This window comes from Moschus berezovskii, chromosome 20 (genome assembly GCF_049115385.1).
Source record: "Moschus berezovskii isolate FMDL1 chromosome 20, NW_MosBer_1.0, whole genome shotgun sequence".
In the NCBI taxonomy this organism is placed as follows: Eukaryota; Metazoa; Chordata; class Mammalia; order Artiodactyla; family Moschidae; genus Moschus; species Moschus berezovskii.
The window spans coordinates 37,197,027-37,313,752 of record NC_142479.1 but is presented as its reverse complement, the minus strand read 5'-3'; the positions used below and the strand labels follow the sequence as shown (position 1 = coordinate 37,313,752).

Here is a 116,726-nt window from a genome sequence, read left to right as displayed (position 1 = left end):
AGAGATGCTGGAAAGATCTGCAAACTAAGCAAAGGAGTCTGGACTCGACTCTGTAGCAGACAGGACTTAGCAAAGGACTGCTCCAGACCACAGCGTCTGGAGGGGTGGCGTCACATGCTGATCGCGGACAGGAAGAGGGAGGATGCATTCAAGTGAACTCTCGAAACTTTGACAACTATCTTTACGGGAGTAAGTAAATGAACCCATGCCCATGGCGTCACTGAACATAGGCTTGTTTGATCAGATTATCTCCCCATCCTGGGCCTCATCTGATTCATCTATAAAATGGGAATAATAATGGTATCCACCTCACACAGATATGAGGATTAAATAAATTAATACAGGGAAAGCATTCAGACCTATGGCTGGTATACAATGTGTGCTCCATAAATGTTAGCTTTCATTATCATGTATTTCTTTCTGGGGGACAATGAGAGGTGGCAAATAATCCACTATACTCATATTAAATATAAAAATATTCTCAGTGGTTCCTGTAAATCCCATTTCACTTTGCCTGAGGGGAAAAAGGATATGTAAATTATTTTAAACCAACACATACTTTAAAGTATCAACTTTATTTAAAAAAATCAACAATAAAAACTGCCACACAAATCATCAATAACAACAATAAAAACTGCCACACAAATTATCAATAACAGACGCTTCTATCAATTCAAGTGTACATTATGTAATTCCTCAAATTAAAGACCTATAATTTCCCTTGAGGCCTTTTAAATTCTGAGGTTATATAAAATTAAGCAGGAAAACATTAACATTAAACAAAAATCAATTTTGCACAAGTATGTGTGATCAAGCAGCTTAAATTATCACCTGAAATACTTGTACTTCAGAGACAAATCCCAGATGACAACACTGCATGTGCTATAAAAAGATTCACATTATTCCGTGGGGTGTGTCTCACGTCACTCGTTCTCTACATTTCTTTCACCAAGGCCTCAGGCAAAAAAAGTGAGGGGAACTTTTTCCAGGCAGTGGCCTTATTTTAGACACGTTCCTTTTCTTTTTCTGAATTCAGTTTCTGAAAGCACAAGAGGCTTTCCTCCTGGTAAAACAGGACTTAGAAGACGTTCGAGGACTAAGCTGTCGTGGTTCTTAAGTTTCCTCTTGTCTTGGGGGAGACCCTGTCGTCTTCACACCATCTGGATCTATTCTGTCCTCCCACTCAGGCTCCCTTCCGGTGCGGAGGCACAAGACACTCCGTGACCTCAGCAGAGAGGAGAGTGAGCTCGTACCTCCGCCCAAACCCCAGAGAAGGCCAGCCTCTCCTGAGGTCCAGGAAATTCCTCTGAATTCAGAGATCTGTGTATCAGAATATGTCAACTCACAGCAACAGAAGACTTGAGGAACTAAAAATGCGAAGCAGCACCTAGCAACTGAGAATGAGAGGAGCGTGTGCATGCTGTTACACGCGGACGACAGTTGAGTTCCTATTTTAATAACAGAGCAGGGTTGGGCAGCATAACCAAGTCCTGTGCTCGACAAAGTCTGTAACCCAGCAGGACAAGTGTCCTGGTAGGAACTGTCAGAGCAGGGAACATGAGCCAGGTGATGGGACCAGACAGTAACTGTTCTTGTGCTGGCAACAGCAACTTGAATCCCTGTGTGAGGCAGACTTAATCTATAACCTTTCAGAACCTTCTGATCACCAAACTGAGCCAGTGGAATGACCATGGTATTTCAATGGGAAAACTACACATTCAGAAAATATTATACTGTCATCAATTGACACTTCCTGGGCACTCATAAATAGGACACATCCTGGCATAAGCTACCAGAACCATTCGCTCTGACAATGAGAAGATGCAGAGTAAGGCGCGTCCCTCCTCCCAGTGGGCAGCTCTTCTGGCCCTGGATGGACAGCTGAGGACAAAGCTTTCCTGTGGCTAAAACCAAGCGGGGGTGCCGCCCTTTGGCCAGTGTGACACGAGGGGCCCCGCCTTGGAGAGCTGTCACGTAGCAGGTTCCAAGAATTCTGAGGTGAACACGGCTTCTGCGTAATCTTCACACATGTCCTGCAGTTCTGCAGCCACAGCCCCGAGGGCTTCATCGACCAGCTCTTCTGAAAAGCTGGAAGATAAACAACACAGCTAAAGGTACATACAGCCAAGTATGGGAGCCACTCTGTTACTCAGCTGAGGGACTTACTAAGTCACTTCTAAGATTTAAATGGAAATTCAAAAGGCCAAGAATAGCTAAAGTATTTTGGAAGAGGAAAAAAAGGTGAGAGGTCTTGCTTCCTTAGACAGTAAGAAGGTGGTGCTTAGACTCCAAAGTCAGGCTTGAGGTAGGGGCCTGTAACACCTACTGGATGGACCTCACCCTCGAGACGGCTGAAGCCAGAGGTGGCCGGACACTAACTGGCTGCAGTCCAGCCCACTTCCCACGGCTTACCAACTGCCTGACAGAAGAAAGGATGGGCGCCTTCTCTATGGGACAGGGGGCAGGAAACTGCAAGTTTCTCTACACACATACACATACACAAATACATGCGGTACTTCTGGATACATTTCCTAAAAACAAAAACATTCTCTTAAATAAGCCTGGTACAATTATAAAAATCTTAACATTAACACTCACATAATACTGTTATCTTGGAGAAGGAAATGGCAACCCACTCCAGTATTCTTGCCTGGAGAATCTCACAGACAGAAGAGCCTGGTGGGCTACTGTTGATGGGGTCACAAAGAGTCAGACACGACTAAGTGACTAAGCACAGGCACAATACTATTACCCAATCTCACCTACAGACCTTTTCAATTTTTTGCCAACTGTCCAAAAGATGACCTTTGAAAGAAAAGATTCTGTAGACTGTCCAGGATTCAATGGAGGATCGCATGTTGCAGTCAATGGTCAGTCACATGTCTTTAGTTTCATGTAGAATTGTTCTTTAGCCTTTGTCTTCTATGATCTTCATATTTTTTTAAGAGTGGAAGCTTTGTTTTTAAGAATGTCTCTCAGTGTGGGTTTGTCTAACGCTTCCTCATGGTCAGGTTCACATTCTATGTTTTGGGAACAAATGCCCAGAAGGGATGTTGTGTCCCTTCGGGGCATTATTTGTCTTATTACGATGAGGGTTCATTTTTGTCACTTGGTCATGCTGATGTCTGCCAAGTTTCTACCCTGTAGTTACTACCCCCCCCCTTTTTAATTAATACGTACATTGCAGGGAGATACTTTTGAGACTATATAAATATTCTGCTTCTCATCAAACTTGCGGAATCAATTATTACAAGGTTGCCAACACTGTTTTTTTAATTTCATCATTTCTTCTCTGTTCAATAGTTGGCATGCTACTATATGGAAGAGCTTTCCCTTCTCTATTACTTATTTATGAATTTAGGTATCCATTCATTCATTCGTATCAGCTTGGTCTTATGGATTCTTATTTTATTCAACAGTTTGTAATCTGTTTCTATTATTACTTATTTTGATATTCAGTGTCCCCCCCGAACGGCCGGCAGGAGCCCCTTCAAGTCAGCTCCCACGTCCTCTTGACATGCCCGCATCATTCTTTGAACATGTCCATTCTGGCACAAAAATGAAGTTTCAGGTTCATGTTACATTTTCCCAGCCCCAGTCTTGGAATTGGCCAATTCTCCAAGGAGCCCTGGTACCTTTTCATGGGGAAGAGTATTTTCGAAACCAAACTCTGGGCACCAAGTGTGCTCGTTGCTACGAACGCTTCCAGGTCCTCTCAGCAGACAGGCTCAGACAGATAGGTGCATAGATGCACCACCCATGTCTATCTGTATATTTATCAGAAACCATAAGTCACAATACCTCCAATCTCACCTCAAAACAGAGGATTCATTCCAGCTTTTCCCCTAAAACCTGACTCTCATTATTCACAATATACTTACTCAATCAGTACTAAAATACAGAGAAAGTAATTTTAGAATTGTTAACCCACGCTGCCGTCTGTGGGGTCACACAGAGTCGGACACGACTGAAGTGACTTAGCAGCAGCAGCAGCAGCAGCAGCAACCCATGCTGCTGGGTAAAAGAAACTTATTAGAATCTAACATGTGTTTACAGTCTTTGCCTTTAGCCAGAGGGTACAGTCAAAATACTACATTCAAAAGTGACTTAGACAAGTTCTTATCTGTATATATCCCTTTAGTGTGGCTATTTCTTGGATATACAGTTGGTTTCTTCCTGTATTCCAATTTAGGGTCGCTCAACATCCTCCAAACCTTGTTGATCTGGAGGGTTGTATAGGAAACATTAAAAGCTCCAAAAGTCAGAAGTATACAAAAGAGGAAATGAAGCTACGTGCCCCTCTGCTTTTCCTATCCCTTCCACCCCATTCCTGTCCCAGCTGTTTTGTGGTTTGGTTTTTTTTGAGGGGGGGCAGCTAATCTGACCATTTTTAGTCTTTTAATGGGTGTGTAAAGTACTCTTTCATTAACGTAATTCTGATATACAGCTGACCTTCTACTACTAAAATACTAAGTATTTTATGTCTATGTGTTCTCTCTTCTTTCTTAACTTTTTTATGATTCTGTGATTGTTTAAGTTACTTTTTCACTTTTAATTTGGGTATTATACACTATTTTACTACTCTTTTAGTGGCCACTCTAGATTACAATAAGTATCCTTGACTTAAAGTCTAACATTAATTGATATTCTTACCAGTTTCCCAGACAATGCAAGAACCTGAGGACACTAATTCCATTTATCCTTTTCCCAATGTCTATGCTACTGTTATCATGTACTTCAGTATACATTCTTACACCCCCATAAGACATCAGTTTATTGTTTTATACAGTCAATATCCACTTGCCTACATACTGACTTTTTCTTAATTCCTGCCTTCCTGTATTTCTGACTTTTCACCTGTGACTGTTTTTGCTCTGCCTGAAAAATACCCTTTCACTATTTCCTATAGTGACGGTCTACTGGTAATAAATTTTTGCAGCTTTGTTTAGAACCTTTCCTGCCTTCCTTCTTGAGGTACACTTCACTGGGCTTACATCCAGACTGGCAGCTTTCTCTTTTGAAACTTTACACCAGGGCATCCAGCCTCCACTGTTTCTGTTTCTCCTCTTCTTCTGGCTGATTTTTTTTTTCTCTCAGTCTTTCATTTTCCAACAATACTGTGATACATACTACATATGGATTTCTTTTGTTTTTCTTGCTTGGGACTTTTAGAGCTTCCTGGATCTGTGGCTTGATGTCTAGTGTTACTCTGGGGAAGTTATCAGTCACGATCTCTTTGGATGTCATTCTGACCCATCCCCTCTCCTTCCTCTCCCGCGACCCCAGCCACATGTACATTAGACCTTGACCTTTATCCTCCATGCCCCTCATCCTCTCTCTTCATTTTCATCTTTTTGTGTATCCCCACACATCACTCATGGCTTCCCAGGTGGCACTAGTGGTAAAGAACCCACCTGCAAATGCAGGAGGCATAAGAGACCCAGGTTTGATCCCTGGGTAGGGAAGATCCCTTGGAGAAAGAAATGGCAACCCACTCCAGTTTTCTTGCCTGGAGAATCCCATGGACAGAGGAGCCTGGCAGGCTAGTCCGTAGGGTTGCAGAGTCGGACATGACTGAGGCAACTTAGCACAGCACATGCTTCACTCTAGATATTTTCTTCTATTCTATGTCCAAGTCTCTACCTTTTTTCTCCCCCCACCCCCAAACAAGATATTTTATTTATCACCATTAAAGTCTGAATTTTAAGCAGATTCATGGACTGGTGGCTCGTATCCATCGGTTTGTCCAACTTTAGCAATAGTCTCTTCCCCAGTAGCTTTTTCAGAATGACTACCTCCACAGGCAGCTCCGTGAGTTTTCCCCATTCAAACTTAGGCTTCTTCAGCATTTTTACTTTTCTAACAATAATGTCATGGAGCTGATAAATAGATTGGCAAGCTTTTCTGTCTTTTCCAATGCTGTCTGGAATCAATTTACTGACTACCTCTTTCATGTCACCTGTCTGCAGCTCTCGGGTCATGATTCCCACCATCTTGTGGATTTGGTGAACCTGATGGTGCTGGGCATAAGAGGTCTTCCAAATCTTTTTGTTGCCTTTTTTTAGTAAAACCCATACAGAACAGATGAAGCAAATTTAACTGTTGGTAGTCTTGACATCAACATGAGCTTCAATCATGGTCTGCCATTTTTTGACCATGGAGCACATTTTGTCAGATCATATCATGGAAATTAATCACGCAGCTTTTGCCCTGAGCATCCAAGGTAATTAGCTTGAATCTTCTAAATGCAACTGCATCAGTCACAGATCAGTAAGGCTCACTTCAAAAACACAACCCTTGAGGCCATCTTATGTGATTTGGGTTTAGTTCTTGTGACTAGTGTTTTCCCAATATTTCTTATATTGAACACAGTTGGTCCTTTCACATCATACCAATGTTTCTTAGAAAATGGGTAACCACTTTCTTCTCGGTGCCCTTTGCACCTCCTTTCATAAGATGCTTACTCATGCTAACCACCATGGTGCTACTCAGAGAGCCAAAAGGCTCTAATTTTTTCTTTTGATGTGTCTAATTTGATATTAGCCCATTTGATAAGTCGCTTATCCCATGGACGGAGGAGGATGGTAGGCTACAGTCCATGGGGTCACAAAGAGTCAGACACGACTGAGTGACTTCACTTTTCACTTTCATTTCAGAAATTGTATTTTTCAGTTCTTGAATGTCCACATGGATTTAGTTTACTCCCAGTTCTCTGCCAAAATTCTACCTCTATGTACATAGTATGCACAGTTATTTTAATATCTGTGTCTGATGGCTCTAATATGTGGAGCTGCCGTGGGTCTGTTCTTGTTATTGTCTCTCTGCTACCAGGCTTTTTTACCATTTATCAGACACTAAGTTTGAAAACTGCAGGAATAATTTAAATCCTAAGATAGTGTTATAAACCTTCAGAGAAAAGTTAAGTTTGCTTCTGCTCGGTGGCCATGAGGCAACAATCTAGAATGATTTCAGTTCAGTCTCAGGAAGTGAGATGAAGTGGAGCTGAGTGGAGTCCTGGGAGGGCCTGCTGGCATCCAGGTCACCCTTATTCCAGAGTGCCACCCTTCAGGGTCCCCATCAGAAGTGAGCAAAGTTCGTCAGGTCAGCCCTTGGCAAGCCCTTAATTCCCACCACTATCCTCTGATCTGAAAAGACCACTGAAAGTGTCATTCACCCCAGAACCAACAATCCAGGGTCAGACAAGGGCTAACTTCCCTGGGTCTTTGTCTTTTCTCCAGGATCCTGGCCCAGTTATTTCTTATTACCTAGTTTACGTCCTGGTGCCTTCAAGCATGTATGTTTTATTTTGGATCTAGCTTTTCTATTAACAGTGATCCTCAGTGGGAGAGGCAGTCCAAATTACCAAGTGCATCCTTACTAGAAGCAGAAGTGATTACTTGTGCTTTTTTTGTTTGTTTTGATGCTTGCCTTGCTTTGCTTTCTATATTCCTATCACTAATTCACCCCCAAACTATGAGAGAAACACAAATACATTCAATGTGTGCTCCTGATACAAGGTCCCAAGCACATTAGGTAATGTATCTGTTTTCTTCTTTTTTAACATTTCTTACCCTGCCTTCCCCGTCTGGAAACTTCCTCCTAGAGTCCTCTGTCCTCCTATTCTAGACTAGTTGTTTTCTAGGCTCACGGAAAAATTCTCTTGGAGGGACTTCCTTGGTGGTCTTTGTTAAGACTCTGCACCTCCTCTGTAGGGGGCCCAGGTTTGATCCCTGAGTGGGGAACTAAAGATCCCAGATGCTGCGTGGTGCAGCCAAAATAGAAAAAAATAAAAAAAAATCTCTTGAAAATAGCTTTTGCCGTTTTCCTGGAAATTCCATGTTAGAGTTCCCAAATTTCCTAAATCCTGTCTTCCTCTTTCTCATGCTGATGGTAAGCACCCTCTGGAAGCTTATAATTTAGCTGAGCACAGAATTCCAGGGCAAACTTTGGAAGCGTGCTCTTATGTCCTGTGGCAGGGCTACCACACGCTTCTCATTTCCGACCATTTGAACGTGCCCAGTCCTAACTCTGGAGCCCTGCGTCACCTCCTTACACGAGGACGCCCGATTCCCTGTGCACAACAGCGCGTCATGGCATATTCAGCATCAGTTACTCACGCACTTAGTTACCCGCTCACTCACAGTGAGCAAGACTCATCACCTTCTGGAGAGTCTTCCTATAGTATTGCCTTGTTAGTTTCCATTCCTCCTTTCCCCTCTTCTCACATTCTGTAAATCCCGTTATTCCAGTGTTTTCTCTGTTATACTAGCCTCTGTAGCTTTCACGGTTTCCAGCACATGTTGAGATCTCTTAGTGATCTGCTCTATTCAATAATGAGAATTTCAATTAAGCCTCCTCTGTTCTGACTCCCTTGCACGCATGCATCCCCAGTGCTTCTCCTTCCTGAGTCTTACCAAGATTCTTCTGCACAAAATTAGCTTGATTCTTGGCTCCACCCTCATCAGGTTCTTGGCTTGCTCTGGTCTGGTAAGTCACTGCCCATTTGTCTAACTGCTTCATGGCTTCCAAAATTTTCCTGCTGGTTCTTATTTGCTGTCATTTATGGTTTCATGCGTTTTATTCAGTCTTTCAGTGACATACAGTGGGATACGGCTACAGGGAGTATAGATAAATCATATGTTCAGTCTGTTCTTTTCAACCAGAAGACTCCTGATCTGTTTTTCCAACCAGGAATCCTTAAGAGTTTGCTTTCATTAAAAGCATCATCACCTTAAACCTTTCCTTTCAGAATCATGCTTTTATTTACATCCAGTTTATATTATCTGTACCTTCTGATCACTGGAATAGTCCTTTTCTCCAGGTGAAGGGAGGAATGGAGACAGTAAAATAAAGAGGAAAAACTCAGCTGATTTCTCCCTCACCCAAGAGGCTATCAGATGAAGCCAACTGTCCTTGGATATTTCTTCAAGATTAGATCAATACACTTCTCATCTTTGGAACACCCAAATAAGAAACAAGAGAGATCAAAAGCAGAGCTGGAATATTTAGATGTGCTGTCACTTGAGGGTCAAGGACAAGAGAGGAGAACATCTGTGAAATTCAGGCACATTTTAACAACTCTAACCTCTATATCTTACCCTATTTGTCCTCACAGTGGGGACAGCGCTTCCCCTACAACTACAAAACAACTGTAACAAAACGTATCATTAATCAAATAAGAAGGTAATACAGGGAACAGTCTATCTTCTTTGGCTTATTTTAAATTTCCCAAGATGCCAGTTAGCCTAATGAATCCAGACAGGCTCTGTGCAAACCAGTGGGCATGCTACAGGGCTGCAGGTTAATGCATGGAAGCAAGTCAAGTTTACTCTACTCTCCTCCCCAGAAAATATACATGGTATCTCAACCAGAACAAAGGGTCTTCATATGCTTCAAAGGGTACTATTATGAGAAGTCTTAGGACTTCAGGTTTGACTTAAGGGAGTAGACATGTGATTATCTCTGATCCCACCCAAATCCCCATCAAAACAAAAGGAGATAAACGAACACATGGAACTACATGGAGAAAAAGACGAAAGTAGATGAGACAGGTAATCAAAACAACTCAGCAGTTCAGAGGAAATGCAGAGGAAGCAGAAACCTGAGGGTGCACAGAGGAAGACACCAAGGAGAAGCAAGCTGACCTGTCTCACAGAACATCAGAAAGACTCTGGAAGTAAGAGAACCAGGAACCACGAAAGTGGAAAGAAGCCCTGGGCAGCAGATGAGAACGCAGACTGAGACTGCAGGATGAGCTGGTGGGCTGATGGGTCTCCACCCCTGCTCGTGGCAGCTACATGACAACCCCTCCTTCACCCCCACAGAAGAAGGGAGGCACATTCTTTGGGAAAAATAAAGCAGGAATTTAAAACTCAACCAAATCATCAGTAAAGTATGAAGGTAAGACACTTTCAAACATATAAGTCTCAGGAACTGTCCTGTGATACACAAAGCAGGATAGGCTCCATCAAAGTGGGGAGTAAACCAGGAAGGAGGAAGCCACATGGGAACTGAACACAAGGACCCTGACATGGGAGGGAGAACCTCACGCTCAGGGTGGTGATGAAGACACGTCCCAGGACAAGAGCCGCACCGCAGATCTAGAAAGTAGTTGGGCCAGGCTGGGGTAGAAGGAAAGAGACTCTCAGGAGAAAGAGTGGGGGTGGAGGTGAGATTAACCAGCACATCGAATCATGAGGAAAATTATGTTGAGAGGTGTTGGCTAGAATGTGAAGAACTTGAATAATATATTAAAACAATAAGCAACTTAAAAAAAGGCAATTATTAACTCCTGGAACATGTCTGAAACCTGTTCAAGAAAGATGTCATAACAGTATACTCTAGGTTCACGGATGAAAATTATCTGCACGTATATAATAAAATGATACTCGTAAGGAATTTAAATTTGAGCACTATTTCTAAAGATTTCTAAACATCTTTCAATTGAATATTTACATGAAAGAAAGTTACCCATTCTTCAAATATCTAGCAGTAGTGGCACTGGTTTCTGACTCCACAGAACTCCCCTTCTCAGGGGAGGCGACAGCCAGAAGGAGAAGGTTAAGTGCAGTGAAGTCTATACACTTGCTGTCCTAGTGCAAGTCTGACTTGACCATGAAGCTTTCAAGATCATAACTGCTTCCTGCTCAGTCATAATTCACGTTCTCTGATGACGGTGACCTTACTAACACCAACAGGAAGCCTGCCCTGAACGAAGTTTCTACTTCTGGCGGAAGGCTGAGGCATGCTCCTCGGGATGGAGAATCTCCCATCTCCTTTCCCTGAAGAAAGGCACTTGGCAGAGAAAGCCTGTTCCCCAGCCCTGGAGCAGCCACTGGAACTCCAGGGCCCAAAAGCTCAGCCTGAGACCTTGGCCAGGCCTTTCTGCAGTCAAGTTAACACATAGCACCCTGTTCCTCAACAGAGCGCATTCCCTCCTACTAACCTTTCAGCTATAAGCCATGGGTTGAAGGAGCCCACGGCCTCGTGGGCAATCACCCGCAGGTAGTGCTCGAAATGGCGGCAGTAGTCCCCGATGCTGCGACACATGGCTGGCGGGACAAAGAGGGCAGTTCGGCCTTCTGTCCGCTGAGCATCTTCTGAAAGGGAGAGAAGGGGAGCTTCTCTTTTCTCCGATCTCTCCTCTGTTCCCACACTTTCATCCAGGGAACTGAGAGCAAATAAAAATGATGAGAGCATTCAAAATCATCTGCAAGTGAGAGTAAACCATTAAAGCATATTGAAGGTTGGACAACCAAAGGCTGACCTTCATTTCCCTTCCTCACGCTGCACCAAACCCAACATCACCACTCACTGTTTCTCCTTTACATGAACCAAACATCCTCATGGGGCCAACATCTGGACAAAAGAATTCTTAAAGCAAATCTTGCAGTAATGACCCACAAAAGTCACCGGTGCCACTGTGATGCTTTCAATCGTAAAAATCAGCTAACTGTTACTAAAGGCTCCTTAAGATGCAACACACTCAATGCCCATCTTATAAATACACTGTTCTGCTAGGCCATCTTGGAGTTTGGCAAGATCTTGGTCAAGAGAAGAATCTCTCTCTGTCTTGTGGTTATCAAAGGAATGCAAAATCTAACAAGGTCAAAGGTAACCAACTACAAATGAAATCAGACAGGCTCGTTACCACTTACGCGCCATTGCAGGGCCCTTCTAACACGATGTTCACATCTGGGTCTTTTCGAGCTGCTGTCTTTGTGATCCTGATTGGATGAGGAGAAAGAGGCCTTTCACTTACCGCTGGAAATTTTTGGTCTAGAAAAGGAGAGGCATAAAATGACTATATGTAAAGAAATGCTGGAGTAGACATCAGAGCTGTCCTACTGGCCAGTAACCTGTGAGGAGTTCACAGGCATGTCTCTTAAGCGTAAGGGTTGAGCTAGCAGTGCAAAAGGCAGACAATGCCTTTGCTCTATCTGAAAAGGTGAATTTAAAAGTTACCAATAAATAAGCCAATGAGGAGTTAGTTTTAAGAAATAAGGAACTTGTTTCAAAGCTTCTGTCGGCTCTGAGGTAGACTCCTTGAAGAGGTCTGTGCAAAGCTAGGTTCCATTAGGATCCACCCCCCATTCAAGGAGTTTTGAGCAGTTGGGTTTGTTTTTAACCTTTAAATTATCTGATTACTGGAGAAGGGAAAAAAAAAAACATTCACACCTGAACACTTGATTAGCTGACAATTTGTCTCTAAGCTTTGCTGGGAAAATCTGCATGATGATAGTCAAAACATTAACTTATTAACTATACATTGGGGCAGGCTTGACAGCTCTTTGGAGTTTTGGATTCTTTATCACTTTAAACACATTTCAGATGTAAAAAGAAAATTGCCCTTCTCTTAAGTAAAGAGCATGTATAAGTCAAACACCTTTCTCTGACTCATGTATTTCTTTATGATTTTTTAAGCACAGGAATACTGTATAGGTCCTTCCCTGGTGATGCAGAGGTTAAGAAACAAGAGGTTAAGACTCCACACTTCCAATGCAGGGGGTGTGGGTTCGATCCCTGGTTGGGAAACTAAGATCCCACATGCCATGCAATAGTGGCCAAAATTTTTTTAATTTTCAAAAATTTTTTGAAAATATTAATAAAAAGAAATACTGCATAAGTCAATTTTTATAAAAATATTACTGAAAGTACAATCAACTTTCAACTGACTTCAGAAAAGAGAGAATAAGAGATACAGATTCGACACTGCACAATGCACAAATCACTTTAAATTTGGTTTTGTAATGCAACTAAACATACAATCAGAATAATTAGAGACAGAGGGTTCTTATGAGGATTTCAGGATTCTGGATTTAAAGTATCACAAATTTGTTTCAGTTCTTGGTGTTCTACAAAGCTCCTTTGAAATGCATACCTAGACTCCAGCAGAGTCAGAGATAGTGACTAATAATTTAAATTGTCCTTGAAAAAGAGAACACTGAGTCCTTGGTAAGGCTATCTTCTGCACGATGCAACCTGATTGTGGCCAATGGCCAAACCAACCGTGAAACAGTTGCCCTTCAGCACTCCCCTTTCCTCTGCTTCCAAACAGAAAGATGCCCACTGATTCACTAGGCAGTGATGAGAAGGCTCCTCACTGGGTCATACCCCTGCTAGGTGCAGTTGGGATACTACTTAACATGATAAACTTCTCTGGCTTATTTGGGAGACATAAAGACCCTCCACAAACATCTCCAACAGGGTAGGACACGGCAGAAGTCTATGGGAGTTCACAGGAAGGAGCGAACATGAGGTGGGCCTGGAAGATGGTTCACCTGTCATGTGAGGACAAACACAGAAGCTGGAATAGGGTTAGGGGAGAGAGAATGAGAGGAACAAAGAATAGAGCTTGAAAAATTACCAGAACTGGGGCTTCTCTGGTGGCTCAGTGGTAAAGAATCCACCAGCCAATGTAGGAGACACAGGTTCAATCCCTGATCCACACAACTATTGAGCCTGCACTCCAGAGTCTGAGAACCTCAACCATTGAGTCCACACGCTGCAACTACTGAAGCCGGCATGCCCTAGAGCCCCATGCTTTGCATCTAGAGAAGTCACCACAGTGAGAGAAGTTTGCGCACAACCAGAGAGTAGCCCCTGCTTGCCACCCACGCAGCATCGAAGACCCAGCACAGCCATAAATAAATAAATAGAACTATAAAATGGTACACTCTAAAAACGATTACCCAAACTGAAAGGAATGAATCTCTATTGTGTTTAGATGGCTCATTTTTCAGTCAAAATGTGACACAGAGAACACTTTTCCTAAGACAATACCCCAAACTCATACTCTTAGAGAAGTATATGTACATACGCTGCTATTAAAAATCTTCTCTACCCACAACTTCCTTTCCTTCTCTTAACACTCACAGTACCAAGAATCCTTCAGAGGTAATGTTTAACCACATTTTATTTTCCTTCTTTCGTTGAGTAAAGTAGTAACTGATAAGCATGAGTCAAAGAGAACTTGAGTAACACACCCCAGCCCAAACTGCGACACTGGCCTAGCAACTGCAGCCAAAATGCATATGTATGAATTTTTAAAAGTAGAAGAGAAAACAAAGTCTTTTCAACAAATGGTGTAAGAACAAAGGAATATCCATTAGCAGGAGGAAAAATGAACCTCAACCTCTACCTCAAACCAGAGGCAAGTTTTATTCAAGACGGATCACAGGCCTACACATACAAGCTGAAACCATAAAGCTTCTAGAAGAAAACAAGAGATTCTCTTCTCAACTTGGGAATAGGCAAAGGTTTATGAGATCAAAGAAAGGAAAAACTATACAAGAAAAATTGGATAGGTTAGACTTTATCAAAATTTAAAATGTTTCCTCATAACAAAACACATTTGAGAAAATACATACGTGAGCTACAGATGGGGGAAAACATTTGCAAACATTCACCCGAGTAGATTAGTGGCTGCTGGGAAGAGGAGGGGGAGAACGAGAAGTGATTGCTGGTGGAAGCTGGGATTCTTGTTAGGGTGATGAAAATGTTCTGGAATTAGACAGCAATGACATTTGCAACATTCTGTAAATATACTAAAAACGACTCAGCTTTAAAAGGATGAATTTTATGATATGTGAATTATATCTCAATAGAACTGTTTTGAAAATAGTATATATATATGGCAAAGAATTCACACCCAAATGCATGAAGAATTCCTATAACTCAAACATAAAAAGACAATCCAATTTTTTTTATGGACACTTCATAAAGAAAGATATACAAATGACTAATAATTACCTGAAAATGTTCTAAACATCATTATTTACCAAAGAAATGAAATTAAAGTCACAAAGACATATTGCTTCAGGCCCACCAGAATGGTTATAATGAAAAAGACTTTGACAATTCAAATGTTGGCAAGGATCTCTAGCAATAGGAACTCAATGCAGGGAGTGTAAAATGGTACAGTCACTTTGGGGAAATGTTTGATAGTTTTTTATAAAGTTAGACATGTGCCTAGCCCATAATCTGGCAAATCTACTCAGGTTTTTATCCAAGAGAAATGAAAACCTATGTCCATAAAAAGATTACACATGAATACACTTAGCAGGTTTCTAATAGACCCAAATTAGAAACAATCAAATGCATATCTCCAGGCAAATGGCTAAACTAGATGTGGCACCTATGTCACCTATGTACAATGGAATACTACTCAGCAATAAAAAGGAATGGACACTGATACAAAGTGTGGCAGGCTGAACAATGGCTCCCCAAGATGAAACCAGATTCTGACCGCTGAAACCTGTGAATGTCTCTTCTATAGCAGAAGGGAATTTAAGGATCTTGAGATGGGGAAAGTAACCTGGATCACTGGGATGGGCCCTAAAGGTAATCAACAAGTCATTATAATAGGCAAGCAGAGGAAGATGTGACTCAGGGGAGGAGAAGGCAATGTGAAGGCAGAAGCAGTCTGGAGTAATACAGCCATAAGCCAAGGAATGCAGGCAGCCTTAGAAGCTAGAAGGAACCAGCCCTGCCAATCCCTTGTTTTTAGCCCTTTGAGACATTCAGACTTCAGACCTCCAGGAATTTGTTTGAGAATAAATCTGTGAGAGAATAAATTTGTTTTAAACCACTACATTTGTGCCATAACTTGTTACTAACTTAAGCTTGTTACCCTAGCAACAGGAAACGAGTAACAGATAAATTATAAGACATCATGCTAAATGAAAGACAAAAGGTTAAATACATGTATGATTCCACTTACATGGAATTCCAGAATAGGCAAAATTAATCTAAAGTTAAAAAAAAAGCACAGTGGTTGGCTGGGTAGGGGGGCACCGACTGGGAAGGAGCACAGGGTGATGGAAGGAGTGTGGGTAACAAGATGCACCCTTTTGTCAAAACTCATCAAATAATACAGTTAAGATCTGTGTATTTCATTAGATATAAATTTTATCTCAAAAGGAAAAAGAACCCGAAGTAAATATGAAGCTCCAGTTGCTGATACACAGGTTGAAATGTTTCGGGTAAGATGTACTGATGTCTGCAACTTACTCTAAAATGCATCCAAAAATAACATGAATTGATGGGTGCTCATGTGTGCTCAGTCATCTCCGACTCTCTGTGACCCCATGGATTGTAGCCCACCTGGCTCCTCTATCACTGGGATTTCCCAGGGAAGAATACTGAATGGGTTCCATGCCCTCCTCCAGGGGATCTTCCCAACCCAGGGTTCAAACCTGTGTCTTTTGTGTCTCCTACATTGGCACACGGATTCTTTACCACTGAGCCACCTGGGAAGCCTGAGAGGCTAAGGAGATATATGATAAAGCAAATATAGCAAGATTTTAATTGTAGAAGCTAGATGTATATATAAGTATCCACTGTACAATTTTTTTCAACTTTTCTGTATGTGTGAAATTTTTCCCAGTACCATGTAGAGGGAAAAGTGGGGGAACACTCACCATTTTTTTCTTCCTGCATCCAAAATTGAGGATCAGTATACACAATTTTATTATATCTTTGGCGAACTGTCTCCTGGTATTTCTTTAAAAAAAAAAATTAGTTTCATTACAAACCAGAGACTAGGTGGGTTATAACAGTCCAGCAGACATTTGATACAGACACAGCGCCAGCAAACAGGCACCTCCCAGGCCAGGAAGTGGTTAGCTCATGAGGGGAAGTGTAAACTAAAATGAGGCAATTAATCTATACTAATTAACCTAATCTGGACCAGCACTGTCCACTAGAATCTGAATTGATGATAGAAATGGTCTCTTCTTGCCCTGTCCAATGTACTACCCACTAACTATTGACCACTGGTAATGTAGTGATGTATGTAATTTTAACTGGTTTACATTAAATGGCCGTGTATGTGAATGGCCGTGTGTGTGGCTACAGACTACCAATTGGGACACTTCAGGTCTAGACAGTTACCCCCAAGAAGGGGAAATCAGTTACAAGACTAGGATAAACTACACGTTTTTAAATCGTCGAAAACCAATTAAATGTTGTCTTGCTTACGTTTTTGGTTTAGCAGCAAAGCCAGAATGAGATTCCATCAAGGCAGAGTTAGAATGAAAATTCTGCGCTGGGAGTCAAGGACCCGGACTCTGCGCCCAGCTCTGGGGGATTTTTTGGGCGGCCCTGGCCATGTCACTCACTCCCTTACCGGGTCTCCGTTTCCCCCTCAGAACCAGCCAGGGGTCGGTTTGCATAATGTCTGAGGTCTAGAATTCTCTGGGAAGAGCATTCTAAAGCAGTGTCACGGGAATTAAGAAAGGTAAAGTTTTCTGTGGTTCGCCAGGATCTAATGGGAGGAGAGCAGAAGAGGCAACTGGGCAGCATTTACAAGCTGAGGGATGAAGCTGTTGGTCCCATTTGTAGGACTGGGCTCTGGCCCAGCGTTTTTGGTATCACATATCAATGATGAGTTAGGTATCAGGTAGTACACAGACACTTCATACCTCATTTTGTCCCTAAAAACACCCTCACTTAATTAAAAAAGACAATGTACTCCAGTGTTCATTGCAGCACTATTTACAATAGCCAGGACATGGAAGCAACCTAGACGTCCATCGACAGATGAATGGATAAAGAAATTGTGGTGTTTATATATATATATATATAGGGCTTCCCTGGTGGCTCAGAGGTTAAAGCGTCTGCCTGCAAGGAGGGAGACCTGGGTTCGATCCCTGGGTCAGGAAGATCCCCTGGCGAAGGAAATGGCAACGGAATATCACTCAGCCATAAAAAGGAATGAATTTAAGTCAGTTCTAGTGAGGGGGATAAACCTAAAGCCTGTGATACAGAGTGAAGTAAGTCAGAAGAGAAATATCATATATTAACACACATTTATATATATATAGGGAATCTAGAAAAATGGTGCTGACAGGAATGGACTCAGCGGGGGAAGGAGAGCGTGGGATGACTTGAGAGCGCAGTACTAACATATATAAAACAGACAGCTAGTGGGAAGCTGCCATATAACACAGGGAGCTCAACCCAGGGCTGTGTGATGACCGAGATGGGTGGGATGGGGTGGGGTGGCAGGGAGGTTCAAGAGGGAGGGGACATATGTATACTCATGATTCACTTTGTAGTACGGCAGAAACCAACACAACACTGTAAACCAATTATCCTCCAATTAAAAAATAAATTAAAAGCAAAACCACCCCACTTAGCAGAAAGAGTAAGTGACTTTGCGAAGGCTGCACACTTGGCTGACAGTCGAGCTGGGATTTAAACTGAAGACCAGGTAACTCTGATGTTTTAAGCTACAGAACCATGAGGAGCAGCTGTGCTCAACAGAAGCCAGCCTCCAGCAGCCAACCAGAGCTGGCACCTGCAACCTACTTCCATTTCCTCCATTCGGAGCATCATCGTCTCCAGGTACGGGCTGTCCTTGCCGTCCCCTAAGGCGGCTAAGGCATCAGACTCCCAGATCTTAGAGTGAGTCATGGGCCAGTGCTCATGAGTGGTATCTTCCAAAAAGCCATCCAGCTGATGAATGTTACTGGATTCGCCATCAATAGCTGTAGCCTGCAAAACAAGCGAAGGGGATGGAAAGGCAATATGAAAATAGCATGAGACTTAAATATGAACACTGATCATACACACCAACCATGCGATGATACAACAGGCAGTTTCTACACTAAATCTCGCCTCTCCTAAGTCAGTAAACATTGACAGCAGGACATCAGGACAGTTTCTACCACAGTCATTTCAATAGTTGCATCAATCGAGTAACACCATTAATGTCCATGAAAATTACTGTTACTATCTGTTTTGCCAGCTGGTAAAGCAAGTATCTGCCTTGTGCTAGACTCAGAAGAATGTCCAATACTGCACATATCATGGGGCTTCCCTGGTAGCTCAGTTGGTAAAGAATCCACCTGCAATGCAGGAGACCCCGGTTCAATTCCTGGGTCGGGAAGATCTCCTAGAGAGCATAGCAACTCACTCCAGTATTTTTGCCTGGAGAATCCCCATGGACACAGGAGCCTGGTGGGCTATAGTCCATGGGGTCGCAAACAGTCTGACACAACTGAGCAACTAAGCATACAGCACATGTCATAGTCTCCAGAGGACATACCTACACTATTCTCTTTCGGTTCAGTGCTTTGTAAAAACATCTGTTCACAACATCACAGTTGATGCTTCTTGTCTCTGTTTGAGACTTTCTACCACTAACCTGGGGGCTTCCCTGGTTGTTCAGACAGTAAAGAATCCGCCTGTAATGTGGGAAGCCTGGGTTCAATCCCTGGGTTGGGCAGATCCCCTGGAGGAGGGCAAGGCAACCCACTCCAGTATTCTTGCCTGGAGAATCCTCATGGACAGAGAAGCCTGGTGGACTACAGCCCATGGGGTTTCAAAGAGTTGGACACGACTGAGTGACTAAGCACAACACCCCTAACCTGAAAGAGTTTCACCAGCCTTCCTTGACTTTGTATCCTTTACATTGAAAAAGCACTTTACAGCTTGCAAAACATTTTTATATGTGCTGTCTTTTTGTTGATTCTAATATGTGTCTATAATTTGCTCTGAAAGAGGCTTTTTAACGAAGAATGTCTGCTGGGGAAATGATCATATCAGGCTCTGGAAGGAGACATTTCTGGGACCCAATCCTGGTTCTGCCACTGATATGCCTCAAAGTCGGGGCAAGTATACTTAACCTCTCTGGGCCTCAATCCTCTGGTTTGTAATATAGAAACAATAACCCTACATTTCAGATTCACAAGGATTATATGAGCACTTGTACACTGGAACACTTAAAAAATAGTGATTGGCACAAAGAACAGTTACTGCCATAGTAATTTTTAAAACCTTTTAACAGTTAACAGAAAAAAATACATTAATGACCAACAAAGAAATGTTCAACCTTGACCAAAGTTAAAGAAATAAAAATCAGCTGAATAGCCAATACAATAAAATTACCAAGAAATCTAGAGTTAACTAAACCAGTAATGCAGGTCTAGTTAATGAAGATGTGTGTATCTGTTATTTTCATTCTTATTGTTTAAAGAATCAAATATCAAGAATCCTGTGAGATAAGGAAGGACCCAATGATATGAAAAGATCACCAAAATATAAAGAAGCTGGATACAGATGAGCATATGATACCCACTGGTGGGAGATTTTACATTTTACATGATACTTTTCCTGAATTGTTTGCTTTTTTAGCCAGGTACAGCTTTTAATTAAGGGAAAACCTTATACACTTTGGAAAAATGTATTTCATGCGCAAGTTCAGTTAATGACAATAGTAGCAGCAGGAGACAAATATGCCATGATGGCACCCTCCCAAAATCTATTTCCTGACACCAGGGATCATCCTGTCTGCAAGCAAATCTACTGAGAGCTATAGCTGATTTGCAAAGTGCAGCAAACGTCTCCTCCCTTTGAGAGACAAGAATTCTGGGTATCTGGGATCAAGGTCCCACAGCTCTTTTATAAGTTAACACAGCAAAATATCTCTTTTTTAACTTTATCAAGCCAACTTCAACAAGTTTGCTTCTATTCAGTTATTTATAAATACTGACAATGGTGCTGCCTGGGAAACTCTTGTGCGGTGATATTGAAGTTTAACAGCAGCTGAGAATGGTAAATACTAGACAGAGTTAGTTTTCCTTTTTAAGAAATTGTATCAAGGCCCATTTAATGCCTACAGCATGGTTCTCATGTACAAAGCTGATCATTTCTAGTAATACTCAAACATGTCTACTTCACTGACAGCATTTATGACCACTTCATTCCTCTTTCCTATGAAAATCCCACATGAATTGCCTCCCTAGATGAGAGGTGAGTCTCATTACTTTTCTAGGGAAAAAGGCATCACTGGTGGCTCTGCAGTACAAAAGACACAGCCACTTGGTCTGTAAGAGCCAGATGCAGGGTTTCAGCTCTCAGATGCCTCACCTCGCATGAGATTCTGTCATAAAATACTGATACAATAAAATCACAACTGCAAAAATTACAAAAATATGCCAAAGCTAAACTATTGCTTAATAATTAGAACTGGGATACATCCTTGGAATCTACCATCTTCCTGTTCCTCAGGTCGTTGGGCTGGTCGAGCTGCATTCCAATTTCCTTCTCACTCTGAGACCGTCACCCTTGCTCAGCCCTTCCCTTGCTCTGAACACAGAGAGCAGTAACTTCTCTCCGCCCTCACCAAGAGCCGCCGGAGGCAGCCTGCACCTTCCTGTCCCTACGCCGAGGTGGAAGGGCAGGGAGGGCAACATTCCCACAAATGGTGAACACACGTCCCCCAGAGGAAGAGCACAGGGGTGGACAACCACATGCTAGGTTTTCATTTTTCTCAAACGTTATCATTTGTTCCTGGGCCACCTTTTGTCTCTGCCAGGCCAGATACTGGTCATTACTAGGCACCCAAAACATGCTTGCCTAACAATACATATTAGGCCCTCAGTATAAAGGAAATTAGGCCAGTAACAAGCAAAACTAGGCTGAACGAGAGGAAATGAGGGCAGTCATTCTTCTGCCGTGGGCCATCAACATTCAGGCTCATGCAGTCTACCCACACTCTGTCACTGGGAGGAAAGGAAAGAGGCACTGACAAAAACCTGTGGCTCGAGAGCTTTCTGTGAGCTGTTCACAAGGCTCATCGAAGTCCTAATGCTAAAGATACACTGTAAGCATTAACGTGCCAAATGTGAAAAACGACCTCCACCCTCCAGAGCGGGACAGTCCAGTGTCTGTAGGGTCATCTATGTATCATTTTTCCTTATACCCGAGGACATGATCATGTAATAATCCCAGTGTCAGTGCAGAAAGCCAGCCCCACCACACGCACCTCCTCTGCAGGCTGGGCTGTCGTTGCGATTTCTGACGGCTGATCCTTCAAATGAGTATCTACTTCCAGAGAAGAATTGACTCTCTATTAAAACAGACAAGCACACTCATGAGTTATGAAAATTTACAACCCATATTAGTACAAATGAATTCTGCTCCCAGAATAACTTCTGTGTGGAACTGTTCATCAGTTTTAGCTATATTAGGCTTTCTGTGGAAATTTAAGCACTCTGTCTTCATGAAAATAAATGCCATGTGCTGGTCTTGGCTTTCTGCCCTTTTTCTTCCCTCAATTTTGAAAATGTTATCAGAGTAGCTGTGTGTTTTTGTACAATTACTCAACTTCTCTGTTCCAGTTTCCTCACTGACAAAATAAGGAGGTTGGATGGTTGGGCCTCTATGAACCCCCCCAGTTCTATATGCCTGAGAATTTCATGGACTCTAAAAATGATTTAACATGTCTTAGACCAAGAGATAGAGAAGTTCAGTGCCCTATTCAGAGACCCAGAATGTTGTTCACTCCATTTAAGATTGTAGTGCTCTTCCATGGCTTCATCTAGTCACACGAACAAGAGCATTCCTATTTACAGGATGGATTTACAGGGTCTGGCCATAGCATTCAGCTCACTGCTCAGAGGAGAATGGCAAAACCTACTGGTGATGCTCTACACAATTTCATCTCGAAAAAAGCACTAATTTGTGCACAGAAGCTGTCCTAACATTTCTCTCCTCTGGAAAAAATACAGCAAATCATTCCAGATCACTGAGGTGAAAGAGCACAAAATTAAGAGTGGAAGCAGTGAACTGAACATTAACACCACCAGTAGCTTTATTTGATTAGGAACATAAATTGCAATCGAAACTCATTCCCCAAATGAAAATCTCACCTTTTGCAAAAGTGATACTTTCTCTCTCCTCCCCCATCTTGACCCCTCACCCACAAAGGAAGACACATCAGTAGGGTGGGTGCCCGAAAGGGGCCCTGGCAGCACTGTGCCCACACCACGAAGCACAAGCAGCAATGCAGCTGCTGGCTGCCAGACAGACACACAGCCCTACAATGGGTCAGTGTGACCTCTGGGGCAACACTTTTTATTTGAGAGCTTCCAAAAGGCAAGCATATGGGATGAACTAGATTACCTGGGCCTTGGCCAGGAGAGGCTTCAAACGCTCCAAAACTGCCTTCTCTACCTTGTCTGCTAACTGGGTGGTGGAAACACTATTTAGAAATAAAATTGAAAATTAAAACCAAAAGCAAGAAAATATCCTATTGTGTATATTTATTTACCATCCCAGGCGAAGGGAAATCGAATGATTATAAAACCACAGTGCTGTTCTAATTTTCATACAAGATCCCAGGGGATCTTGTTAAACGTAGATTCTGATGCGGCTGGCCTGAGGGAGGCCTGAGAGTCTGTTTCCAACAAGCTCTCAGGTGATGTGATACTGCTGGTCCTGACCCCAACTTTGAGGACAAAGGCTGAGATAACATCTGAAGAAGTATATTAGGCTCTGAGTCCATTTTGAAAGAATAATGGCTGCCTTGAAACGACTAAAGAGGGCACAAGACTCAACAAATGAAACTAATTTTGTTCCCTCCCAAACCCCACAATAACAGAACCAGATGTAAACTCACACTGACAAGGCGCGGGAAATGGTGCTAGAAACTCAAGGACAAAAGTGCTAAGTAACCTACCAACCTGAGAAGGCTGAATTCTAGGGTTGTAACATGGGGAAAGCTGAGGACTCACACAATTTGCACTGCTGACTTAAGAGGCTCAAGACTGGGAGCACCAGGTACCCCAAGGCCTAGGGGTAACCTGGGAGGAGGTGGCTTAACTATAAAAGACAAGAGTCAGATGATGTTTGAGAAGTTAGGGTCCTAGGTCCCTTCCCTCCTTCACACACTGGACCACGGTCTCTCCGCAACTCTGAGGGAAGATGGGTTGGCTGCTCATCCTCAGGAGGGGCCTCTTGACTCCTCAGGGGATGCCAACTGCATTGAGACTATAGGTGCCCTACTGAAAAGAGGGATGCATGGATGCAAGCTGAATGCCGAGGGGTAAGACTCACAGTCTCCTGACTACCTCAGCTCCAAGGACACACAGGTCCCCACCCTCCAGGTAACAGATCAAAAGACTCATCTCTGGAGAGCGTGGCACACCCCAAAGGAAAGACCTAAAGACCTCCATGACGGTCCTTAACCAACCCTAGTGTAAAGCTCAAGGTCAATAATCCTTTCATCGGATGGTACTTAGACTAGCCAGATATCCACAAGGAAAACAATCAACCCTGATAAGCGTTTCATCTCACACATAGAAATTAATTAAAAATGGGATCACAGATATAAAAAATAAAACTGAAACTAAAAAGCATTTTAGAAGAAAATATAGAATATCCTTGAAACTTCAGCACTGGTCATGATTCAGTTCAGTTCAGTCGCTCAGTCGTGTCTGACTCTCTGCGACCCCATGAATCACAGCACTCCAGGCCTCCCTGTCCATCACCAACTCCCGGAGTTCACCCAAACTCATGTCCATAGTCAGTGATGCCATCCAGCCATCTCATTCTCTGTCGTCCCCGTCTCCTCCCGCCCCCAACCTTGATTACTTAGTTCATAAAAAAGATTTAACTGCACAATGAAAAACCTGCTAAGCTGATCTTAATCAAAATTTGAAACTTCTCATCTTCAAAAGATCCCATTAAGAAAATATATAGGCAAGCCACAGGACTAGGAGAAAATATTTGCTGCACATATTCTGAAAGAGGCCTCAAATCCAGAACGTATTTTTTGAAACTCTTAAAAGCCAGTAATTATAAAAACAATAAAAAATGGACTAAAAACTTGAATAAACACATCACAATAAGCACTACCAAGTGTTCATCATCATTAGACTTCAAGGAAATGCAAAGTAAAATCCCAGCAAGATACCACCACACTCTCACCAAAATAACTGAAATTTTAAAAAATCGACATTACCACATGTCAGCTGGGATGCAGAAAAACTACAAGGGAACTCCTATACTAACTAACAATGGAAAAAAACCCAGAGGTCAATTCACAAGAGGGTGGACAAACAGGCTGTGGATATGTATATGTGACCAGTCATACAATGGAATACTACCTGGTAACAAAACGGAAAACTACACAAGGCAGCCCACTGTCCCCCTGACCAGGCTCTTCCAGAGGTCCACTGCACCTGGTTCATCTCCAGATGCCCCAAATGTGGTAAGCCCTACATTTGCCAGGACTCATTCATGATCTATAAACTTTCCGGATGGGCACCTAAAAACTCCCAGGAAGTTTAGGAAGGACCCTGCGCAGCCTGCTTTCCCCGGGAATCCTCATCTAATCCCAGCAGCACTGCCTTTCCAGGTTTTGGCCTGCTTCTCAGCTGTCCGGATGAAACAATATGCCGTTAGGGACACACACACAAGGGTAACAGATTTATGAATACAAGAAATGAAAAGATGAAGACAGGAATCAGGACAGTGGTGAGCTCTGGGGAGAAAGAAGGAAATGCAAGTGGGGAGGGACCCACAGGGAGTTTGAGAGTAGGGGTGCTGACCTATCTCTTGGTTTGGGGGTGGTAGTGGTTCACAACACTCACCCTCTAACGAAAGGGCCACAGCCCTTCTAACCTGGGAGTGGACGCTCTCTCATGACTGGTGACAGAATGCACAGCTGTGTCAATGAGGATTCTGTTCACGTGACTTCAGGGTGACTCATTACGAGAGCGAGACAGATGAGCCAACTGCAGCAGTAACAACTAAGCCTGCTCATGAACTTCTTCGTGCCTGGATTTAGGTGGTGACACTCTTGGGGGCAAATGGGAAAAGCAATCTCACTCGAAAACCTTAGGCTGTGCTCAAGCTAACATGTGAAGCAGAAGTATCCTAGCAGACTGCACATCTACGCCCACCTGGCCAGGAGACAAGCATCTCCAATGGAAACACAGACAAACATAACACTGATCTTTCAGATAAAACTCCCCCTAAACTGCAGATATCATTCAAACTGCACACAAAAGAAATACTTCCTAGAAAAAATACTGTGCAAAATACACATAGGCATGCAGACACTCATTAATTCACTCATTTGGTGAGGTCAGGCCCACACAGTCCAGGATGGTGGTGAAATTGTCTGGACCAATTTAGGAATGGGCAAACATGCACCATCCTTCAGAAGCAAACACATATCTCAGCTTTTGACAACTATCCCTTTCTTCAGTTTTCAGCTCATTCAATTCCTTTGTTCTTCTGGAAGTTTCAGCATCAAGCCAATGGAGCCTAAAGGATACTATCACAGAGTCATCCCAACTCTCCTCAAACCAGCCAGGACTCCCAGGGGCTCCTGTCTGAGCTCCACTGTTGGCTTCTTAGGTGACTTCAAAGAACTTTAAGCAGTCTGACGGACAATAGACATGAAAAGTGTGACTACACCAAAAAAACAATCCCAACAAGTTGTAAAAATAGCTAGATGATATAAAATAGGCCTGCTGTGTTTTTCTCTACCTCAGAAAACAGTTACCTCTGTTTTTGCATTTTGTCCATTTGTTCGGCTTTTAATTCTTCTAATTCCTTCAATCTTTTGGAAGTTTCAGCATCCAGCCAAGCAAGTCTAGCAGAGAATACAAAAGTCAGGCCTATTCTGCCTCAACCTGCAGGTGTCATTACCGCATAAATAGACCAGGAGTCAGGACCCCGCCGAGCGCCCAACTCGGCTCCATCAAAGACTCAGGAGGCAACTCAGTCTCTGGGCCAGTGAAGCTCTTGGTGTAATGTTCCATGCAAAAAGACATTTACCCACAAGAGCATTCCTGGTTAGTGTGCAATGCGACAAAAACCTGGCCACAAATATTCTCGAGAAAACTAGCCTTCGCTGCAATTAGAACTTCTTGTTCAGCTGTAAAACAAAGTTGCTCTCTATCTTCCAGCTCAGACAAAGAAATGGGCTCCCAGGAGAGCCCTCAAGGCAGAGTGAAGTCAAATAAACACAGAAAGGAAAAGCTAACTCGGAACAACCTTATTGTATGTGTTAGGGCTTGATGCTTTCAGCCCAGGATAGTGAATAGTATCAAATTATCTAATGGTCCACTTTCACTCTGGCTTCCCCATAATTGCGAGAACAATTCCAGCCAAATGAATGCAGGCGACCTGTTTTCACTGCTCTCCTGTCATGGAATGGCCTCACCTCATCACCCACTATTTAAAGCCTATTCTTCAAGTCCTAATTGATTTTCCATCTCCCTCCAGGAAGCCCAGATCTCTGCAGATGTGTCCTGTCCCCCTTCTGAACTCTCTCAGCATTTAACACTTCAGGTTTCAGGGGACATACAACTTTCTATCTTATAGTCAGTAACATGTCCTCCCTGTTGACTATAAATAAGCAGGGGCTGGGAGTCTGTCTTTTTTGCCCACCCCTTTGCCCCTGCAAAGGTCTCAAAAGAGCTCCCAACTGTACCAAAACAAGCAACTGGTAGACAACTGAGACGCACGCAATTTTTTAATGAATTAGGCAAGGAATAAAAGAGGGGCTCACTGTCTAAGCTGCATAACTTGACAGCAAAGTTTAGTAATTTCCTTTTTAAACAGCCAACTTTACACATGGGCGAGAGGAGAGCTCGCTTTAGAATTCCACTTGAAAGGGGGCCCATTTCAAAGATATGACAAATGCCAGCACAAACCTCACTGCTTCGTGTTCAACAGCACCTCTCAACCGACTGTCCTCTTGCGTATCTTCCTGCTGGAGAGACTGCTCTTTGGTGCTATCTTTGGGGCTGGATTTCACCTTGAGCCAGGCGGCACTGCAAAACAAGGAAAACTTATACCTTTGTAACTATTCCCTCCACATCCGATGACTCATAAAAGGTGCCAGCTCAGAAGAGACAAGAGCGTCATAGTACTGGTGATCTACGGCGGGGCTCTACATTGGAAGCTGAATGTGAAGCAGAGTGAGAGCATCCAGGATTCAGGCTCGGTGTCAAAGAGAAGTTCCTTTTTGCTTCACAGAAGCAATCACTATTTTAAATGAAAAAAGAATTGTCAACTACAGAATAATGGGTGAAATTCAACAAAACCCTGTTCTAATATACAGATCTGGGTCACTAATTATATTTCACGTCACACAGCAACCCAGTGCCTTTTATCAGGCCTAATGCAGCACTTTGAGCCCAAAAGCCCTCCCCGTCACCTCTGCTATCTACCACATGTACACTCCGGAAGACAGTGCACTGTATATTTGGTTTGCAATGTAAATTCCAACCAACTTCTGTTTTCACGAGCTTACCTCTGAATTCACATCTCTACACTAGGACAAACATAAAAACAGAGAAGAGTACAGAAATAAAGCAAAGAAGCATATACATTATGAAATCAGAAGACCTGATTTTAGTCTCAGCTCTGCTATATAAGCAAGGCATTAGAGTCTCTGGACAGTTTCTTCACCTTTAAACTGAAAGCTGATGAATAAGTATAACTATCCACTGAGAAACACTCAGTCTTCAGGGGACCCCATCCCACCAAGCTTCTCACCACATCGCCTGCCGGCCTCTTAGAAGCGGGACCCCTCACGTCACCGACCTTCTCGCTCACTCCCCTCCACATGTGACTGCTTGGGCCTGCCTTCCTGTGACTGTCCTAGCTCCTGGTCCTTTCCATTGTGCTTCTGAGAACCACTGTACATGGTACACGAGCTCCCAATTTTAACCACTTCCCTGAAGACCGTAATTTCTGCCTCACTGGACTCTGTGCCCCTGAAGGACAATGCCTTCTCCCCAGCTCTGCAGAAGATTGGGCCCTCATTCTCTGTGTGCTGTTTAAGGGTGGTGCTGCTGTTGCTAAGTCGCTTCACGACCCCATGGACTGCAGCCTACCAGGCTCCTCTGTCCATGGGATTTTCCAGACGAGAGTACTGGAGTAGGTTGCTGTTGCCTTCTCCCAAGTAAGGGTGACAAGGCAGTAATGTCAGCTCTATCGTAATTGTCCTCTGTGTCAGGACAGCATCTATGAGGTTTGCACAGTTTTATAATTCATGTTGTCTTGGCTTGGACTAGGAATTATTTTTAAGCATTCATTCAGCAAAGATTTACTAAATGCCTACTAAGATTGACTACATCAGGCACTGTACATTCAGATATAAGGCACAGTTCCCGGCCTCGAGTAACCAGGATCTACTGGGTATAGAGGTGAGTGAAGAGCAGCCCTCGAAGTCCACAGGGTACGGGAATGACCTGTGGGAGTTACCCTATCCACAGTCGGGTAGGAAAAAGGAACCAATGGGCTTCCAGTCAAAAACATTTCATGTATTACCCATCCAAATAAGCTTTTTTTCCTTAAAGGGGACTAAGGCCACTGCTTCATTTGCTCTAAGCAATAGGTCACCTTTGATCTGTGGAGGACAAGTAAAATCACATACCTGAATGCTTGAATTTTTACATACCATTTAGGAGATGCTGGTGGGGATGTGGGGTTTGGAGGTATCCAAGGAGCCCTGCTGTCTTTCACAGGCTGCTGGTTCATTTTTAATCTGGAGGAGACTGTTGTCCTTTGCAACCTGTTTTTGCTGTAAGAGGGGGTTGGTCTACTTCTTTCAGCTTTGTAGAGTCCCTACAAGAGATAAATATGAATTATAAAGCCAAATGGATAGCAAAGAAACTGGTTTTAACCTCAGGCATACTGAAAGTTCAAATGTCCCTATGCTGTTCATGCATTCATTCAGCAAAAACTTAAGTGGAAAGCACTGTGGCAGAAATTTGGGGAGGGCACACATTATACTAAAACAACCCTGGTTGTGGGGAGAGGGGTACACGTGTAAAACTGGAATCCCTGGCTTGGCCATCTTTATATATAATTATATATATATATTTCTTCCTAACTAAGCAAAAGAGGTAAATTGTAAAACATTCTTGGTTAAAATCTATCTCTCAGTCTTGAGGTTTCCTATCTGTAAAATGGGAGATAATGTCTTCACAAATTTCTACAAGATTAAAAGAGCTAATAGAGGAGTATGGTGTGGGGTTTGGAGGTATCCAAGGAGCCCTATTGTCTTTCACAGGCTGTTGGTTCATTTTTAATCTGGAGGAGTATGATGAAGGCAAGAATACATATGCCACCTAAACAGAACAACTACCATAAAATGCTACAGAGAACAAGGCTGTTTCAGAGAAATATTCCAGGCTGAATTTGTATAGGCTCAAACCTGACTTCCCAATGACCTCCCTTGAGAGTTTGTTTGAAAAGGAATAAAGACTTGATCTTAATCCATGATTTATGAGTAACAGGTGATTATGTTACAGAAGCCTATGAAGAAGCCATCAAATTGGAGTAACCACCTTAAGCATATTCAGACTAGGAGGTGGTCTTCTAGCCAGTTCTCCACTGATAGGGCCTCAAGTTAAATTTTAGATAGAAGCTTAAGAGTATAATGTACTTTCAAGCCAGCTAACTCCCAAAGTCATGTTAGAAAGTACTCACCCTAAGATGCCTTTCAATATCACGTGATATATTATGTATCAATATTTAGCAGGAAATCTTCATCTTAACCCCTCAAATTTCATACTTACAAATCAGAAGCAGAAAAAAACTGTATTTTAAAATAGCCTGCCCAATGAAGACCATGGTATCAAATCAGAAAGGCTCTTACTAAACCTGGACAAGAAAGAATGCCCTGTCCTTAGTAACAATACTAAAACTTGTTTTTTGTTTAAAAAAAAAACAAAAATAAAAAAACAACCTGGAGCCAAGCTATGTCAGCTTAGACAGCTGGGCTCAAGGGCTCTGGCATTCAAATGCCCAAGAACTCAAATGCTGGCTCCACCACTTACCAGCCTGTATGACCTTGGACAATGTCAGATTAATACAAATGGGCCAAAAGAAAGGAGTGATTTCATACTTGCTGTGGTCTTGCTGGTGCCAGAGTATCTTTCTTCCTAGACGGCGGCACATTCTCAGTCACAAGCTTCTTTCTCCCTGCCTTTATTTTTGCCAGGGCTAATGCCTCTTCTTTGAAGCCTGCATTTTGGTCGAGGATAGATGGAGCGTCTTCCTGAAGGATATTCTCCTTTAATCCATCAAGCTCATTTTCCAGCCTCTGGGTCACTGGAAGCTCTGTGTCGGGTTGATACGTATCTACATGGAGATTTCAGAAGGACAAGCGGAAGGAAATGCTATTCAAATCAAGTGAGAATGATTATCCAGGGGCAGATAAGCTCACAACACCCTGTTAAAAACTGAAGTGTCTTGCTGTCAAGAGTTGCTTCTGATCCTATGACTCCTACTGCAGTTCTATGGCAGAAACCTGAGTACCATGGCTGACTCCTAAATCTCACCTCCCACATTTACTTACTCACCCGGTCCCTCAAATCCTAATTCTATCAGTAAAATACCTCTTGCCCTTTTCTTCCCTCCTGCCACTCCCTAAGGTCAGGCTTGCAATATCTTGTGACTGTAACAATGGCATCTTCTAACAGGCCCCTTCTTTATCTACAATCACACCTTCTCCTGACTACCATAATTATGTTTCTAATGTAAATATTTAAGTATCACTTCTCAAAATCTTTGATGGCTCCAAATTTGATACAGAATAAAGTCTGAACTCCAAACATGACATACAACCTGCAATGGGAAAGAAAGTAAAACTGTATTTGAAGATGAGATATTTTGTATATAGAAACAATCCAAAGAGAATCTACAGATAGGCAATTACAACTAAGAATAGAGTTCAGCAATGTTTCTGGATAGAAGAAGAAAAATAAACAAAATTCAGTACCATTTGCACATACCAAAATAACTAATTAGAGAAAATATAAGAGAAAAAGTACCCCATTAACAATAGCAACTAAACTATAAGGCACTAAGGAAGAAATCTTAGGAAAGATATACAAGACTTGTACCAAACAAAAAAGTTCAAAGGTATTTTTGAAGGACAAGAAAGAAAGTCTGGATCAATTCTTTTCATGTATGAAAAAAATACTGTAAAGCATCAATTCTCCCCATAGTGATCCTCAATTTCAAATGCAAGTTCAATTAAAATCTCAACAGATTTCTTTTTTGTGGATATAAAATTTTAATGCTAAAATTCTTACAAAGTGTAAAATCCCAAGACAGCCCAAATAATTCTGAAGATCAACAAACTGAGGAGTAGGGCAGGGGTGGGAGTCTTATGTTCCCAGAGATAGTGTTCGTGATAAAGCTGTAATAATTAAGGCAGTGTGGGAGTGATGCAGGAACAGGCAGAAACCAATGAAGCAGGACGGGTATGACAAAGGCAGTATGACAAATCAGTGAGTATGAACTGGATCGCTCAATAAATAATGCTGAAATTACTAGTATCCATAGGTAACTTAAGAAAAATCTAAGTGTTCAGTGTCAGAATCCTCGCCCTCACACTGAACACTTACATTCTAAATGTAAAGAAGACCTAAATGTGAAAGGAAAACTTTAAAGCTTTTAGAAGAAAATATGAGAATATGATTATGACATCAGGGCAGAAAATGCTTTCTTAAAGTCAAATATAATGTTAACATTTGTAAACTTAATTACACTAAACTGCACCTTGCTTTTGACAAAGACACCCAAAAAGTCACAGACAAGTCAGAGTCTGGAAGTAGATTTCTGTAAGGTATATAATTAATATAGGCTTAATGTCCAGAATATATAAAGAACAACTATGAATCTATAAGAAAACAAACAATGCAATAGGGAAACAGGCAAAGGACAGAAAATGGCAGAGAGAAAATCTAAATTGTCAATAAAAGCATGAAAAGATGAGCACTAGCAATCAGAAAAATTGAAATTAAAGCAATGAGGTACTGTTTCAAATTCATCAGATTGGGAGGAAAATTTTTAATGTGACAATACCAAGCAAAAATAAAGATGCAGAAAACAAGTACTCTCACAGCTATTAGTGCAGGAGTGAACTGGCGCAGCTACCAGAAGATTCGCCCACACTGTCACCCAGAAGTTTCACTCCCAGGGACACACTCAGCCTTGAGGAAGCCTCATGTGTACACAAGAAGACATGAGCACAGACAGTCACTTCATCAACGTTTATAACAGCAAAAAATCAGACACAACCCAAAGGTCCATCAGTTTCACTACATTTAGACTACTTTTAACAGCAGTAGGCTAAAGGCCAGATTCCCCTTGCATCACTTTTGCATCTGGTACTTTTCAAGGCCGTGGAGGTTACACAGTAAGGATACATAAACTGAAAGGAAAGAATGCTTAGTACAAACCCTAGTCTAAAATTTAATTATTAACCCTCAGGTTTACATATAGCAAGGTAACTCTGACCTCTAGGTCCCGATGCCTTTCCAGTAATGATCTGTACAAATCAACTGCAAATGTAGTACAAGCTCCAGGGGCAGCTGAGTTTGAGGACACTGTTAGTGGTGGGGAGGGATTGTCCTTACGTCTGATGAGTTGTACTAATGCAATCCACCACTTCAAGAACATTCCAGCAGCTGCTAGAGAAATGCACCAGTTACAGAAATCACAAGACCAAATCAGGCTCACACATTTATTTCAACTGAAAATAGCAAAGATGTGATTTCCCACCTAACTGGCTCCCTATGATTTTTAGGGGTGGGAGGTCAGAATGGAGGAATTAGGGAGAGCGACATCTAAAACAGAAACAAACACCGCAACCTTCTTAAATCCGGTTCATAAAGACAAGGAAAAAATACAAATACAAATAAATAAAAACAAGAGGACCACCACAACCTTCGCCATAAGCAACTGTACCAAATTTGCCAAGTGGCTAAGCATAATCACACCTCAATTTGTAATGATAATAACAACAGTGATTTTATCATCATCTCTTACATCTGTACATTTCTTCGGTTTCTAACATCATTCACATTCGCACTGGAGGCTCACCGTGACACACAGCAGGCGGGGCAATCATTAATTTTTCAAATGAGGAAATGACAGTTAAGTGTTTTACTCAAGGTCAAGGACAGCAAGCAACAGAGTCACATCTTCTGACTCCCAGTCCAGGGTGAGGCTCATTCATTCTGCCCTGTCAGGAACTGCAGCGCTGTTCCAGACAACTGAAGCTTATGTACTTCTGGATGAAATACCTAATTTGCTACTTTAAACAACTCAGTCACATAGGATAAGGACCACCGGCACACCTGAGATTGTAGGTTCGATTCCAGACCACCACAATAAAGCAAATATCATGATAAAGTGAGTCACACAAGTGTTTTGGTTTCCCAGTGCATACTAAAGTTATGCTTATATAGAATGTAGTCCAGTAAGTGTGCAATAGTGCTATGTCTTAATACCTTAATTAAAAAATACTTTATCACTAAAAAAATGCTAACCATCACCTGACAACACAGGGTTGCCACAAACCTTCAACTTGTAAAAACCACAGTATCTGCGAAGCGCAATAAAGTGAAGCACAATAATGTAAAGAATGCCTATATTATCCCCATTCACAGAAAAATGAAGGTTCGGAGAGATGAAATCATCCACCCAGGATCACAAACGGGCAGAGCTGGGACTAGAGGGAGGTCTGTTTGGTCCCCGTTTTCCCCACAGTGGTCTGTCTTCCTGCTTTCCCTCACTGGTACCTGTGGTGAGTTTTAAATGAACAGGTTTCCCAACTTTTCTCTCTGAAGCTGGTCCCCGCCTGTTAGTGCACGACATAGTTACGGGTCCCTCTCATCTTTTAACTCATTTGGGAAACACATCTCTGTGGGCAGGCCTGGAAAGTTCTCTTCATTTCTTCCAAAGCATCGTAAACGAGTCCCCAACACCCAGAACTGAAGTTGCAATGATCTGTTGCTCAAAGGCCTTTTCTTGTTCTACTGCACCCTCTTCACAGCTGGTTATTTAAGCACCTAATTACTGCCGGGCCCTGGGCTCCCACAGAGGATACAGCATCCAATAAGCATCACACCCATACTGAGCGGAAGGCGGCCTCTGGGTAGAAGGAAGGTGGCAGCATTGGTTCTACCTGCCTACCAGTGAAGGGAACAGAATGCCACGTTACAGCAAGTAAATATCTAACAGTGACTAAGGAGGTTAGGTTTTGTTACATTCACCATACAGGCACGGCATTACACTATGGAGGTGCCACAGAATTAGTGACAAATTGAGAAACTGAACTGATTTATAACTTCAGATCAGTAGAGGAAACAAAATGAAACAAGAACTCGATTAACATAGTAAATTACAACAAAGAAAAAGAAGTGGCAGATCAAAAATAAAAAGGGAGAAAGAAGTCCAAATATGCCATTAATCTCAGTAAATGTCAGTAGGTTAAATATAGAACCCTACAACAGGGTTAAAAACACTGACAATGAAGTATTTACAACAGACATTCTTAAAACAGCAAAGACGGACTGTACATAAAGGAATGTGAAATGTTATTCTAGGTAAATGCCAAATAAGTTGGATAGATGAAAAAATATTTGTATCAAACAAAACAGAACCCAAAGTGAAGGACATTAGAAAGACAAATATTTAATAATAATATATAAAATCCACCAAAAAAGATTTATCAGTAAGGAATGCTTATGCATCTAGTAGCATGACTTCAAAATGTACTAAACAAAAATGAATACAAATACAATGAGAAATTTTAAAAGTCTTCAAAGACTTTAACATACCTTTATATCAGTCGTCTAAAGATCAAGTAAATAAAACCAGAAAACTATAGAAAAAAAATAATAAAAGAAATAAAGATTGGAAAGGAGGACATAAACCAGTGGTTATGTTCATAGATGACATGACTATTCGCAAAACACAAATAATCTGCAGACAAATTAGAAATAAATTAGCAAGGTTGCTAGATACATGATCAACACATAAAATCAACTGTGTGTATACCCACAATATACGCTAGAAATTAAATTTTTAAAAAGACATCCTTTACAAGAGCTCTTGAAATAGCAATACCAAGGCATAATTCTAACTAAAGATGATCACACACACATTGTAAGTTACTAAGAGTATTTAAAGACAACTTAAATGATTAGAGGGACATTTACCCTGCCTGTGGATTGGGAAATATAATTTTTTAAAGATACTAATTCCCCACCAAAATTTCAATAGGTTGTTTGTTGGGAATGTTGAGAGAGAGAGAGGGCTGGGAAACCACAAATTCTGACCCTAAAATTTCTATGGAAATACTAAGGGTCAAGATTAGCCAAGACATTCTGGAAGAAGAACTGGTGACAAAAGCTGACTTAGAATAATTAAGATAGTATACACTAGCCTAAGAACCTACAATTAGATCAATGGATGAGAACAGAGGACACAGGAAGTGACCCCTACACATGTGGACACTTAAGACAAAAGTGACATTGCCACTGTGGGAAAAAGGATAATATTTTCAACGAAGAGTGCTACCTCAAGGAGATATCCACCTGGAAGAAAAAGAACCTTTTCTAGAAAATAATACAGGAAAATGTTTCCTTAACTATGGCAAAGGGAAAAGCTTTTTCTTTTTTCTATTAAGTAATTCTTTATTTTTTTCCCCAATCAGGGAGTTATTGTTGTTTAGTAGCTAAATCATGTCTACTCTTTGTGACCCCATGGACTGTAGCCTGCCAGGCTCCTTTGTCCATGGGATTTCCTAGGCAACAATACTGGAGTGGGCTGCTATTTCCTTTTCCAGGAAAAGCCTCTTAAACAAGATCCAAAAACAATCTTAAAAAAAAAAAAAAAACTATATAGGAAACAATCGCTACATTGGAATTCAGTGAAATTAAGAATTCTGGGCATCAAAAAACACTACAGCAACATTTAAAAGCAAGCTGCATCTTATTTCTAAGAGAATATTTATAACACAGGTAATTGGGAAAGGGCCCATATGCAGCATACTCCTACAAAGAACTCGATAAATCAATAAAGAAAAGAGAAAGGAAAAAAGGAACAGAAAATAAGAAAGAGAGAGGGAGGCAGAGGGAGGACTGGGAAAGAGACTTGAACTGGCACTTCACAAAAGACATGTAAATGGCCAATAAATAAACGAAAAAGTACTCACCATAAATCATCCAGCAAATGTAAACTAAAACCACAATGACAGCCTTACACACCAACCAGGTGGCTAAAATTTTTAAAACTAATAACAAGTGCTGTCAAGGATGTATAGCAACTATTCTCATAGGTGACTGGTTGGAATATAAAAGATAAAACTACTTTGAAAAAAATCCTTATCACAGCTGAACAAATACATACCCTGATGACCTAACAATAATACTCCCGGGAATAAACCCAACAGAAATACACACACACATGTACCAAGAGACATATATAAAAACAAACAATCACAGTAGTTCTCCTTATAACCACTCCAAACTGGGAAAACCCAATGACTGTACATTCCACTTCAAAAAGAAAACTGTTGTTGCTTAGTTGCTCTGCTGTGTCCGACTATTGGCAAACCTTTGGGATTTTTCAGGCAAGAATACTGGAGTGGGTGCCATTTCCTCCTCTAGGGGAACTTCCCAAACCAGGGATCAAACCCACATCTCCTGTGTCTCCTGCATTGCAGGCAGGCTCTTTACCCGATGAACCATCGTATATTCTACTTCAACTAAAACAAGGGAAATCATCTTATTGGATTTGTCCATACACTGATATAATGGCACATTAAAAATTTCAATATTAAAATTTTTAAAACTACTTTAAAGTACTATCAGTATAGACAGTTTAACTATGAAGAAAAAAAAGAGGATAAGAAAATCTCTCAGCAAAACAGGAACAGAAGAAAATTTCCTTAACTTCATATGCAGATTTGCCAAAACTCAAGAGTCAGCATCATATGTCAAAATGAATTCCCTTTATACTGGGAAAGGGGGGGGCCTGCAAAAGTTAAGCATCTTAAGAGAAAATATTTATGATATATGTAAACCAGAAAAGGATGAAGATCCAAAATACATAAAGAACTTCTGAAGCAAAGACAGGACCCAGCAGGGAGATGGCAAACGATATGAACAGACAAATCACAGAAGAGGAAGAAATAAACAAGGCCAAGGAAAATGTGAAAGAAAGATCTTCCTCACCAGCAATCAGGGAAATATAATACAAAACAATGAGATATTCAATAACATTTTCCACCAAGAGACTGGACATTTTTTATATTTCATTAAATAAAGTACTTGGCAAGGATATGGGGAAATATATACTGATGGTCAGTGCTAGTTGAAAACATAACTGTACACCCATTTTCAAGGGCAAGTTGGCAGTGTCTATTTTAAATGGGCAAACCACATAAGCTTGCAGTTCTACTTATTGGAACAACAAGAATTCATTTATTACCTATGTAAAAAAAAATCCATACATATCAACCAAGTATGTGTTTGTGTGTATATGTATACACAGCTATCATTAAAATGTAAATAAACAAACTCAGAAGAGAAAGTAGGGTTCTAACTGCCAGCTCTGTAGGAATCTACTTTGGTTAGCCCAAATGCAGGAAAAGGGAATTTTACTTTCTTCACCCTCCCTCCTCTATGGAAATACTCCAGCCTCAAGCCTAAAGTAGCATCCTGGCTGCTGTTCACTTATCCTAGTTCAAGTGCACTTACTGTTGACCAGGCTTATAAATCCTGACTTTTCCCTCAATATGGCAACTGTTACAGCCCAGACAATGTCAAGGAACAAAGTATCTTACAGTAAACACTTTAGGACACATACCAGCAAGGAGCTTCTTTGCCACTGAAGGTCGTCTTGTTTCCTGTGGAAATATCTCCTTTGCTACAAAGGTCTTCCTCTCACTCTTCGGGGATGTGTTTCGCCATCTCTCTAAGGCCCTTTGGCTACCAATGGGAAATCTGCTCCGAATTTCACTGAAACATTTCTTTGCCTTTTTTGGAGACAGTTTCTTTTCCAGGAGAGATTCCAAAGCCTGCCATGAAATAGTCGATCATTCTCTTAGTTTGTCTCACAAAAGTCTGACTGTTGATCACAAAATGGAAACTGGGGACCCTGGAAAAATGTGTTATTAAATGGCCATCTCTAATCGTTACTGAACCATCACTTACTTTTAAAACTTGGTTATTTAGGACATCCAGTTAATAAAAGTAATTCTGCATGTTCTTTTACATGTTTAGCTCATGAAAACCAATATAAAAAAAGGTATTCAAATTCTAAAATTAAGGATCCCCGTTTAAAAACTAACCACAGTCTTCAGAATATAATCCAATATAATTTACTTCATTAGTTTTCAATGAAAACTTCATAAACTTAAATAATCCTTTAAGTGGGCACACAAACTATAATGTACATCTTCATAAACTAAAGGAAACTTAGCATGTTCATGGCTCTGATCACCACAATGGGGGAGATCTGTCCCCGCCAGCTCCCTTTCCTAAGAGAGACATGTGCTCTAACAAGCACCCACTCACTCATCACCAGGCAGCAAGGGCCCAGTCTCCCATGGTCAGGACATGGTAACAAAAACCGAACACAGCCAGGAACACTTAGTTCAGATGACAGTAAGTAATAAGAACATAAACTGTGGGATAGTGTAGTACACCATCAAAAAGAATAAATTTCTTGTGCTACTGAATATTTTCAAATGTAGGAGAGATAAAGGGTATATTTAAGAAACATTATGTTAAGGTTCTCTTGCCCAAAATTTGGGATAGAAACTGTATCTCTTGAGATCCTTTCTAGAATGATCAAGCTATGTTCTTCAAATAAAATTGTTTGGCCAATAAATGTTTCTAATGGATAAGTTTAAAAAACACCACATAACTTGATATGCTACCTAAAGGGCTCCCTTTGACAGTAACATTCCTGATAGTGATTCCATATACATAAATGTAAGCATTGTAAATCACAAAAATATTTGCTGGATAATTGAAAAAGGTAGAAGGGGTCTTAAAGATCACCAAGGGCTAGCTAATGGTAGAAATGGTCTGTCATTTGGTCTAGACGTCTTCCCACTACAGCACACTTCCCTATAGCTAACAGCTTACTATTATATATCTCACACTAACATAAAGGCTTTTTTTTTTAATCTGTGGATGAAAATGTGTGGTACAGTGGAAATAACAGTGGCATGGGAGTTCAAAGACAGGTGTTTGATTCCCAGCCTTCAAGAGAAGTGTCTGTGTCATGTATCTGAGCTTTGCTTTTTTTTTTTTTTATATATAAAATAGTAATAACACCAACTGCAAATCACAGCAATACAGTAAGGCAGCATTCTCTGAACTTGAGAGAACTATCAAGATTTAAGGACAGACTGGGTTTGCTGTCTTCATCACCAATAAAAACTAAGAACACTCACTATCCATTCCTGACTAGTACATGCCAGGTGGCATTTCCAGACGTCTCTAGCCATAGCACAAGACTTCAGGCTCACTTCCATACATTTTTGTGCTTCTTTTCAAAAATCTATCTAGATTGCACACTGATATGCTAACCTAACTACTAAACAGTGTTATACTGTTTTCCTTTTATATGCTAATACATTCTTTATTAAATGGCATGGTCATGGAATGGAATATTCTGCTTAATTAATGGCCTGGTTACGAGTTGTTTCATGTTCTAGACTTAAGACACCATTTCTCAAAGAAGTAAAATACGATATTGACTAGACTGTAAAAACGATGAAATTAAAATGAAGTGCTCATTCTGCTCTCTGCAAAGCTTGACTTCACTAGGTACCAGATGAGTCTTGTGTTCTCCATGAACCTCAATGAAATCAGGCCGTGGTGAACATAACTTCCCCGCTTAGGAATAATGCACTTTAAATACAAATCGTGATCAATTTTATACCTCGATCTGTTGCAGGATATCTATCACCACATCAGGGACAGAAGACTCGGCCTCCAGCTTGGCAGAACAGAGAGAGAGCTGACGGATAAGACTGCCCAGCTCCTTGCACCAAGTAGGAACAGGGTACTCCCCTCCGGCAGTGAACTGAGTGACAAACGTCTGTAAGGCCCGAATTGCTCCTCGATGGGCAGCAGCCAGCCTGGACACTGCCCATGACTGGTAGTAAATGAGATGCAAGAGTTACTTCAATACTCAGAACGTCTAAATGTTAACCCAACCCTTAACAAACATTTACAGTCAATCTTCCACGTAAGAACAACTTTCATTGTGAAAACTTTTTCATAGTAAAGGGAACTGTAAAGTTTAAAGGTTTCCTAATGACAAAGTGTTTTCCCTCTCATGCTCAATTTCTTATACCAGTTGCAACAACAAACAATCTATTTTGAGAACCTGTTTCTTGGAAGGTGACCCTCAAAGTCAGGATATTTAAGACACTCACTCCCTAACAACTTTCTACAAGTGTTGATGATAAATATCAGTGCAGAGAACCCACATGTAATACCAGCAAAGCACTGGAAATGTAGTTTATAAATAATAAGAATTAACCATAATTAAATTGCATCATACCTTCTTAGTGTGTTTAATCTTATGTGGACTCAATTTATCCAATTCTTCCTGGATTTCTTTAACCTGGTTCATAAAGGAGGGGAAAAATGAAAATCTTTGTACCTTTCCACTCATCTTTTTTGTAGAAAAGGATGCATCTTATCTTGTCCAAACATAACCACTATTGATTCAAGTCACTTGAAAATGAGAACAGACTCTTCATTCAAGCACCCCCACAGCAGCTACTGGTTTCCAGTTTGAGATGGTGACTACAGCACAGGTTTCCCTTCCATCCCCTGATCCCCACTGTAAGAGAAATTTAACATAAAGAAGGTGACTCTGGAAAGGCAAGAGGCCACATCAGGAAGTTTTCAGTGCCGTGCTGCCAAAGAATTCAGCTTTTGGACTTCCCTGATGGTCCAGAGGTTAAGAACCCACCTGCTGCTGCAGGGTTCGATCCCTGGTCCTGGAAGATCCCACATGCTGTGGGGCAACAAAGCCCATGCACCACAACTCCTGAACCTGTGCTCCAAGAGTCCAGGAGCTGCAACTACTGAAGCCCACGTGCCCTAGAGCCCATGCTCTGCAACATGAGACGCCACGGCACTAAGAAGTCTGTGCGCTGAGACTAGAGAGTAGGCCCCGCTCACCGCATAGAGAAGCTGGTGTGCAGCAACGAAGATCCAGTACAACCGAAAAGAAAACAATTAATCAATTATAAAGAAAGAAGCCAGCTTTCACCCTCTTAGTTACAGAGAGCCAATCACACCTTTCAAGAAGAGCTCTGACAGGCTAAGATTCGTGTTTCAGAACAATCCCTATAACAGCAGTGTAGAGTAAGGACGAAAATAGAAGCCAACAAGAGTAAGAACAAAATCTTACTCAGGCATTATCTTTAAATCAAAGAGCCCAGTTTGGGGTTCAAGCAAGAAAGCTAACATGTGACCTAAGTGACCAGAAATAAGTTCAATGCTTACTAACAAGTAAGACATTAAAATTGAAAAAGTGAAGTCGCTTAGTCATGTCCGACTCTGCAACCCCATGGACTGTAGCCCGCCAGGCTCCTCTGTCCATAGGATTTTCCAGGCAAGAATACTGGAATGGGTTGCCATTTTCTTCTTCAATTAAAGTTGAAACAAACATTTTTAAACATCTACGCATAATGTAAATAATATAAATGCCTATTCATCAGCCACTACATGTATCCTGGACAGAGAAGATTGGCATGCTGCCATCCACAGTGTCGCAAAGAGTCGGACACGACTGAGCAACTGAACAATGACAAAACATATCCTGAGTGACATTTAACATATTCTTCAGTCTTTACGATTTAGTAAAGACAACTGAACTATCTACTATGTGGTGGTGGTGGTTTAGTCACCAAGTCGTGTCCGACTCTTGCGACCCCATGGACTGTAGCCTGCCAGGCTCCTCTGTCCATGGGATTTTCCAGGCAAGAATACTGGAGTGGATTGCCATTTCCTTCTCCAGGGGATCTTCCCAACCCAGGAATCGAACCCAGGTCTCCCACACTGCAAGCAGATTCTTGACCAGCTGAGCCACCAGGGAAGCCCATCTACTATGTACTAAGCTTCTAATATACAATAAACATGGAATGGATGGGAAACTAACAAACTTCCTTTCCTCTAAGACTACAAGGTGCGTTACTGGGGACCAAGGATTTCAGGGTAACCGATCCACTTAAACTTGTCTACAAAAATATGTGCTGTATAAGCACTTTTTTCCTGGGAAAAGGACACACAGCTTTCAGCAGATCCTCATGTGTCTGTGACTCCCCCAAAAGCAGAGAAAAACAAACAAAACAGTATTTAAAGAGTTTGGCTGTATACAAACAGACACATAAAGACAGAGGACGGAAAGAGGAAGAACTGTTTGTCCACATATTCAGGAAACTTAAACACACAAACACATCAGAATCCATGTAGGATACGCTGGTGCTGATATTTCTGGCACAAAAGGAAAGCACGGATTCCCTGGGAAGCCCACCCCACCCTCGTCCCTGCGCCTCCACACCTGTTGCTGGAGGACATAGAGCGTACGGGCAGAACGGACCGCCTGCTCCTGTCTCCTGACCCGGATCCTCCGCTCCTCATCAGGATCCAAAGCTTCTTCCACGCGATCTGAAAATATTTTTCCCCCCAAAGTGGATTATAAACCATATATAAAAGCTGATTAAAAACTTCAATGGCTCACAGAGATAATGAGGTTAAAGATCTGTAGTTTTACTAAGAAAAAACATGAGGCTGTCGTAACAAAAAATTTGTTTTCATCAGCCAAGAAACTAGCAGTGAGCAAGGGGGCCTGTGTACTTGACTCCGAGATGGAAGAGGCAGGAAGGTGTTAATCAAATCCAAATGCCCCGGAATGCCTAGCCCACTGTTATTCAGTTATTATTTTTAAGCTATTTATATTGAACCCAAATCTATAATGCTTTCCATTAAAAAAAATAATTTATTGACTTGTTTTTATATATAGCAAGATTTCTTTTACACTTTCTTATCCTGAACCCAGAAGAGGAAACCTTTCTCTAACATATTAAGATAGCAAAGGCTAAAATTATTTGCCAGATCCTTCGTCTATTTGTCAGGAAGCAGACCCTCATACACAATGCTGCTCCGTATTTTCAAATGATTAGTTCAAAGAAATTGTTTCTGGAAGACTATCTGAGCAGCTCCGCTCTAAGGCCACCGATATAAGGGCCCATCAGTAGGGTGGCATATGCCTCGTGGCTTTGCTTCCCCCCACCTCACCCCAGGAGCATGGTTTCTACCACACTGTTCCATGGGGTCATGCTACAGACCACCACTGAGCAAAGTTAGGAGAAATGAGCCAAAACACTTCTGTTACTGTGATGTAGGAATCTTTTTGACTTGCTCATATTACACAACATATTCTATGAAGACCCACTAGAGAAATCTTCCAATCTCTGTATCTGGCATAATTTTCTCCTTGTGCAATTATTTTTTTCTTTGTAAATTCTGTAATTGATCACATTTGCCTCTTCAGCAGACTCTGTGGAAGCTTAGAAACAAATCTTTTGCCCATTCCTAATAAGTCTTATTTTGTGCTTTCCTTGTTTCTTCCCCATGCCAAAATACCCTCATTTACATATTTCTATTTTGTTCAATCTGTTTCTGTACCGTACCTTAAATTCATTATGTAACGTGCATATGCATACATTACTTAACTTTAAAATGCAAAAGATCATCATAGACTCTACTATCCTGGAACAGTAGCTCCTTTTGATGCCAACTCCCTGTGCCTTGCAGTCTGAAAGCTAGGCTTGACTCCCCTACTTCTCAGCTATAGTAACCCCAAATTTTCCATGTGCAACCAATCCTCTACTCTCCAGGAAAATACAAGGGCGTAGAGAACGCTGAAAGATTGTAGAAAAACAGTATGAGAGGATACATACCTTCCTTTCTACCCCACAGTCAGATGTCTCATACATATGAGCTACATATCTGTAGCTCCCTATCACTGCAGTGTTCTCATCTAAACATTGACCTACTTAGAACTGTTTTTATCCAGAATATACATGTTTTATATAATGTTCTTTTCTGAACAAATTAAAAATAACTTTTCCAGAAGGACTTCTGGATACAGAAGCAAAACATTATAGGATAATTTGTACTCAGGTGCTAGAAGACAGCAGGTACTGTGATTACTAGGTGGGCACCTCAGTCATTCAACTTACCTAGCACAGCCTAAGGAAAAGGGGCTGTTCCAGGTGCCTCTGCTGGAAAGAGATGCTAGGGCAAACTCTTCAGAAAAACAGACTAGTCAAACTCAAAATTCACCTGTCTTGTCATGAATGCTCATTCTAGTGACAGAAGGACAGAAAGGGAAGTGATGAAGGACAGGGGTCCTGAAGAATGTACTCGGCCTCTACCCTCTTGGAGCAATTTTTCCAAAGTCAAGAGTCCAGTCTGTCTCACCTCTTTTAGCTACTTCTTCAATTTTACGGATACAACTGCTCAATTCTTTCTGGAGTCGCTGAACTTCCAGGAGGCATTTGTGTTCACATAGGCTTTTGTGGTCATCTATCCTGGAATGTGGCTGAAGGCCTGGATCACGTGTGGGTGGAGAATTTGGCACAGGCAGACCCGACTGTCCTGGATGACATGTGTACAGGTATACCCTGGCGCCTGAGCTGGAAATCTCTACTTTGGACGGCTGGTGGCTGCCATGACAGGCTTCCCGACTCCTTGATTCCTCTCTTTCCACCCCAAGGTCAGACGTTTTATGCTGAGAGTGTCCACAGTTCCGAAAGACATGGGGTTGACTTCTGAGGTGATGCTCTTTTCTGTGTTCTTCAAACTGTCTGCGTTTTACATCTCTTTTGGCCAGATGAACCGCATAGCTAAGTTTCTCTTCTGATACAACAGAAAATGAAACAGGGCTGCTCAGTCCAGGACCATCTCTAAAACCCGAATCTCTACAGTGGTAAGACTCGCTGTATGAGTGCTTCAGTTTCTCAATTTTAATTCCATGTGGGCAAGAGTATTGGGTTGCCAAGTTGCTTGAATGTGTAGGAACATTCCTATTAAACTGCAGCTGGTTCTTTAAAAAATAAATAAATAAAAGCAAGCACCCATTAGGAAAATACTATATTGCATAGCTGACATATGTCTACAATCAAGTTTCTAACATTTCACCCACACTATTATTAGTGCTTACGAGGTATTTATTTTCCTGTTGCACTGAAAGAACTGGCCACTCTCACACCCTTGAAATGATCACATACGCCTGGTTCTATCCTACAATCATCTGCTGCTGCTGCTGCTAAGTCACTTTAGTCGTGTCTGACTCTGTGCGACCCCATGGACTGTAGCCCACCAGGCTCCTCTGTCCATAGGATTCTCCAGGCAAGAATATTGGAGTAGGTTGCCATTTCCTACTCCAGCACATCTTCCCGACCCAGGGATCAAACCTGCACTTCCTGCACCTATACCACCCTTCAAAAGAGGAGAAAGTTCATGAGAAAGTACAAATGCACTTGATCATCTGTGCAAAAAGAAACACAGGGAGATCCCAACCCGGGGGTCAAACCCGTGTCTCTTCTGTCTCCTGCATTGGCAGGCGGGTTCTTTACCACTGGTACCACCTGGGAAGCTCTTAGAAATCATTGAGTCCCCTGTATTATCCTTCTGGTTACTAGTAGAATACTATGATCCTCCTCACAAAGTCAACCCAGAAAGCTTCAGGCAAAACCAGTAAGTTCCTCAACTCCCCAGTGGTAGACTTCTGCCCTGTGTCAAAATGTCAGGTTCCAGTTAGTGACCAACACAGTTCATCACAAGTGTCCCTGAAAATTGCCCAGATTCATACCACCCAGAATCTAAGCCAGTGAAATACTTCTCAGTCTTCCTGGGACTTTTTATCTGGCAGTTGGAACACATCTTTTATCCTGCACCTAAGTGCATCTTGCTCTAAATAGTCCATTTACACCTCTTCATGCAGGTTTAAGTTTTTGTAGGTTATTATCATGATAGATGGGGCTTCCCTGGTGGCTCAGGGGTAAAGAATCCACCTGCGATGCAGGTTCAGTCCTTGTGTCAGGAAGACCCCTGGAGAAGGAAAAGGCAACCTACTCCACTATTCTTGCCTGGGAAATCCATGCAGAGGAGCCTGGCAGGCTATAGTCCATGGGGTCGCAAAAGAGTCAGACACAGCTTAGCGACTAAACATCATCATCATCATCATAGACACAGGTTTTGTTTTTCACTTCATAAACATAGGCATGCTTCCATCTTCCCACAAGTTTTATTATTTTTCATAGTTGCATTTTTCAAAATCTGATGAATGGCCTTTTCATGCTTATCCTAACTATAATCTTATTATTAAAGATTGAGATTGTTCCAGGTTTTCCAATAATAGAATTATTAGTTCAATTAATATTCCCATGCATTTAGTTGTTTTTCTCTTTGCAAATTATTTCCCGAGGATAAATTATCTGTTCTGGGATTACTATGTCAAAGGGAGCAAATCGTTCTGTGGCTTTGGACTTGTCCATGTCTGTGGCAGGTCATCAGCCTTGGAAGATTCTGCCAGCAAGCTTGGCAAGGCCTGTAGGAATATGTCATGTCCGTGGAGAGAGCCTCCCCAACTGTCTCAGTGCACACGATAATGTGTTTATATAATCATGTACATGAAGAGTCAGTTTAAAATAAACCCAGTGCGAGAAAACTGAAGGAAAGAATTTTAGGGAAACGAAGTAGAGATTATGAGAGAGAGGGAAAAAAAAAGTTATCATCTGGAAAGTGCACAGAATGAGGAACAGGACTTGAACTTGTGGCCTTATGAGAGAAATCTTCCCCCCAGAGTAAAAAAGGCCTAAAATACCTAGGGGATTTGATATACGTACTAAAGTAAATAAATAAAGAGTGAATTCCTATTTAACCTGGGTATAGAGAAAGGCTTTGGAGAAGGCAATGGCAAGCCACTCCAGTACTCTTGCCTAGAAAATCCCATGGATGGAGAAGCCTGGTAGGCTGCAGTCCGTGGGGTCGCTAAGGGTCGGACACGACTGAGCGACTTCACTTTCACTTTCACACATTGGAGAAGGAAATGGCAACCCACTCCAGTGTTCTTGCCTGGAGAATCCCAGGGACGGGGGAGCCTGGTGGGCTTCCGTCTATGGGGTCACACAGAGTCGGACACGACTGAAGTGACTCAGCAGCAGCAGCAGCAGAGAAAGGCTTTCCAACCATAACTGAAAAGCCACATGCAATAAAAGAGTGATACATTTTATTACTTCAAGTGAAAATTTTAAAAACAACTTGTTTTTTATGGTTAAAAAAGAACACCATCTGGAAAGAACTGGAAAAATATCTGCAAATACAAAGGGCTCCCATATATAAAGAAATCTTAAAAGTTGAGGTGAAAAAAAGATCAAAATTCAGTAGAAAATGGTAAAAACACATGGACAATTAACAACAACAAAAAAAGATAGAAATATGACTCTTAAATGCATGAAATGTTGGTCAGGCTCATAAAAACACTAATTGAAAATACACCGAGACAGCAGTAGAGCAGCAAAATTAAGAGACACAACAACACAAGCTGCTGGCAAGGCTGTGGGAAGACAGGTCTGCTCACAGGGTACTGGTGGGAGTACAGGTCCCAGGGACGGGACTCTGGCAACAGTGAACAAAACCACACATGCATTTGCCTTCTGACCTAGCAGTCTCACTTCCAGAAATATATTCTGAAGATATACCCCCAACAATACATGTACACAAGGTATACATGTGTTGTTTGCAACTACAAAGCAAATGAAACTGATCTAAATGCCCATGTGAAACCATGCCTCAGTCTATGGTACACCCACGCAGAGGAGTACCATGAAGATGTAAAGAAGAATGAGGAAGACGTGCAAGAACCCATGTGTAGGGATTTCTCAGGTATACTGGTCAGTGCAAAGAACACGTGCAAAAAAGAATATCTATAATACGTGCATGCATGCGTGCTCAGTCATGTCCAGCTTTTTGCAACCCCATGGACCACAGCCCACCAGGCTCCTCTGTCCATGGGATTTTCCAGGTAAGAACACTGGAATGGGTTACAATTTCCTTCTCCAGGGCATCTTCCTGACCCAGGAATTGAACTCACGCCTCCTGTGCCTCCTGCATTGGCAGGCTATTCCACCCTTCAAAAGAGGGGAGAAATAGTTACATGCAGCTGATCATTTGTGCAAAAAGAAACACAGGAAAGAAAAATCAAATAATAATAAGATAAAGTATCTACAGGGGATGGGGAGGAATTGGGTGGAAAGGACAGAGGGAATGGCTGGGGGGGCGGGGGTGGTAATATTTCACTGAATGTTCTTTTCTGCACAGATTTGTCTGGAATCATGTTAATGTTTCACACACACCGGAGAGAAAGGAAGGAAGAGAAGAGGGGAGAAAGGGAAAGAGATAATAAACAAAATTCAGAAGGATGAAGGAAAACACTAGAAATGAATACTAACAGAAACCAATGAAGCAAATTGAAGTTCAAAAGACTAACACAACCACACTAAAAAGTGAGGGTTTAAAAAAAAAAAAAATCAACCCAATCAACTTTTGAACACAGCATTTGGACTATCTGCCCTCATGCTAAAGACAACAAGTTCTCTAAACAAATACTGAACTCTAATCTGTAGTGTTCTTTTTCTTTGCAGAGCCATGGGTCGCAATTTTCAAACAGTTTTGTACATTCTAGGATTAAGCAAACAAGTACACACACTGTGGGTAACTGGAAACTGGTTTCACACTCTTGAATATGGGAGTGTTGAGATGGGAAGTGTTGGACTGGACTGGAGATACCTATGTGCACTCAGAGGGTTTTAATATAGACAGATAGGCAGACAGACACAGAGAAAGGAGGGAAAGAAGGGAGTAAGAGAGAAAGAGGGGAAGGAAGGAGGAGGGGATGCAGATGTGAGTGCAGAGCTGCGTATGACTTGTGTTCAGGCACATGAGTGTACACAGCTATTTCCCATCTCTGTCCTCGGGGACAGCATAGGACAAAACACTGACATCCAAGACCAATGAGCATATCCAGAACCTAGACACTGACCTCTAAAATCCATTCACCACCAAAGGGATGAAGGCTCCTTTCAAGAACGGCTGGGAAGGGGCAAAATACGCTGAGCCTGGCATATCTTTTTATACCAAAAAGTGGTCAAAGATTGATGGCAACGTGAAAAGGACACTGCAATCAGTGAAGTGACTCTCACTTCACTGACCAAGTCAGAGACCGTTTGAGTATCATATTGAATTAAGTAAAATGCTAAAAGTATCCTCTGATATAAATAAATCACCACTTGTCAACTGTCATTATAAAAAACTGATTCAGGCAAAAGTCATCAATGAATGCTAAAAGCAAATGAAGTCTCGGAAGTAAAAGGATATTAACATGGTCTCAAAAACAGAAACTTCCAATTACAAAAGGTAAAAGAATAACTTTATGATGGAAAACTTGGCAGACACCACCTTAACTAAACAATGAAAGTGAACATGGTCAGTAATGGGAATAAATCGATCTATATACCTCCTGATGTGATGCACTGAAAAGAACTCGGCATCACTTCAGTGGCTGTCCCACTGCGGGTGCACAACCTGAATGCAACTATGAGAAAATTTCAGACAAACCCAAATTGAGAGGAAATCCTCAAATAACAGGTCTGCATTTTTCAAAAATGTCAATGTCATGAAATACAGACTCAAAAATCATTCAGATTAAAGGAAACTGAAGAAACGCAACAAAACTCATGATTTTGGATTTTCTTTCACTATTAAGGACATTATTGAAAAAACTAACAAAATCTCAGTGAAGTCTGCAGATGACACGATAGCATCATTTTATGCTAATTTCCTGATTTTGATCACTATAACATGATTATACAAGCACAAGTACTTAGGGGCAAAAGGGTATCATGTCCTTAACTTAATCAGTTCAGAAAACAACTGCATGTGTTTGTGTGTGTGCATGTGTATGTGTGCGAAGCGAGACAGAGAGAAAAGAAAAAGGAAGGAGGGAGGGGAGAAAGGAAAAGGGGACATGTAATAAAAAGTTAATATCCAGGAAATCTGGGAGAAGAATATCCAGGAACACTGTGTACCATTCTTGCAACTTTTCTGTCAGTCTGAAATTAAGTCAAAATTTTATCTGACATATTACTACACACCCACCAAAATAGTTACAATTAAAAAACACCACCAAATGCTGGCAAAGATGTGGAGCAGCTGGAGCTCTCATTCATTACTGGTAGGAACATAAAATGATACATACTGCTTTGGGGAAGTCTGTTGGTTCATTAAAAAACTAAACATACACCTACTCTATGAGCCAGTAATTTTACTCCCAGGTATTTACCCAAGAGAAATGAAAATATGTTTGCAAAAAGATTTGTGTAAGAATGTAGCAGCTTCACTCACAATGGCTTAAACTAGACACAGCCCAGGTGTCCATCAATTAGGGAATGAATAAACAGTGGCATGGAACAGGACTCAGTATTAAAAAAGTAACTACTGATACATGCAACAAGGCAGATCAATCTCAGAAACATTATACCCAGTGAGAGAAGCCTCGCACCAAAGAGTACATAGTGTATGATTCTGGGTACATGAAGTTCTAGAACACAGAAACTAATCTGTGGTGAAAACAAATCAGAATAGTGGTTGCCTGTTAAGGGTGGGCAGCAGGACTGACTAGGAAGGGGCACAAGGAAACATTCTGGGGTAATGGAAATGACCAGTATCTGAGATATGACTTATACGTATGTGTACACACTGGTCAAAACTTAGCAAATATAATAAGATGTATACATTTCAATGTAGTTGTTGAAGATGCAAAATATACATCAAAAGTAAAGAAAACAGTATACAAAGAAAGAATTCTAGTGTATGATATGCACCCACAAGTACTTAGGGTACTCACATCTGCAATTTATTTTGATATGGATCCAAAAGTAAGATAGATTGATGAATGGATTCTAGAAACATGGACTGAAGGACAGATATATTCACTGTAAAATGCAGCTTGCTGTATGTGTGAGGATTTTCATTAATACAAAAAGACATTTAGAGGACAAGTGGGTGAAGCTGAAAGCAGACGTTATTAGAGAATAATGAAGGAATTATTTTTTTCCATTTTCTTAGGTGTGATAATGCTTAAATCTAAAAGGTGATTTAAAACGTGTTCATTGTCCTTTTCTCTTTGTCTGAAACGTTTCGTAACAAAAATTGGAAAAGAAAAAAACAAAACTACCTGGGACTGAATATTCCTGGGGTCACTCCTCCCATCGAGTTGGACAGCAGATGCTAGATGAACACAGGTTGAGGCTGGTCTGCCTGGTCCCATGGTGTCAGACAGTGTAGACGGACAGTGAAAGCTCAGTTATCGGCCAACAGTTTTCCCCTAAAATCATTGCCTGACATAAAAGAAAGTACTTTTAGACCAACCTTTTCAAGCAAAGTGATAGAATAAGTAAAACACAATGCTATGCTCACGTAAGAATATTGTAGTAGTCCACAGCAACCTCACACTACAGAGCAAATGCTTAGACAGGTATATGACGGTTTCTTTCATATATTAAAGCAACTACACTGTTGGAAGTCTACCTTCCACAAGAATAGGGGACACACTAGCCTAATGACATGGGCTTTCCTCGTGGCTCAGTGGTAAAGAATCTGCCTGCCAATGCAGAAGATGCAGGAACTGTACTTTCAATTCCTGAGTCCAGAAGATCCAATGGAGAAGGAAATGGCAACCTACTCTGGTATTCTTGCCTGGGAAATCCCACGAACAGAGGGACCTGGCAGGCTACAATCCATAGGGTTGCAAAGAGCCCCAGACATGACTGAGCAACTAAACAACAACTAGCCTAAAGACTACTTCTTGAGTCCTTTTCATTCCATATTTCACATCTCAAGGCTCACCAATAAAAAACAGAGCTCTTCTATGGTAAACAAGTACTTTCCAGCAAGATGTTTTATGGATACACAGCCTACATTAATAAATTCTAACTACCAATCAAAAAAGCAGTACAATTCACTCTTCTAAGTAGCTCAAAAGGATCTAACTCTGAGTGACTCTAAATAAACCGGCGGCATCAGAATACCTAGACAGATGCCAGAAACGGCCAGGAACTAGCGCAATGACCTCTGTACCTCTTCAGGCTCACCCTAACTCCCCCCAACCCTGCAGCTGTCTAAAGACAGCAAAGTGTTTTGTAAACCACATAGGAGGGCCTCTCCCTCTTCTGAACGCCTCCTTATAGACACCACGCCCCCTGTACTCACCCACTTGCTTGTGTTGTTATTTACCTGTTTCACAGGTATCTGTCTCAGCTTCCCAGCTACACAAGGTTCCTTGAGGGGAAGGGCCTTGTCGTGTGCTTCTCTGAGATTTCCCCCAACACAGTGTTTTGAGCATGGTAGACAATTCAACTCAACATTTGTCGAATTAAGCAATTTTCCATAAGTTGACCAGCATTAAAGGTATGGGGAAAGCTTGTCCTCTTAAAGAATTCAATAGGAACTCAACTGGGAAACTCAGGATTTCCCAAACTTTTGAATAAAGCCAAGGATTGTAGACTGGATTTGCTTAAAGACTGATACACGGGTAAGAATATAAAGATTCCTTGTTTCTAAGGCTGTAGAGATATGATCAAAAGCGAAGAAGGGAGGAGGAACACGAGTGAGGCCATCCCAACTGGCCTGATGTCAACACAGTTCGGGGGCTGGAGCCGCAAGAGGACGGAGCATGCAGAGTCGAGCTCGCGGCAGCTGGGACTTTTATGAGGTCAGCACTCCCTGGCTGGATGCCGAAGGTCTATGGGTCCATTCTCCAACAGGAAAAAACTAGGTGATCCCACAGTTCCAGAATACCTCAAGTGAAGCTACACACACACACAAACACATACACACACAAAGTCCAGGGACACCGACCCCAAACCATTCCCCCATACAAAGTTATCATACAAAGGAGAGGACATCCCTCTCCTTGCAACCTGTCCCTTTCCCACTGCACCAGGAAACCTTCCGATTTGCCATCCCGTATGCAGTGAGGTGTCTCCTCAAAGCCTCTCTCCTCCATCCCAAAAGACAAATCTCTCCCCAACCTGTTCCCTCTCCAAGAGCCCCAGGATCCCCCAATGCCATCCCTACTAGTGGAACGCCCCCCTCAATCTGTCCTCCCCCTCAAAACTGTCTCCCAAATTGTTTTCCCCCGCCCTGACAAGAGACTCTCCTCCACCCTGTCTCCTCCCACCCTGACGTGCGTGATCTCTGACGAGGCCGATGCCTGTCTCCTCCTGTGACACTGGAGGCACCTCCTCAGCTTCATTCTCCCCCACAGCCGCACCTGTTCTGGACACTCCTGGCATGTTCTCATAGTCCAGTTCTTCCCCTGCTGACCTCAGGCACCTCCATAACCTGGTCCCGTGCCCACAGGTGTAAGACACCCCCACCGGCTGGCTCCTCCCGGCCAGCCCCAGGACATTTCTACCTCCAATCTCCCCTGTGGGGGGAGCCCTGGGGCCCTCTGTGAACTGTCTCCTCACCCCTGTGAGGTCAGAGACAGCTGCCCTGGGTTCTTCTCCTGCAGGCCCAGTCACCCACACCACCGCAGGCCTGGGTCCTGCCATGGGAACTCCTACAGCTGCAAGCACCCCCAAAGACAGAGGCACCCTCGCAGTCTCAGGGACTGCTCCATCAGCTCTCCTCCATGGGTCTGCAACACCTTCAGAGCCAGGCTCCCCGCCCACAAGTCCTGCAGCCCTGGGCACCTCAGTCACAGGTCTCCTTCCCCATACACCTGAGTCATTCCCAGAGATAACATCACCCACCAGTGGCCCAGGGGCCCCAGCAGCTGTGGGCACCCCCACCGTCAGGGAAATGCTGGCAGCTGCCACCGGCACCTCAGCAGTCTGTCTGCTTCCTGATAAGCTTGAGAAACGCCCAGAGAGCATCTCCTCCCCCACAAGCCCGGGCAGCCCCATGGCCACACATGCTCCCCCAGACTGTCTCCCTCCCGCCAAGCCTGAGATGCCCCCAGGCCCCATCTCTTCACTCATGGGCTCAGGCACTCTGGCAGTGGTGGGCATCCCCATTCTGGTGGGATCCACGGCTTCCATGGGCCCCCACACTGTCTCTCTCTCCCCACACAAGCCTGAGACACCTCCAGAACCAGCCACCTCCTGCACAGGCCGAGGCGCCCTGAGAGCCATGGGCACTCCAGCGTCTACAGACACCCCTGCAGTCAGAGAAACTCCTACCGTCTGTCTCCTCCCTGGCAAGTGCAAGAAATCTCCGGGGCCAGTCTCCACCCCCAGGGTACCACACACCCCAGGAGCCCGGGGCAGCTCAGCAGCCATGGACACCCTGGCACTCTGTCTCCTTCCCCACGAGCCAGCATCCTCCCCCGCCAACCACAGCTCCTGGGGAGCCATGGGTACCCCTGAAGCCATGGGTCTCCCGGCAGGATGAACCCCTGCCCACAGGTTCCAGTCCTCCCTGGAGCTGCCTTCCTGACCCACAGAGTCAGACACCCACACAGCAGCAGGCACCCTGGCAGCTTCACTCCCAGAACTTAGCGCACGTGGAGCTAGGGCACACCTGCAGCTGGACACCCCAGCTGTCTCTGGCACCCTCCCGAGCTCTGACAGCCCTACAGCCTGTCTTCTCAGGCAGAAACAGGAAGCATCCCCACAGCCAGTCTCTTGACACACAGACCCAGGACCTCCTACAGCAGCGGGCACAACAGCCTCCTGCTCCCCCAGAGCCTGCCTCCTTTCCAGGAGACCCAAGACATTCCCACTGTAGGTCTCCTCTCTGACCACGGCCGGCACTGCCTCAGTCAGAGGCACCCCCAGAGCCTGCTGTCTAGACCACGGGCCCGGGACGCAGCAGCAGCTGGTCTGCACTCCTCTGGTCCCCGATAATCCCACCGCCTGGGACACCCCCAATGGCTGCTGTGTTTCCCACAGACCCAGGACACACCCACAGCCTGTCTCTGTCCCGGGAGCCCAAGGTACCCCTATAGCCTGTCCTATACCCCAGTGGCCTGGAACACTGCCAGGGCCTGCCTCCTGCTCCTCGGGACCACACACTGCCCAGCCTGCAGTCTGGGCAGCTTCCCAGGACCCTGAGTTGCCCCCAGAGCCTGTCTCTGCCCACCTGGCCTGTCCCCTTTCCCTGAAGCACGGGTCACCCCCACATCTCACTCCCTCTTCAGTCGCACAAGGCACCTCTACAGGCTGTCTGGTGCCCCACAGGCCAGGAAGAGTCCCGGGGCCTGTCTCCCCAACAGCTCGTCTCCTCCGCCACATGGCTGGGGCACCCACAGAGGGGGTGTCCCCTTGGGCCGCTCTGTGCACAGCTGCGGTCTGCCCTCTCTCCCACAAGCCTGGGATGTGCCCACAGATCACCTCCTGTGCCAGAGCCCCAGGCACCTGTGCTGCCCGCTGTCTCCCCCAAGGATCCGGAGCCCCTCCACAGCAGTGCTCTCCCGCCACAGCTCTGGGTACTTCCACAGCCTCAGGCCACCCCGTGGCCCCAGGCACCCCCAGAGTCAGTCCTTTTACTGAAGAACTGGGGGCAACCCCACAGCCAATCCCCTCCAAGGGCCCAGGCACCCCCACAGCTTGTCGCCTCCCAGGCAGGTATGGGGCAATCCCGGAACTTGCCTCCAGAGTCCCAGGCACAGTCACAGGTGGCATCCTCACAGCCTGGCCCTGCCCACAGCAGCCCATGGCCCTCTCACAGCCTGCCCCTGGGCCCGGAGGTATGGATAGTCCCCGGCCCCGGGGGTCTGCCCCCGCCTGTCCTTTCACCCAAGGTCCGGTGAGCCCTTCACGGCTGGTCTCTACCCACGAGGCCCGGCCAGGAACCCCCCTTTCAACCGGCCCCTCTCCTGCGGGCACAGGATGAAGCTCGACTCTGCTTCGTTGCCCACCTCCTGAAGCTGCCCTCATAGCCCGCACCTTCAACCACAGTTCCAGAACGCTCTCATGCCCCACGAATCCCGGACGACCTTTTCTCTCACAGCCCCAGTAAACCGTCTGCTCCTCCCTAGTGCCAGTCACCCACACAGAGCCGACAGGCCCCACCACCTGCGGTTCCCTCACAGACCCGTTTACCCACACGGTCCCACGGTCTCGTGCAGCCTCCATCGAGACTGCAGCGTCAGGTGTTCCCGCAGCCTCGTTCTCCCCCGAGGCCTGGGCTCTTTCCGCTGCTTGTCTTCTCCCCCATGGCCGCCGACGGTTCGGCAGCCTGTCCGCACTCACGCAGCGCGTCTCCCGCACGGAGGACCTCGCCCGGCGCCTAGCTCCACGGCCTCGGAACATCCCTGCACCCCATCTCTTCCCCCACGGCCGCCGGGCTCCGCGTCCGGACCGGCTGGGTCCCACGCATAGGCCCGGTCTCTCCGCCGCGAGCTCGCGCACGCTCGGCCCGGGCAAGGGTCCTTGACCAGCCGCCCCAGTCATCGCTCCAGGATGACTCCCGCCTTCCCAACGCAGCCCCGGGGCACTTTCTGTCTCAGCACCAGCACCGAGGGCGGCCCCACACACGCTCTCACACACGCTCTCACACACTCAGCTCCAGCCCTCGAAGCCTTCTTCCTTCCCAGCCCCCTACTCCCGCCCAATCCCTGACGCCCGCCCCCAACTAAAGCCCCGGCTGAAGAAAACGTAACTAGTGCCGACAAGCGGCAGGATCCGCCCCGGGTCAAAGTCTCCTCTCCCTCAGATCCCTGACTCCTAACGCAGCTTCCCAGAATCCCCCCAGCTCTAGCTGGAGCCCACCTGGCCTGGGGAGCGGCGCGGCTACCAGGAAGCCGGCAGGGGGTGGGTCGAGACTAGGCCCCGCTTCTGGCTGCTGGCCCAGTCGCCATGGCAACAGGCGCAGGGCAACTTGGGAGCCGTTAAGGCTCCGGAGTCACCAAGGGGCTCAGGGACTGCGCCGCGGCAGCTTTTGCACTCATTGCATATGGGGCTGGAACCGGGACCAGACTGGGGCGGAAGCCGGGGTTTCGGGATGCCACCGGCGCAGAAAAACCTGACAAGCCAGAGCAGACAGACTGTACGGAGGAGTTTTGGCCCTCAGAGGCTTCCATAGCACCGCAGAGCCGGGCCGGCTCCCCAGGCCCCGGCCTACCCCCGCCCATTCAGAAGCTGCTTCGCCCCACCCCGAACGGAGCCCCGCCCCGCAGTGGCGGAACCCGAGACAGCTCTAGCGTTCCGAGGCACGCTTTCCCGATGGCCAGCTACGAAGAGGTGAGCGTGTCTGGCTACGAGGAGTTCATGCAGGTGGTGGAGCAGCACAGTGACAAGACCATTTTCGCCTACTTTTCTGGTTCTAAGGACGCCGAAGGGAAAAGCTGGTGCCCCGACTGCGTGCAGGGTGAGGCCAGGATTCGGGAGGCAGCTGCCCAGAGGAAGTGGCTGGAAGACCGAGGTTATAGACGGTGGGGGAGAGGAAGCGGAGGGAGTCTTGCTCCCGGAGTCCCGCAGGGCGATTTGAGCTTTCCTCTTGTCTTTTCCTACCCTGTTCCGACTCACCTCAATATATTAAGACCTTCCCGCTCCACCAAAAGTGCTCTTCTAATCATTCGATCCAGGTAATCTTGGAATCTAGTCCTTTAAACTTTTCACTTCCCCAGTATGACTAGTGTCTGCAGGACACGTGAGATGGTCTCCTTTCCGTAATTCAGCAAAGATTTTTGTCTTTGATTGTGCTGGGCGCAGTGGCCTGGGGACAAATCAGGACTGAGAGTCGGACTTTACTCTTAGAGGATTTCTGGTTTCTCAAATCAGAAAAACACCTAACTTGTGTTAACCTCAGTTAACTGCACGGTAGTCTAAGTACTTACCAAGACTGAGGGGAAGGGAGAGGGACGCTGTTTGTCAGCACCTGATTGTAGAGTTGGTGTGTAATTACTTTCATTTTTATCCACTTTTTAAAAAGCTGAACCAGTCGTACGAGAGGGGCTGAAGCATGTTGGTGAAGGATGTGTGTTCATCTACTGCCAAGTAGGAGAAAAACCTTAGTAAGTGGCAATGGGTACTCTATTTCTCAGACACGCACTAGACTTTTGCAAAAAGGCGAGAAGGGCCTTTGTGATTCAGCTTCTGAGTTCTAAGGTTCAGTCATGGATAAGTCAAGCAAGTAAAAGATATTAAATACAAATTAAAATTTTGAATGTTCAGCCATTTGTATTAGGTAAGGGCAATTCAATAATTTGGCCTGATGTTAGTTCAGAACTTAATTGTCTTTACATTTATTTTATATCTTATATTCACTTAAATGAAATTTTGCACAGGAGAACAGGTCATAGACCTCAAGGTTTTTTAAATGTTTACAACAAAAATGATTACTAAAGGCTAAAAGTGGTAATGTATCAAATATCAAGCAGACTTTAAGAAACCAAGTAAATGTTTTTCATGATCACTTTCTCTTTTTGAAATAGTTGGAAAGATCCAAATAATGACTTCAGGAGAAACCTGAAATTAACTGCAGTGCCTACACTACTTAAGTATGGAACAGTGAGTATCCTTCTTTAACTGTTTTGGAGATACAGCTCACCTTATCAAAACTCTTCACTTGTTCTGGATTCAGATTTGAAAAGATCTTGACGTTTCATCCCAAACATCATACTGCTCTCCACAGTGCATTCAAAACAGACAACTTGGCCATTCATCCCTATGACCAATCCCAATAACATATTAATAATGCAAATATTGGGTGTTTTTCGTGCCTTTTAAAAGCCACTCTTATTTTAAAATTCTGTAAGCACTGCTGAAGAAAGCTGATTCACATATAATTCCTTAAAACAGCGGCATCAATAGTTGTTTTCAACTTAATTCATAATCCTGGAGGAAATGAAAGGCACCTCCTCTAGTCATGGCCCTGGGATCCTCAATTAGAGTTAAGGGGAAGGGGTGAAATTGGGCTTGCTGTCTCCTGTTTTAGTCCACCGAACCAAGTATTTTAATGATTCACCTTAAGGTAAATATCTTTAACTATTTCATAAAACTTGTTACAACTAGTTGATAGTTTCTGTATGGCATAATTTCTCTGTTCCAAGACTTGTGTCATTCAAAGCATAACAACTCATTCCCTTCCTAATAACATTTTTGTAACCATGGGTTAAGATATGACTGTTCTTCTCTTACAGCCTCAAAAACTGGTAGAATCTGAGTGTCTTCAGGCCAACCTTGTGGAGATGTTGTTTTCTGAAGATTAAGATTTGCTGATGGCAAATTGTGTCTATTTCCTGATTTGCTCTACTATAAAAGAAACTGTATGCCTGCTTTGAATTCATGTTAACAATAAGTAAATTAATAAAGGATGATGTAAAAGAAATTGGTATATATCTAAACAATAGAGTGCTATTAAAATGCTCATGATCCCTCAAGTTTGCTTTAATATAAGGGTATTTGGGGGCTTCACCATTGGCTTAGCGGTAAAGAATCTGCCTGTGATGCAGGGGATGTTATGGGTTCAATCCCTGGGATGGGAAGATCCCCTGGAGGAGGAAATGGCAACCCACTCCAGTATTTCTGCCTGGAAAATTCCATGGACAGAGGAGCCTGGCAGGCTACAGTCTATGGGGTCACAAAGAGCTGGACACAACTTAGTAACTAAACAAGGGTACTTTTAAGCTACCACAGATAAAATAAGTCTTTAGGAGTGACAGTAGTAGCACAAAGGTAGCAGTGGAGATGACAAATACCTCAGAGACCCTAATAGTCCAGCAAACAGCTTCCAAATCTTAAAGGAGTTAGGATCTTTTACCTTAAATTCCGTGAATTTACAAAGAATCATTATTCCTAAAACACCTTTGGCTTTACAGTGTAGAACTTAACCTAACCACTGAAGGAAAGTCCAGCGCCATCTACTCCAGCCTCTGCCTAATGCTGGCAGTGTTGTTACAGCTCTCTGGATGTGCTTCACTGGGATGAGGTGGGTGGCCGAGAGATCAGAGACTATATAACCTAGTGGTGGGAAGGACTCCAGTCTGAGTCAGTCTCACTGATTATGACTAACTGTAACCCTAGGCAAGTTATTTAACCTGTCTAAACCTCAGTTTTCTCCTTTATGAACATGGATCATTATGAGGATAAAATGAGAATGCAGCTAAGCCTAGGGCCTGGGTTTGTGGTATCTGCCAAAGAAATGTCAGCTTTCTCAAATGAGTACAAGTATCTGAGGCTCCTCACCTTTGTTCTAGTCCAAGGTCAAGAGTCCGATTAGTAGTTAACCACCAGTCTTCTCCCTGCCATTACTAGATCAGTGACATACCAATGATTCTTCCTTAAAGCTCTCTTGCAAAGCAACCCGTGACACAGGTATGTCTCCAGCCTATAGAATTCAAGAACCTTAATGCAGTTCCTGGTGTCTGATGTCAAGAGGTCACTGACTATCACTCTACAGAGGACGGGTTGGGTAGCTGATGTGAGGGATAGCAAGGCTCCAGGAGACAGACCTGTCCCAGGCCCCACTGTACATGAGGAGCAGGGTTTGGCTTGGTGGCCCTCCCCTTACCTCATGCCCCACTGCCTTAAATAGGTCTGCAGCACCTAACATTTCTGTTCTTCAGACATTTCTGTGTTAAATACTAATAAAAGCTTACAAATCCACAAGGAAATCAAAGTAAAACAATTCTGGTTTAACAGAAATAATCTAGTAACAATAAAAATTCAATTAAATAAGCACACTAACGGTTCTGGCTGCTACCATAATAAAGGTACAGAGGAACAGCTTTTTTTTTTGTCTTCACTGTACAAAAGCAATATATACATGTCTTAGGAGCCTGGTCGGGATCCAGCTTTTTATTTTCCTGATGTGTTATTCTGCTGTTGCTGCTCCGCCAGGGCTTGCTGAAGGCGCATCCGCTTCCGGGAATAGTGCTGCCAGTGCAGAATTTGCTGCTCATCAATAAATTTTGCACACTGAGCATTCACCAGCTCCTTGCGGAAGTGTTCGTACTGGAGCAGTTCTAACATGTGTAAACACTGAGGGTACCTGGGGTTAAGTTTATAAGTTAATGATTGACACCATAATACCACGCTCCAGTTAACTCACTTAAACATGCTTTTGCAGTCTATCATTTCTGTAACATTAACTTGGTATACTTTGGTAATACACTTTTTTTCCTGCTTATACAGAAAAGCTAATCATCAAAAGTCAGCAAAATTTTCAAATGTGAGAAAATGTAAGCTTAGAAAGATTAAATAATGTACCTAAGACCACAAAGTAACTGGTAAACAGCATAACTGTCAACTGGTAACATAATAACTGGTCAACATCTGGGGGCAAATCACACTATTCTCTTCTGGTGAGTTCCAAGGTAAGGAACAGAACACTTTATTTTCATAATTATGTGTTTAATACCTATTGGTTTTCCATAAACTATGATAAGACAGCTTTTAAAAGTAAGTCAACTTCAGAAAAAACTATGCACAGATAATGTACTCCTGTTTTCCACAGGGATATAACAATTCTGAAATTATGTACATATACTCTGAGGTTGAGCAAATACACTGTAAACAGAAAGCCAAACTTCTGGCTCTCAAGTAGTTTCAGATAAGGAAGGGGGAAGGCTAGAATGAATCCTGTTATTAAGCTGGAATTGAAAACATCAGGATGAGCTCATGGCTTTATACACACACACACACAGAAATATAGAAACAGATACACACAGACATATTTCTATCTTTATGTGTTGAGAGAGCCTAGAATCAATGACACTCCAGGACCAATAAGCACACCGAGTACCCAGATCATGGGTTTTAAATAGTATCCAGGGTTGGCTGGAGACATGGCTGATGCTACAGCTAACACAGGGAAAGTACAAGATCAGCCTGGAATATTACATAGTGGCAGAAAGAAAAATGCTCAAAAAATATAGGGATATGTTGAAAGTACACAGGAGCCAATTTGAAGGGGCTCCCATTGGCTTATCTGGGATCACTAGTTCAAGAAGATACATAATTATAACCCACAAGATAAAGAATCCAGGAGTCCATACCTATGTAACTTTATAAAATGAATAAATAAATCAGGAACAAGGAAATATTCTGTCCTTACAACTCAATTTCAACTAACAAATGAATAAAGAATTATGGAATTAGAAAATCACCACAGGAAAAAGCTTTCAAGCAAGTATTTTCCATAGATTGCCAAAGTTAGGTAAAAGACTGAAATATGAAACACGATATTTACATAGTCTCAAAGCATTCCCTCACAAGATAGGTATTAAATACAAAACGAAAAACAAGTAACTTGATACAGAGAAAACTAGCAGCCACCAGCTGAACCAGGTCATCAAAAGTCTGGGGTGGAGCCTGAGCTCTGCATTCAATGCTGCTGGTCTGAGGACCACAGCAGCTCCCAACACCATGTTTCCTTATTGAACATTTGCTTCCTATACTCCAGAGATACATAGTTGCTTGTAATTGTCAGCAGCTAAGCCTGAAAGCCCTATTCACACTTGCTGCTGCTGCTGCTGCTAAGTCACTTCAGTCATGTCCGACTCTGTGTGACCCCACAGACAGAAGCCCACCAGGCTCCCCCTTCCCTGGGATTCTCCAGGCAAGAACACTGGAGTGTTACCATTTCCTTCTCCAATGTGTGAAAGTGAAAAGTGAAAGTGAAGTCGCTCAGTCGTGTCCGACCCCTAGCGACCCCACGGACTGCAGCCTACCAGGCTCCTCCATCCATGGGATTTTCTAGGCAAGAGTACTGCAGTGGCTTGCCATTGCCTTCTCCGTACTCACACCTACTCTAGCTATTTCCTTCTCATGAGGATGTTCTATCAACAAAGACCTAGGTTTGAAACCGACTCTGCCCATTCTCCAGCTGGGTGTCCTTGAACAGGGTACTTAACCTTTCTTAAAGTTTAGTTTCTTCCTCCGGAAAATAAATTAATGTGATAAGCAAGAGGACTGTCTTCAAGTAACAAATGTTACTTCTCAATAACTGGAACTTAGACATATAATGATCATTTATAAGACTTGGAGAAGACCATGCTCAAAATAAGGGACTATAAATATTTTAATAGGCTACAATTATAGCATCAACCAACAAGATGAAATACAGGAGATACAAAAGCAAAGTTTGCATTTAGATTTTTTTAAAAACAAATGAGAAATAAATGGAGAACTCAACTAACAGCACTGATGAAAATCAGAACTGAAGGATTTTAGCTCACACAAAGCCCCCAGCAAATCAACAATGTGAATCCTTGAATGTAAGAGATAAATTACAGCTGCAGGTCGTGGCTATGAGTGAAACAGTGGAGGAAATTGTCTAGAAGAGGTAGCTGCTCCTCTGCTCTATCCAATGACTGACCTGGGAGAACAAAGACCTAGGGTTATCAGATTTTCCAGAATTTTAAAGAGAAGCTAGAAATCTGAATCAAAATATGAAACTCTCCAATCTTTAAATGTTGGCAACTAGTAGAAAATCCCATGGACGGAGGAGCCTGGTAGGCTACAGTCCATGGTGTCGCTGAGAGTCGGACACGACTGAGTGACTTCACTTTCCCTTTTCACTTTCATGCACTGGAGAAGGAAATGGCAACTCACTCCAGTGTTCTCGCCTGGAGAATCCCAGGGACAGGGGAGCCTGGTGGGCTGCCGTCTATGGGGTCACACAGAGTCGGACACGACTGAAGTGACTTAGCAGCAGCAGCAGTAAACGAAAACCTTGTGCAGAAATGAAATGGGCATTAATTTGCAGCCTCTCTTAAATTTAAATATCTGAATGGTTATTCTTCAAGAAGGCATAGATTGGTTCTGGATTAATTCAGGGACAAAACTCAGATCACGAGCTAAAGTTACATAGAGGTATGTCATGTTATAATACAAGGAGGAACTTTCTGGAATCTAGCTAACAATGGAATTGGCTACCCCTGAATGGAGTAGTATGTGTTCACTGGAAACCTCCAGCCAGTATACAGATGACCATCTCAGCAATGTTGTGGGTAAAACTGAACCTAACGGTGTCTAGGGCTCAGTGTCCAACACTGAGTCTCTAGGTCTATAATACATACATATAACATGTTGCGATCCAGTAAAAAAAAAAAATATTTTCTCCGAATAAGTGGTTCTTTTATAAAGGGCCAGTAAGGGTGGAAATGGTCCCACAGGCAACAGGAGGATGTGGACTTCATAAATCAGCTGTTATTAGACCAAGAAAAGTGGCTTGGCCAAAGTACAAGTCTGAAACATTCTCCTCTCAAACTTGGGTTTGTTTAGGGGGAAAAAAGGCTAGACGTTTCACCACTGCTTTTTGACTACCTATTTAAGACAAAGCAGAGGTGGGAGTACAAGGCTTATTTTTTACCATTAAAAAGAAATGTTTGTGATTATAATATGCTTTCATTTCAGTAAGCCTTAAAACGAGAGTATCTATTGTACAACCTGAATGATAAATTCATGTATTTATTATGTGAGATATATAAAATAAGAAAGCAGCTATTAAGACTCGGGTAAGGTAACCTCCTACTGAAACCCTTGCTTACAAGTAAGTACAAACACAGGGACAGATCACACAGGGCTAAGAGAATAGATTTTCTTCTGCATGCAATGGGAAGCGACCAAAGGGTTCTAATGGAATGTAACTTCTATTTTTAAGAGACCAAGTTGGCTTCTGTGTAGAAAATGGTTCTTCTTTGTTTGGCAGGGCAGGGAGAAAGGAGGAATACCAATGAGTAGATACTGCAGTAATCCTAGTTAAGTTAGAGATGAGTGTCTCATATTAAAATGGAGGCAACTGAAAGGAGAGCAGAGATTCAACAGGTATTTTTTCCAACGTCAAACTAATAAGTCTATTAAACATCAGTGCTTTGGAGTATAATAAAGTACACACACGTTTAGGACTATAAAAATTAAACTTACTTTAGATACTTGGCATATTCTGGTTCTTTCCAGTAAAGCAAGTACTTAAGATAATTAACAAAAGCTTTATCTTTGAAGTAACCTCTTTGGGCAAGAACTGAAAGGCATAAAAAAAAAAATTACATCTGTAGAGCACACGAGTCCTTGGACTACTGATTTGTAACTAACATAACCATAAAGAATTTACTTACATAACATTCCCATCACCAACACACACTGACTTCAAAACAGAAGTCCCAGTTTGCTCAATTATATATACCAGTATAAGCGCAACAGTCATTCTATTCAATTGAGAATGTATAAAACTAGATACTAAAGTCATCCCTCAGAATCCACAGGGAGTTGGTTCTAAGAGACCCCGCAGACACGAGAATCCAGATGCTCCAATCCCTTGTACAAAACAACATAGTGCCAAGACAGTATCGTCACCCTCAGATGGGCAGATTCCACTAACTGAGGTTGCATCCAAGGATACAAAGGGCCAACAGTACTATGAATTTTGACTCTTTTATCAGAAATCATAACTAGCTATTCAATTCAATGAAGTGCTCAACAACTTACAGTTAAGGTAATTTGGGTTGGCTAAACACTGTACAAATTCCAACTCCAACTGAAACCGCAGTCGATTTCCAGCATCATCTATGAGAGAAGATAGCAAAATCATCCAAAATAAATGTCACTGTATATAATACTGATTTGTAGACAGAAAACAGCAGTACAGACACCTGACTAATGCTGAGTTACAGAAAGAAGAGCATGCAAAGGTTTTCCTAAACTGGGAGTGGGAGGAGAAAAACCTTCCTTAGAAGTCTAAGGAAAGCAAAGCCCTGATTTAAAAAAAAAAAAAAAGGTTTCTCCAAAGTTAAATTATCAAAGAAAACAAGATCATACATGGAGCAGAACATTAATCACTCGTGAGCCACTATGTTGGGACTTCACAGTGATCACTAGGATAAGCTGCAGCAATGTGCCTTGCCTTATTTTGAAAATGCGTTCAGCTCAGTTCAGTCGCTCAGTCGTGACCGACTCTTTGCGACCCCATGAATCACAGCATGCCAGGCCTCCCTGTCCATCACCAACTCCCAGAGTTCACTCAAACTCATATCCATCGAGTCGGTGATGCCATCCAGTTACAAGCTGTTAAGTGATCAAGCTTACCAAAAACAAAGTAAATGCTAAATCCATCAAGAGACGTTCAGAATGCAAGATGAAAGAGACCCTGGTGAGTATGCAAGATCAAGAAACGCGTGCTTAGGTGAGACCTGTCCTCGGCACAGTAATACAAGAGTTCGCTGACGATATTTTAAACTTAGGCAAGCTCATCTGAGATGCAAAAAAACAACTCGAGGAAGTGGTTTATGATCCAAAATCTCTTTTAGTCTTGCCGGAAGCCGGTGGGGCCAGTGTTTGAATAACCAACGGGGAGAAAGGATCGGCCAACAAAACAAACTCTGAAAAGGCCAAATTACCTTCGCCCTTCCAGACGCTAGAAAAGCCCTGGTCCCTCCCGCTCCGATCACTCACTCTGCCGGGAGTTGGGCCTGGATTCTCAAAAAATCCCGGGAAGCAGGTGTCTGGCACCGGGACAGTTTCTATTTGACAAAACGCGAGGCTCGGAGCGCTACTCACCTGTCTCCATAGCGACGGCCGCGGCCATCACCAGCAAACACTCTAAGTCCCCAGCAGCCCCACTCAGCCAGGATCGCAGAAACGGGGAAGGTCCGGAAGTCGCAGCCTCCCCTTCCTGCCGCGGGGCAGTGTGGGATGCGGGGGCGGGTACAGCTTCGCAAGGGGGCGGGTGGCTCCGCCCATCCAGGGCCCGCCCCGCCCCGACCCCGCCTCCACCCGGACAGGCTCTTGACAGGCTAGGGGGCGGTGCGGGGGCAGACGGTGCCCTAGAGGGGCCGAGCCCAGGGTTCCCAAGGAATCTTAGGCCTCCCCGCCCCAAGATCACGGTGCCTCTACGTGGGTCGCGGGACCCTCGACCACCGCTCTGCCAGCATCACAATGGCATGTGACGTCGCTCCTCACCGTCTAGAATAATCCTTCGGAGATCGTGGGGCGGTGGGGCCTCCAAAGGTCAGCCTGGCCCCGTTACCCCCATAAGATGGCCTCACCCCTTCGGGGAAAGCCCTCTCCGGCCCGGGCGGGATCCATCCGCTCCGAGGAGACGGCAACGGTAGGCGTGGAGACCTCGTCCCACCGCGTGGAGACCTCGTCCCACCGCGTGGAGACATCCTACAGTCACGTGCGGACATCTTCCCGGCAGGTGGAGACCACCCAGCGCCGCAGCGAGGGGTCCTCCGTCTCTCCCTCTGGGAAGCGACTCCCTCGAGTCCTCGAGGTGTCCTCCCAGCACGTGGAAACCGCCTCGCAGCTCACGGAGACGGCTTCCCGCCACGTCAGGGCCTCGTCCCTGCGGGTGGAGACGTCTGTGCACCGCGTGGAGAACCCGCCGCGGCGGGAAAAGCCGGCCTCCCGCCAGAACGTCCAAAAGGCCAGATGAAATGCTGCCTTCCTCGGGGCCACGAGAGGGCCATGGCCCTTGGCCAGGGCAGAATCGCCTCCAGTTCGCAGCGTGCCTGCTGCCAGGTGGACCGATCATCTTAGGTTTCCTGGAAACAGTCCACAAATCAATTTAAGAAAGAGCCAAGCTGCGGTTTCGGGACTTAACCAACATTCATTGACCCTCCTGCACCTTGGACTAAAGGCAAGCCTTTGACCCAGTGAACTATTTTAATTTGAAGCCAGCACAAAAAGTTTTCAGGCTCTAGATACTGTATGTGTTAAGCTGGAAGAGAGACTGTTTGAGCCTCCAAGGCAGGTGAGTTTTGAATTTGGGGCCCCTTGAATGACCTTGCCTGCTTCAAACCTGGAGAAGGAAATGGCAACCCACTCCAGTATTCTTGCCTGGAGAATTCCATGAACAGAGGAGCATGGCAGACTACAATCCATGGGGTCACAGAGAGCTGGACATGACTCAGTAACTATCACTCACTCACTGAATGACCTTGGCTGCTTCAAACTTAGGGACAAGGAGCAAGCAAATCATAACCAGTGGAATTATATGCCTGCTGCAAACCTGAGGTGCAGACTTTCCTTAATTAATTATTTGGCCTGTGTTTCTTTATGCCAACTCCTTGTGCCTGGTAGCCATGCACACAGGTTTTAATAGGGATCACTTATAGTTCAAAGTGAAAAGTGAAGGTCAACGTCAACAATCAAGAATAATCTTAGAAAGAAACCTGACCTGTGACTTGAGGAGGTGCAGGGGAGGAATATTTATTGAGCACCTACTCTGTGCCGGGCGTGCATTGGGGCTATAGCAGTGAACAAGGCAAACAGGGTCCTAGCCCTCGGGGAGCTTATACTCAAGTGAAAAGGCAGACAACAGATGACAAACCAAGAGTTTTCTATTGTGATGAGCTCTATGAAGGAAACAAACAGGCGATGTGATAGAGAATATACTGACCAGTACCTAGTTTTTCTAAGTGAACCCAGTTAGCAACAACTGAAGGCAGGTCAGGGCTACCCCCTAGATCAGTAAATCTTAACAGATTAGTAGGTGGAACCATTCAAGGCGGCCTTGGCTGGGAATAAAGAGACATCCCTGCTTTCAACAATATGTGCTATTTATCCCATTTAGCAGGATGTGGAAGACCTGGATTCTGTGGGACCTCATTGGGAGATAGAGTACTTGCTGTTGGCAGGCACTGTGCCCAGTCATTACTCACATTAATTCATTTAATTTCAGGGGAGTGCACCGGCATACGGAGAAGGCAATGGCACCCCACTCCAGTACTCTTGCCTGGAAAATCCCATGGATGGAGGAGCCTGGTAGGCCACAGTCCATGGGGTCGCAAAGAGTCGGACACGACTGAGCGACTTCACTTTCACTTTTCACTTTCATGCATTGGAGAAGGAAATGGCAACCCACTCCAGTGTTCTTGTCTGGAGAATCCCAGAAACGGGAGCCTGGTGGGCTGCCGTCTATGGGGTCGCACAGAGTTGGACACGACTGACGTGACTTAGCAGTAGCAGCAGCAGCACCAGAATAGGGTTCAGGCCAGTGGAATGTCATAAAACCCCAGCGGCACCCCTGTTGCTTCTGCTTCATCAAACTTCTGCTATAGTCTAATACTTAGACTTTGGAATTTTAGTTTTTGGTGAGCTTACTCACTCTTTTTAACGTGACAGACCATGTGCATTAGAGACATACTCTTAATCAGTGTTTTTAGATGAGCAAAGTGGTTGCTTTTCTCTAACTGTTCTTTATTAATGTTTTCATTACAAAAGTGAAAATGTGCTTAATGTAACAAATGAAATAATTCAAGATGTGTAAAGAATCTGTCATCATTGCTTTCCATTTTCACCCTCTGGAAGTAATTCGTGTCAGTAACTTGGTGTATACCCTTCCAGACCTTTCTGCAATAAATGCTTCTGATCTCCTTATTAGCCGTACCTGGAAAACTGGTTGAAATGTTACTGTGAAGAAGCCAAGAACTTGACTTCTAGATGATTGACTCTCCTGGAATCTAATCCCTTTGTTTTACTTAATAAGGAGACTGAGGCACAGTGTGAGAGCACCTTGCCAGCCACATGGCACTTAGCCTACCTGCAGTAGCACTGCCCCCACTGGACTCTCAGACAGCAAAGATTTTACCGCTGGAAACCCATTCATTTAGTTGCCAGTGGCCTGTCCACATTACCCATTAAAGATACCAGGAGACAGGGCTAGAGTAATTAAATGGTTCTTTAGTGTGTCTCTGATGAGACTCTCTACCAGTCCCAGGGCCACTTTATCCATTAGGCATGGTAGGCTGTAATCCTAGGACCTGCAAAAAATTGTTGAAGCTTCAAAAATCCATTGGCTTCAAAATACAAGTAGAAGAAAATAGCAAAATTGAAATTAATAAGGGTCAATGGGCACACCTTGTAATATATGTGATATGATATGGATCAGGACCGCCAAAGATATGAATATCTAAGATCCAGGCTTAAAATGGCTCTGCCAAGATAACTTCACGCTGATATCTGGGCTCCGATGAGATCACAGGGTGGGGCCTCTCTCCCAAACTGTTGAAACTGATAAGACTTTGATTCCTTTATTCTCTCTCTTCTCTCCCCTGACCAGACTGACCTTCCCACTGACTGAGAAACTAGACCTCCGATAAGTGAATTCATCCCTCTGGGCCTCACCGCAACCACTGAAAATGAGATGTTTGGCCCAGTCTTTGAATATGTGATTCCCAAAGTGAGGAATGCAGACACTGCTGGTGTGCAAGATGATTTTAGGAGGTATAAAAACATGTTTTATTTTGATAATTAAATATTTCTTTCAGTGTTTTTCTTTTGTTCAGTTACTAAGTCTGTCTAACTCTTTGCAACCCCATGGACTGCAGCACGCCAGGCTTCCTTGTCCTTTACCATCTCCCAGAGCTTATTCAAACTCATGTCCATTGACTCGGTGATGCCATCCAACCATCTCATCCTCTGTCGCTCCCTCTCCTCCTGCTCTCAGTCTTTCCCAGCATCAGGGTCTTTTCCAGTGAGTTGGCACTTTGCATCAGGTGGTCAAAGTATTGGAGCTTCACCTTCAGCATCGGTCCTTCCAGTAAATATTTAGGATTGATTTCTTTTAGGATTGACTGGTTTGATCTCCTTGCAGTCCAAGGGACTCTGGAGAGTCTTCTCCAACACCACAGTTCAAAAGCATCAATTCTTTGGCGCTCAGCCTTCTTTTTGGTCCAACTCTCACATCCATACACGACTACTGGAAAAGCTACCCGGACCTTTGTCAGCAAAGTGATGTTTCTGCTTTTTAATGCTCTGTCTAGGTTTGTCATAGCTTTTCTTCCGAAGAGCAAGCGTCTTTTAATTTTGTGGCTGCAGTCGCCGTCCACAGTGATTTTGGAGCCCAACAAAATAAAATCTGTCACTGTTTCTACTTTTCCCCATCCATTTGCCATGAAGTGATAGGACCAGATGCCATGATCGTCATTTTTTGAATGTTGAATTTTAACAGTGAATTATATATAATATATGTATATAACTAACATTCATACTTGTTATTTCACCAATATTTTACTTCAGCTATAGTGGGCATTTTTAAATGTTTAAATGAATTGATTTAAAGAAAAAATAGATTCCATAAACAGTCGGCCTTCAGTGTGGCCAGAAATTTGAAAGTGATATGGAACACACTGATTAGTGTTTGGGAAATGAGGCACTAATTTAGTTCCCTAAATGAATGGTTTTTTAGATGCATGAGAAAGCCTTGGTCTGTGAGATCTATTTATTGTATTGTAATCAGCATTTTCCTTACTCATGAAATAAAAAATAGAAAATACAGAATATATCAGGGTGTTCACACATAGTAAAGGTAAGCATTGCTTTGTGAAATTTTCCTGTATTGTCACAGTGTGCTGTTTCCTCAGTTGTGTCCGACTCTTTGCAACCCTCTGGACTCTGTCCATGGAATTCTCCAGGCAAGAATACTGGAGTGGTTTGCCACATCCTCCTCCAGGGGATCTTCCCAACCCAGGGATCGAACCCGAATCTCTTAACATCTCCCACTTTGGCAGGAACGTTCTTTACCACTAGCACCGCCTGGGAAGCCCTGTCACAGTGTAAAATATGTTAATATTGGGAGTCACTATCCAGAAAGCTGAAAAAAGAAAATGCATCCTCTGAGTCCATGACAGTGTCTGAGTGTGTGCCATGACAGACCGTGGACAGCAGAGGTCAGCCCATCCCCATACCGCACGGCAGCAAAGGCTGATCCTTAGCTGAGCAGAAATCTCAGGGGCACTCCAGGCAGCAGAGAGGCCTGAGGCCAGGCCTGAGGTGACAGAAAATCACAGTTGTTAACAGACAATCCAGCTTGTTTGCCTGCGGCAGTGACCACTTCTGAGAGGGACCAGAGGGCCAGGAGCTCCCTGGCCCTCCCCAGGGGGCACTCCAGGCGGCACTGCCGCAACTACTTCCCAACCTCCACCCACAGGCTTAATTCTCATCTCTAAACTTTTCCCAACACCCTGGGGATGCTTCCGTGTCTGCTGCTTCTCCGTCTAAGGCCCCGTGATTGAGGATTAGGCTCAGCCACGTTAATCTTGAAAATCAAAGCATCTTCGTGTGACGCACCCACACTGATTTAAGAGAGGACGTTCGTGTTACATGTTCCATTCCAAAAGGAGCCTTGAGAGTGGAGACCAGCCAGCACACGGTGAGCACTCTCTCTCCCCCAGGCACTGTTCAGAGCATCCCTGCATCCTTCACACCAGCATGAGGTGGATCAGAACACGGGAGCACAGAAATGTTGAGGCACCTACCCCAAGTAACCAGCCAGGAAGAAGAGGGGCTGAGACCCAAGCTGACTCCAGAGTTTGTGCTCTTTAACTACTAGCTTCTGCTGACACGAGAGGCTGGAGAGCCTGAGAGAGAGCCTTCCCAAGTCTCTCTTTTTTTTTTTTTTTAATTTCTTTTTTTTTCTCCAAGTCGCTTTCTGCTAGTCCCAGTGTCATGTCCGGCAGCCTCTTTGATCCTCCTGTAGCATTTGACCCCAAGGACCATCCCCTCCTCGAAATTTTCTCCTCCATTGGTTTCCATGGAGGAGAAAATCCTGCCTGTCCTCAAAGCCCTGCTCCATTTCCACCCCCACCAAGGAGCCTGGTCTTCCACCCGACCCTGAGCCCGCTTCCCGGATCTTCTCATTCCCCACTGCTGCTCCCTCTGTTTACAGCACCCATGTGATCGCTCTTTAAATTACTCCTTGTTGTTTACTCCTGTCTCTCCCATGAGACTGAAAGCACATCAAGGGCAGGGACTATCACAAAGCCTCTTTGTGCCCAGTAACTATGCCCGGGCCGAATGAACAAGGTTTGGTTTGTCTGGACACAGGCATGGTCACTGAACGTTCTCAGCCCCCCCGTAAGGCAAGGGCATCCCCTGGCAGTAAGCAGGGAAAGCACAGGGGGTGTAGCTTCTCCAGAGCACAATTAAGGACACATTTGCAAAGCCGGACAGGCTTTGAATAAAGACAGAATTGTTCAATGACACATGCTCACTCATACTACATGGTCTTTTTCCCTTCTTTTTATTCACCCGCGATTTACTGAATTCCTGCTCAGTGCCAGCTTCTGAGATGGCCGCCAGGAGCTAGGGGAAGAGGGAAACTGGATGATTCAAGTCCAGAAGCAGATCTGTGCCTACTGTTGGGGTAGGCCAGGAAAGGTGACCCCGTGAGCCCTCCTTCCCTTTGCCTTCTGTCTGTTATAAATTGCCTTCACCTCATGATGCTTCAGCTGGGAGTCCAGACTGCAGCTGACTTAAACAGATTGCTGTGCTTGCAAATAGCAAGACACTTCAGAGCCTACGAAATCAAACTTTATCCCTTTTCTTAAATAAGGATGCAACTCCACTGTGTCAGTTCGGGCTTGACTTCTTGGGGTATGACCTTGGAGTGACTGAGCAGGCATCACCCAGATTCCCTAGGGCCACCCAAGTGAGCTGGCCAGGTGGGCAGCCTCAGCTGAAACTGTCTCCCCACCAGTCTGAGGTCTGCCGATGAGGCTTCCTGGTTGGAGAGCTCCAGACAGGAAGCGGCAGGGCAGGTCCCTTGGGAAGACAGGAGTGTGTGAGAAGCCAAGGACCACCATTCACCAGCAAGGGTGGGGCCGCCCAAACATCCAGATGGTGGGATCATGTATGTATGTATTTTTTTATGTACTGACAGTTTTATTTTCTGTTTATTTGCACATACCACGGTCTTCATATTCACTATTTGTGTAAGTATTTATAGCAGCCTTCCTATAGCCTGTTGGACAGAATGGAGAACACTGCACTCGCCATCCTTTTATGTACAAGCCTGTTATTTTTCTGTTGAATTATTTCCTCACAACCCACTCCCAGGAGTTTAATTACCACAGGCAAGGGGATGAACATTTTAATAGCTCGAGAGCTGTATTGCCTAATTCCTTCCCTAGAAGACTGTGCTAATTTGCAGGGCCCCTGACAGTGTGTTTAAGCTGGCTTTACCACAGCCTCAGAGCATGAGATGTTATCATTTCCCTAATGAGTGCTAATTTAGTAGGTGTGGAGTAGCACATTCAGCTACTCTAACGCGTTTCCCTGACTACATCGAGGATGAGCATGTGTTAGGTACTGGTCCCTTCTTTCAATGGCCTTCCTGCTGCATTGTAGGCCCTGTGTATCTGTCTGTCTCTGTCTCTCACTGACTGCTTGTCGGCCTCTCTCTTTCTAAGCCGGTCTCCATCTTTCCACCTCTGAATCCTGTTTTTCTCTGGTGTCTAACTGGGCAGACACATGGCTGATTCGTGACGGTCCTGAACGAGCCCTGACAAGCTGCCGGTTGGACCCAGACACTGGGCCCTCCCCAGTGAACTCAGACGAGGTTCTTCCTTCCAGCGGAGGCTCATCTGGGCTGACCTCCCAAGAAATGGCTGGGAATGACCAGGCTGGCCCTCCTCAGTGAGCCCCTCTAATGATGTGTTCCAGGCTCTCCATCCTCAGGACAACACACCAAATAGAACTGCATGTCCTGGCAGTTGGGAATGTGGGGTCTGACAGAGCCAGTGATGACAGATGGGTGTCACCCAGCCAGATGGGTGATAGCAGAGGGGCCCATAGAGGCGAATGGCTCCAGAGAGCCCTTTTTCAAGAGTGGCAGAAAGAACTCGCTTCTCAGGCAGAAAACCCCCTTGACCCCAGGTAGATGGAGAGCACTTAGCACTCCATAGTGTGGCAGGAATGGAGGGCTGGCACACTGCTCCACTTCCAGTGGTCTTGAAGGTTCTTGGGCACTTGGGAAGATTCCAGAAAGACTTCAGAAAAGCAGCTGACCTCAAGAGAAGCTATGTACATGCACTCGGGGAACCCCCATGCTTGGCGAGTTGCTGACTCCAGGCACCAGACCTGCCTGCCGCCATTTGTCACTGAAGGTAGAGGGGCCTTGGGGCGTCTGGGCCTCTGCAGTCACCTCTCAGACTCCGTGGATGGTCCTAGAACATTAGAATCAGAGAGATCATTAAAAGCCAGACAGAAACTCTAACATCAAGTGTTCTGCCCTTTCATTTAATTTTCAATGTAACTCAGCTCTTTCTAAAACTATTATTATATAACAAATGCATGAAAAAAGCGAAAGTGTTAGTTGCTCACTTGCGTCTGATTCTTTGTGACCCCATGGACTGTAGCCCACCAGGATTCTCTGTCCATGGAATTCTCCAGACAAGAATACTGGAGCAGATAGCCATTCCCTTTTCCTGGGAATCGTCCTAACCCAAGGATCGAACCTGTGTCTACATAATTGCAGGCAGATTCTTTACCGACTGAGCCACCAAGGAAGCCCATAAAAATGCATGCCCATTCTTAAATATTTGGAAAATACAGAAAATAACAAAGGAGGGAATGCAATACCATAGATTCACCAAAGATAATTTTAATTATAAATAATAATAATATTTTTATTATCACCAATATCATACAGTATATATTATACAATTTTGTATGTACTTTATTCACTTTAAATTATACATTATAAGCATTTTCAACATAGTGAAATATTCTTCAAACACTTTTAATTCTTACATACAAGTTTTGAGTGACACACACAAATAAATAAATACTGAGTTAGCCAAAAAGTTAATTTGTTCGGGGTTTACTATGGAAAACCCTGGATGAACTTCTTGGCTAACCCAGTACTTACTGTTATCCCAATGTTTGTCATCTATGTTTTTTGTTTTTCAAGGATGTAAAAACACACCAGGGTGGCAGGGAAGCACTGAGGTAAAAATCTTTTAAACATAAATCTTTGTCCACAATTTGAATTTTCCCTTAGATTATTCATATTCATAGGGTATAAACATGTTTTTAGTCTTCTGACTTTGCTTTCCAGAACGATTGAGCTAAGAACACATATTTGTCTCACCACATACAACTACATGAAGAAATATCACTTTAAAAACATTTACTGATCCGAAAGGTGCTGAGTCTATCGCTTCCTTTTAATAGATAATTTGAGACTCCGTGAGGAAAAGGGACAGGCCTGCGGTCATCCCAGGAATGTGTTATCTCATGCCATCCTCTCAACAACCTACAGTATCAGGGAGCTGAAGCACGTGGATAGGATAACCTGCTCAGACTCTCACTTAGCTCATGAGACATGGAGCCTGTGAGTTTAATCCCACATAGTTGGGAACCCCAGGCCCTTCACCTCGGGTCTATAGCTGCTTGTTGTTCCCAGACATGATGCTGAAAGGTGGTTTGGGGCCAAGACCTGAAGGAACTAGGAGTTTGGATGGATTTGCCCTATAGACAGAGGGGCGCCATTAATGGGTCTTAAGCCTCAAGACTGTGTTTTACAAAGATATTTCTGGTGGACTGGCTGGGGGAGGCTGGAGCCGGGGAGGCTGGTGGGGGAGATGCGGGGCACAGATAACGTGGACCACACAGACCCGTGTGCACATGTGCTTGTGGGTTATGGGCCGTGGGCAGTCGGGAACATTAGGGGTCTGGGGAGGCCTCCTGCCATGCCCTTTTCACTGGGCAAGGGCCATTTTTATCTGCTACACGTCAGGCAGAACCTGTGCCAACTGCCCAAGACTGCACCTCAAATCTAGCAAATAAGAGAGAGGACGGTGTGGATTACGTTATATTTAAAACAAGCCCACACAATGCCTGTAATTTTTTATTCTGACTCCGTAATTATAGTCCAAGACCGGTCAGATCATAGTTATCCCCACACCGACCTGCTGTTGAGACACATTGAATTAAAGGCTTTGCTGCTCCTCCAGATTCTATTTTGGACGCCAAGCCCTGGCAGGTAACTGGCCTTTCACGAGACCCGTCTCAGTAGAACCCCTCCCAGAGCAGCCTGCACGAAGGCCAGGTCAGCACTGGGCCCTTGAGAAAGACCCCTGATGCTGTGATGCTCTGCCCGGCCTGAGCCTTGGGCCAGAGCCAGGGCCTGGAGAGCTATGGAGGTGCCATCCTTGGAGCAGGCCTGCCTCCCACAGTCAGGCCCATCTTGGAGCTTCTGTACCCTGAAAGATTCCTGCCCCAGACCTTGAGCAGGGTTCCCAAGGTCAGATAGGCCAAGCCCTGGCCGTCAGGCACAGTTGTCACAGATAGGTTGGCATTGCCCAAAGGGGCCTGGTTTAGAAAAGAGGAGAGAAAAAGCATGAAGAGCACAAGCCAGCCAGGCTCACACAGGCAGCCCCTGTGACTAACCCGGCCTGGGAGCCACCAAAGAACACCACCTCTCAGCCCCTGACAGAGCAAGAGTGGGCTTGTCCCTGCCCATAGACCTGGAACCCCAATGCCCTTCCTCCCCTTCCCCCCTGTCCCCACACACAGGCCTGCCTTCAGGTGACCCTGGCAAGGAGATCAGCTAGCTCCCACTTTACATAAACTGCAGGTCTGGGCTCTATTGGAGGCCCTTCACTTGTATCATCCCATTTACTCATGTCACCCCTGCCAAGTAGGTGTGACTAGTGTTATCGCAATCTCCAGTTTAGGCTTAAGGACATGGAACTGAGAGGTCAAGCTTCAGGCCACTAGTTCATGTGTGAAGGAGTGGGAACCGGAGTCCAGTGGTCAGACTTCTCCCCAGATCTCATGGCTCGTCCACAGGCAGCTGGCCTGAAACCACCAGGGCTGCACCCAGCTGCTGGGTGGTGGTCTCATACCCTCCGGCTTTTAAGCACTTGGGCCCAAGAAAGTCCAGTCCCAGTACCTGAGCACAACTCTCCTGCTACACACGGCTCCTTGCCTCAGCCAGCTCCGTGCTCCGACCCTTGCTCTCGCATCCCACTATAGAATGGACAGTTCCTTCCTCTGGCCTTTGATGCATCTTGCACACACTTCTGCACTTCTGTTTTTACATCTAGGACATTATTGTCACTATTCACATGACTCTCCTACCAGATTTCTTAAAGGGAAGGGCCTGTGTGCTGTCTCTCAGTTACTGTTTTGACACCTGGGACATAGTGGCTGCCTACTATTTGTTGTAAGAAAAAAAGAGAGTCTGAAAAAACTTTCATCCTCCAAAACTATGGCTAGATGGGACCTAAATTAACTTAAAAGCTTTTGCATAGCAAAGGAAACCATAAACAAAAAGAAAAGACAATCCTCAGAATGGGAGAAGATATTTGCAAAAGAAGCAGCTGAAAAGGGATTCATCTCCAAAATATACAAACAGCTCATGCAGCTCAACACCAAGTAAACAAAGAACCCAATCAAAAGATGGTCTTCAAAAACTGGGCTGCTCAGAAGACCTAAATAGACATTTCTCCCAAGAAGACGTACGGATGGCCAACAAACACATGAAGAGATGCTCAACATCACTAATTATTAAGAGAGATGCAAGTCAAAACTGTAGTGAGTTATCACCTCACACCAGTCAGAATGACCACCGTCAAAAAAAATCTACAAATAATAAATGTTGGAGAAGGGTGTGCAGAAAAGGGAATCCTCCTTCTCTGTTGGCAGGAATGTAAATTGGTGCAGTCGCTATGGAGAACAATATGGAGGTTCCCGAAAAGACTAAAAATAGAGCTGCCACATTATTCCACTCCTGGGCATATATCCCAGGAAAACTGTAATTCAAAAAGATAACATGCTCCCCAATGTTCATTGCAACACTATTTACAATAGCCAGTACATGGAAGCAACCTGAATGTCCATCAACAGAGGAACGGATAAAGAAGATGTGGTGCATATATACAATGGACTATTACTCAACCAGAAAGAGGAACGGAATTGGGCCATCTGCGGAGACGTGGATGGACCTAGAGACTGCCATACACAATGGAGTCAGAAGGTGAAAAACAAATACCATCTATTCACACGTATGTGTGGAATCTAGAAAAAGTGGTATAGAGGAACGTACTTGAAAAGCAGAAATAGAGACACAGATGAAGAACAAATGGACAGCTACCAAGGAGGGAAGGGGGTGGTGGATGGCATGAATTGGGAGACTGGGATCGACATATTTACACCACTATGTATACAATAGATAACTAAGAACACCTACTGTACAGCCTAGGGAACTCTACTCAATGCTCTGTGGTGACCTAAATGGGAGAGGAGAAAATGGGAGAAAAGAGGATATGTTTATAGGTAGAGCTAATCCACTTTGCTATACAACAGAAAGCAACACAACATTCTAAAGCATCTATCCTCCAACAAAAATAGTCAAATAATTAAAAATAACAAAACTATCCTTAGGATAGATCCTGGGAAGCCTTCCCTGATTCTGGCCCTGTGCTGCTCCAGTACAACCAGGAGGAGGATTGTTTACCTAGGTATACCTCTGGGGGCCGGGACAGAACCCCAGTCTTCCCTGTGACCCCATCTCTCAGCGCAGAGCAGGCATCTCACAGGGGTCAGTAAACGTAGGACTGAATTGCTCTTTGCTTCGGAGACCCAGATCCAGGGCACCGTGACCCGAACCAGCCAGCTGCCCAAGTCACCAGGCTGAAACCACCGAGAGCCTGGCGCGCCCAGGATGTTTGCTGAGGACGGGAACACAGAAATAAAACCTGACTTTAAAAAAGAAACATGCCGCATAGGTATTCTATTTATACGAAAATCAGCTGTGATTTTAGTAACTGCCTGCCCGCCTCACTCCCCAAGGTGTGCCCTGCCTTCCCACAGGGCGCCTCTACACCACACCCACCCGGTAATCATGGCCCTACCTGCCCCGTCCCCTCCTCTGTTTGCTCTCTGGGGTTTCCCTCGATTGCAGGGTGAGAGTTTCCAGACGCCCCAGGGGCCTGTCCGCTGCCTGGCCCCAGACTCCCTCTCTCCCTCCCTGGCCTGCCCTCGTCAGGGCCCATGGCCCGTGGGGTGGCGGAGGGGCAGGGCAGGGAGTCAGCCCCTTAACTGAGCCAGAGCAGGGCAGATCCAGGGCTCCTGGCTCCAGAAGCCAGGCCCTGCTCCTCCCAAGTCTCTGTCAAGCCACAGGATCCTACTCCCTAGTTCAGAGCAAACTCAAGGTCGGCATGGCACGGTAATGGGAATGGGGCTTTGGGGTCAGGCTTGGGGTCCTCTGGCTCCTCCTGGGCTGCCGGCATCTAGCCAGCTCACCTACCTCCCACCCTCTCCCAGACTCAGACCCCTCCCTGGGCAAACAGAGCCACACCTGCTGCACCAGTCTGCTGAGGGCCATGCCACGAGGCACGGAAAGCACGGGGATGGCCATTCTAGTACCAGAGCCATGTGTGAAACCTGACAGGGTGAGAAATTCCAACTGGAGAGCAGCCACTCCGTGCTTGCTGTGCGCTCATCAAGAATCAAGCTCCAGGCACTTCCCTGGTGGTCCAGTGGTTAAGACTCTGCGCTCCCAATGCAGGGGGCATGGATTCGACCCCTGGTCAGGGAACTAAGATCCATCATGCCGCATGGTGCGGCCTAAAAAAAGAGTGAAAAATAACACATAATAATCATTTTAAAAGTTATGTCTTCATCAAGCCCAGGGCACCCCAGCCCTGGTTCTGTGAGCCTCCTCCTCTAGTCTCACCACCCCCTCCTCCGTCAGCTCCCTCGTTCCAGAGTCCTACTGGGCCCTGAGGGAGCACCCCACTTTCCAGCAAGGTTCCTGGTCCTCACGGAGGGCCAACTGGGTGAGGGGTATCAGGGGGCCCTCAGTATCCTGGCAGGTCCCTCCTGCTTCCAGCCAGATTCTAGGAGAGACCAGGGCAAGGCTGAGGCAGGGGGCTGGGGCTGAGGCTCACCGTCCTGGGAAACTTCTGAGCCTCCCTCACAGCTCAGCACCCAGGCAGGCACCCAACAACCCACAGCTGCGGTTTCCAGAGAGCCGGGCCTCCCACCGCAGGGACAATAAGCTGAGAAGCACTGGAGCTATAAATGTGAAGTGGTGAGCCACAGGACACTGCCGCAGCCCCACAGTGGCCAGAAGCCAGCCTCTCCCCTTCTCCCTGCCTCCCTGCCTCCCTGCTAGCTCCAGGGCACCCCCACCCACCCACCAAGCCTCTGAGACAGCCCTGGCCTGCTCACTGGCTCGGCTCTGGACTCCGAGCAGAGTTGCTGCCGCACCACCACCTCAGGAGGTCCCAGGCCTGGCTGGGGAGAGGGTAGGCAGGGCACCAGACAGCACTTTATACTGTCAGGGCCTCTGGTCTCACCCCCCCAAACATCATCTTATTTCATGTTGACATACACAAGAGGGGAGAGAGAGAGAGAGAGAGAGAGAGAGAGAGTGTGTGTTCAGTCACATCCAACTCTGTGACCATAGCCCACCAGGCTCCTCAGTCCTTTGGATTCTCCAGGCAAGAATACTGGAGTGGGTTGCCATGCCCCGCTCCAGGGGATCTTCCCAACCCAGGGATCAAACCCTCGTCTCCTGCGTTGCAGGCCTATTCTTTACAGCTGAACCACCAGGGAAGCCCCACACAAGAGAAGAGGGGACCATAATCTGTTGGAGCTTACTGCTTCTAAAGGTCTTTCTCCGGCCAGGGTGGTACTCAGTCACAGCTTCAGATCGATCTGGAGGCCACCTTGACCTTGGGCTGGACCTGAGGCTCCTGTGGTCCTGACAGGCACCCTCATAGCCCCTGTCAGAAAAGAGACTGAAAGAGCAGCAGCAATGGCTGACAATGTAAGAGCACCCCCTTCACCAAGTGCCTGCTCCCCCATGTGCCCAGCCCAGAGCTCTCAGACCGAGGGAGGGCCATTGTTCCACAGGCAAGAGAGCAAACCCAGGGAGGAGGTGCAGAGCGCTGCTGTGCCTTGGGTCTCCCCGCTACTCCCACACTTCAGGAATGCAGTGCGAGGTGGAGGTCAGGGGCCCATCTGGAAGGGTCTCGGAAAACAGAGAAAGGGAAGGAAGGCCCCTCTTTCTCTCCTCACAGACAGAGCCTGCCAAGGACAGGCCAACACCCCTGCTCTGCTGGACAGTCTGTCCACTAGCACAGGCCCCTCCTGTCAGGCTGACCAGGAAAGGTAAGGTCACCATCAGCATGTCTGTCACCTGCCCCGCACGAGAGCTCAGAGACGAGCCCTTGGGTCTCCGGAGAGGCCACACACAGTAGGATTGTCCTGAGCCACTTTCTCTTCAATGTCCCTTAGCTGGCCCCCTTTCAGGAAGGAGGACACTATCCAAGGTGGAGGCCCCTCCAGGAGCCTGTGAAGAAGCTCTCTGGTCTCGGTGATGGGGAAAATGGACAGCAAGGGGCCTCTAGACATGACCACAGGCCCAAGGGTCACCGACAAAGGAAATCACCAGGCCTGGTTCCCGGCTCACAACCTGTCCTCCCTGTGAGCCAAGGAGTTTAGCTTCCTAAGTACACAAATAGGGAAAAACAGCCTGGGCAAATGTTTAGTGCGAATGGTATTTCTTATTTATAAGTATTTCTTATTTTTGGTCACACCTTGAGGCATGTGGGATCTTAATTCCCCGATCAGGGATCAAACCCCGTATACCCTGCAGTGGGAGCTTGGAGTCTTAACCACTGGACCGCCAGGGAAGTCACTTGTTTGTAACAAATTTTAAAACTTTACAGGGGGACAAAAAGTTGTAATGTGTGAGAAAATACCATTTTGTTGTGTAAGATGGATCAACATTGTAAAGATGGCATTTCTCATCTAACCTAATATACAAACCTGGTGTGATTCATTTATTCATCTAATACGTATGGAGTTGTTACTATGTACTGGTGTGTTCTAGGCATCGGGGAACATAGGAATGAACAAATCAAAAGTTCTTGCCTTTGTGCAGCTTACATTTTTAAAGATGGGAGAGAGAGAGACAAAGAGCTGGAGAAGTATATTATATAGTATATTAGGCGAGAAATGCAAGAGAGAAAAATCAAGGACAGTACAGAGAGCATGGGGTGGGTGGGGAGTCATAATTCAAAATAGGCTGAGTAGTAGCAACATTTGAGCAGAGACTGGGTGGGGGGCACTGCTGTCGGATCTTGGTTGCATTTTTTGTTGTGGTGCACGACTGAAGTGACTTAGCAGCAGCAGCACAGACTCTAGTGTGGCTCTCAGGCTTAGTTGCTTCCTGGCATGTGGCATCTTAGCTCAAACCCACGTCCCCTGCATTGCAAGGCGGATTCTTAACCGCTGGACCACCAGGGAAGTCCCTTGAGCAAACATTTAAAGGAGGTGATGAGGCAGGCGCGTACTTGGCGTGCTCTAGGAGCAGCAAGGAGGCCTGTGTAGCTAGATCAGATCATGTCAGTGGTTCTCAGATATCGGGGATGCCTGGAGGCATTTTTCAGGAACACAACTTGGGGTGAGAGGTGCGGGGTTGCTGCTGGCATCCAGTTAATAGATGCCAGGTTGCTATTAAATACCCCGCAGTGCACAGACAACTTCCTACAACAAAGCTTTATGTAGGAATCTCAGTCATGCCGAGGTCAAGAAACCCTGGAGAGTGAGGCAAAGTTGGAGAAGAGATAGCCAGGGAGGTAACCGAACCAGGTTTTTGTTTTGTTTTGTTTTGAGCTAGAAAAGCTGATTCAGAAATTCTTATGGAAAAATATGTGAGAATAACTGGAGGGGGCAGGAAGTGGGAAGGATTAAAAAGAAGAATTTTTTTAACAGATTATAACATACACTATAAATATTTGGGGGCTTTCCTGGATAGCTCAGCTTGTAAATAATCCACTTGCAGTGCAGGAGACACCGGTTTGATTCCTGGGTCGGGAAGATCCGCTGGAGAAGGGATAGGCTACCCTCTCCAGTATCCTTGCCTGGAAAATCCCCATGGACAGAGGAGCCTGGCGGGCTTCAGTCCATGGGGTCACAAAGAGTCAGATACAACTAAGCACAGCACATAAATACTTTTATGACAAATGACTAACTTCCTTAATATAGAAAGAGTTCTTATAAGTCAATTAAAGAAGGCCTTTAAAAAAAAGTCTCTTAGAAAATAAGAAAAAGGGAGTTTACCAAAAAAAAAAAAAGGATATGCAAATGGATAATAAATATGTGAAAAAATGATAAATGTTACTTGCAATTTAAATAAATGAGAGTGAAAATCATGAGAGCGTTTTACAACTATCAGAGTAGCAATGATTGAGAAATTTGTTTACTTAGGATATGTGAGAATATGACTTGTTCTTGAAAATATATATTGACAGACCCTTTTTGGAAAGCAAGTTGGCAATATATGTCCCAGATTCTTTTTTTTTTTTTTTTTGCGGCTTGTGGGATCTTACTTCCCCAACCAGAGGTGGAACCTCAGCCTTTGGCAGTAAAAACACAAAGTCCTAATCACTGGACCACCACGAATTCCCCTGTTCTATATTTAAAGACATATGCCTTTTCATCCAGCATGCCATTCTTGATAAGTATTCTACTTACATAGGTTTACAAAGGTTTAACTACAGACATGTTTACTATAGTCTTAACAAAAGATTGGAAATGACCCAAATGTCTATCAACGGGGGTCTTGTTTATTATACAATATACAGGTAGCTCAGTGGTAAAGAATCCACCTGCCAATGCTCCATCCCTGGGTTGGGAAGATCCCCTGGAGTAGGAAATGGCAATTCACTCCAGTATTCTTGCCTGGAAAATCCCATGGACGGAGGAGCCTGGTGGGCTACAGTTCATGGGGTTGCAAAGAGTCAGACATGACTTAGAAACTAAGCGCACGCGTGCGCGCACACACACACACACACACACACACACACACACACACAATGGAATACTATGCAGCTTTTAAAAAGACTGAGGCTTACTCCTAGGCACACAGCCAAGAGAAGTGAAAACACACGTCCACAAAAAGATTTGTGCAGACAATTTTATAACAGCTTTATTCAGATAGTCTTCAGCTGGAGCAAAACTAATGTCCATCAGAGAAAAATAAATTGTGGCGTAGTCATACAATGAGAAACTACTTGGCACAACAAAGGAAGGAAGGAATGCACACACACAACAGGAATCAATTTCCAAAATGAAGTGTTGCACAAAATAAATCAGACACCAGAGTGTGTACTGTATGAGTCCATTGATGTGAATTTCAACAGGCAAAACCAACCCATGGTGATAGAAATCATAACAATGATTGCCTCAGGAAGGTGAGGATTCCTAGAAGGGGCAAGAGAAACGTCCGGTCATTAGGAAATGGAAATAAGGTACCGCTTACATGTTGTATATAGTGTGTACAATCACTGAATTGTGCACTTCAGATCTGTGTGATTCACTTCTCATTTTACCTCACTTTAAAAACAAAACTGGGAATTCCCTGGTGGTCTAGTGGTTAGGACTCGGTGCTTTCTCTGCCAGGGTTCTGGATTCAATCCCCAGTCAGGGAACTAGGATTCCACAAGCTGCAGTTCAGTTCAGTTCAGTTCAGTCACTCAGTTGTGTCCGACTCTCCGCGACCCCATGAATCACAGCACGCCAGGCCTCCCTGTCCATCACCAACTCCTGGAGTACACTCAAACCCACGTCCACAGAGTCGGTGATGCCATCCAGCCATCTCATTCTCCGTCGTCCCCTTCTCCTCCCGCCCCCAACCTTTCCCAACATCAGAGTCTTTTCCAGTGAGTCAACTCGTCGCATGAGGTGGCCAAAGTATTGCAGTTTCAGCTTTAGCATCAGTCCCTCCAATGAACATCCAGGATTGATCTCCTTTAGAATAGACTGGTTGGATCTCCTTGCAGTATAAGGGACTCTCAAGAGTCTTCTCCAGCACCACAGTTCAAAAGCATCGATTCTTCGGCGATCAGCTTTCTTCACAGTCCAACTCTCACATCCATACATGACCACGGGAAAAACCATTGCCTTGACTAGACGGACCTTGGTTGGCAAAGTAATGTCTCTGCTTTTTAATATACTATCAAAGTTGGTCATAACTTTCCTTCCAAGGAGCAAGCATCTTAAGCTGCAAGGAGCGGCCAAATGATAATAATTTTTAAAAATAAAAGCAAAATTAACTATTGAATGAGAGAGGCGGAGTCTAACTTCATATGTGCAGAATGGAATGATCTCTGAATAAATTAATGGGGAGGAATGGCAACAAGGACAGAAAATGTGTATAGTATGCTCCCAGATGTATTAAGGAAGACACCAGCATGCAAGATCATGGACATGGAGGGCTGATTGGACTAGGCCATTTAATATAAGGGACTTGAGCATCCACAGATTTTGGTACCCGGGGAATCCTGGAGCCAACCCTCAAGAGCTAACTATATATATATGTAACATGTCTGGAAGGACATGTAAGAAACTGTTGGACAAGTGTTGCCTTTCTGGAAGGGCCTGGAGGCCCCAAGGTCTGAAAGGGAGGGGCACGTCTCAGTGCTTTTTTGACCTGTTGGAATTTCTTTCACTGTGTTCATGTTAACTCTTTAGATATAAAAACTAGTTAAAATTTCCTGACTGGATAACAGGCTCTCCGGAGGTTGGGTTGTCATATTTCTCTACCCTTGGTAGCTGAAAAAGTGTGTGTGTTAGTCGCTCAGTTGTGTCCAGGTCTTTGCAAGTCTAGGACCGCAGCCTGCCAGGCTCCTCTGTCCATGGGATTCTCCAGGCAAGAATACTGTAGTAGGTTGCCATGCCCTCCTCCAGGTGGTCTTCTTGATCCAGGGATTGAACCCAGGTCTCCTGCATTGCAGGCAAATTCTTTACCTCTGAGCCACCAGGGAAGCTTTCTCTGGTAGCTGGAAGCAGAGACAAACCTGCTGTTCTATTACTGCCAGCAGTGGCATGCCTGTGTCTCTGAGAGTGGAAGTTGGCATGTGCAAAAGCCTATCAGAGAAGCTTCTGGAAGGCATGCGCAGGGCAGGGACGTGAGAACCTGAATCCTGGGTCAAGACACCATGGTAAATAAACCAAGTATCTATCTATCTGGGCACAAGGATATCAGCCATAAATGATAAGCTTTCTGTTGAAGAATATAGAAACTCATCGCATGACATGGAAGATTTATCATGATGAAAGTTTCTTTTAATGTGAAAAAATGCTTCATTGGTGGAAAGAAAACAAGGCTTTTAAGTTGATATTGGACCAAGGGAGAGAGTACCATAGAAGGAGTTCTGAGCTAAGAATAGGACTGCCAGGTGTAGTTTTTAAACAGACAATCCAGCGTTTGATCTTTATTTCCACAAACAAGAATATGCCATCAAGGGTCCTACCTGAGAATGTCTATATTCTTTTTGAGAACCGGACTCTGTGCCTCTGTGCTGACTCCCTGCAGAGCAACAGCTTCATTATCCATAATTTTTGTGCATTAGCAATGGTAGGGAGGAGACTTCACCTGCCAGGGAGATGCCCTGCTCACTGGCTTTGTCAGAGGAGGCCCTAAGGAAGTTCTCAGCTCAGAGGGACAGGGAAAGATCCCAATTCCAGGATCCAATAAGGAACCCTGGAATGCATAGGATCCTTGTGGAGTCTAAGTCCTTGGCAAAACAGTTCAGAGAGCAACACATATGGTCAGGATATGGGTTCAGCTCACCTTGGGCCCGTATGTCTGATGTGTGTTGAGGGAAATCAAGGGTCTTGGGTTGAACCTCTTGACAAAATGGGAGAGGCAAAATATCAATGGGGAAAAGCATTCAGAGTTTTCAGCAAATGGCTGAGACCCAGATGGGGGCAGGGAACGGGCCATGTAATAATAGACTTTAAGCTGAGACACCATGGGGCTGCACCTGGCCCAAGCAAGTGAAGCGTCAGTGGACTAAGGGTTGACATGACTTTGGGGAAAGGCCCTGACAGATGCTCTAGTCCAGCCCATCCCTGATGGAAGCTGAGGCCCAGAGAGTGGGCTTACTTATTCAGTATCTGACATCAGGACTGAGCTTGGTCCAGACTCTAGCCTCCTGAACCCAGACTGAGCTTGGTCAGACTCTAGCCTCCTGAACCAGTGGTTCTCCTGGAAGTGGAGGCAGAGGTGAAATTCTTGATCAAACACGAACGGAATGTGTTTCTACTGAATTCCATGGAAAGGGAGCCACTCAAGTAGCCTGGAATGAAGGCAGCCCTCTGAAAGAGTCATAATACCAGACCCTGCTTCATCACCTACCTGAGGGCTCCCAGCCTTTTTTTTTTTCCTCCTGCCAGACTCATATTTCGTAGTAGGTGGATATCTCTTGATTTCAGGAAACATAGGCCAATTTCCCAAGCCCAAAAGATGTGTCCTAATTGGTCTCATGGTATTCCAGTTCCCCTTTGTCAGTGATTGGCCTCAATGTGGGCATATGATTTAGTTCTGGCCCACAAGACATAAAAGGAGGGCTGTAGGGGCTTTCTGAGAAAACTTTTGCTCTCCTACTAAAAGTGGAAAATGCAGTAGGCACCATCAGCCCCCATCCCATACACCTGCCTTCAATGCAAGTGTATATAGTGTGAGAGTCAAGCGTGACAGTAAAGCCACAGTATCCTTAAGATGGCAGAGTGGATCATCAAGCCCGAGTCTTTGGTGGCCCAAGTGAGCTGCTGGTCCCATGCCAGCAACTGTCTAGCTCCTTGTTAAGTAGACATTAAATGCCCTTAATAGGATGCCATCATCGACTCAACGGACATGAGTTTGAGCAAACTCCAGGAGATGGTAAAGGACAGGGAAGCCTGGTACACTGCAGTCCACAGGGTCACAAAATAACTTGGACACGACTGAGCGACTGACTTATAATTTAAGTCACTGCTGGCTAGGTTTCCTCTTACTTGCAGCTGAAAGCAATCCAGATCGGCACTGGCCACAACTGTTAGTGCAACTCCAGCCAAGTTCAAGAGAAGCTGTTTAAAAACAGCCTTTGGTCAGCCTCCTTGACCTTGGAATCTGCTCTCCTGAAGCACCACCCAGCTTTCTTATCATTCCTCAATTAGATGAAACCTCCCCACCCTTTCCCCCACGCCACCACATCCTCCCCCATCAGCTCGGCCAGTCTTACTCATCCTTCACTGCCCACTTTAGATGACCTTCACTGACCTTGCTCACTTACCATCAGGCATGCATCTAATTGACCATACTGGTCATTTATTTACTAATCATGCTTGTGGTGGCCTGCTGTAGTGCCAGCACTGGACCCAGCAGGCTGTGCAAGTCCTCGGAGCCCTCACTGCGGGGGCAGGGGGGGCAGGCAGACATGTCAGCAGCAGCAGTGTAGGGAGCAGTGATAAAGGGGTGGTGCGGTTTCCCCTTGGTGGGAGAGCAGGTGGCCCATTTCCACGCTGCCCTCTCCAACCAAAGGCTTTGTTTCTTCGGGCAAAGACCAGCCCTATCTGTTCCAGGACAGCTCTGAGCCCATCTCAGAGGAGGCAGCAGCAAGGGGCTCTTGTTGATGATCCCTGAGCAGGCAGGGCCTTGGGTAGACCTGCTCTTGGTCACCTACCTTTCCCTACAGGCCCTACAAGGCCAAGGCCCTTAATGGCTAGAAGAAGCAGCAGTGGGCATAGAGGTGGCAGGTCTGAATCAGAACCTCAGCCACCACTAACTGGATGTGTGACTACTGGACACGATGTGGCCTCTCTGAACCCCAGTACTAATGAAAGACAGAGGAGGTTAATAGCACCTGCCTCTCTCACAGGCTGCAGCCAAGATTGAATGAGATCATTAGCAGGGTGCGGGGAGGCCTGGCACACTGGAAGTGGGCAGTGTGTAAGTGTTCATTCATCCACCCGCCCCTCCCCACCCCACCGTCCTGCACACGGCAGAAAGCCAGAGGCAGCCGGGTGCACCTTCCATTGGAGACAGGACGGTCAGGAATCACCCCACCGCAAGGAACCAGCTGGTATATGCTTGGTCCTTGAGTAGAGAGAGTGGGGGTCTCTAGGTTCCCAGATTTTCTCCTGCTCTGAAAAATACCATCAATGGTGCAGCACAGGAGGGAAAGAAAATTGGGTTGGTGGGCAAGAGGACAGCACTCTCTCAGGCTTCTCTCCCCGAGGCCACTCTGGAGTCTTGGTCCCACAGTTTCAGGTAGATTCATGCATGGGTAGGGGCTGTGTGCTTGGGGACCACTGGGCACTGCTGGTTTTCAGCAATGCTCTGTCAGTACCAGGCTTGGCTGCCAAGGCCAATCAGCAAAGGGAGATTTCCCCAGAGGAGCCCAAACTCCGGCCCAACAGACAGACTCTGAAGGAAGCCTGATCTTGGTAGTTTGCAGCTATCCATCCCCCTGCGCCTGCAGGTGAGGGTTGACCTAGGTCTCCAGCTATGGGCCCAAAGGAGCCTATATGTAATGTGACCACCACCCACATATAGTGTGGCCCCAGCCATCACGGGGCAGGAAAGCATCTTCTGGAAGAGACAACCTAACCTGCAGGGAAGGATCCCAATAAATATCAGCCAGACCATGAAGGGGTCTGAGGAGGTGTCCTGCAGAGCTGGGGAGGGGGTCTAAATCATCAGTTACAATCGAGCAGATTACAAGTGGGGTGCAGCAGGCGGTATCATCCGGAAGTTAGCAACTCAAGTTCCTCATCCTTGAGTATGGTAGTGGCACCATACTCCCAGTGGTCCCAGGAGGCTCTCATTCCCACTCTCACTCTAGCAGTGGGGAGCTGCCCAGGACCAGACACTCCATCCCTGGGCTGTGGACTGACCCCGTCTAGTGCCAGGAGGGATCCAATGCAGCCTAAGGGAAGCTGGGAGAGGCACGGGACCTGGAAGGTTGTTTTCTCACCTCCCAAGCTGGGATCTGATTCCCATGGGGATGACAAGTGAACCCCAGAGCCCAGCCCTGGGGGGCCAGCTCGAGGCTGAGTGGGGACGGGATCCTGACCATCTCAGAGGTGATGGCAGGCCCCCAGCAAAGATGGACACCAGCAGACTCATGGCAGGCTCCCTTCACTTCGGAGCCTGCCCTCTCAAAGCCCATCCCCAGCTGAGACCCCAGGCCTGGAGGAAGAGTTGGCCTGTCGGCTGGGTCTCCGTAGGGTGTGGGCATCATGGGGTCACTTTGGGACATGAACCCCAAAGCTCTGTGGCAAGTCATACTGGAAGGTTCAAGAGTCCTTGGGAGGGTGGGGGCCATGGGCACAGTCTTGCAACTCTTCCAAAGTCTCAATGTGCTGTCACATTAGCCCAGTCAGGGAATTGGTCCAAGTCAAATATGACCCGTCCCCAGGTGTTGATTGCCAAAAATGCACAGGTGATTCCAATGACGTTCATTATTAGTCCTGTTTTCATCTGGAAAAGAACAGGGTCAAAGTTAGCACACTTGGGTCTGCCAGGCTGTCAGAACAAAGGTGAGTGGGACACAGGGATCCGTGCTCTGGAGAAGGGAAGCAAAGCTGTTGGTTGGGCCTCCCGTCCCCAGGCCAGGCTCTGTCCTCAACCCAACCCCAGGCAGAGTAACTTCACATCCAGTACGAGTCATCACTGCTCAAATCAGCCTGGGAAACAGGCAGGACAGGCAGACTCTCCAGGCCCACTGGGACGCCCGGAAAACTGGGACTTGGGGAGGCAAGCGAGTTACCCAGGAGCCCTGGTGCAGGGCTCACCCCAGTGCCTTCACCCGCCCACAGATGCACACCGGCCTTTCCAGAGCCTGAGCTGCCTTCTTTGCGTGGTCACTAACCACTGTCCTCAAACCCTGTGGCAGATTTTTCACTGCGGATCAGAATTGAGCCTGCCGTTCCTGGTTTCTGGGACCACCCTCTGTGTGAGAATGCCCCATGGAGTCCCAAAGATACCCAGCGGCGGTGTTGAAATAACTGGCACCTGACTGGGCCGGGGGACGTTCCCTCTTCACTCGCTGCCCCTGTTTGCACACTGGCCTCTCCCCATTCTGCAGCTGCAGACCTGCCCTCCTTCTGCCAGAAGAGTCCCTCCTTTGGCTGCATTTGTTTCTAGGGCAGCATCTGCTCCTCCCAGGCAGTGGTGTCCCATCCCCAAGCCCCGCTCCCCACCCACCCGTCGCCACCGCCTCCATCTATAGCCTCTGTCAGTCTCTTTGGCTGCCATTCGTGTTTCCCCTATTCTTCAGGCTCACCCCTCCTGACTCTCCTCTTGGGTTCTTGCTAATTTGTGAAGTCTATGTTGACCAAATGGGACCCCCACCCTCACCCGCTCCAAGTGCTCAGTGAAGGTTCCCCTGATAGCTGCTCGAGCACCTCCAAATGGGAGATTCTGTAACCCACCTCTCAGCTTTGGGAGACAGAACAGTCTATGAAATAAGAGATGGTGTTAGAAAAGAAGAAAAAGTTGCCTATAAGTGCAAAGAAGGAGTTAGGTCTGGACATTTGGTCCCAAACTGTTTAACATCACAGGGCATCCCTCAAGACCAAAGGATCATAGCTGATGGGAGTGAACAAAAGAGGCAGCGTTACCATGTCGGAAACCTTGAGGTGTCCATAGGAAAATACGATGGCGTTAGGCGGGGTAGCCACGGGCAACATGAAGGCAAAGGATGAACTCAGCGTACAGGGGATCATGACGTACAGTGGGTTGAGGCCAATGGAACGTGACTGGGGAAAAACACAGCACCACAATGTCACAGATGCAGAAAACAAAGCTCCCGGGACCATCAGTCTGAAAAGCATTTCCCTAACATACTAAGCTCGTTCCTACCTCTGTGCTTTTGTCCTGCTGGGTCCGCTACCCTTTGCCACACCTGGCTAGTAACTCTGCTGGACCCTGAAGGCTAAACTCCCCAACACGCCTTTTTGAAGCCCCTTGATTCATTCAACATATATTTCTTGGGCACCTACTATACGCCAGAGACTGTGCTGGATGCTCCTGCCGCCCATGTGTGCCAGTCTGTCTGTCCTGATACAGACAGAGAGAGCCGGGAGGGTAGGAACCACGTCTCTCACCTGTGTATGTGCCTCAGTGTGTATGTGTTTCTATACACATTTGGGTTCATTTTGCATTTGGAATTTGGTATCTATCTTTTTTACTCTAAAGCTTAACATTCAGCCATACCTACTCTGTCTAGCACAGAGTAGACAGATGCCCATAAATATTTGTTGAATAAATCGTGATATAATTTGTAATGTCTGTCAATATCTACCAAAGTGAATACTCCATCATGTGGATCTACGTGCACTTGAGGGCACACATACATGCAGAGCTGTTCCGTGCAATTTTGTAACAGCAAAACACACAGGAAATGGTCTCAACAGCCATCAATAGCAGGATGGTCAAATAAAACACATATATACAAACAATGGAATCGTTTGCAGCTGTAAAAAATTGAGTAGGTTTTATATTTTAAGAGTAGAATGATCTCTAACATGTATAAGATTTAATATATTAAGGTGCAGAACATGACTATGAAATGCCATTTTTTAAAAAGAGAATGTGTGTGCATGCTTACATGTGTATGTGTGTGTTACACATCCAGAACGATATCTAAGAAATTAGTAATAAGAGTTATCTCTAGGGAGGAGGCTAGAGAGTAAGGGTCTGTATGCTCTTTGTACTATTAGACATTTTCCAGCCATGTGTATGTATACATTTTCAGCTTTGAAAAATTACATGTCCCCATTTTATGAAGTATCCTTCAAGACTATGATTTTTTAATGACTTGATAGTATTCCATTGTATGAATATATGATAACTTAATTTCACCCATCTCCTACTATTATGGAAGTATTTTTTATCACAATTCTGTGATGTGCATCTTTATAGTATACACTTGTAAGCATCTCTAATGATTTTCCTAAGATAGACTCCTGAACATAAAATTCCCAGAGTCAAGGAGTATGAGAGGGTTTCAGGTTACAGTTCCTGTGAGTAAACAGGTCTTGGAAAAGGCCGTGCCAGTTGCATTCCTCTAGGATAACTAAGAGGAACCAATTTCCTTCCTGGTTTCCCCCGTGATATGTGCACCCCACGTGTCTCTGGACCCAGCTGGGAAGTCACCACCTTCCCCTTGCCCACATGTGGTGCTGAGCCAGGATTGTGAGGCCTGTGGGGAATCTAACTCAGGGCTTCTGATTCTAGAAAAGCTTGTTTCCGAAAGGCCTGACCACCCACTCCAATGAAGACCCCCATTTATCTGACTGGTCTGGGAGTGAAAGCCAGGCCTCTGAGTGGAGGGAGTCCTCACTCCTGCATGACCAACATCAAAAGAGGCTCCGTGGCATCTTTTCATTTTGGGCCACCTGCTGAGGGGTGGGGGAGATGGGCCACCTGCTCTTCCTAACTCTTCCATCTTCACTTGGAAAAAAAGGAGAAAGTCACTTGAGTTTGCTTTGTATACACATGGACACCCTGGCAACTGAATGAACATTTACCAACTTCAGTCCTGTGCTGAGGCCTTTGTAAGTCTGTCCTCTGAACTCTAGAGCATCAAAGGGTAGTGAGCCCCAGCTTCTCCCAGGCTCATTTCCCATCTACAGAGAGTTTTCATAGGCCTCATCCTACTTGACCCTCAGCACACGCCTAGGAGAAAGAACTTGAGTGATGTGTTTGGAAGATCCTGAGCTTGAACTCAGGTCTTCTGACTCTAAACCTAGGCCTTTTTCTGTGCCACCTTCAGTTGGTACTGCTATGTGATGAGTGACAGAAGGAAATGCAAGAAAAGATGGCAGTCAAGCTTCCTATATACTCTGCTTTCCTCTCAGGCCCAACTCAAAACTATGCTTGCCCAGAGAACACAGTTCTTTAGCCTGACACTCAGCACCCTCATTCACAAGCTCTCTAGGCTCAGTGCACACTGCTTCACGATACCTGACTTGCCAAGCAGGGCTTCTGGGAGTTTTCAGTCATGCAACCATTTCCTTTACATGGGCTTTGTCCAGTTGGGTCCTCTGTGCCTTTGTCCTGCTGGGTCCACTATCCTTTGCCACTACCTAGGCCTACCTTGGAGAAGGCAATGGCAACCCACTCCAGTACTCTTGCCTGGAAAATCCCATGGACGGAGGAGCCCAGTAGGCTGCAGTCCATGGGGTCACAAAGAGTCTGACATGACTGAGCGACTTCGCTTTCACTTTTCATTTTCATGCATTGGAGAAGGAAATAGCAACCCACTCCAGTGTTCCTGCCTGGAGAATCCCAGGGATGGGGAGCCTGGTGGGCTGCCATCTATGGGGTCGCACAGAGTTGGACATGACTGAAGCTACTTAGCAGCAGCAGCAGCAGGCCTATCTAAGATGCCACTACTCCATCTTCGCAGAACGTCCTCTCCTCTCCCACCATCCCCAGGTTCCAGTTCCCCCAAGATCTCTTCCAGTGGTGTCCCCTGTCCTGCAGGCCTCCCGCTCACCTGTGCTACATTCTGAGAGATGCTCTATCATTCCCCTGTGGCATCCTTGGTGCAAGCCCTGCCTCCTGAGCTTGAGAAATAATCAATTACATTTATAAACAAATTTAGAGGACCTGGTTCCTGCTGAGCACTTTGGGTCAGCACAGAGGATACCAAGAAGAATCAGCAAAGCACTGAGGGCAGGACCAGGGCCAGCAAGGGCTCAGGGACCTGGGTCTCCAAAGCCTAGCTAGGCTTGGGCCCCTGATGTCACTGCCTCTCTGGGGACCTAGTCAGCTTCCCATGAAATGATGACTCTCCCCCAGCCGAGTTACTTACCATGGAGGCAAAGATGGGCAGGAACAGGGTGGTGGTGGCCACATTGCTCGTGCACTCGGTGAGCACAGCAATGAGTGAGGACATGATCAAGGTGATGGCTGTCGGGGACACAGTGTGCAAGGGCTCCATCTGCTTCCCCATCCATTCTGACAGCCCCGAAGCCTAGGAAGCACAGGGAGGGTAGTCACCACAGGGCTACTGGCTCACAGTTCCTCCAGAGCCTGGAGGGAACTTCATCTTTCTCCGAGGAGCTCAAACCAGACTTCACTTCCAATTCTCTTTCTCTGAATACGTGCCGTGCGTGCTGTCATCCATGCCCACAGTCTCAACCTCCAACCTCACTCTGCTGTCTCTGAAATCTGTGTCTCCAGCCCAGCTGGTCTACTGTCTGGATTTCCACCCAGATGTCCCAGGAGCATGTCAGACTCAACACGACCCAACCTGAATTCACCCTCTCTGGCCCAGCATCTGCTCCCCCTGGGCTGCCCAGCTCCGTGACTAGACTCACCCAACCTAGAAGGCGGAGGAGTCATCTTGGGGTCTCTCTCCCCCTTATTCTTTATGCCCGGTGACCATGTCACCCAAAACATCTCAAGTCTATCATCTCCTTTCAGTCTCCCACAGTTCTTGAAGATTAACAGAATGATTTGAGCCAGAAACTGGGGAATTTATATTTGGGGCTTTAGGCTGAGAATAGATTGTCCAGGGAGAGAATGAAAAGTGAACAGAAAAGAGGCTAAGGATAGAACCTTTGGGAACACTCACATTTATTGGAGAATAGAGGAAAAGTCAGCATAGGAGGCAGAGCAGAAACAGCCAGAGTTAAAAGTAGGAGAGAATGATATCTTGGGGACGAAAAGAGGAAAGCGTTTCAAGGAGGAGAGAGTTTCCATGGAGTCCAGTGTTCTGAGGCTGTGTTAGATGAAGGCTACACAGCATCTTCTGGGTCTTCCCCGAGCCCCGCCCTTCTTAGGCCTCCACTCCAGACATCCAAGAGAGCTTTCCTAATTTCAGATTTGACCAAGTCACTCTCTGGCTTCAACCCTTCAGTAGCTGCCACCACTTTCAGAATAGAGTCCACACTCCTTATCTTGACCCTCAGTGAAGCAGTTTCTGGAAGGTAACACCAGCCTTATTATCTTCTGCTATTCTTCAGCTAGATTATTTCACACCTACTTATTTACTTGGGTGTCACTTCTTTCTGAAATGCTCTTCCAGATATGCCCCCCACCCCACCCCCCAGGATGGGAAATCCTCAAAAAGAGACTGCATCTCAATCTCCTCTGTAATTCCTATGCCTGACCTAACATAGACATAGTAGGAAGGTTTGATGATGAATGAATGAGAGATGAATAGATGGATGAATGACTGGACAGAGAAGTGACTAAATGGATGGATATGTTCATCAAAAAAAAAGAAACAGCTATGAACCCACTACTCGCCAGGCTGTCCTAGATGCTGAGCAAACAGCAATAGTAAGATAGACCAGGTTTATCTATAACATTCTATTCCCGGATGGATGGACAGATGCACAGATGGATGAACAGACGGATGAAGGACAGCAGCACCGAGGTGGCTCATCCCCTCCCCCTCTAGCTCATTTCTTCCCTATTAGGGAAGGAGGGAGGGAAGAAAGTTGCATTTTGGAGGGTTCCATTCCGTTCCATCGCTCAGTCGTGTCCGACTCTTTGCGACCCCGTGGACTGTAGCCTACCAGGCTTCTCTGTCCATGGGATTCTCCAGGCAAGAATATTGGAGTGGGTTACCATTTCCTTCTCCAGGGGATCTTCCCAACCCAGGGATCGACCGGGTCTCCCACATTGGAGGCAGACGCTTTAAACTCTGAGCCACCAAGGAAGCCCATTTTGGAGGGTATTTTCTTCCAAATACTGTTCTCTTCCAATGTCACTACATACCTCGCTAGAGAACAAATTTCTAAATGGCAACTGTATCAACAAAAGAGGTCAGCAGGTAGATGAAGCAAAGGAAATGGTGGAACTATTCACAAAGATTTGAAAGAAAGATTTGCCTTGAATAAATCAAAGCAGAGATCACTATTCCCACAGCCCCCCAGGAGACATCCCAGCGTCCCCCGCCTCTCTTGGCTAACCACAATCGCTCACTCATCTCTGAAATCAGAGAGAATTCTGTCTGTTCCAGGTACTACGCATGATGCAGGGTTTGCAGATGACAAGGCAGAGGCACTGAAATGTGCAATTATGTGGAGGAGACAGACACAGAAACACAGAGGCAGAGCCCTGGGGTGCTGGGAAGGAGGGGTGCAGAGGCTCTCAGCTGCCCTCCTGGTGAAGGCGGAGGCTCTATGCAGCCCCCACCCTGCCCCCACCCTGGCAGTGGAGAAGTTACCTCGCACCCTTTAGCCACAGCGAAGCCGCCCCCCAGGAGAAGCACGATCCCCCAGGGCACTTTCTCCTGGGCCACCTTCCAATTCAGCAGTGGGGGTGGGTAGAATGGAGTTTTCCTTTCTGAGAAGAGACGATAAACACACACACATACATTAGGAATTCCAGTGGTGGTCCAGTGGTCAGGACCCTGCGCTTTCACTGCTGATGGCATGGGTTCAATCCCTGGTCGGGAAGCTAAGATTCCACAAGCTGCATGGCACAGCCAAAAAAAAAAGTCACACACAACCCAGAGCAGCATTAGCAAACAAAAGAGATAAACGTGATCTCATCAAGGGGGCATGAAAGCCTGCAAGGACAATGAGTACCATCTCATAGCTGTAAATCAGCTAAAATTTACAGTAATCACTACACTGACTGCTAGTAAAGACATGATGTATTAAAGCTATTATATGCTCTGGTAGCATTATAAATTGGTACAGCCTGTTTGAAAAGCAATTTCCCAATACATTTTAAAAGTCTTTAAGACATATATACTCTTTTACCCCAGCACCATCACTGCTAGAAATTTATCCTAAAGAAGAAACACCCTCAAAGAAAAAGCGATATATACAAAAGCATTCATTTATAATAATGAAACATTCAAAATAGCCAGAATGCTCCATAACAGGGGAATGGTTACAGCCCCCTGATACAATATAATGTCATAATTAAGAAAATAAATTTGAAGACTGCAACAGTAACAGGAAATGTTTATAGAATAACTACAAACAAAAACATGAAAACAAAATCCAACAGAGGAAACAGATTGAAATATGTTTTGATTATAGCTGTATAATATCTGTATGCATATTAACAAAAACTGGGAGGGAGAGAAACCCCCAAAATACTGATGGCATCATGGGAAATCCCTTTCTGTTCCTCTTATAAAATAAGATTTCAAATGCTTAAAAAGCAAAAGAAGAGGTCTTGCACTAAACAATACCCAGGGCAGTCTTGGAAAACACCCAGTGCCCAGACTCTGTAATCTAGCCAGGCCTTTGCTACAGGGTGAGGTTTTCTCCCTCCTGGGCCCAGGGAACCTCATGGAGACCCTTTGCTGCCAAGGCCCCAACCCTGATGAATGGGAGGCCAGGACAGGAGCCTTACCTTCCTCAGTCTGGCTGCAGAAGTTGAACTTGGGCTTCTGCGAAGGCATGATGAATAGCAAGATGGCCACAAAGATGGCCACAGTGGCATCGGAGGCATACCTGGGCAGGGACAAGCACATAGGATTAGCCCAGCTTGGCTGGAGTGGCAGTCACACCACGAACATGCTCTGTGTCTGAATGCTCCTACGTGAGGAAGCTGGCTCCTCTGAGAAAGAAAACGGATACTCCGGACTTCCCTGGTGGTCCAGTGGCTAAGACCCTGCGCTCCCAATGCAGGGGGCCTGGGTTCAATTCCTGGTCGGGGAACTAGATCCCACATGCTGCAACTAAAGCCAAATAAATAAATAATAAAAATGAAAAGAAAGAAAAAAGAAAAGAAAGAAAACTGATACCCCAAAGGCCAAGATCAGGGGTGCTGAGATAAACTGAATCCAGGCTGGAAACCAAGACACCTACATTCTTGGCTTGGCTCTGCCACCATCTTTGAGTGACCCTGAGTGACTCATTTCCCTCTCTCAGCCTGTGTTCCTGTGTAGGTGAACTTTGGGCGCTCTTTTCAACCAGATTTTCTGGATTCTGGGGTCACCAGGGTGACCACAAGGACCCTGGGGCGACCTTCAGAATGAAATAAGGCACTAATAGGTGGCTATCTCTCAGACCACATCTTCCGCCTTTTCTAGGATATGCACGGTCTCAACTTTTCTTTCTTTCTGATCACATAACTTATCCAGAAGAGAAACTCCATATCTCCCTCTTGCCAAGTCTCTTTCTAAAGAAGCTTTGGACCCTGGATGTTCGTCTTCAGAGGGACTCATCCGGATCTGGAGAAAGATAAGAAAGGAAAGACGGCAGAACAGACTGGGAAACCAGAGCACTGGGAGCCCCAGTCCTCGCCCAGCAAACTTCTGTCACAGCCTGGCTGCCCTCAGGGACCACAAGAACACATCTGTGAGCTTGTCGGGAAGACTCGTGAGAAAAAAGCAAGTCCGGAAACCAACAGAGCATTCCAGAACTGGACGGCAGAAAAGGAGAACCACGGAAGGTGGTACGGGAGGAGCCACTTACCTTGTCTTTCCCTCTGCCCAGGCGATCGACACCCAGCCGGGCATGAAGCCGGGGTCCCGGGTGAACCAGAGGCCGACCAGCAGAAAGAAGCAGAACAGGACGTTGATCTCAGCGAAGGAGAGGGGCCCCAGCTTCCTGTACTCTGCCCACAGCACCTCGTGGGCAGACTTCTCCTCGCTCTTCTTTTCCAGGCTGCAGCCCCAGGACAGACTAGAGTATGCAAAGATGACAGGGCGGGGGGAGCATGTTGGTTGGCCCGGGACTGACTGAATGGAAGTGTTAACACCAGGCAGCAGAACGTGATAGAAGGCCACAACGGGCTGCCCGTCACCAGGGGGCCTTGAGCAAGTCCCTCCCCACTCCACATCTCTGTCATCTGCCCACCCGACTTCACAGGACGTAGTGGCAAAGTCTGTTTTGTGTGCCCAGCAAATGCCCCAAGGTACCCCCAGAACTGAAGGGTGCCCCCAAAGGAAGCCTGAAAAGGCACAGGTCGGATGGCCAGTCTAGATCAAGACTCAGGAAGAGAGGATGGCCGGGGAGGGTGGGAGACTGAGCGAAATGGAGTGGGGATGGACAGGAGCAGAGGAAGCAGAAACAAGCAGAATCGAAGCCACCGCTGGCAAGGGCATCCTGGCCGGTACCAGTCGCTTAGAGGCCAGCTGCTGCCATCTTCTAGGGGACACAGAAATATGGAACCAGCTCGCGGTGGAGCCAAGGCTCCCTCACAAGCTCCCTGTCTTCCTTCTCCCACTGTGGCCTGGAGCTGCTTTCAATGGTACTGGCATGCCAGTCCTCATCATCAGGTGGCTCAGGAGGACACAAAGAACAAGGACAGGTCCCAGCAGACCGGGTCAGGCAGGAGTAAGGTGGGTGCTTACGTTCCAAGGAGCTGAGGTGTAGGATTAGGGACCCAGCGGACTCCAGGGTCTGGAAGTGAGTGTGGCTAAGGCAGGGGGGGAAGCCAGCCAGGTCCTGCTCTTGGATGGGCTCCCAAGGGACCAGGGCCCATTGGCCAACACACCTGCCCAGGGCACCCTGCAGCACATCTCCCTGGGGAGTATACCTAGCCTTGGGGAGAGCTAATTCATTGGAAAAGACCCTGATGCTGGGAAATATTGAGGGCAGGAGGAGAAGGGGGCAATAGAGGATGAGATGGTTGGATGGCATCACTGACTTAATGGATATGAGTCTGAGCAAACTCCGGGAGATGGTGAAGGATGGGAAACCTGGGATGCTGCAGTCCATGTGGTCACAAAGAGTCAGACGTGACTGAGTGACTAAACAACAGAAGTCTTGAGGAGGGACTGGCTGGGGCCACTGGCTCACAGAATGCCGACCCTGAGGAATCCATTAGTCTGAAGGTGGTGGCAAGGCCAAGTTGATTGTCCCTAGAGAGCCTTCCCTTCTGGGAGTCCTTCCTGGGACCCTAAGTCAGACTTCCAAGGAGCACAGGAGTTGCAGAATAGGTGCCGAGGTGCTGAATCCTGGAGCCAGGGGTGGATGCAAACCGCCTTTAAGAGGATGAGAGCCAGCCTGGGGATGCGGCACAGGCTGGAGCAGGGGCTCAGGGATGTTTGGACACATACTCCCGTGGTGCTCAGCAGTTAGGAAAGGATGTGACAAGGGTGAGGGCTGGCAACTCAGGTCTACACAACCTGCTAGGATCTCCACTTTGGACAAGAGGCCAGGCCGTTTGTCCCCAGGGTCACCCACCAGGGACACCTTCTAGATCATCCAGCAGGGGAATGACTCCACTGGGGTGGGAGGTGACCTCTCTGTCCTCACCCCCATGGCATGAGAGTCTGTGTTCTACCTGCCACCAATCTATTGCCTCCTGTAGTTCCTGAGACTCTGGGGCTGGGCTGGAAGCTTCAGGCTTTCAGAACAGGATAAGGGAGACTCTGGTAGCCGCCCAGTTCTTTCCTGATCTGGCAGCACATCCTGACAACACAGCGACTGCAGACTCTGGGGGCAGCATCATATATTCAGTTGTCCAGTGCTGGCTCTGCCGTTGTGGTGCTGCCAGGCCTTCAGGTCCCTCTGAGGCTAACCATTCCACACTTATCTTTGGGTTAATCCATCTAGTGACCTCTGGGCTGGCATGAGAGAAAGGCGGGTGAATCCAGCCTTCCTGTGGGAGCCCTGGGGGGCAGGGTGGGTGCACAGTATCCTTCAGCAGTAGAATGACCTTCCTCGAGATGCTGATGAACTGGGTAGACACGCTGCTGGAGAGGCCAAGGGACCCCAAGCCCTGGAAGGGGTCCAGGAGAACACTCCTCCCTGACTCAGGGCTTAACCTGATGAGGAGGGCTGGGTGTAAGCCAGCAGTAATATCCCACGCGTCCTGAAGGGTCCTGGGGTGAGCTGCAGCCTCCTTGACTGGACGTGGCTTAGGAAGCTGCCCATAAACTCTGTAAGATCCATTTTTTCTGAATCAGGCTGGAGGGAATGACCCTGACATTGCTCTCCATGCCCAACCAGATAAGGATTCAAGCTGGGCAGCCAGGTGCCTAAGAGAGCATCTTCCCTTTCATGAGGGTTTCTGGACATGGGGCAGGGTGGGGATGTGATGGAGGCCTAAGTCTACCTTTATTACAGCTGCTCTGATTATGGACAGTTTTTTTTTTTTTTTTTTTACTGTAGTTTTCAAAACAATTTCTCCTTCAGAAGAAAACTTAACCAAAACGCCCCCTTTACCCCATTAACACACAGGTTTTCATGGGCATCTTTGCCTTTCATCTCTGAAGTCTCCTCTCTCCTGCCACATAGGCCTGTTTTTCACTGAAGCTCAAGCTCCCTGTGAATTAAGGCACAGAGCACAGGCTCACATAGATAAGTCCATGCCTTTAAAAATCACTGCAACAGGGACTTCCCTGGTGGTCCAGGGGCTAAGACTCCGCGCTCCCAATGCGGGGGGCCCTGGTTTGACCCCTGGTCAGGGAACTAGGTCGCGCATGCCCCTGTGAAGATCCCGTGTGTCGCAGCAAAGATCGAAGAATCCCGAGTGCCGTAACTAAGACCGGGGGAGTCAAATAAATAAATTTTTAAAAAGTTTAAAATTACAACATTTTGAGGTGTTTGTCAGCCACATGTCATGGTTTCTGTGCAAAGCTGTCAAGGTTGACCTTGGTGAACCATGCCTGTGTGCTGGGAACTAGAAGGTAAACTTTGTAGAAGTGGCATGCTTCTGGGAACATTGTGAGCTTGGATTGATTGGGACGCTCTCAGGTCATCTGCCGTGACCTGGCCTAAAAGACACTTGCAGCCAAGTGGAAGTCTGTCCAGTTCTACACCAAGAACAAGCGCTCATTAATTGCTTTGACTTGTGTTCAAGGGCGCACCTGCTCCTTCTCCCTGGGCTGGGCGCTGGGCGGGTGCGGGGGTCAGAGAGGACTTACCCGTAGGCCACAGAGGAGCTCGGGGTGGGGGGCGGCACTGGAGCATGACTGCAGGTGCCGGGGGCGGGGAGTGTGCAGAGCATGGAGTGTCCAGGGAGGCCCGGAGCAGCAAGCCATCTAGCAATCATCAGAATCGGAATGGCAGGGGGCAGGGTGGGGGGAAGCTGGGAAAGGAGTTGCCGAGGAAGAAACGTTCAAACTGGCCTTGAAGACTGAGGAGGTTGGAAGGGAGGAAGGCAGGGAATGGCATTCTGGGGAGAGGGAACAGCATATGCAAAGGCATGGGGAGCCACAGGGGTGGCAGGAAATGGAGGGCAAGCCGGCAGGAGATGGGGTTGCAGAGAAAGGGTCAGAACTGGACAGGAAGCACTCTCTAGACTCAGCTGCTGAGCCAGAGGGGTTTGCTGCGGGACCCGGCACGGTTAGACCCACGACTGTGTCACCATCTCAGACTTACTCGAATCTCATGTACATGAAGCGGAGCCACAACCAGGAGAGCAGGAGCATGATTAACATGTTGGGGAAGGCGAATCCGAACCAGGAGGCGAAGTTCACGATGTCTTTGCTGTCCGGAAACAACCTGACGGGAGAAACACCAGTCCGCCCACGTCTCTACCAGATGCTGGGCTGTGGAGAGGGGGCAGGCCGGGCCCTCTGGGCAGAGGCTGAGCTACAGCCGGCCCGAGAACTGGTCTGAAGTAGGCGGGGCTCAACCTCCTGCGGTTCAGCCACCCACATCCACCACTCGGCACTCTCCCAATCAAACAGGGGCCCCAGAACATAGCCACACACAAGACAAGCCTGAGGTGTGACCAACCGACCCTCCTAGGGGTCCACACCCGACTAAGAAGCTCGTGAAAAGCAAGGCCCTTCAGTACAGAAGAATACACCTTTGTATACACATAACTGCCACGGATTCCTCAGAATCACCCAGTGGGTGTGGGCTTTTGCAAGAGAAGGGCCCCCTTAAAAGATCAAATCTCAAAAGCTTCCCAGGGTGGGATCAGACAATGTTTCCTGGGGGCTGGAAGAGGGTCACTTCCAACCCCAGCCCCAGGCACTGATCCCTTTAGCCCAAGAGTGAAGTGGCATAGAGCTTCCCTGCTGGCTCAGCAGTAAAGAATCCACCTGCCAATGCAGGAGGCATGGGTTCGATCCCTGGATCAGGGAGATCCCCTGTAGGAGGAAATGGCAACCCACTCCAGTATTCTTGCCTGGGAAATCCCATGGCCTAAGGAACCTGGTGGGCTACAGTCCATGGGGTTGCAAAGAGTCAGACACAACTCAACAACAACACAGCCACAGAGTTTTTCTCACTCAGCGCAGACAGGCAGCTTTGCCCAGAGGAACTCTGGGGAGAACCAGAAGGCTGTCATTACAGAAAGCACTTGCAGAAGCAAAGCGGTCTGCTTGTTCCATCTCAAGTGTCCGCTCTGCCAGGCTGCAGGCCCGCCCTTCCCACCTCCAAGCTGCCCTCCCCACCCCTGTCCAGGGTGCTTGTCTGCACAGGACAGGCACCACCATACTTCTGTTCCTTCTCTCTGTACCTACAGCGATTTGTACTTAGCTTCATTAACACATTTACATGACCCATCAGAACTCTCCAGGCATCTGCTACCCTAAGTTGCCCTCGAGTATCCCACTGGCAGGCCCCAAGACCCTCTCACTTCTGTGACCCCAGCCTCACAAGACCAGGTACAGAACTGAGTCCTCAGAGCCTGGTTCCTTTCTGGTCAAGGCTGAAAAGTTCCAAACAGCCCCCTGGTCCACCTGGAGCCACACAAGGGCACACATCCCCTCAAGGGCAATTAGAAGGGCCATAGTGAGTGAGCCGGTGAGGCACCAGCTAACCTAACCGCTAACCTTCCCCAACGTCATAGGACCATCATCATTAAAGAGCAAGGTCGTGAACCAGCTTTGAGGGGAGTGTCTTTAGAGGTGTCTGTTTTCTACAAGTTTTAACCAAGGACCCTGCTTCACGGACTATGTTGTCATTTCCCATGACTGGCTCTGGGTTCAATCCACATTCCCCTTCTGAGCAAGAATCCTGAGCCCGGGAAGGAAAGGTGGGACTTGCCCCAGGGCGAAAAGCAACCCTGTGTGTGGACATCAGCTCCCCCGCTGTGGGGTCCTGAGCGTGTGCAGCGGGGCTGGGCCACAGAGGCTGAAGGCAGCCCATCCTCCCTGCTCTGACATGTCCCCCCAGCCCCAGGGCCCAGCTGAAGAGGAGGCCGAGGTGGGGGGGCCCCTCCAGCCCCGCCCCTCTCACCCTGCTATTGTCCCAGAGTCATGGCCAGCGACTCACTCTTGCATCTGGCCCAGGAGCACCACGTTCGGTCCCGTCCCGGTCAGGGTGGCGGTGCCTCCGATGCTGGCCGAGTAACATATGCACAGGGTCATGGCCTTGCACACGTTCTTCCTGTTGACCTGCTGCCTCCCAGAGGGACCTTCCAGAGTCGCTTGGTTCCCTGTGGTGGGCACACCGCCATGAGCTGAGCCAGCCCTGGGGGCCGCCTGCCCAGCTTCAGCTCCAGCTCCAGCTCCTGACCCAGCTGCTGACTTGAGGATCTGGGCATGCCAGCTCTGCTGGCTCTTCCCCCCAGGTTTTCCTTCCTCAGCCTCAAGCCCCAGGGCGTGGCCTGACCCCATCTGCCACACACGGTCATGTCCCACGTCTCCTCAATGACTCACGCAAAAACTCAGCAGCTTCAGACACACTCCTTTCTTTCCTGCCTCCTTGCTCTCACTCAAGATATTCCCTTCATCTGGAGGGAGTCGGGGCAGAGGGTGGTCCCAATCTATCTCAGATGTCCTCTCTTACTAGCAAGATCTCTCCCTTTTCTGCGCTTCCTCCGTGTCTGGTTGATGGCACTCTGTGGCCTCTCCCAAGACAGATGAACTGTCCAAGGGGCCTCTTGACCCCACCCCACCAGGCTCTGTGAATCTGCAGTATGAGGGTGTCTGCTTCATCTCTGCAGCCCAGGACCTGGCCCAGGGTCTGGCCATCAGCACAGGCCCTGAGAGGCCATGCAGGGCCCTGGGGATGAACGAGGCAGAGGAAAGACACAGGCGCTCTCTGACTTCCTTGAGCTCAGTGTCCAGTGGGGAAGCCAAGGTGTGACCACCAACCCCAAAACCTGTGGGAACAGAGTGGCGGAGGGACTTTGCCTGTTCAGAGGAGGCCTCTCTAAGGATGAATAGGGGTAGAAAGGATTCCAGGGCGTTCAGTAGGTACTCAAAAGATACCCAAATGAATAATCATATCAATATGTATTGACTTCTGTGATGGCAGGAACAGATGCGGGGGAACTTGCTGTAAGTGCCACGAAAAGATGCAACTTTTATGCACTAATCACGTTCCTAAAAGTTAGGAAAACAGCATTTCAAAGGATCTATGTGCTTGTGAAAAAAGAGGGCTCCAGAAAGCAGGGAGGCAGCTCCTCAAAAAGAGGAGAAGACCGCCCTGGCCAGGGGCTCACCTGGCAGCGCGCCGGCCTTGCCCTTTTCTGCCAGCTCCAGGGTCCCCAGGCTGGCCTCGGTGGCTGCACTCGTGGCCTCCATCTGCTGCAGCACAGCCTCCACGATGGGCACCATCATGGCCGTGGTGGCCGTGTTGCTGATCCACATGGAGAGAAAGGCCGTGGCGCCCATAAAGCCCAGCATCAGCCTGCAGAGGATGGGGCAGAGAGGAAAGCCAGAGAACTCCCCATCCCCGGCCACCCCCTACCCCTAGGGAACTAGGTCCTGCCCCCTGCAGGGATGCCAGGGGCCAGCACCAGGGTGCAGAGGCCTGTTTGGGACTGGATAGTCTAGGAGTGATGCCGTGTTAATACCTCCCTCCCCACTTCCCTCCCTCTGCCACTCTCCACAAACATTACTGACGTCTACTCTGCTGGCTGCTGGGTCACCACGAGGCCTCAGCTCCCATCATGGCTCTAAGGAGCTCACGCTCCAGCAAGGCAAGCACAGGCGCGCAGTTGGCGCCAGCACAGCATGGAGTTGGCGCTAGTACAACCTAGGGGCGCACAGGAGGAGCAGTCCCAGCTTCCTATTTCTACCTGGAAGATTCCCAGCCCCCCAGATCCTGCTCCTCCTGAGTTCAGGAGGCCTGCGTGGAGTCAGGCTTCCAGGAGAGGGAGAGCCAGGAGGAGCCTGGGGAAGTAGGACCTCCTTCGTGGCTAACACCCACCCCACCTCTCCACTCACACACTGGGACCCCTCCACTCTGCCGCGGATCAGAGCCCCAGAGAGTACTCAAAAAACATGCTTCCTTCCCGTATGGCACCCCACTTTCCACCTCTGTCCCCGCTGAGTCATCTGCCTGGAAAACTCCCCTCATGGCCCTTCAGAGCCTTCAGGCAGCACCCCTTCTCTGTCGCCTCCCCTCCAGTGAACACGGAGTAGGGCTGACCACACCCTCCTCGGTCTTCTCTAGGACACTCCTCCCTGGACAGAACTGTGTCCACGTCTGCTCCGTGAGCATGGAAGGTCTGATTCTTCTCCATGGGTCCCGCACACTTGGCACAAGGCCAGGAGCAGAGGGCATTCCAGGGTTGGGGGGCAGGAGGGGGTTGGCTGAATGGAACTCAACTTCTTGGTCCCCATGCCCTTCTGCAGTCAGCCCCCTCGCCCCAGGGCACTCATTCATTTGCCTGAAGAAGGGTCTGGGGGCTGCCCTGCACTGTGGTTTAGCCGATGTCCCTGCAGGTAGACCTCATGGCCTCATAAGTACAAAGGTTGGAAGCCAGGCTTAGAGGAGGGAGCAGTGACGGGGGGAGCAGAGAAGCATGAATGAAGATCTTGGATTTGGTTTGGGAGCAAGACACTCCAGCACACTCCAGAATAAGGTCCACCCGCTGATGGAGAAAAGCTTCCCACTCAAAGGATCCTAGGAACAAGAATTTGGGGGCCTGCAAGGCCTCATGTTTCTAGGCAATCAGTTCTGATATGACTCTGAAAACCAGTCGTTGGAGGGGCTCGATGTCAAGAAGGGTCACATGTCAAAGAGTCTCAAGCCCTCACTCAAGAGAGCTGGGGTGCCAAGGGAGCTCAGACACTGGCCCCCTGGAGGGCGGGCAGGTCTCTGCCCTCAGGGCCCAGCACGGTCTTTGACACAAGGACATCGAAGGACAGACTCACTGTGAACTAACCCACCCGCCTTCCCAGGGCTGGGCTGGGTCACGGCATCGTTTAAGAAAGATGCATCCTGAGTTCCAGATCAGAGGGGGCAGGGCACCATCAGACAGGGCAGGTCCAATCCCCATGTGAGGTCAGCAGACCATTTAACCCCTCTGCCTCAAATTCCTCATCTACAGAACAGAACATGGGTAGTGAGAATAAACCCCAACTCTCAGAGGTGTGGTAAGAGTTAGAAGAGGTGATGAATAAGCCCCTGGTATCATGCCCTGGGCACTGCAGACACCCCAGGGTGAGTCTGTAAGATCAACTCCACAACTTGGCAGGAACGGCCTGTGACTGGTGAGGAGACCTTGGAGAGGGGTGAGACCACTGAGTGGTGGGGGAAGGTGAGGTGGGCAGCAGCTTTGCAGAGAGAATAGACGTGCCAGCTTTGGAGAGATGACTTTTCTACGTCCCCCTGAGTTAGGTAGTTGAGCCATCTCTTTCCTGCTTTCCCCACGAAACTCCTAGGGGTATCAGGTACAGCTTGATCCAGCCTCCATCCACCGTGTCCCCTGGAACCTGCAGCCTTTCCCCCAGGAAGTCTTCTGAACATTCAGGGACCCTTGCTGAGCAGTCTCCTCTAGATTCAGAGAACCCTTACCCACTGCTGCTTACCATATCTGCCCCCCTGCAGTTGCTCCCCCACTCCCACCATCCTTGCATCTGGCCTCCTTAGCTAAGATTGCAACATGACCCACCCAGGGGTCACAGCCCTTGCCTGTGAGACTATGCCACACGTTCCCCTCCCCAGCCCTGGGGCCTAACTGAGAGAGAGGAGGCATAATTACTGTGCAGGCTTGGTCCCCGCCCAGAGGAGTGTGCGCAGGGCAATCCTCTTGTGCAGATTCCAGTGTTCCACGGCCACGGCCACGACGAGACCGCCAAGGAACAGCATGTTGGTATCCTTCATGTACTGGATGCTCACCTGCAGGTGGGCACAGAGGCCCCATCAGACCCACCCCCTGGCCACACACAACTTGGGCTCAGGGCCACCCAAGTCCCCAGAGACAGGCGAGCAGAACAGATGCTGACTTCAGGGCAGCTTGGAGTGGCGATGGAGGGTCAAGGGTACATCTCTCTTCCAGAGAGAGCCCACAAACAGGATATGATCTGGTCCCCCAGATCCTACGCAGCTGAGAGCTGAGCTCAGAGGATGAGTCATAGGGAGAGATGCTCTGGGGCGCTCACCTGCTTAGAGTCCAGAATCCTGAAGAGTGGGAAAAGCAAGGCAGGCAGGAGGGCGGTGACAGCCAGAGGGATGACTTCCGTGCACCAGTAAACGGCCATGATGATGATGATGTAGGCACACCTGACAAACTGAAGGGACAGCCCTGAGATCCTGCCAACTGCTGCCATCTCGCTCCCCAGCCCAGAACATCAGCATGGTGGTGGGCATGCATGCCTGTGTGCTCAGTCACTTCAGCCATGTCCAACTCTGCAACCCCATGGACTGTGTAGCTCACCAGGCTCCTCCACCCAAGGGATTCTCCAGGCAAGAACACTGGAATGGGTTGCCATGTCATCTGACTTGAAAAACCAGCTCATTGGAAAAGACCCTGAGGCTGGGAAAGATTGAGGGTAGGAGGAGAAGGGGACGACAGAGGATGAAATGGCTGGATGGTATCATCAACTCAATGGACATGAGTTTGAGCAAGCTCTGGGAAGTGGTGAAGGATGGGGAAGCCTGGCGTGCTGCAGTCCATGGGGTCATAAAGAGTTGGACAACCTCCAGGGGATCTTCCTGATCCAGGGATCTAACATGTGTCTCTTATGTCTCCTGAGCTGGCAGGCGGGTTCTTTACCACTAGCACCACCCAGGGGCACAGCACAGCTATCTTCTAATTCGATCTTTCTACTCACATCACTCCATACTGCTGCTTCCTTTCTCTTTTTGCAAATCAGATCACATCACTCCTTTGTTTAAGAGCCTTTCTTTGCCTTCAGGACAGAAGCCAAATGCCCTAGCACTCTTTGGAGACCTTCTGCCCTGGAGCAGACCCCTCCAGCCACATCTCCTTACTCCCACTTTGAGCTCCACAAGTCCAGAGCCACGGTGAGAACTGAGGCCGATGCCCCACCTCCCGCTGCTGCAAGACGCTCCCTTGGCCTGGAAAGAGTGCTCAGGGCTCAGCTCACCACGGCTCCTTGGGCATCTCCCCCTTCCTGCCCCTAGCCTGGGCCTGTGCCCTTCCTCTATGCCCCTGCCCCCACCCCCAGCAAGGCAAGCAGCACACTGCGTTGGCATTATTTGTTTCACCAGCACCACTCCTGACCCACCCACCCCCTCCCCCGAAGAGTGGAGTCAGCAGTGGAGGGCAGAATCCATGTCACTCAGCATCCAACACAGGCCTGACACCCCAGGGACACTCAGCCAGTGCTGATTGGAGGAACGACCAGCACAGCATGGCCTATGACAAACGCACCTGCGCACAATCACGGTTTATCATCACCCAAGATAACGTGTGTTATATGCATGGAGCATCGCACAAAGAGACATTCTTTGTCTGGATTGTGTTATCAGTGATAAAATGTGAGCACCCCAGGACACCTCCCTACTCTGACACAGGGTTTCTCAACCTCGGCACTATTGATGTTTTGGGTTGGATGGTTCTCTGTTGAGGGGGAGGGGCCTGTCCTGTGCATGGCAGGGTGTGTGGGAGCACCCCAGCCTTCATCCTGCTAGATGCCAGGGGCACTCTCCAGTTGTAACAACAACAAAAGGTCTCTGAACTTTGCCAGATGTCCCCGAGTTGAGAAGGAGAGGGGAGGCAATGCTGGTGACACCACTGGGCTGAAGGCAGGACAACAATGTGGTTAGAAGCCCAGCCTTTGACACCGGGCAGGCCTGATCAGTGATCATTATCTGCCATTGTGTGGCCTACCTTGTCTTTGAGGTAGAGAAAGAGAGGTAGGAATGATCTGCTGCAGGGGTGGGCAGTGAGGCAGGGGTGGGCAGTGAGGGAGTGTGCTATAGAGATTTCAAACACAGTTGTTTAGTCACTAAGTCTTTTGCAACCCCATGGTTGCAAAACCCCACCAGGCTCCTCTGTCCATGGGATTTCCCAGGCAAGAATACTGGAGTGGGTTGCCATTTCCTCCTCCAGGGATTTTCCAGACCCAGGGATTGAACCCTTGTCACCTGCATTGGCAGGCAGATTCTTTACCACTGAGCCACCAGAGAAGCCTCTTAAGCACAGTAATACTGTCCAAAACTCAGTCTCCTTCTTATCATCATATGATAGCAATTCTCAACAATGTATTTGATAAAATATTCCTCCCACTTCCAACCCTGGCTCCTCTCCCTGCTTGTTTCATGTCTTCACTTATAAATCAAGGATTGAAGAGAACCCATTCTAAACGTATGCCACATAGAAAGTGATGTTTTTATTATCTAAACAGCAGGTGACACATGTAAGCAATTTTCCCAGACAGTTCCTGGAGGCTCCAAACGTAGCCAATAGAAAGCACACGAGACTAACTACCCCCTCTCCTCCATGCTTCTATCAGAAGGCTCAGGAGATGCCCCTGAATAACGCGCTAAGTCACTTCAGTTGTGTCCGACTCGTTGTGACCCCATGGACTGTAGCCCACCAGGTTCTTCTGTCCATGGAACTCTCCAGGCAAGAATATTGGAGGGGATTGCCATGCCCTCCCGCAAAGTTGACCCTCCCTGATCTAGAATGCTCCAGGTTGTGGGGAGAGCAAGAAAGGACAGGTGGCCTTTGAGAATCCTGAAGAGAGGCTGGCAACCGTGCAGAATGAGATGGGTTCTAATTGCAGGTGGGAGCCTGGACCCCAGTGAGCTCAGAGCCTTCTCTGCAGCAGAGAGTATGACCGGAGGAGTACTTCAAGCTGAGCTCACCGTGGACAATGGGATTTAAAGGTCAGCACCCAGCACAGTACTGAGCACAAAGCGTAGCTCAGTAAATACGTTAAATGCACAACTGAAAAAAACTGGCTTATCATTAACCCAGTTATTAAGAAGGGCATCCACTACATATTGTTTCACGGGAAAAGTGTAGCTAAAAGAACATACTGTGTGTACGTTACGGGATTTCAAAGTATTTTCATTTTTACTTTATACTTTCCAGACATTAAGAATTTTTAATAACAATGAATGTACTATTTATTTAATAAAAAGCAATAAAAAAGAGAAAGAACCCAGAGAATGGGTAGAAAAGTGGAAGAGAGATGATGACTGGAAGGAAACAAGGTGTAGGAAAAGAATAAAAGAAGGAAGCCTGCAGCAGAGAGAGGCCGGGGCACCGGTGGAGGGGGACTCACCCTAGGAGTCGCTACCCTCCCCTTGGATGGTGCTGCCCAGGCTGCCAAGTTCTCACAGCCTTCCCTGCCACTCTGCCCCCAACCCTGGGTTTCCTTGCAAACTTTGTGGCCCTGGGGGTAGGGGGCAGGGAGCTCTTCAGTGGTGACCAAAACAGAAGCTCGAAGGGAGAAAACAAGGAGACAGGGCTCTAGGCTCCCAGGTACCTGCCCCACCACCAAGCAGGAGGATGCAGGAAGGCAGCCTTTGGAGTGACTGCCCCTGATGTCACCCCTTCCCTGGCCTGATCCTCCCTCCCAGCCTAACTTAATGACACACGGACACAACCTGAGCTGGGGGTCCTAGCTCAGGGCCTCCACTGTATGTTTGTGGGGTGAGGGGCGGGTGGTCTTGGTCACACTCTTCTGGAGCAGGAGGGTCAGCAAAGTGACTGTAATTAGTCCGGGGACCATTACTCCCACCAGCAGGACTCAAATCACAGCTCTCCTGCCTGACTCCATCCCACGGCCGGTAACAGCCACAAATCTCTTGCTACAGAGGAAATACTGTGGATCACAGCTGATATGGCAACTGAAGAGCCACCCTTGTTGGACCTGCTGTCCTCAACCCATCCAGGGCCTGTGATCCGCCTACCCAAGGGCTTCTCCCCCACCTAGGAACCAGCATGATCTCTTTTGGCCCCTACGGCCATAAAATGTCAAAACCAAGCCTCCTTGCTCCATTGTACAGATGAGAACATCAAGGCCCAGAGAACACAGAGGCTTGGCTAAAATCACAAGGATGGGTGAAAGGTGGAAGTCTAGTTCTCTCGAAGCCTGGCTTCCTGATACCCAGTACAATCCCACTCCTCCAGGACTGCCTTCAGAGCGTCCCCCAAAGAGATCCTCTGTTGCCCAAACCTCCCTGGGTTGTGGGGGGTGGGGGGAGCAGAGGTTTCCTGTCTGGGCTGAGAGTGAAAGGCTGAAAGAGGGAATGAGTAAGGAGCAGCCAGCAGCCACAAAAGGTTTCAAAGGGCTCGGGCCTCTGCCAAACGGGCCTCTCACTGCCCAGTGAGGCCTGGGCCAGCGCTCCCAGCACCGCCCCCACCCTGCAGCCAAGGCCATTCATTCTCTGCTTCCTTCCCGGGAGCCCTCGGAGGCCAGGGCTCGGGACGCAGCTTCCCCCCAACCCTGGGTCGTGCCACCCAAGGCGTGAGTTCTGGGAACATATCCTGCCTCCTGCCACAGCCACAGCGGGCGGTGAGCAAAAGCAGGCCAACCTGACCTGCCTTTTCAGCAGGGAGCGGCAGCAGGACTCTGATTCAGCTGTGGCTTCCTAGGCTTCAGAGCTGGAAAGAAATATGCATCATAGATAGCAAAACTGAGGCTCGAAGGAGGGCCAAAGTGGGACAAAGATAGGACTCAGGATCACCTGTGGCTCAGACGGTAAAGAATCTGCCTGCAGTGCAGAGACCTGGGTTCCATTCCTGGGTTGGGAAGATCCCCTGGAGGATGACAACCCACTTCAGTATGCTTGCCTGGAGAATCTCTATGGGCCCGGGAGCCTGGCGGGCTACAGTCCATAGGGTCGCAAAGAGTCGGACACAACTGAGCAACTAAGCACAGCAGAGGATCCACCAAGGTCATGACTTTTTCCTGTCTGTCCCTGACTGGCCTCAGAAGCCACCTACTGGGAAGTCCCTAAGTGAAGAGACAGGAGCGAGAAGGAAAAGACAAGTGCCCAAGCCACCTGTAGGGGCTCTGGGGACCGGGTTATGCACCAGGGAGATTCTGAGCCTATGGATGGGCTGTGTGGCCAAGATCTGTGCTAATTTCTAGGTTTGTGTGCTTTGCTAAGACGGTTCTTGTTTCCTGGGATCTGTGAATCCCAAGATCCATGCCCCTCAGAATTCCTCGCAGGGCACCTCCCACGGCACCCGGAGCTCCAGAAGGTGCGTGCCCCCGGGGAAGTCGTGCCCGCCCGGGAATCCGTGCGCTCCACCTCATGGTCCCGGGTTTCATAAGGGGCACCCGGCTGCCGGAAGCCACCGGACTGCCCAGAGACACAACTGACCTTGGCGGGCATCAGAATGATGAGTGGCAGCAGCAGGATCGGGGTGAGGAACAAGATCACGAAGGACTTGAACTTGGAGACATAGCTCAGTGCCGAGGCCATCGCGGAGAGGGAACCTGGCGGGAGAAGCGAGAGAAGGGCAGCCAGTCGTGGCACGGGCTTAAGAAGGGGCCGCAGTCCAGGGGGGGCTGGAGGGGGCGGCGGCAACTCCGCCTCCCTCGACCGAGCCTCCCCTCGGCCCCGGGGCGGGGCCGTCCCCGCAAGGTCGGTGGGACAAGCCTGCCCCCAACTCTGCCTCCGGGCGGCCGCGGGCGGCGCCTGCCGCTCCAGCGCTTCCGGCCCGCGCTCCAGGAGAGATCGGCACCTCCTGACTTTCCAAGCCTTTCCTGCGGTGCCCTAGACAGGCGTGCCCGAGGGCGTCCAAGCGGGAGGGATCTGTCATTCAGTCTGGGCTTAGACGTTCGGGTGGTTCCCCCCCATACCCCTCTGCATCTTCATCCGCCTTTCCTGGGCCGCGTCTGGGTCCCAGGCGAAGGTTCCCAGCGGTTTCTGAGTCTTTCAGATCCATCTCCCCAACCTCTCCCTCCTTTTCACCTGGCTACTTCTGCTCCTCACACGCCGATCCCCGAGGGGTCTCCCGCAACGGCAATGACCCACCGAGCGCCCAGCGCGGTCTGCTCCGGGGGCCTCTTCTCCTCGCCTCCCACCAACCCCACCACCCCTGTCCCGGTCACGCTCGGCTTCCCTGCCGGGACCCCGCTGCTCTGGGCACAGGACCCGTTCCCCGCACCCACGCCCTCTCCCGACCAGCGCATCCCGGGCACTCTCCAGCGATCGCGCAGGAGGTGAGGCCACTGTCCGCTGTCCCGGTGGCTTTCGCCCTCCAGCGGATACCCGCGCAGAGGGTCCGACGCCCCGCCGGCGCTGCGTCCGCGGGAAGCCGACTGAGCCCGCCTGACCGAGCAGCTACTGTCATTCTACAGGGAAAAGAGGGTCCAGAGAGGAAGGGACTTAACCAAGGCTGCACTGAGAAGGTCGTTCATTCCCTCTTCGCCGCCTGCAGGGAACTGAGCAGCTATTATGTCTGAGCCCTGTTTTGTGTGCTGAAGGTACAAAGATGCAGACGCTGCCACCACCCTCAACTAGCACTTTTGTTCCTTCTCTGCCTCCCTGTCTTCTCATTCTGCAGTTTTCTTTGGAGCAGTCCTACCCCTGTTTGTGGTTTAAC

At 46.5% G+C, this 116,726-nt stretch overlaps 6 protein-coding genes and 1 pseudogene across 18 annotated transcripts; 2 read left to right on the top strand and 5 right to left on the bottom strand.

Moving 5' to 3' along the window:
- Positions 1-546: 546 nt before the first annotated feature.
- Positions 547-66,177, bottom strand: KIAA0753 (KIAA0753 ortholog). 8 transcript variants are annotated; one of them, XM_055404173.2, is made up of 18 exons: positions 52,956-53,742; positions 51,898-52,060; positions 45,081-45,705; positions 43,156-43,262; positions 41,143-41,205; positions 40,516-40,731; positions 38,428-38,638; positions 30,665-30,900; positions 29,213-29,379; positions 27,459-27,578; positions 26,303-26,392; positions 22,912-22,990; positions 21,773-21,856; positions 18,313-18,498; positions 16,422-16,503; positions 11,658-11,778; positions 10,946-11,099; positions 547-2,088 (listed from the first exon to the last, which is right to left on the bottom strand). In XM_055404173.2, the coding sequence occupies exons 2-17, from the start codon at positions 51,988-51,990 to the stop codon at positions 10,949-10,951; spliced, it is 2,631 nt and encodes an 876-aa protein (XP_055260148.2). In that variant the 5' UTR covers positions 51,991-52,060; positions 52,956-53,742; the 3' UTR covers positions 547-2,088; positions 10,946-10,948. The 8 variants fall into 8 exon arrangements, 6 of the variants coding, with proteins under 6 accessions (XP_055260148.2, XP_088684938.1, XP_055260146.2 ...); XM_088828812.1 differs by lacking the exon at positions 52,956-53,742 and adding an exon at positions 66,101-66,177 and having other exon boundaries at positions 552-2,088; positions 10,946-11,170; XM_055404171.2 differs by lacking the exon at positions 52,956-53,742 and adding an exon at positions 58,196-59,818 and having other exon boundaries at positions 552-2,088; positions 10,946-11,170.
- Positions 2,111-10,932, bottom strand: LOC129542003 (small ribosomal subunit protein eS1 pseudogene; annotated as a pseudogene).
- Positions 53,780-57,422, bottom strand: LOC129541921 (uncharacterized). Its single transcript, XM_055404167.2, has one exon. It carries the CDS (start codon positions 57,119-57,121, stop codon positions 53,798-53,800), a length of 3,324 nt encoding a protein of 1,107 aa, XP_055260142.2. The 5' UTR covers positions 57,122-57,422; the 3' UTR covers positions 53,780-53,797.
- On the top strand, positions 57,893-59,999 carry TXNDC17 (thioredoxin domain containing 17). Its single transcript, XM_055404176.2, has 4 exons — positions 57,893-58,037; positions 58,602-58,683; positions 59,104-59,179; positions 59,812-59,999. The coding sequence occupies exons 1-4, from the start codon at positions 57,893-57,895 to the stop codon at positions 59,878-59,880; spliced, it is 372 nt and encodes a 123-aa protein (XP_055260151.1). The 3' UTR covers positions 59,881-59,999.
- On the bottom strand, positions 61,285-67,291 carry MED31 (mediator complex subunit 31). Its single transcript, XM_055404175.2, has 4 exons — positions 67,169-67,291; positions 66,101-66,178; positions 65,540-65,636; positions 61,285-61,661 (listed from the first exon to the last, which is right to left on the bottom strand). The coding sequence occupies exons 1-4, from the start codon at positions 67,194-67,196 to the stop codon at positions 61,469-61,471; spliced, it is 396 nt and encodes a 131-aa protein (XP_055260150.1). The 5' UTR covers positions 67,197-67,291; the 3' UTR covers positions 61,285-61,468.
- Positions 67,292-67,385: 94 nt separating this feature from the next.
- C20H17orf100 (chromosome 20 C17orf100 homolog) lies at positions 67,386-75,589 on the top strand. 2 transcript variants are annotated; one of them, XM_088828813.1, is made up of 3 exons: positions 67,386-68,363; positions 69,294-69,376; positions 70,674-75,589. In XM_088828813.1, the coding sequence occupies exon 1, from the start codon at positions 67,647-67,649 to the stop codon at positions 68,043-68,045; it is 399 nt and encodes a 132-aa protein (XP_088684939.1). In that variant the 5' UTR covers positions 67,386-67,646; the 3' UTR covers positions 68,046-68,363; positions 69,294-69,376; positions 70,674-75,589. The 2 variants fall into 2 exon arrangements, with proteins under 2 accessions (XP_088684939.1, XP_055260149.1); XM_055404174.2 differs by lacking the exon at positions 69,294-69,376.
- A 10,663-nt stretch (positions 75,590-86,252) lies between these two features.
- On the bottom strand, positions 86,253-115,835 carry SLC13A5 (solute carrier family 13 member 5). Of its 5 annotated transcripts, none has more exons than XM_055404165.2 (12): positions 115,499-115,827; positions 110,353-110,481; positions 109,953-110,089; positions 107,463-107,599; positions 106,289-106,451; positions 104,441-104,563; positions 100,583-100,792; positions 99,516-99,616; positions 98,371-98,489; positions 96,004-96,165; positions 92,804-92,941; positions 86,255-91,661 (listed from the first exon to the last, which is right to left on the bottom strand). In XM_055404165.2, the coding sequence occupies exons 1-12, from the start codon at positions 115,598-115,600 to the stop codon at positions 91,536-91,538; spliced, it is 1,647 nt and encodes a 548-aa protein (XP_055260140.1). In that variant the 5' UTR covers positions 115,601-115,827; the 3' UTR covers positions 86,255-91,535. The 5 variants fall into 5 exon arrangements, with proteins under 5 accessions (XP_088684937.1, XP_055260141.1, XP_055260140.1 ...); XM_055404162.2 differs by having other exon boundaries at positions 86,256-91,661; positions 107,463-107,650; positions 115,499-115,825; XM_055404166.2 differs by lacking the exon at positions 92,804-92,941 and having other exon boundaries at positions 86,254-91,661; positions 107,463-107,650; positions 115,499-115,831.
- Positions 115,836-116,726: the final 891 nt, after the last annotated feature.

Bases quoted from the DNA above. Each gene is read 5' to 3' on its own strand.
- MED31 (XM_055404175.2), bottom strand. From the start codon at position 67,196: ATGGCCGCGGCCGTCGCTATGGAGACAG. The intron at 66,179-67,168 runs GTGAGTAGCGCT...CTTCTCTCATAG, and splicing joins GGCCGTCGCTATGGAGACAG to ATGATGCTGGAAATCGACTG. The intron at 65,637-66,100 runs GTAAGTTGTTGA...TATGCCTTTCAG, and splicing joins CAACCCAAATTACCTTAACT to TTCTTGCCCAAAGAGGTTAC.
- KIAA0753 (XM_088828812.1), bottom strand. From the start codon at position 51,990: ATGGGACCAGGCAGACCAGCCTCAACCTGTGTTCATCTAGCATCTGCT. The intron at 30,901-38,427 runs GTATGTGTCCTA...ATCTCCATGTAG, and splicing joins GGCAAAGAAGCTCCTTGCTG to ATACGTATCAACCCGACACA. The intron at 26,393-27,458 runs GTTTGTGCTGGC...ATTCTCTGCTAG, and splicing joins GTTGAACACGAAGCAGTGAG to ACTTGCTTGGCTGGATGCTG.
- C20H17orf100 (XM_055404174.2), top strand. From the start codon at position 67,647: ATGGCCTCACCCCTTCGGGGAAAGCCCTCTCCGGCCCGGGCGGGATCC.
- SLC13A5 (XM_055404162.2), bottom strand. From the start codon at position 115,600: ATGGCCTCGGCACTGAGCTATGTCTCCAAGTTCAAGTCCTTCGTGATC. The intron at 92,942-96,003 runs GTAAGTAACTCG...GTTTTTCCCCAG, and splicing joins TGCCCATCTTTGCCTCCATG to TCACGTTCCATTGGCCTCAA. The intron at 91,662-92,803 runs GTAACGCTGCCT...GTTCTTTTCCAG, and splicing joins ACCTCAAGGTTTCCGACATG to ATGAAAACAGGACTAATAAT.
- TXNDC17 (XM_055404176.2), top strand. From the start codon at position 57,893: ATGGCCAGCTACGAAGAGGTGAGCGTGTCTGGCTACGAGGAGTTCATG. The intron at 58,038-58,601 runs GTGAGGCCAGGA...CTTTTTAAAAAG, and splicing joins GTGCCCCGACTGCGTGCAGG to CTGAACCAGTCGTACGAGAG. The intron at 58,684-59,103 runs GTAAGTGGCAAT...TTTTTGAAATAG, and splicing joins CAAGTAGGAGAAAAACCTTA to TTGGAAAGATCCAAATAATG.
- LOC129541921 (XM_055404167.2), bottom strand. From the start codon at position 57,121: ATGACTGGGGCGGCTGGTCAAGGACCCTTGCCCGGGCCGAGCGTGCGC.